The sequence below is a fragment of the Oryx dammah genome, unplaced genomic scaffold, assembly GCF_014754425.2.
Source record: "Oryx dammah isolate SB20612 unplaced genomic scaffold, SCBI_Odam_1.1 HiC_scaffold_15, whole genome shotgun sequence".
NCBI classification, from domain to species: domain Eukaryota; kingdom Metazoa; phylum Chordata; class Mammalia; order Artiodactyla; family Bovidae; genus Oryx; species Oryx dammah.
In genome coordinates, this window is record NW_024070199.1 from 43,488,590 (window position 1) to 43,617,983 (window position 129,394).

A 129,394-nucleotide genomic window follows, 5' to 3' on the forward strand; every position below is an offset into this window, starting at 1 on the left:
AGAATACTGAAGTGGCTTGCCATTCCCTTCTCCAGTGGACCACATTCTGTCAGGCCTCTCCACCATGACCCGCCCGTCTTGTTTTGCCCTGCAGGCATGGCTTAGTTTCATTGAGTTAGACAAGGGTGTGGTCCTAGTGTGATTAGATTGACTAGTTTTCTGTGAGTATGGTTTCAGGGACAGTGGCTGTGCTTTGCTGGAGCAGCCGTGAAGAGATACCCCACGCCAAGGTAAGAGAAACCCAAGTAAGATGGTAAGTGTTGCAAGAGGGCATCAGAGGGCAGACACACTGAAACCATACTCACAGAAAACTAGTCAGTCAAGTTCAAGTCTTATCAGTCCCAAGGACTGTAGCCCACCAGGCTCTTCTGCCCTTGAAATTTTTCAGGCAAGAATAATGAAGTAGGTTCCCGTTCCCCACTCCAGGGGAATCGTCCCAACCCAGGGACCAAACCTGCATTTCTTGCATCTCCTGCATCGGCAGGCGGATTCTTTACCACTGTACCACCTGGGAAGCCCTCATACTACACTTGATCCTAGCCAAAAGGTCAAGAAGGGATGGGAGAAGTTCGTGATTAATGATGGTATACTGCCCACAAGTATGTAGATGACACCACCCTTAAGGTAGGAAGGGAAGAGGAACTAAAAAGCCTCTTGATGAAACAGGAAAGTGAGAAAGCTGGCTTAAAACTCAACATTTAAAAAATGAAGATCACTGCATCCGGTCCCATCACTTCATGGCAAATAGATGGGGAAACAATGGAAATAGTGAAACACTTCATTTTCTTGGGCTCCAAAATCACTGCAGATGGTGACTGCAGTCATGAAATTAAAAGACGCTTCTTCTTTGGAAGAAAAGCTATAATCAACCTAGACAACATATTAAAAAGCAGAGACATTACTTTGCTGACAAAGTCCATCTGGTCAAAGCTATGTTTTTTTCAGTAATCATGTATGGATTTGAGAGTTGGACCATAAAGAAAGCTGAGTGCCAAAGAACTGATGCTTTTGAACTGTGGTGTTAGAGAAGACCCCTGAGAGTCCCTTGGACTGCAAGGAGATACAACCTGTCAATCCTAAAGAAAATCAGTCCTGAGTATTCATTGGAAGGACTGCTGCTCAAACTAAAGCTCCAATACTTTGGCCACCTGATGCGAAGAACTGACTCATTGGAAAAGACCCTGATGCTGGGAAGGATTGAAGGCAGAAGGAGAAGGGGATGACAGAGGATGAGATGGTTGGATGGCATCACTGACTCAATGGACATGAGTTTGAGCAGGCTCCGGGAGTTGGTGAACGACAGGGAAGCCTGGCGTGCTGCTGTCCATGAGTTTCCAAAGAGCTGGACATGACTGAGCAACTGAACTAACTGCCCACAAGGATGTAGACCCCCAACCAGCTGGATTGATAATGCGGACTCCTGCTGACCTCACCACCAACCTATCAGAAGAGTATAGCTGATCACACCCTCTTTGAACAATTTCTATAAAACTTGTCACTATCTTCCCCAAGTGGGGACATTTAGTTTAAAGCGCATGAGCACACCATGTCCCCCTTTGTCTGGCAATGCAATGAAGTTATCCTTTTCTACTTCACCCAAAACCCTGTCCCTGAGATCTGATTCAGCACGGGCACACGGAGAAGCTGAGCTTGGGAGTGGGGGTGCTGCTCCCACCACTCCAGTCATCCAGGACTGTTTAGGGCTCACCTTGAGCACCCCCTTTGGGGGGCGCCACTCTCTACCAGCTCCCAGTGCTCCCAACAACCCTAATGGCTCAGAGAGTAAAGGATCTGTCTGCAATGTGGGAGCCCTGGGTTCGATCCCTGGGTTGGGAAGATCCCCTGGAGAAGGGACTGACAACCCACTCCAGTATTCTTGCCTAAAGAATTCCGTATTTGGGCTTCCCTGGTGGCTCAGATGATAAAGAATTTGCCTGCAATGCAGTAGCGCTGTGTTTGATCCCTGGGTTTGGAAGATCCCTGGAGAAGGGAATGGCTACCCACTGCAGTATTCCAGCCCGGAGAATTCCATGGACAGAGGTCGCAGAGTCAGACAGGACTGAGCAAACTTCACTTTCACTTTTCAAGGGTACTCTTAACAGAGAAGTGAGAAATGCAAAGCTCCTTGGGATTCAAATCTCCAGGAATTCCATGATCTCAACCGCTGCAACACACCAACCCCCTTTCTGCCCCCAGCAGCCTTCCTGGGGCTCTCCGGTCCCACTGAGGCCCCGCCTCTCAACATCTGAGCTCTGCTGCCAAGTTCAGGGCTCACTGCCCAACAGAGGAAGCACTCAGGGGTGGGGCGGGGAGGGGGATGGGGGAGGCAAGGCAGATGTACCACGGAAAAAAAGGAAAGGAAGGAAGGAGGGAAGGAAGGGAGGGAGGGGAGAGAGAATGAACAATTTGGGAAATAATTTTATTTTTATAACAAAAATTAATCAAAGCACTTTACCTCCATGATCTTCCTTCCCTAACCTAATCATGAGAAAAAACCCCAGTGGACAGATATTTCATAAGCTATCTGAGAGGTCGTCCTCAAAACTGCCAAGGTCATCAAAAATGAGGAAACTCTGAGAAACTGCAGCACAGAGGAGCCCAAGGAGATAGGAAAACCAAGAATCCCTGGCAGCCCAGTGGTTAGGGCTCCGCACTTTTCCTGTCAAGGACCCAGATTCAGTCCCTGGTCGGGAAGGAAAAAAAAAACAAGCCAAGCGTGTGGTGTCCTGGGTGAGACCCTGGGATAGAAAAGATAAAAAGAAAAGGTAAAAACTGATTTATTAGGTATTGCTGCTGCTGCTAAATCGCTTCAGTCGTATCCGACTCTGTGTAACCCCATGGACGGCAGCCCACCAGGCTCCCCTGTCCCCGGGATTCTCCAGGCAAGAACACTGGAGTGGGTTGCCATTTCCTTCTCCAATGCATGACAGTGAAAAGTGAAAGTGAAGTCGCTCAGTCGTGTCCGACTCTTAGCGACCCCATGGACTGCAGCCCCCCAGGCTCCTCCGTCCATGGGATTTTCCAGGCAAGAGTACTGGAGTGGGGTGCCATTGCCTTCTCCTATATTAGGTATTTGATATTAGGTAAAACTAAGGAAATCTGCTAATGTATCAGTGTTGGTTCATTACTGATGAACAAATGTAACAAATGCACCTCATATGTACAGACAAATATAAGGTGCTAATGGGGGAAAACAGGATGCAAGCGTAAATGAAATTCTCTGTATGATCTTATTCTTTGTTAACATACAGTTTCTAAAATAAAAAGGTTATTTAAAAATTAGTCCAGGACATCCCTGATGGTCCAGTGGTTAAGAACCCACCTTCCAATGCAGGGGACGTGGTTCAATCAGTGGCTGGGGAACTGAGATTCCTCATGCCATGGGGCAACTAGGCCCAAGTGGCACAACTACTGAGCCCCAACGCTCTGGAGCCTGCTCTCCACAGCTGGAGAGAAGCGCACTTGCTACAGCGCAGACCCCGCGTGCCACAACAGAGCCATCCCACCCGCGGCTCTAGGCTCTCACATCGCCCCGCTCCATCCTCAGCCGAGCTGCAGAAATTCTCCAGGGTTCCCCCATCCTACCCGGCTTTGCCTGAATTTCTTCTCTCACCTCCACCACAATGCCCCATGCCAGGGCCCAGCCTCATGCACAGATGGCTGGAGACCCCTGCCTTGTAAGGCTGATCTGGATAGACTTTTGGCCAGAGGTAGAAGGAAGCTAATTGTGGTTCTGGAGAAAACTCTTGAGAGCCCCTTAGATAGCAAGGAGATCTAACCAGTCAATCCTAAAGGAAATCAACCCTGAATATTCATTGGTAGAACTGATGCTGAAGCTGAAGCTCTAATACTTTGGCCACCTGATGCGAAGAGCCAATTCATTAGAAAAGACCCTGATGCTGGGAAAGATTGAAGGCATGAGAAGGGAGTGGCAGAGGATAAGATGGTTGGATGGCATCACTGACTCAATGGACATGAGTTTTAGGAAACTCTGGGATATAGTGAAGGACAGGGAAGCCTGGTGTGCTGCAGTCCATGGGGTTGCAAAGAGTTGGACACAACTTAGCGACTGAACAACAAATAGGGAGGCTGTAGCCAGGTGGTCGGGGGATCAGGGCCGCTTCTGGCCAGTGGACAGCTGTGTCTTATTGTCTCGTCCCCAGCAGATGCCCTGGCCTCCTGACAGGAGCCCTGCAGTTTGTGCCCTGCCCTGGCAGGCCTTTGATACCTGCATAATCCTTTCTGCTGAGGAGGCCGGCTATGGGGTGTGAAGAGGGGCCAGTGAGCTGGAAGAGGCCTTGGGAACAGCTCTGCTGGACACCCAGAGACCCTGGGAGGAGTGAATTGGTGCCCTGGGCCCTCAAAAACCAGAGTCACTCAGGCAGGCCATCAGCCCAGGGGCGGGGCCGTGCCCTGGGGCTCCGAACTGAGTTCACTGGGACCAAGGGCTTAGATGTGATTCCAAACTGTGTTTGGATAACTGACTGACCCTGACTCCTGGGCCAAGGGAACTTGGGCTCTGGCAGACCTGAGCAGCGAGAGTGAGAAGGTGTGAGCAGACCCATCAGGGGCTGTTTACCTCTCCATTGTCTGAAGCCAGTGTCTGTTTGTTTAAACTTCAGGAGGTCTCTGCTGCAGTTGGAAACTTGAATTTCACAAGTATGTGTGAATTACACCCATCTTATCTGTCTTGCCTGAAAGTAGAGCAGTTCGGGCTTTAGACAGTCCACAGGCATTCAACAAGTATTGTTTGTACTGAGGGAGACCCCAGGGATGTCATCAAGCCTCTGGGACCTGCCCTCATCATTTTGCCATCTAGGTTGGGGGGGGGGGGTTGCTCAGGCCCTGATGGTTAGTCTTTAGGGGCTCTCAGCTGAAAGAATATGGGCCCCCTGCCCTGGCATTGGTAATAGAGTATCTAGCAACTCGGGGCTTCCCTGGTGGCTCATACGGTAAAGAATCTGCCTGCAATGCAGGAGACTCAGGTTTGATCTCTGGGTGGGGAAGATCCCCTGGAGAAGGAAATGGCTAACCCACTCCAGTATTCTTGCCTGGACAATTCCATGGACAGAGGAGCCTGGCGGGCTACAGTCCATGGGGTCGCTAAGAGTCGGACACGACTGAAGCAACAAAGCAGCAGCAGCCAACTCTGAGGATTTATCCAGGCGTCTACTTTGACTAATTTAAATATATGTATGTATATATATATGTCTTTAACTGATGCGGAAGCTGAAGCTCCATTACTTTGGTCACCTGATGTGAAGAGCTAACTCATGGGAAACGACCCCCGTTGCTGGGAAAGATGGAAGGCAACAGGAGAAGGGGTCAGCAGAGGATGAGATGGTTAGAAAGCACCAGCGACTCAGTGGACATGAGTTTGAGCAAGCTCCAGGAGACAGTGAAGGACAGAGGAGCCCGGCTGGCTTGCTGCAGTCCATGGGACGACAAGAGTCAGACACGACTTAGCAGCTGAACAATGACGAGGATACACATATGGATTTGGTGGCCTCGGGTCTTTGTTGCGGCTTGCGGGATCTTTTGTTGCGGTGCCCTGGCTTCTCTCTAGTTGCAGCGCTCTGGCTTCTCTCTAGTTGCAGCGTGTGGGCTCCAGAGCACGCAGGCTTAGTTCCAGGGTGCAGGTTTGCTGCCCCGCGGCATGTGGGATCTCAGCTCCCTGACCAGAGATCGAACCTGCATCCCCTGCGTTGGAAGGTGGATTTTTAACCACTGGACCAAAGGGCACTCCCTGAACCCTCTTTGGGGCATCTGCTCCAGTCACATAAGCTGCCTGAGACTCGCAGACAAGTCTGCCCTGTTGCCCCACCTCCTTCCTCTCCTCCCTTAGAGGCAGCTTCCGCTCCAGTCCCCCAGGTGCAGGGGCTACTGCAGAGGGTCGCATGTCCTAGGCAGGGAGCAGCTTCTCACAGCAGAGGCCCCTTTCTGCTGCCGGTCTGTGGCTGCAACCCCTGCAAACCCACCATCCATCCCACCACAACTGCTGCAGGAGCTCAAGGTACCTTGGTCCCCTGGCTGAGCTCTCATTCTTTCTCTCAGAAGAAAGCAGAACTTCAGTTTAGCAGCATTGCCTCATGCCTACCCTGGAGAACCTCAAGAGGAAAGTAAGCTTGAGCTGGGCAGTTGGAAGAAGCTCCAGAAGATCACCCCACCAGGCTCAGCTTTGTGGGTGCGTCACCTCAGCACCCACAGAGCCACAGCGTCACCCCAGGAACAACTAAGCTGCGAAGGCTCAGGGCTTCATCCCAGGGATTGGTGTCTTCAGACTTGTCACAAAACTATGAGCTTTGAGGCCCCGGCTGGACCCCTGAGAGCACGTTGCTGCTGGCCCCTTGCCTGAAACTTGGCATCCCTATGCACAGCATTGATCAGAGGACAGTGGACATCTGGGTGGTGGGGCATGGGGGCATTTCCCAGCTGCTAACTGTAGTACCCATGTGTCAACTGCAACCTGCTGAAACTTGCACGGAGTGGGTGGGTGGCAGGCAGCTGTGGTTACTGGGCCTGGAGGGGGCAGGTGCCTTTAGCCTGCATGCTGGGTGGACGGAAGCTGGTAGGCAGGACGGAGCAGGTATATGGCGGGGGAGGTCGGAGAGCAGGGCCTGCTTTTCCGGAGGAGGACTCAGACCACACTGCCCTCCTGCTTCCCGGGTCCTCCTCCCCTCCCAGGCTGCTGTCACACCCTGTGTGGCAGCTGTCACCTCCTTCTGGCATTTGTTGTGGCCTTTTTGATCTCCTCCACTTGTCTGTGGTTCTGTTTAAGAGAGAGGCCAGGCAGGGCCTTCCTTGGCCTTTGCAAACTTTGTGCATGCTGGGGGTCTGACGATGGCCCCCCCGTTGGCCTCCTCAGTCACATCACGTGACATGTCTCATTCCCCCAGCCTATAGCCGTGCCTGGCACCCAGGGAACGCTCCTCACAATGCCCTATACTCCACCCATCTCTGACCATCGCTCTGTAGCCATCGAAGCAGCCACCTGCCCTCTGAGAACTTCATTTTACCTAACTTGTCCTTCACCACACACTCAGCCATCTGTGTGTTAACAGAGCAGGAGCATGCTCACTTATGTTTTTCGTTTTTTTCGCTGCACTGGCTTTTAGTTGAAACACATAGAACCTTTAGTTGAGGCATGTGAGATCTTTCTTCAGTTGCAGCCCGTGGGATCTAGTTCCCTGACCAGAGACAGCACCCGGGCCCCCTGCATTGAGTCTGGACTCTCAGCCACTGGACCACCAGGGAAGCCCTGGCTGTATGTTTAAATAATCCTTCTGGAAAGTGTTGTGTTAGTTGCTAAGTCACGTCCGACTCTTTGCAAGCCCATGGACCGTAGCCCGCCAGTCTCCTGTGTCCATGGGATTTCCCAGGCGGGAATACTGGAGTGGGTTGCCATTCTCTTCTCCAGGAGAACTTCCTGACCCAGGGATTGAACCCATGTCTTCTGCACTGGCAGGCAGAGTCTACCACTGTGCTGCCTGGTCGGTACATCCTTCTGGGGAGGCTGGGCTGGGGAACACGGGCCCGGGAACCCTGTCATCTGGGTTCAAAGCCTAGTTCTGTCTGTTCAAGCCGTGTGATCTTAGGTAAGACCAAGTGCTTGTCCCTCAGTCTCCAAAGCAGAGTAAATGTCACACCTCCTCACCGGGAGTTTAGGATCAGCGTGAAGACTGGAACAGGGCTGGGCCCTCAGTACAGGTGAGTGGTTTAGAGAGCATCTCTAGCAGCTGGTAGGGACCCAGCTGGTAGCAGCAGCGGAGGGGGGGCCCTCTGGGAACAGGGGGTCTGATGAGATGCTACTGTCCTTGGGCCTCCACTCACTCTCCATCAGAGCCCAGTGGGTGCCTCCAGCCAGGCTCCTCTTGGGGTGGGACCCTGGTGCGGGTTTTCTCTCCAGAGGATGTGCCTTGACGCACCTGCAGAGCCCTGCAGCCCCTCATGCACAGAAAGCCTTAGCGAAGGACATTGTTCAAGTCTGACAACACTTTCTTTTGGGAATTGACAGCTCTCCCCGAGTGCCTCCTGTCCTAGTTCTCTGCCTCCTAGAACTTTCTTTCCACTGCATTCCGCAGCCCTGGACAGGGCACCCACCCAAAGCCCCCAGGCAGTCCCCATTCCGTACCTCTGCCTGGGGGGCTGCCCAGGCTGCGAACTGCACACCAGAGGGCAGTGAAAGTGCCAGGGGGCCCACCGCCCCTAGAGGCAACCCTCAGCCAATGACAGGGGGCAGCTGGTGGATAAATGACCCTGTGAGGCCTGGGCTACTGTCTCCCCCAGGCTGCAGCCAGGCTGAGCTCAGTGGCCCTCTGTGGTAGTTTTTTTGGTGCTGTTGTTTTTTAATTTCTTTGTGGCTGCACATGTGTTTTCTCCAGTTGCAACAGTGGGGGCTACTCTTCGTTGTGATGTGCGGGCTTCTCATTGCCATGCCTTCTCTTGTTGCAGAGCACGGGCTCTAGGGCATGCCGCCTCAGTAGCCCCAAAGTTCCATTCAGTCACTCAGTCGTATTCGACTCTTTACGACCCCATGGACTGCAGCACGCCAGGCCTCCCTGTCCATCACCAACTCCTGGAGTTTACACAAACTCATGTCTATTGTGTCCGTGATGCCATCTAACCATCTCATCCTCTGTTGTCCCCTTCTCCTCCCACCTTCAATCTTTCCCAGCATCAGGGTCTTTTCAAATGAGTCAGCTCTTCATATCTGGTGGCCAAAGTATTGGAGTTTCAGCTCCAGCATCAGTCCTTCCAATGAATATTCAGGACTGATTTTCTTTAGGATGGACTGGTTGGATGTCCTTGCAGTCCAAGGGACTCTCAAGAGTCTTCTCCAACACCACAGTTCAAAAGTATCTATTCTTCAGTGCTCAGCTTTCTTTATAGTCCAATTCTCACATCCATACATGACTACTAGAAAAATCATAGCTTTGACTAAACAGACCTTTGTTGACAAAGCAATGCCTATGCTTTTTAATACGCTTTCTAGGTTGGTCATAACTTTTCTTCCAAGGAGTAAGCGTCTTTTAATTTCATGGCTGCAGTCACCATCTACAGTGATTTGGGAGCCCCTCAAAATAAAATCTGTCACTGTTTCTACTGTCTCCCCATCTATTTGCCATGAAGTGATGGGACCGGATGCCATGATCTTCGTTTTCTGGATGTTGAGTTTTAAGCCAGCTTTTTCACTCTCCTCTTTCACTTTCATCAAGAGACTCTTTAGTTCTTCACTTTCTGCCATAAGGGTGGTATCATCTGCATATGTGAGGTTTTGATATTTCTCTCAGCAAACTTGATTCCAGCTTGTGCTTCCTTCAGCCCAGCATTTCTCATGATGTACTCTGCAGGGTGACAATACATAGCCTTGACATATTCCTTTCCCGATTAGGAACCAGTCTGTTGTTCCATGCCCAGTTCTAATCTGTTGCATACAGATTTCTCAAGAGGCAGGTCAGGTGGTCTGGTATTCCCATCTCTTTCAGAATTTTCCAGTTTGTTGTGATCCACACAATCAAAGGCTTTGGCATAGTCAATAAAGCAGAAGTAGATGTTTTTCTGGAATTCTCTTGCTTTTCTGATGATCCAACAGATGTTGGCAATTTGATCTCTGGTTCCTCTGCCTTTTCTAAAACCAGCTTGAACATCTGGAAGTTCACAGTTCATGTACTATTGAAGTCTGGGTTGGAGAATTTTGAGAATTACTTTGCTAGTGTGTGAGATGAGTGCAATTATGCAGTAGTTTGAGCAGTCTTTGGCATTGCCTTTCTTTGGGATTGGAATGAAAATTGACCTTTTCCAGTCTTGAGGCCACTGCTGAGTTTTCCAAATTTGCTGGCATACAGAGTGCAGCACTTTCACAGTATCATCTTTCAGGATTTGAAATAGCTCAGCTGGAATTCCATCACCTCCACTAGCTTTGTTCGTAGTGATGCTTCCTAAGGCCCACTTGACTTCACATTCCAGGATGTCTGCCTCTAGGTGATCATACCATTGTGATTATCTGGGTCATGAAGATCTTTTTTGCATTGTTCTTCTGTGTATTCTTGCCACTTCTTCTTAATATCTTCTGCTTCTGTTAGGTCCATGCCATTTCTGTTCTTTATTTTGCCCATCTTTGCATGAAATGTTCCCTGCTACTGCTACTGCTAAGTTGCTTCAGTCGTGTCCGACTCTGTGCGACCCCATAGACGGCAGCCCAGCAGGCTCCCCCGTCCCTGGGGTTCTCCAGGCAAGAACACTGGAGTGGGTTGCCATTTCCTTCTCCAATGCATGAAAGTGAAAAGTGAAAATGAAGTCGCTCAGTCGTGTCCAACTCCCAGCGACCCCATGGACTGCAGCCCACCAGGCTCCTCCATCCATGGGATTTTCCAGGCAAGAGTACTGGAGTGGGGTGCCATTGCCTTCTCCAGAAATGTTCCCTAGGTATCTCTAATTTTCTTGAAGAGATCTCTAGTCTTTCCCATTCTATTGCTTTCCTCTATTTCTTTGCATTAATCACTGAGGAAGCCTTTCTTATCTCTCCTTGCTATTCTTTGGAAATCTGCATTCAAATGGGTATATCTTTCCTTTTCTCCTTTGCCTTTCACTTCTCTTGTTTTCATAGCTATTTGTAAGACCTCCTCAGACAACCATTTTACCTTTTTTGCATTTCTTTTTCTTGGGGATGGTCTTGATCCCTGCCTCCTGTACAATGCCAGGAATCTCCATCCATAGTTCCTCAGGCACTCTGTCTATCAGATCTAATTCCTTGAATCTATTTCTCACTTCCATTGTATAATCATAAGGGATTTCATTAAGGTCATACCTGAATGGTCTAGTGGTTTTCCCTACTTCCTTCAATTTAAATCTGAATTTGGCATTAAGGAGTTCATGATCTGAGCCACAGTCAGCTCCCAGTCTTGTTCTTGCTGACTGTATAGAGCTTCTCCATCTTTGGCTGCAAAGAATATAATCAGTCTGTTTCGGTATTGACCATCTGGTGATGTCCATGTGTAGAGTCTTCTCCTGTGTTGTTGGAAGAGGGTGTTTGCTATGACCAGTGTGTTCTCTTGGCAAAACTCTATTAGCCTTTGCCCTGCTTCATTCCGCATTCTAAGGCCAAATTTGCCTATCACTCCAGGTATTTCTTGACTTCTTACTTTTGCATTCCAGTCCTCTATAATGAAAAGGACATTTTTTCTGAGTGTTAGTTCTAGAAGGTCTTGTAGGTCTTCATAGACCCATTCAACTTCAGCTTCTTCAGCATTACTGGTCAGGGCATAGACTTGGATTACTGTGATATTGAATGGTTTGCCTTGGAAACGAACAGAGATCATTCTGTCATTTTTGAGATTGCATCCAAGTACTGCATTTCAGACTCTTTTGTTGACTATGATAGCTATTCCATTTCTTCTAAGGGATTCCTGCCCGCAGTAGTAGATATAATGGTCATCTGAGTTAAATTCTTCCATTCCACTCCATTTTAGTTTGTTGATTACTAAAATGTCGATGTTCACTCTTGCCATCTCTTGTTTGACCACTTCCAATTTGCCTTGATTCATGGATCTAACATTCCAGGTTCCTATGCAATATTGCTCTTTACAGCATCGGACTTTACTTCCATCACCAGATTCATATACAACTGGGGATTGGCTTTGCTTTGGCTCTATCCCTTCATTCTTTCTGGAGTTATTTCTCCACTGATATCTAGCAGCATATCGGGCACCTACTGACCCAGGGAGTTCATCTTTCAGTGTCATATCTTTTTGCCTATTCATACTGTTCATGGGGTTCTCAAGGCAAGAATACCGAAGTGGCTGGCCATTCCCTTCTCCAGGGGATCATATTGTGTCAGAACCCTCCACCATGACCCGCCCATCTTAGGTGGCCCTACATGGCATGGCTCATAGTTTCATTGAGTTAGACAAGGCTGTGGTCCATGTGATCAGAATGGTTAGTTTTCTGTGATTGTGGTTTTCAGTCTGTCTGCCCTCTATGGAGAAGGATAAGAGGCTTATGGAAGCTTCCTGATGGAAGAGACTGACTGACGGGAAAACTGGGTCTTGTTCTGATGGATGGGGCCATGCTCAATAAAGCTTTAATCCAATTTTCTGTTGATGGGTAAGGCTATGTTCCCTCCCTGTTATTTACCTGGGGCCAAACTATGGTGGAGGGTTTCCCTGGTGGCTCAGAGGTTAAAGCATCTGCCTGGAATGAGGGAGACCCAGGTTCGATCCCTGGGTTGGGAAGACTCCCTGGAGAAGGAAATGGCAACTCACTCCAGTACTCTTGCCTGGAGAATCCCAGGGAGGGAGGAGCCTGGTAGGCTACCGTCCATGGGGTCGCAAAGAGTCAGACACGACTGAGCGACTTCACTTCAAACTATGGTGGAGGTAATGAAGATATTGGTGACCTCCTTCAAAAGGTCCCATGATGCACTGGCACTCAGTGCCCCCGACCCTGCAGCGGGCCACCACCCACCCAGGCCTCCGCTGGAGACTCCTGGACACTCATGGGAAAGTCTGGGTCAGTCTCTTGTGGGATCACTGCTCCTTTCTCCTGGGTCCTGGTGCACACAAGATTCTGTTTGTGCCCTCCAACAGGCTATTTCTTGATTCTGCCCTTGACCCGATGTCCCAGCGGGAAAGACACCTTGAAAGAGGAGCCTCTGACCCAGTCTAGAAATGGGCAGAGATGACAGTGGTTGACTTAAGAAGGGAAATGGCTTGAGCAAAGGCCAGGGCAATTGAAGTAACCTTGCTGCACGGGCACAGGAGGGCCAAGAGGAGGTACTCCACGTTCAAGGTCAAGGGGGGCAGCTGTGAGGAGATACCCCTCATCCAAAGTAAGGAGCAGTGGCTGTGCTTTGCTGGAGCAGCCATGAAGAGATACCCCACATCCAGGGTAAGAGAAACCCAAGTAAGACAGTAGGTATTGTGAGAGGCATTGGGGGCAGACGCACAAACCATAATCACAGAAAACTAGTCAGTCTAATCACACGGACCACAGCTTTGTCTAACTCAATGAAACTAAGCCATGCCCTGTGGGGCCACCCAAGATGGTCGGGTCATGGTGGAGAGGTCTGACAGAATGTGGTCCACTGGAGAAGGGAATGGCCAACCACTTCAGTATTCTTGCCTTGAGAACCCCATGAACAGTAGGAAAAGGCAAAATGATAGGATACTAAAAGGGGAACTCCCTGGATCAGTAGGTGCCCAATATGCTACAGGAGATCAGTGGAGAAATAACTCCAGAAAGAATGAAGGGATGGAGCCAAAGCAAAAACAATACCCAGTTGTGGATGTGACTGGTGATAGAAGCAAGATTCGATGCTGTAAAGAACAATATTGGATAGGAACCCAGAATGTTAGGTCCATGAATCAATGCAAATTGGAAGTGGTCAAACAGGAGATGGCAAGAGTGAATGTCGACATTCTAGGAATCAGTGAACTAAAATGGACTGGAATCGGTGAATTTAACTCAGATGACCATTATGTCTACTACTGTGGGCAGGAATCCCTTAGAAGAAATGGACTAGCCATCATGGTCAACAAAAGAGTCCAAAATGCAGTACTTGGATGCAATCTCAAAAACGACAGAACGATCTCTGTTCGTCTCCAAGGCAAACCATTCAATATCACAGTAATCCAAGTCTATGCCCCAACCAGTAACACTGAAGAAGCTGAAGTTGAATGGTTCTGTGAAGACCTACAAGACCTTTTAGAACTAACACCCCCAAAAGATGTCCTTTTCATTATAGGGGACTGGAATGCAAAAGTAGGAAGTCAAGAAAGACCTGGAGTAACAGGCAAATTTGGCCTTGGAATGCGGAATGAAGCAGGGCAAAGGCTTAATGGCGGTTAAGCAGGGTGGGGTTAATGGCGACCTCCCCCAAGAGGGCTTATGCCATACCCAAGTCTGCTGCACCCAGAGCCCCTGCCTCTGGAGCAGTCACTGCTGACCTCTACCTCCACAGAAGACACTCAAACGGAGTTCTGCCTCAGTCTCTGTGGGGACTCTGGGTCCTGGCGCATACAAGGTTTGTTTGAGCCCTCTGAGCGTCTCTGGCAGGTACGGGGTTTGATTCTAAACGTGATTTCGCCCCTCCTACCATCTTGCTAGGGCTTCTCCTTTGCCCTCGGACGTGGGGTATCTCCTCACAGTCACTCTAGCGCCACGCAACCAGTAGCCCCACGGCATATGGAGTCTTCCCAGACCAGGGATTGAACCCATGTCCCCTATGTTGGCAGACAGATTCTTGACATCCCCTGTGCGGTGGTTTTGATGACAGGCCCTCTATTAAGGCCCTTCTTCCCTTCCTTGTCTGTTCACCCTCCTCCCCTCTCTGGGCTCCCCAGGAACTCTTCCCAAAGAAACTTATACTTGAATCTTTGTCTCAGGGTGTGCTTCCGGGTGAACTCAAACCCAGGTGGCGCTAGTGGTAAAAAGCCCTCCTGCCAATGCAGGAGACGTAAGAGATGTGAGTTCAATCCCTGGGTCAGGAAGATCCCCTGAGAAGTGAATGGCAACCCACTCCAGTATTCTTGCCTGTAAAATCCCATGGACAGAAGAGCCTGGCGAGCTATAGTCCATAGGGTCACAAAGAGTCGGATATGAATCAATCAACTTAGCATGAACTCAGACTAAGACAGACACAGTTGCTTACTTGAAGAGCAGGGCCGACTGTGCTTGTCTTTCCACGCCCAGTGCTCAGTACAGCACCTGGCACTACGAACCTTAGTGCAATCCTTCCAAATTCTTCCATGGATTCTGCATCTGCATGGGAGCCTGACAGTGTTCTCAGCCTTTAATTAACAGGATGAAACCCTCAGCTTGTCAGAGTTCCTGGTTGCAAACCACAGAGATTGACTCCAGCTAACCAAAGCAGAGAGGAATTTAACGGCTGTGAGCATGTGCAAGGGTACAGCTGGAGGTGATAGTAGCCGTGGCTCCCAGAATGGACTGGGGCCTGAGGGACCAGGTTTGGGTTGGTAGGAAGCTTTGGAGCTCTGTGGCCCCACTGCTAGTGACTTAGTAGGAATGATCTCCGCTTTCCCCCACATCCTAAAGTCTGCTGCTTGGGTGTCCACATCGTGCAAGAGAGGGTCTGCTGGGTCAAACCTACGACACAAGCCACCCCTAGCTGCACGAGGTGAGGGGCCGAGGGCCTGGCCCCTTCGGTTTCCACAGAGGGAAGACCACCAAAGAGGGGTCTCCAAGAAAGAGAGCCTGGGGTACCTTTAGGAACAATCTCTTTGAATAGGGCTGGAGGGGGACCACTAGGAAATGGGATGTTCGCCAGCTTTGCTTTTTTCAAATCTTATTTGGTTGTGCCAAGTCTTAGTTGCAGCCATCAGGATCTTTAGTTGTGGCATGCAAACTCTTAGATCCGGTTCCCTGACCAGGGATCAAACCCGAGACCCCTGCCTCAGGAGTGTGGAGTCCTAGCCACTGTCCAGTGGGAAACCCCTTTCCCAGGTTCTCCTTGTTCCTTCTCTCCCCCTCACAGGGCAAAGCACTTACTATGTGAGTTTTGCTGCAGGAATCCAGCCTCCAGCAATGAATGGCCTGCTGCCTGCCTGGTGCTGTTGCCAAAGCTGCTTTTCCCAGCTCTTGCCTGGAGCACAGGATAAAGTTCTCTCTAAATCTTTTGTGCCTATCAGTGACTAACCCATTCCCACCCAGAGCTAAACTTGCCACCAGCTCCTTCTCCTCAGGCCCTCTTGCTTCCTCTTCCTCTTCCAACCCTATCCACTTGGCTGGGTCCTTCTAAAGTAACTCAACACCCCCCACCTCCCATCAGGTCATCCCATTTCAGTTACTTTTGATAGTTGATGGTTACTCTTGCCAATTCCACCTCTTTCCTGGCAATCCTCATCTACCAGGGTCCTGCTCTCACATTATCATCACTAACATTGAGTGAGTGAGAAAATGGCTTTGTTTATTTTTTCACCTTTATTTTTTTAACTTTTTGTTTTGTACTGGGGTATAGCCGATGAGCAATGTTGTGATAACATCAGCTAAACAGTGAAAGGACTCAGCCATACTCAGTATAAGTATACATGTATCAAAAATGGCTATTTTCCAGGCCTGATTCCAGGCACAGTGGAGGAAATGAATACACGCAGCCTTCAGGGGGCTTCCTCCCCTGGAGGGAAGAATCAGACACACTGGAGACTTTTAGTGCCAAGAGGGCATGCAGTAAAAATATGCCCGTCCAGGTGGGTGGGTGCTGTGGGAATTCCCAGGGGGCAGCAGGGGAGGCCTGGTGCCCAGGTTCAGGGGCAGAGCAGGGTGCAGGAGGAGCATAGCAAAGCCTGACTGGAGAGGAGGATCAGGTAGGAGACCTCACCCTCACAGGGGGGTCCAGGGGAAGCTCTGACGGGGAAGCTGCTGGCCAGGTGGTGCCGGCAGAGGGAGGCTCTGTTCATCTGTCAGCTGGGGCATCGTGCCCTGCTCCAGACTCGAGGCTCTCCATTTTTGTGCAGGGCACCTGCCTGGGTCCTCACTGACCTCTGTCTTGACTTGTGGTCACAGGAAGTGTGCTTCCCTCTATCACTGGCACTGCTTCTCCTTCCAGGGAAGCGAAGAGCACTAAGGCATGGCTTCTATTAGGCAGGAAGGGGTTGAAATTCAAAGCCGACAGCAACTGCCTTCTTCACCCCGGTTTTCAAGTGTAAACTCATCCTGCCTCTTGCTGCCATACCCGCCAATGGTCTCCCTGACGACCTCTCTCCGGGGTCAGAGGAAGGCGTGTCTTCTCTCAGCTGGCACTCATCTCGGGGCCAGTTGGCCACCCTGACTGTCCCCCACTGAGTACCTTCTGCTCCATCCCTTATCCCTATTTCCAGGTTCCATTTTCAAGCCCTTTCTCTCTCCTGGCATCTTCTTGTAGGCTACACACAAGCATGTTTCTTTCCTTCTGCTCTTCTCTTCACAGCCTGTTTCTTGAAAGAAGGGTGTAGGCGCCCCCTCTTTTCTTATTTCCCAGTCATTCTGGGCTAGTTGCGTTGTGACTCCGCCGCCCCCAGCTGTGCTGCCACTGCTGGCAAAGGTTGCCAGTGACATCACAGTGGCTCCTCATCCAGGCCTGGTCCTCCCATCTCATTTCACCCTTCAACTCCTCCCTCCGGCTGAAGCTCTCCTCCACACTGCTTTCATCCTCTCTGTCCTACCTCTCTGGTCTTTCCTTCTCAGCTGTTTCCATGGGCTCCTCTTCCCGAGTGCTGCATCCTACACTCATTCATTCTTCGAGCAGTAACTGAGCGCCCGCAGCGGGCCAGGTACGGTCCTCCCAGATGGAGCTGTCCCTGGAGTTCCGGACTCCTTCTACACTTTCCATGGGCCATCTTGTTCCTTTCATGGGATTAACCTGGTGCTGCTGATTCTTGGATCTCCAAATTGGATGCAGACTGCTCTCCACCACAGTCCTTACAGAGCCTCTCAGCCTTGACCCCATCACTTGACCCACCCGGATTTCCCACTTCAGAGTTCTTTCTGAAACCTAAATTTCACCTTGTCATTCCCCTGCTTCCGTGACCACCGTGGGCTGCCCTCGCCTTGGGAGGACACTCTCAGCTTTGTGTGACTGGCCTCGCCACCTCAGCCACTCTGGCCTGCTTTTTTGAACATACCGATGCCCATTCCCACTGAGGGCTTTGATCAAGTTGTTGTCTCTCCCTGGAATGTTCCTTGTTTGTCATACAGTCTCAACTCCAATGTCACCTTCTCACAGAAGCTTTCCTATTTTCTTTATTAACGTTAATAAATTTGCTATGGGGCTCCCAACTAACAGCAAGCTCAGTTTTATTTCACAAACTTGTTTATAAGCATCTACTATGTTCAACATGAAATCAGATCCTATATCAATGACCCTGAGGAGGAATTCTTAACCCTTTTTACAAATGAGGAAACTGAAACTGGAGCTGTATGGCTCGAGCAGGGTGCCGTGTTCACTGCAACGGTCCCGGCTGGACCCTTACCTCATGTTGCCTCACAAAGCATCTGTCTTGTCCACGGCGTTCCCAGTGCCTACAGCAGTGCCTGCTGCCTAGTTGATACTTGGTATTTTCTACCTGGATAACCAAACACCCATTCCCTTACAAAGGCCAGATCCCCACCCACTTGCTGAATCTGGTGGGAGAGGTCCTCTAGGCTAGGGTTACCTCTGTAGGCCCAGTCCTGGCCAGCTGTCCTGCTGGGTCTAGAGCACACCAGGTATGGGAAGCACCCTTCCTCCACCATCTCCTTGGTGAACCTCAAAACCTCAGTAACTTTAAGCATCACCTCCTCCATGACACCTTCCCTGCCTGGACACCCCTCCCCCACAGCAGAGCTGGCCCCTCCCACCTTTGTGCCCTCACAGTATCCTGTCACTGTTGTTTAGTCGCTAAGTCCTGTCCAACTCTTTTTGTGACCCCCCCATGGACCACAGATCATCAGGCTTCTCTGCTTATGGGATTTCCCAGGCAAGAACACTGGAGTTGGCTGCCATTTCCTTCTCCAGGGGATCTTCTTGACCCAGGGATCAAATCTGTGTCACTTGCATTGCAGATTCTTTCCCACTGAGCCACCGGGGAAGCCCTCCACAGTATCCCATACAGACCTCCTATCTATCCTGCGTAGACATGGTGTCCATCGCAACGCTCGTCTTGGTTTACACTTGATGTGCATATAGTTATTATTAGACCCTTTCGTTGTTTCAAAGGGTCTCAGTTTGGAGGCTAATTTACACAGTCACCTGCCCCACCCCAATGAGGTCTCATTCGCACTCACCTTGCAACCCCTGTGCCAAGCACACTGTCTCAAACAGGCAGGTGCTCTCTTGGAGGAAGGAATGAATGAGCAAACATTTGATCTGATTGTGAAAAATGTCATCAGTTTGAGGAGAAGCAGGAAAAGCAGCTATGAGAAGACATGGTTTATGGTTCCAATTTCATTACTAAACTAGTTGCATGACCTCAGCCAAACTGCTTAACATCTCTGGGACTCAGACTGCCAGGTTTTAACTGAGCAGGTCGGGGTAAATGACCTCTGAGCTCCATGCCAACCAACTCTAAGATTCTGTAATTCACACTAATATCCCCTTTCAATAGAGGAGAACCTAGTAGGCACTGTACAGAAAAAGGTAATACGACACAGAAACGCAGCATGAAGAGAGAGCGCGGTACTCCCACCTCCCCTGGGGCTCTGTGGGAATCCTCTTTACTTCTCCCTTCCTCAACTCTGCCATGCTGATGCTTGTCTATGAAGGTGGCATTTTCAAAGTGGTCATTTTCTTTCTTCTCTAAACAGTAAGCTCCTTGAGGGCAGGGTCCAAGTCTTATCCTTTAAATCTTGAAGACCCAGCCAGCAGTCAGAAATTGGCATGCATTTTGTGGTTGATAAGGATAATGGGCATATAGAGATCCAGTCAAGTGTGAGACAGACATTTGCAGACTTAATCAGAAATACACCAGAGAATGAAGAGAAAGCACTGGAAATTAGTAGTATATTGTTTTACTATCAATAGCTTTCAGAATTACAGGCCTGTGTATTAAGGAGCAACTTAAATGCATACAGAAATGAATATGGTCCCTTCAAAAGGAATAATGTGAATTCAGAATAAGCAACCTTCTGCCAAGTCTATATTTATCTTCCAGCAATCCAGAACTGAGAATTCAATTTGCCCACTTTTCTGAATTTGTCAACTGTAACGCACAAAATACAGGAAACAGTAAATAAGCACTAAATACTGAAATGAAATAGAAAATTTTAAAATACATCATAAAAATATTAACATGTATACAAAACATAAGCCTTCACCAGTATAAAATGTGCATTAAAAACATCGATGTGTCAATTTTTTTTTTGGCTGTACCTCTCAGTATGTGGGATCTTAGTTCCTCCAGAAGGGACTGAACCCACATCCCTGTAGTGGAAACTCAGAGTCCTAACCAGGGGATGGCCAAGGAATTCCCAAATGATGTGTACATCTTGTAAGCAGTTTCAATAATAAAGGACTAAGGTATAGCTCTTATATCTCTCATATTCCTTATACCAATAAAATTATAGAAGAATTGAAAGTTAACTAAGGAAACATAATTTACCAATAAGAAGATAATTAGATCAACAATAGAAGCAGATCTAGTAATTATGACCAAAACATGAACTGCAACTGTGGCAAACCAAGTATATTTGCAAAAAAAACATGATGTGGAAATCTCACCTTAACTGCAGTCAATATTTTTTTGCAGTCCTCTAGAGGGTGCAAAAATAGATTTAGCCAGGAAGAAAAAGAAGACTGAATACATTTCAGAGTTTAAATATTTAGCAAGCATTTGGGGAAAAAAAGGAGACTGTCATTTTAAAACTAAACACGCCAAAGATAATGAACATTAGTATAATTAAAGAGGCATTTTGAAAAAAAGTTGGCTGGTGATATTAACTTTATAATGTCATATCAACAGCTGTGCTCTGATATGGACTCTACGGACGACACCCAGAAACTGCAGACGGCAGAGATAAGTGGAGCAGAAAGACTCGATCACAAGAGAAGCTACAATAGAATGATGTACTTGGCCTAAAATTTGCAAACTTGCCTCACGGTGTGGTTTGCAGTAGTAAGGACTTTAGTTTCTATCACCTCTACTTTAGCTGAAGTGACAGCTGTGGGAATAGTTTACCTGGAATAATCGCTATTATATCAAACCTTTGCTGCAGAACATATGTGCCTTTCTTACTCTGTCAAAATCAAACTTTGCAAGCGTTCAAAGCCCTCCAGCCTTCATGCTTCTTTGTCCCTCAAAGCACCACTGATCTTCATTGGTTCAATAAACACCAATGAATGAGTGAGTGCCAACTCCGCTGGGCACTGTTCTAGGCTCCCAGCATGGTATCAGCAAACATAAACAAAAGGAACAAAACTTCCTGTCCCATGGGGCCCACAGCCAAGTGGAATTCTATATCCAGTTCTTCTTGCCTACATTATTTTTCAGCAATTCACTGTCATGACCACCGTTATCTTAGTATGTCACATCTTCCTGGCATCTCTTCCATGATGCAAAGTCTTCAAGAGTAAAATCCATGCTTTCTAACTTTTCAAATCTCCTTTTTCCATCCAAGCACTTAATTTAGAGTTAAGCACAAGGTACTCGGTAACAAATCTTTCTTATAGGAAAATAAATAAAAAGAAATAAGAGAACCAGCAATCCTTTCTAAATACATTGTCTTCCAGCTTCCATAGGAGGTTGTTGATTAGTCCATTTGACTTCACAATAATCCTAGGAGGAAACAGAGGAGGGAGTCATGATCTCTGTTTTATAAAAGAAAGAAGTTTCTCATAGGCTAAGGGACTGGACTAATAACACACAGCTGGTAAGGTCCCTCACAAAACAGCTGAAAGAGTACCAGACTCTGAAGTTGACAAAAGGCAGTGAATGCCTTGAAGATGTGCAAAGATTAGACCCTCTGGGAGGATCCAGGAACAGGCCCAAGTCTTTAGGCAACTAGCCCTTTGGGGATGTGGCTGGGGCACCCCACAGCTATCAGCCATCACCAGCCGAGCCAGCCAACAAGCACAGGGTTGCAAACAGACCCTGGAACCCTAGGGTGACACAAACTTCCCCCTACTAAACATAGGTGTCATGAGACATAAGGCTCAGCCTCTTTCAGCCCCACTCTCAGGAAGAGCAGGAAGTCTATCCCTTTCAGATGTGGAAGTGAGGGTGGCCTGGCTCCTAGACAAAGCTAAGACTGCTAAAAGAGCAGGTGGATCCCAGATGCTGCTGCAGCTGTCCCACAGCTGAAGTCAACCCCACCATTCAAGAGAGGTGGGTCTGCACAAAGGCAGGCCAAATGCCTGGGGAAAGTGGCAGCAAGGAGAGACTGGACCAGGGAGGGTTTTTGTCCCATAGTCCCAAGGAAAGGGTCAACCATGTTCCATTAAACTTAAAAGAATCTCACATTATCAATGTTCAATGATACAAAAATTTGCAGGGCATTTCTGTCTTCCTTTCTTTTTTGATCAATTAAGATTTTACTTTCAGACTGAAAAGAAAACTTTCTATCCCTTAAGATCCATAATCACCTAACACCTAATTTTTATCCTTCCTAAGTACAGTTGGACTATAAAGAAAGCTGAGCACTGAAGAATTGGTGCTTTTTAGTGTTGGAGAAGACTCTTGAGAGTCCCTTGGACTGCAAGGAGATTGAACCAGTCTATCCTAAAGGAAATCAGTCCTGACTGTTTATTGGAAGGACTGATGTTGAAACTGAAACTCCAATACTTTGGCCACCTGATGTGAAAAGCTGACTCATTGGAAAAGATCCTGAAGCTGGGAAAGACTGAAGGTGAGAGGTGAAGGGGATGACAGAGGATGAGATGGTTGGATGGCATCACCAACTCAATGGACATCAATATGAGTAAACTCCAGGAGTTGGTGATGGACAAGAAGGCCTGGCGTGCTGCAGTCCATGGGGTTGCAAAGAGTCAGACATGACTGAGTGACTGAACTGAACTGAACTGAACTGAACTAAAGGCTGACACAGTAAGTACCTGATACTAACTTTGGAAGGTCTTTGGAGGGATACAGATGGGGCCTGGCCCCTGCCTTCAAGGAACTTACAGTCCAGTAGAGAGGGTGGAGGAAGATGTTCAGGAAGTGATTGTTACAAAACCAGAGAGCACACGTGATTAGGGCGCACCAAAAATGAGTAGAGGGAAATGGGCAAGCACGGTCTACTTTGATGATGAGAGAGTGGATGACATGGGCCTGCCTGGAGAGAGGAATGAGCACAGCAGGTGATTAGTGGAAGAATGATGGAGAGAAAGATGAAAAGAAAGAGACTTTAGGATGCTTGAGTGATGATCAGGGAGAGGCAGAGTCAAGAATGATAGAAAAATAGAGATCAGAGTCGGGTTGAAGAGGAGAGACTAGGATCCAAGAAAGGAAAGAGGAAAAGCTATGAATAAGTCACTCCTTACATGATACGTAAATCTGCTTAAACACTGAAGCCATCTCTCCTTAAAACTGGAGGTCAGAAACATAGTAAATGCTCATAATATGTGGCTATTATATGCCAGACATTGGGCTTTAAGACACTATTCATTTCATCCTGAGTGTTAGCTATTTTCCCCACTGTATAGAAGAAAAACCCAGGCTTTGAGGCTTTCATTAGGACCAAGTAGCTGGTAGCCCGAAGAGCAGACTTTCAGTGTCTGATGCCAAAGCTTTTAAATCACTTACTTCCCTGGTGGCTCAGAGGTTAAAGCGTCTGTCTACAATGTGAGAGACCTGGGTTCGATCCCTAGGTTGGGAAGATTCCCTGGAGAAGGAAATGGCAACCCACTCCAGTACTCTTGCCTTGAAAATCTCATGGGTAGAGGAGCTTGGTGCAGGCTACTGTCCATGCGGCCGCAAAGAGTTGGGCATGACTGAGTGACTTCACTTTCACACTACCTCTTGTGGGCTTAGCAGGTGGCTCAGCGATAAAGATTCTGCCTGTCAATGCAAGAGACTTGAGTTTGATCCCTGGGTCAGGAAGATCCCCTGGAGGAGAAAATAGCAACCCACTCCAGTATTCTTGCCTGGAGAACCCTACGGAGAGAGGAGCCTAGTGGGCTACAGTCCATGGCCATGACTGAGAACACATGCATGGTAGCTCTTAGGAGATCTTCAAGACCAATTTTTCTATTTTGGTTTAGATCTACACTGTTTAGGACATCCCTACTTCCTCCTTAATATTTAGGGAGTGCAATGACATTGGAAATAGCTTAACTTAGTTGATCAGATTACAGGGTTCTCTTTTTGAAGGTGATACAGATTTTGGTTCTCAGTATTTGTTGGGTCTTAGCTTTGCTTAATATAACCTGGTAGCTCACTTGGTAAAGAGTCTGCCTGCAGTGCAGGAGACCCAGGTTCAATCCCTGGGTTGGGAAGATGCCCTGGATGAAGGAAATGGCAAACCATTCCAATATTCTTGCCTGGAGAATCCCACGGACAGAGGAACGCAGCGGGCTACAGTCCATGGGGTAACAAGTTGGACGTGACTAGTGGCTAAACCACCAGCTTTGCTTAAGAAAGCAGATATTTGTTAATATCTTACCAAGACACCAGTTTATTCCACTCAGAGAGTCTCTTCTTAATGCTTCTAGAAGGAATTTTTCTTTCTTTCTCTCCATCTACTACTCTTGCCCTCTCCCTGCAGCTGAATACGTATAGCTAGCAGTTCACAGTTCTAGTGGCCTTCTTGGGGGAATCCCCAAGCTCTGTTCTCCTTGAAAATGGCTCTTTTGGGGCAAAGCAGTGAGTCTCATGATATGCCCTTGCCAACCAGAGCCACTGTGATTGTAAGGGGAATCACTAGCCATCTGCCTATCTCTTATCTCACCCTGCACATCTGCCTTGGAATATTAACAAAGCCAGCCTGTGGAGAAACCATTGTGGGTATCTGCTTAAACATCATGTCCCCCAGCGCAGACTAGTTAACAACTGGTTTTCAACTGGAAAGGAGCTGGCTACAATCTGACTAACCTTTACTCAAAGTCCTGTTCAAAGTGTTACTATTATTGTTCTTGGAGCTGTTGTGGGTTTCCTCCCAGCATAGCCACCTTAGTTAAACCTGCAGGAGGCATCTGTTTTCTGAAGGTGAGATGGTTAATCTCTTTAAGGAGTCCTGGATCTTAAGACAAAGGGCAAGACCAAGTTGAGCTTCTGCTACAGACCTCCTCCTCTCTCTCTGTCCCCAAGTAAATATTTCATGAATTTATAGGGCTATGTGGGAAGGAAATAAAGCCATTTATTTTGCAAATAGCAATGAGGCTTCACACTCAATTTGACAATGGTAAAATCTCTCCTTAAAGACAAAACAAGCAAGCTGCTGCCTTTTCCTCTACCTGCAGAGATCCAGATACCTATGGGATCCCATCTGGTAGTGCCAGTGGTAGACCGCTGCCTTTTAAACATATTTTACTATAGTAGGAAACACTTAGGCTTTAGGCCTGATAATTTTGGGTGAAGCCCTTCATTTACTCTGGAAATCTAAGACATCTGAACAAAGCTGGTATTAGAATAAAGAACATTTCCCAGTGACTGGAATGCAAGAGGGCAATACTGTATTAACAAACCTTTTCTTGTTTGTGAGGTGCTGAGGTCCGGTATGGCAGAGCTGAACTCCCCTCTATGAGAGTAGTCATGCAAGCTGTTCAACCTTTCTGTACTTCAAGTGCCTTATCTTTGAAATGAGTATAATGCTACCGGGCACTTTAGCTTATTTCCAAAGATGTCCTGAGACAAAGCAGAGAATATCTGTAAAGCTCCCCAAGTTTGCATGTAGAAAAACCTCATGTGCTAATAAATTATAATACCTTGAGTTTACATACTGCCTTGACCCTAGAGTTCAAACCGAACTCTAAACCATTATTTCAATTACTGTCTTCCTCTAACGTTTTCCTAAAAGAGTTTGAGGTTGTTTATGGCAGTTGTATGATTCACAGCATGCCTTCCTCTCTCCATCCCGATTCCAGGAATCAAGAGTTTAAACGGTAGGAAACCAAGGCAGAGAGGAAAAAAGATTTGTGTGACACCTCTTAGCAAGAGTGTAGTGAAGCCAGTAGAGCTGACCCGGGTGCGTAACGCCCAAGCCACGGTCCTTTACGGGATTTATAATTTAAACGGGCCCCAAAGCACGAGATTGGCTGGGGAAATGCCCTGATCGCGGTTGGGCTGCTCGCATGGCGTTGCTCAGATACCTCCGGCCGGGCTCCGACGACGTCCCCAGCCTGCAAGCCCGTCGGGCAGCTGTCGAGCCGCGGGAGCCCGTTCGTGGGCAGGGCTGGCACGGCTCGGCGGCCGCTGCCCCGTCGCTGACCCTCGCGTGAAGCTGCGCGCACCGAGAGACGACATCTTCCCGGCCGGGCCTCCCGCGCCCGCCGCGGCCCGGGGCGGCAGGGTCGGCCCGGGGGCCGAGGACGGCTCGCGCACCCCTCCTTGGGGGGCGCCCCGACTCGCCGGGGGCGGGGTCACGTCCCACCCGGGCCGCCGGGGGCACGGGCGCTGCGGAAACCTGAGCGTGGCCGAGGAGCGGGGGCTTCCAGGGCCACCTCCCAGGGCGCCTCGGGCCCGCGGTGGGCGCGCCGGCCGCCAACGCCCCCGGGCCGTCGCGGCGACCACTCCCGAGCCTGGTACCTGTGGACGCCCTTGTCAAGCGCCCGGAGCTCCCCCCAGGGGAGCCGAGCCCAGGACAGACATGCTACTCCTGTTTCCTGCCCCTTTGGAGCGGCGAGGAGTGGGTGAGGCGGGGCCGGGCTGCTGCACCGAGCAGCCCCCCGAGCCGAGGGCGGACGGGCCCCGCGGCGGGGGCGCCAAGGGCCTGCCCGGGGATGGCGGGCAGGCCGGCCTCGGCCCAGCGGCGGGCGCGCGAGGGGAGGGCAGCCGGCGGGAAGGCGCCCCTTCCCTGCGCCCCCTCGCCCTGGGCAGTCTGGCCGACCCGGCCCAGAGGCCTGACCCCGGGAGACCCCCGCTTTAAGGCGGGCAACGGCTGCCCTCGCCCAGGCCGCCCGGCCCTCAGGTTGTGTGACTGTGACGGGCTGGCTGGGGCAGAGGGCGGCTGAAGGGGACCAGGGCGCTTCTCCCCACTGTTTGGGGGGTGTTGTGCTTTCTGGGGGGTCGGGGGTCACCACCCTCCCAGGCGAGGTGGGGGAGGGCCGCCAACGCAGCTGGCCGGTGAGGGGCGGGGTCACAGAGGCGAAGTGTGTGTTCGAGCGAGGGCGTGTGGGGGGCAGGGCGCGCGCGGAGGAGGATCGGTGGCCTGCGCGCAGGCGCGAGCAGCGGGCCGAGCCAGAGCCCTGGAAGAAGGCCGACGGGGAGCGAGGGCGGTGGGCCGGCGGGAGGGCGGGCAGGCTGACGCGAGGCGGGGCGGGGAGCCGCGTCGGCGTCGCGGGGCGCGGGCGATTCGAGGCCGACGCATCCGCGCGTGCGCGCGCCGGCAAAGTGTCCGCGTTAGAGGGGAGTGACGCGTGCGCGTTCACGTGCACCCCGGAGAGCGGTAAGGAGCGCAGAGAGGCTTGAAGGGGGGTGGGGGCTGAAGTGGCGAGCTGAAGGAGGGGTGGGGAGGCGGCGCCTGCGCAGTGCGCCGCGGAGGAGCTGTGTGTATGTGAGAGTCTGACGGGTTCAAAATGGCGGCGGCTGCTTCAGCGGCTCCTCCTGTGTGAGGGAAACAACACCCCTCCCCGGCGGCGGCGGCGGCGGCGGCGGCTGCGGCTCGCAGAGCACCTTCCCAGCGGCTGGGCCTGTCGCCGCTCTGTCTATCCTGGGCAGGGGGCGCTCCGGGAGGAGGGGCAACGCCAAGGGGGCCCATCCCCCGGAATCCTTCCTCTGCGACTGGGGAGTAGCCGGGGGCTCGTCCCGCAGCGCGGAGCTTGGGCTGAGGGGGAGACGCGAGGGGACCCGGGGCCCCCAGTCCGGCGCGCCGCGCCGCTCCCGCCCTCTCCGCCCCCCGGGGCCGGGGCCCGCGTTCCGGGGGGCCGGGGCGGCGCGGGCAGCCTCGGGTCGGCCGGTCTCAGCTGATCGGTCGTCGCTCCCGGGCTCTGGAGGCGGCCGAGCGGCTGCTTGCCGAGGGCACGGCGAAGAGGGCGCTCCCCGCGGCCGGGGCTGGTCCGGGGCTTGCGCTCGGGCTGCTGACCGCCGCCCGGGGGAGGCGGGGGCGCCTCGGGCTCGGCGCCGAGGGGTCGCGCTCCCCTCTCGTGACGCCTCCGACTCCCGGTTTCCAAAGCCAGAAGAGGAGGTTTGATTCAGCAACTGTTTCCTCTCTTTTCCGGGTCGCTCTTGACCCTCTGGATACTGGATTGATCCACGGAAAAAAACCGAAGACGACGTTTGGGATTTAATTTTTTCCTCTCAGTTTTTGGAATCTTTCACTTCTCACTTGGACAAGAACTCACGAGCAAAATCCCCGGTGAGATTTCCCCCTCCTATCGTTTACCCCCCTCCCCCTTTGGAAGTTTTGGGTCGTTGTGTTATCTAAAGACTTAATGTAAAGTTTCTATTTCTTTTTCTGATGGGTGAATGAACCATTGAAACGCCTTTCCCGGGGGGAACCCGGCGAGATTTGCCATTTTTTTCTTTTCTGGCCCTGACTGTTCCCAAGCCCGGGCTGTCCTTGTCCAGGGGGTGCAAACACGGTTTGCCTCCCGACTTGGGGCGACGGCTTCTTCCAGGAGGGCTCTGCCACGAACTGCTATTGCAAACTGTGTCATCGGGTCCTCGGGTCTCGTAGCAGTTTTGAAAGGATGCTTTTAACGTGGCCATAATGTAGTTAACAAAAAAAGAAAAAAAAACCTGCATTCTCTGTGGAAGCCATTATCCCTGAGAATTATTTAGGAAAAAGAAAAACCTTGGTATTAGGTATTAGGGATCGACCGTCGCGCAAACCGGTCTTTAATGTTTGGAAAAGATGAATTTGACTTAAATGTCTAAGTAAAATATCTTATTACTTTAAGCAGAAAGAGCTGATCAATTTTTGTTTCTGATTTGCAACTCTCTTCAATTTGTTTCAGAGTTGTACGCATCTTGTGTTGGGGTGGAGGGTTGGTTTGGAAATGAAAAGATCCGGGGAGTTTAGGAAGGACGGTGACGATTGTATACGGATTTTACTAGAGGTGTATAGGAAATTGTTTTGGAGTCTTCATTTCAATCCTCATTTCTTGTTCTCTTTATGTAGTTAGTCTGTCCTTTTCTTAAGTTTCTAATTACGGGTGAAAGAGAACTATTTGGGTTAGGATCTGGATTAGTTCAGTGGCTGCTTTACCTGGTCAGCTCAAGGAGAGAAAAGTCCTACCCGCCCCCGCTCCCCCCTCCCCCGCTGCGGCTTTTTTTTTTTTTTTTTTTGCTAATGTTGCCATGAAGGGGAGCCTTGCCTATGGTAATCCTGTGGGGAGAAACAAGTGGTGTAGCCCGACTTTAAGGAACTGAAACCATCTTTTGCCTATAGGCCTCAGACAGTTGTAATGTGATTGTTGATCTTGGTTTGGAACCACTTGCCCCAAAGCTGAGAGTTCCCAAACTGATGAAGAGGAACCCGGTTTCTTAGGAAAACTTTTAACTTACACATATCCTAAATACTTCATTCCAAGGAAAAAAAGCTTGAATTCGAGGATGAGTTCTCATCTCTGCTCCTATCATTGTTCTTCAGTGTTGCAATCTGGTTCCTAAGGAGGAAGAGGAAGGCAGCCCTGGAGTGGTTTCTTTCTGTAATTTCAACAGAAGGGTGAGAGATGGAACCCGAAGAAGAAAGGATTCGTTACAGCCAGAGATTGGTTAGTATTTACTTGCCTTTTTTTTTTTCCCCTTCAGTTTTGAAGCAGAATAACTATTTTGTTTCCATTTGTGAACATACTGTGATTAAAACTTTTCAGGTGGCTTTTCTCTGCCCCAGAGGAGGAGGGAAGATAATAATCTCATGTGGGTTTTAGGCCAAGTAGTTACAGCCGTAGTAGTCATCCTATTTGGAAATGAATTTATAGGTAGCCTTTAACTTCTGCCAAAACGATTGTAAATCAGACGATTTTGTGAATTACAGCGTGACAAGGATTCCTAATCTCAAAATACTGAAATTGTAATAAATCTAACTGATTTAGATTAGAATGTAAATTTTAGGAGCAAAGCTATTTGAGGAAGGGTAGTTCTGTATAATTTTTTTCTTCGATTATGGTGTACCAAGATCTGTGGCTTTGAGTTGGGGAGTAGAACTAAGGTGTTTTTTTTTTTTTTTTTTTTAAACACAAATCAACATGGATAGTGTTGAAGGGTATTGATTAAGAAAAGGTAGAATTCTGGATGCTGATAAAGTTCTGTATTTTGTATTTTGGGAGGGATGTATATGATCTCTTATGGAAATAAATTCCTACTTAGTAATGATTTGGAGGGAATTGGCTTGTGTCTGCGTGTGGATACTTTGTCCCTTAGGCCCTGTTTTCTTCTCAGGGTTTCCCTGCTGGAGTTAAAGAATTTGATTTTTGTTTTTCTTCGTCAAAGAGAGCTTTATTAATACTCACCATATATTCATTGCAGAGTTTTGAATTTATGTTTGTAGAGTGGGGAATGAGGAAAGCCACAGAACTGTCTGTATTATGTAAATTTGGTGAACTGAAAGACTTAGAAGATTAACTAAAGGAATTTATGCTGGTTTTACTTGGCTTTGCATTTTAGACTGAATTTGGAGGGAAAAAATGATTCTCTAAAGCTTTTTCTGTTGCTCTCCAGACTCTGAGAATAGGCTGTTTTTCCTACCCCGCCGCCCCCCCCCCCATCCCCTTAATGTGACTGTTGAAAAGGTGTGGTGTATGTTGGCAAGTATTAATATGTCCAGTAGACAATAATGTTCTGGTAAACCTTATTTCAGAGTTTTACTTCTTGTCTCCCAATCTGTGTTGAGATTATAATTTATCTCCAACTTTTATAAATAAAATATCATTAGTGGAATTTTGTACATTTAGGATTTATTTTTTGTTCTGACATTTCTTGAGTTCAATTTTTCTTTGGGAAAAGAAAGAAGATGCTGCAAAACTCTTTCCCAGTTAGTTACTGCTATTTGAAATTCGTTTTTATTGTGTCAGCTGGTAGGATTGCTGAGCTGTTTTGTAAATAAGAGATCTTGGGATCTAGTCTTTCAAAACAAGTTTTCACATTTTTTAACAAGGTAGAAAGGTAGTGGTAAGTGTGATTTTTGTCCTGGTAAGGGTTTTTTTTTTTTTTTAATTGTAAAATGATTGCTACCTGTTGCACACATTAACCTTTCTTTATCTAGCATATTTTTCCTTCTGGTTTGTGATTTTGTAAAAGTGTTGTGTAAGAGGATAAAGCACAAATTTTGGGAGAATCTTATAATTTTGGGTAATAATCTTGGAGTTTAGAGTGACTGATGTTTGTTTTCCTTTTTAAAATTACATGACAAAATTATATCTGAAGTGTAAATCCCTTCCCTAACATAACTATTGCTGGCTTATTTGAGTGGCAGTGTGCCTACCGAGCTCTTAATGGCACTGTGTCACTTACAGAATTCTGTATTAGTTATTTGAGGAATTTTAAGACTAACATGAAGACATAAAGGCTAATTTTTACAGTAGTTATAACACTGTGTCTCTTTAAAGTAGGTCAGACTATAGAATTTAGTTTTGTTTTGCAGTTACTGGCCATGGAACATAAAGTTTGAAAGAGAATAAATGACAGGTTTACTAACTTGGCTTTGTGATTAAAGTTTGGTTTCATGCTATATGTTTGTCAAATTGAGTTGAATCACCTAGTATATTGATTATAGTGTTAACCGGCTTTTACTTCCTTATTGTTTTAGAGGACAGAATCTAAATGGTAGTCCCTCTGTCACATATCTTCAAAACAGCTTCTTGGGAGAGAAAATGTAGTACCAGTATTAACAGTCTGAGTCCAGACTCATGTTGGAACAAGACTTCTTTATATTGAGAACCTTTCACGTATCTTAAAAAAAAAAGTTGTATCCTTAACTAATAATAAGAATATGTATTGTTCATGATTGAATAGATCCTCTGTAATGCTTTTAACTGACTTGGATTTGGTGAGATAAATTATGATGTTTATATCATCTTTGTGACAAGTCATCTTTTAAAAAATCAGAAATGGTTTTTAAAAATTGGCTTTTCTTTTGTCAAACTAGTATTTGTGAAGGAGAATTACACTTCTGAAGATGGTATGTATGTTTTTAATGAAGATATTTTGTTTTTAATGAAAATATTAGTAGTTTTGTGTATAGATTTCTAGAAGAAAGCCAGATACTCTCCATGGCAAGTTAACATCCCTAAGGAGGTATTAAAGTGAGAGGAATAGAACCTTCAGTTTTGGTGATGGGTGGTTATTTGGTTGTCCTGAGGTAAAGATGATTTATTTCTGTATTTCTAGTAATTTGGATGTAGGACCTTCCTGAGAAACATTGTCAGGTACTAATTATGGAACTTTTGTTCCTTAATTTGGTTTCAGGAGCCAAAATGTTGGAGCAGTTTTGAATGCTTGTCACAGCCATGTATATTTAAGTGTTCATTTGCAAGGAATGTTCTACATAGTATTTTAGAGTTTCTTAGTCTAAATTATTAGTTAAATCCTTAGCAGTTGTAGTTGATGATCTTTTAGGTTTTTGAAGTCACACCAATTCTGAGTAGTTCTTGCTATTGCATAGAAAGTCAAGGGCAAAATAATGTGCATTAAAGTAAATGAGTAAGGTGTAGGTACATTTGGTATGGAAAAAATTCACTAGCCCCTGCCAAAGGCAACTGTAGAAACAAATGAATGACTAAATTAGTGTAAAAAGAAAGCAAAGACATTATACTTCAGACAGTATGCTTCAGGGTAAAAGTTATATTTTTTTCTCTTTTATGTTTCAGAATACTTTTTTCTCTTGACTTAAGCTAGTACTGTTATCTGAAGGGAGAGATGCTGATTTACGTGAGAGTTCAGCTTGCTTGTCAATCTTGATGATGAAATTAAGAGATTTTCTAAAGGATGTTATTACACTATTGGATGCTCAATCCTGTTACTGTGCCTTATATATGATTCTCTCTGAAGTAGCTGAATCATTTATCTGTTGCAGGAAACTGAGGGCACCAAGCCCTTATGATATTCTCACCTTTCTTTGGGTTATCCTTAAAATCGTATCCCCCGATTCAGGAGCAATGAATGAACAGATTCACTCTTTTACAAACAGTCCCACTTTGAATGTACCCTCTGTAAGGTTTTTCTGGCCAGGAATAGACCAGGCAACACAAAAACCTAATTTTAAGCCATTTTTTTTCCATAGCTTTAACAATTTAAAAAATTATAGCATGGTGTAAATTGATGAATTTGCTTATTTATAATTATTCCATTAGACTTAACCGTCAGTCTCTATTGGTGAAAGAGTACATTGTTGAAGTCTCTTTCCTAGTAATAAAGGAAAGTCTAAATGCCTATTTTTGGTATTCAAAATGCAGATGATGAGGGAGCTAATTTTTTATACTTAAGCATCAGTCTTCCACAGTGACCTATATTTTGAGGACCCAAATACAGAATGAGGGATGTATTTAAGCCCTATTACTTGTTTTATTTTGCTGAACACTCATCACTATCATACTTAAGTTTGTTTGTGCATATATCTCCATTAGAGTATAAGCTCCTTGAGATTTGGGACTTTGTTTTTGTTTGTGGTATCTACTAGATACTTTGAATAGTGCCTGACACATAGAAAGTGCTTAATAAGTAGCCTCAAAAAGAGAGAAGAAAGTACTCTCAGTCTGCAATATATAGAAAATGCTCAGTATTTGTTGATATTGTGGAAACCCCTCATAAATACTTTTCTTTTCTGTGAGTTTTCTTGACTGCTAGGAATAGATCAAGAATGGAGGAGAGTTTGGTGTACAGGGATGAACACACTATTGGGGTTTTGGGTTCTGTAGTATATACATAAGAACCAGAATGCCTAAGCTCTAGCAAATGAAAAACGTTTGGCACACATGCCACATGAACACATTTATAGTATTTAGGCCACTAACATAAGAAAATATTAGTTAACTGTAAAAGCTCAGTCTGAATTTTAAGTTCTCCCTCAAATCCTGTTAAACCTTCTATGTTAAGGTTTTTGCTGACTTTTAAGACAAGCTTACGGTTGTGAAGTTGAAAGTGATGGTGGTTGTGTTAATCTCAAGTCTTGGTTTTGACTCTTAAGTTGGGGAATGGATACATTTGGTATATGCCATGCAGAGGGACATAACATTCTTATTTTATGTCTCTCTTTATTTTTCCTCTTGGGGAATGGATGTCCTTAGTCAAGTTTTATTAATTTGCTCTCTTGGTCTCACTTTTGGGAAAATACTGTGTTTTTGCATTGTGCAAAACAGAGGTTAAAATTCAGTAAACATTTATCATGTGTTAGGTACTAGGCCAGGTTCTTTCAAACACATTACCCTGTTTAATCCTCAAAACAACTCTGTAAGATAGATGGTATAATTTTAAACCTTAATGTTTTTATTATGGAAATAGAGGCCTAGGGAGCTGCCTTGACTTGACCAGGATCACGAAGTTGATAAGGGGTGGAGCCAGACCTTGAACCCTGTTTCTCCTTTCATTCCTTATTATCTCTCTTGCAGGGTATTTCATACAGAAAACAAATAGGTACTCCTGTTGTAGGAAGTTGTAAACTGAGTAGTTTATCTTTTTTTGAGGCTACTTTTGCAATTTCTTTTAAGTAGTTAATGTAACTACTTAACATCCTAAATGAGATGGCTACAAATACCTGACAGCCAACATTTGATCATGTTTCTTAAAAGTGAGTGTGTTCTTTCATTTTTTGTCAATTCTGAACTTATTGCACTTGGTCTATTACAATAGCAATATTTGTGTAGTTTGTATATATGTCAAGCCTTTTATTTATGCATGTCACTCATATCATTGTTTTCTGTTTTAAATTTTAGGTTCTTGGGGGTTTTCTCTATCTGTGAGTACTTGGTAAAAACTTAAAGCATAAAGATAAAAGGCAGCAGATAGTGACCAAACCAGTGGTTTTGACAAATACAGTGGTGAAGGAAGGCCTCCTTCAGGTAGGTAGAGAGGAGGAGGGAAGAGGGTGGCCTTGCAGAAGGTAAAGATAGCATAAGCCTTTCTATGGAGTGGGGGGTCTGATAAGCTGTTAAGTTAATAGGAAGTAGAAGATTTGTTTTGGGAGGTAGTGTTGATAATGTAGGGAACACATTTTAAACAATTATGAAAGCGCGGTATGAAAAATAGAGAGCCACTAAAGTTATGGTTTGTTTTTAATTGTGCACTAATTTGATCAGAGTGGTGTTTTCGGAGTAATATTTTTGTAGTTTTATGTCAGGAAGGTGTCTGAAAGAAGATTGAAATAGATTACCTCTTGAGGTGATAGATACCGCACTCAAGTGCAGTGGTTCTCAAACTGTGGTCCCCTTACCAGCAAGGTAGACCTTATCTGCGAATCTGGGAGCTGCTTAGAAATGCTTATTCTTGGACTCTGCCTCATTCTTGCTGGATCAGAAACTCTGGGGTTGGGGCCCAGCGACCTGTGTTTTTAACAAGCCAGGTGGTTTTGATGCGTGCAGAAGTTTCAGAACCACCACTCTGGGGTGTAGATAGTAGAAATGAAAAGGGAGGATAGAAGCAAGACACTTGGGCAATGAAGGACTGACAAAACTTGCTGTCAGATGGATGGCAGTGTATTTTGATGGAAAAGAATGCTTGACTGGGGATCATGAGCCCAGAATCTTTGTACAAACTGCATTACCAACTCTAGTTTTAAACAAGAGAACTGACCTGCTATTGATGGAGTTGTACTGCTGAGTGAATTCTGAGGATTCTGGAGGCAAAGACAGATGAATTAAGGTGGGCTCTGGGATGATCTCAATTATCAGGAAGATCGGTGGGAGGGTTTTTAAAAGAGGGAGGTGAGAATACTGGTGGATATTTTAGACAGTTGGGACAGATTTATTTAAAGCAGAGATTCTCAGCTGGGGTTGATTTTTGCCCTGTCAAGGGGGACATTTGGCAATATCTGGAGACATTTTTGATTGTCAGACTAGGGGTGTACTGTTGGTATTTTAGTGAGTAGAGACTAAGGATGCTGTTAAAACATTCCATTAAACATTTCCTACAACAGAGAATTATCCAGTGTTAATAGTGGGAGTTTGAAAATTCAGATTTAAAGAGAGATTCAGTCAGTTCGTTCTGGGTCTCCATCCTGATTATCTTCTGTTAATCTTAAAGGTTTAAGTCCAACGTGGAAGATCTTGAAATCATCTCAGATTGCATTTTTTAGGGCTTTGCCCAGATAAGCATGAAATGGTGTTTTTGTTGTTGAATTTTCACAGAAGTGGCTTCATGGTCATGACAAGCCCTCAACCTAGTTGCGGATTTCTTTATTACTCCTTTTAACTTACTCCCTGGTGGCTCAGATGGTAAAGAATCCACCTTGCAATGTGGGAGACCTGGGTTAGGAAGATTCCCCTGGAGAAGGGAACAGCTACCCACTGTAGTATTCTTACCTGGAGAATTCCATGGACAGAGGAGCCTGGCAGGCTACAGCCCATGGGATCACAAAGAGTTGGACACCACTGAGCGACTTTCACATCACTTATGTATTCTAAGATCAACTAATGTGGGTAACCAAAGTAAATATTCACTGTCTTGAGATCAATAATAAAGTTACAATAAATATTTTGATACTCTCTTTGAAGAATAGAAAAAAAAGATAAAAGGTGTGGTATTGACACGAGCAAATACTGAAATATTGTTTATTACCCTGTGGCTGAATAACCCATGGCCCTTCCTGAGAAACAATCTGATGAACTGGTTGTGGCCCTCAGTGTGAATTTAAGGTAGCCCCAACCTTATTCATTTCCTTATATGCCTGGATCACAGAAGTTACAAATGCTTTTGTGTCAAAACTCTTTTGTATCATCTAGCCAGCCCTTCCTTTTTTTGACAGTAACTTCGAGAGAATGTAGATTTGTAAATATAGTGCTTGTTTTGTAGTATTTTAATCATTTCCAAAGTACGTTTCTATTTTTTGACTTTTGGTCATCTTATTATTTTGATAATTACAATTCTGGGAGTTGCTAGGAAATGGGGATGGTGCTGCCATGTTACACAATTCCAGAGGGTATCATTCACATTTCTTAAACTTTGTGAATGATGCCATTGGGGGAAAAAAAAGATGCCATTGGAGTTGCACAGTGTGCAAAAGAAAAAAAAACCAAAAGGGGCGCTTTTTAGGTGGATGAGATAAAGGAAAAGTCACCTTGTATATTTGAAACAGAGGGAGAAAGTCCTGTCTGATAGATAGTAGTACACATTAATTGAGTGTATATTGTGTGCTTAGTACTGGCATTTTACACATATTAACTAAGTTAATTTTCAGCAACCCCTTGAGGTAGGTTCTATGATTCCCATTTTCTGGTTTGGAAACGGAGGGATAGTGCAGTTAATTAACTTACCAGAGGTTATAAAGCTAAGTAAGCTGAGCCAGTGGCTCAGACAGTAAAGAATCCGCCTGCAGTGCAGGAGACCAGGCTCAATCCCTGGGTCAGGAAGATCCTGGAGAAGGGAATGGCAGCCCACTCCAGGATTCTTGCCTGAAGAATCCTGTGGACAGAGGAACCTGGCAGGCCACAGCTCACGGGGTTGCAGAGAGTCAGAGACGACTGAGCAACTGAGCATGCATACAGCTAAGTAAGGAAAGAGCCGGGATCCACAGTAGGCAGTCTAAGACACACTGCCTCTTCTTCAGCTTCGTCGGAGTAGAGCTTGTAAATGTTTTGCTATGTAGGATGTTCTCCAAGTCATCTTTTCTCATTCAGGAGATTCATTCACTTAAATGTTTGCTGAATGCTTAATCTGTGTCAGGCACTTAACTTGGCCCTTGCTTTTTTAGAACTTCCAAATAACTGTGGTTTCAGGTAATGCTGGATACTTTGAAGAAATTAAGAGGGGGGATGAAATACTTGTAGTGTGGGGATCACTCCTTGAGCTTGGGTCATTGTTAAAGGCTCCCTGAGAAGATGGTGTTTTGTAACTGAGACCTGAGTGATGCGGAGCCAGTCTTGTGAAGTTCAAGTTCTTGGGGTGGGAGGTGGGAGGGGGGTTCAGGATTGGGAACTCAGGTACACCTGTGGCGGATTCATGTCAATGTATGGCAAAACCAATACAGTATTGTAAAGCAAAATAAAGTAAAAATAAAAAAAATAAAAAATAAAAGGAATGAGAAAATGATGTTTCAAGCACTTAACCACATGTCACACACCAGGCAGAGCACTTGGGATACAGTGATGAGCCATAGAGGCATGGTCCCTCTGTCACAAGATTACAGTGTTAGGGAAGTCAGATATTAAATACTTAATGCTAGTGATGTTAGTTATAGTTACACAAAGGACTATAAAGATAAATATAGGATGCAATGAAGGTGTATAATAGAGTGACGTAATCTAAGCTTCAAGAGTGCCAGCCCAGCAGGCATTAGAGAACACCTTTTCTTGAGAAAGCTTTTAAAGCTGACACCTGAAGGCTGACCATGAGGTAACCAGGCAAAAGGGAGAAGTGATTATCATAAGCAAAGCCCCCACCTCCCCCCCACCCCCGCCGAAGTTGAAAGGAATCTGACATGTTTGAGGAACCTGCCAACGAAATAAAACCAGAAAGAACAGTGTAACTGGAGAGAAGTGAGTGGTGGAGACAATTAAAATCTTGACAAGGTTATCAGGGGTCAAGTAAGGCTTTATTGTGAATGCTGCAGAGGAGTATAACATGCTAGTATCAGTAGACTAATATCAGTAGCTGCCATGTAGAGAAAGGATCGGGAGAGACAAGAATGGATTTGGTGAGACCGATGGAAGCTACTGTGGTTCAGTTCAGCTGCTCAGACGTGTCCGACTCTTTGCGACCCCTTGGACTGCAGCACAGCAGGCTACCCTGTCCGTCTCCAACTCCTGGAGTTTATTCAAACTCATGTCCATTGAGTCGGTGATGCCATCCAACCATCTCCTCTGTCGTCCCCTTCTCCCGCCTTTAGTCTTTCCCACGTCAGGGTCTTTTCCAGTTAGTCAGTTCTTCACATCAAGTGGGCAAAGGATTGGAGTTTCAGCTTCAGCATCAGTCCTTCCAATGAATATTCAGAACTGATTTCCTTTAGGATTGACTGCTTGGATTTGCTTGCAGTCCAAGGAACTATCAAGAGTCTTTTCCAACACCGCAGTTCAAAAGCATCAATTCTTTGGTGCTCAGCTTTCTTTAAGTCCAGTTCTCATACCCATACATAACTACTGGAAAAACCATAGCTTTGACTAGATGAATCTTTGTCAGCAAAGTAATGTCTCTGCTTTTTAATATGCTATCTAGGTTGGTCAGAACTTTCCTTCCAAGGAGTAAGCGTCTTTTAATTTCATGCTGCAGTCACCATCTGCAGTGATTTTGGAGCCTAAAAAAGTAAAGTCTCTACCGTTTCCACTGTTTCCCCATCTATTTCCCATGAAGTGATGGGACCGGATGCCATGATCTTAGTTTTTTGAATGTTGAGCTTTAAGCCAACTTTTTCACTCTCCTCTTTCACTTTCATCAAGAGGCTCTTTAGTTCCTCTTCACTTTCTGCCATAAGGGTGGTGTCATCTGCATATCTGAGGTTATTGATATTTCTCCTGGCCATCTTGACTCCAGCTTGTGCTTCAGCCAGTCCAGCGTTTCTCATGATGTACTCTGCATATAAATTAAGTAAGCAGAATGACAGTATACAGCCTTGACATACTCCTTTCCCAATTTGGAACCAGTCTGTTGTTCCATGTCCAGTTCTAATTGTTGCTTCTTGACCTACATACAGATTTCTCAGGAGGCAGGCCAGGTGGTCTGGTATTCCCATCTCTTTCAGAATTTTCCACAGTTTGTTGTGATCCACACGGTCAAAGGCTTTGGCGTAGTCAGTAAAGCAGAAGTGGATGTTTTTCTGGAACTCTCTTGCTTTTTTGATGATCCAGAGGATATTGGCAATTTAAGCTCTGGTTCCCCTACCTTTTCTAAATCCAGCTTGAGCATCTGGAAGTTCACGTACTGTTGAAGTCTGACTTGGAGAATTTTGAGCATTACTTTGCTAGTGTGTGAGATGAGTGCAATTGTGCAGTAGTTCGAACATTCTGTGGCATTACCTTTCTTTGGGATTGGAATGAAAACAGTTTAGGTAAGATAAAATGCTAGTATGCTTGAGAGGCTGACAATGGAATTATAATAGAGTCAAAGGACTTTGGTTCATTGGTTGTATGAAGGGCACAGTTAATGGGTATATACAAGCATATACTGCCAAGTTTTTCTCGTGTGAATGGTTTGTGCTGGAGTCCTTTTACTGAGATACAAGTCACTCTGAAGGAAGAGCAGGTTTGGAGATTGAAGGGAAGAGCTTACATTCAGTTTTGAGTAAGTTTGGATAGATTGAGGGTGAAGTATCCATGAGACGTCATGGTAGAACCATGGAGCAGGTTACTGACTGTGGTTCTGGGCTTTCCTGGGTTTGATGCCTGGGTTGGGAAGATCCTTTGAAGAAGGGAAAGGCTACCCACTCCAGTATTCTGGCCTGGAGAATTTCATGGACTGTATAGTCCATGGAGTCTCAAAAAGTTGGACAAGACTAAGCAGTTTTCACTTTCACTTCACTTCAGACTGGGAGTGACTTGCAAAGAGGGAGAGAAAGAGGGACCAGAGCAATATGAGGAGAATCAAAAGTAGTGGTGCCCTGTGATTATCAGGCACTGTTCTAAGCATTAGTGTATTTTTACTCATTTAATGCTTGTAAATGTGTGAAGTAGGTGCTTTTATTATTTCTATTTTATAGATCAGGGAAATGACCCAAGAAGGGACTATATAATTTGCTCAAGACCACTAAGTAGCCACCGAAGAAGTTAGTTTTTGAATCCAGGTTTGTCTGACTCCAGTTTGTATTCCGCACACTGATAGTGTTTCAAAGAGGAGAAAATGGTAAGCTAAAGTGGTTGCTCCGTAGAGGCTGAGTATGCTGAAGACTGAGATTTCTGTTGGATTTGGCAACATAGAGGTTACTGGAGACTTTTAAACAGTTTCGGTGGCATTTGAGGGAAAAAGACATTCTTCAAAATAGATGTGAGATGAAACACAGTGAGTGAATGAAGAGAAGTTTAGAGAAGTTCGGCTGTGAAGAGAAGGGGAGCAAGTCATTAGCTACAGGTGTAGGGTCCAGAGGATGTTCTCTTGAATGTTTGTTACGTTTTGTTTTAAGATGGAAGAGACCACTACATTTTTTGTTAATGGCATTATAAACTGTTAATCCTTTCTCTGTTACTCTCCATATTGAATCAGTTGCTAAAGACTGCCTGGATGTCTGCTTCATTTTATTGCGTTTTGCAAATATTAGTTTTTACAGGTTGAAGATTTATAACAACTCTGTATTGTCAGATGATGGTTAGCATTGTTTTTAGCAATATTTTGAAATTAAGGTATATTCGTTTTTTTAGACAATACTTTTGCACACATAGGAGACATGATATAAACATAACTTTTATATGTGAATCTCTAAGATATGATATATATCAGATATCTCTCAGTTATCTCAGCTTTATTTTATTCACCTGCAAGGTCTTTCTCATTTCAAATAGTTTAAAGCAGTTGTTTTCAAAGTGTGGTCCAGATGACCATGTCATCTGGGAGATTATTAGAAATGCAGATTCCCAGGTCCTAAACCCAAACTTAACTGAATCAGAAACTGGAATGGACCCAGACTTGTTTCGACAAGTCTGCCAAGTGATTCTGACCGATGGTAAAGAGAAGTGCTAGAGTTATTTTAGCAGTCTTTTTTTGTCTTCATTCAAAAAGAAATTAATTACCTTAATTTAAACTTTATAACTTAAAGTTATTTTTAAAACTTTTCTTCATATGTGTTTCCTACCAGCTGACTTTGAGGACGTTTTTCTAAACTAGTAGTAGCTAAGCAGTGAGGTTTTTGAATCAGAGGCAGTAGATTGAGAAGTATTTGAAGACTGGTGCTTGCACAAAACAAAGAATGAATGTGTGTATGTGCTCATATCTGTGTGTATGCATCTAGCAGGCATACATGCTTTCTATCAGTGGAAGATTCTCCTTAAAAGAGTGATTAAAAGAAGGGAAAGATACAGTACACGCTTTACTTGGGCAGACTCTAGTGAGTGGTTGGCAGAATAAGAAGCATCAAAATGTAAAGGCTGCTGTTTCTGCAGTAGATACACATACAGTCAGCCCACTGTTCCCGCAGCCTGAATCCATGGATTCAACCAACCATGGATTGAAAATATCCAGGGGGAAATTGAAAGTTTGAAAAAGCAAACCTTGAATTTGCTATGCTGGCACCTACTTACGTAGCATTTACATCATATTTATAATCATTTGTATAGTGTTGTAATAGGTAATCTAGAGATGGTTCAAAGTACATGGGAGGATGTGCATAGATTATATGCAAATACTACACGATTTTATAAGGAGCTTGAGTATCAGTGGAATTTGGTTTCCAGTGGCAGGGGTAGAGGGTAAGCGGAGTTCCTAAAACAAATCCCATGTGGATACTGAGGGACTGTATTTACTTCCTGTAACAAGGAGCTCTCTTAGTAATAGATGCTTGCCTCTGTGTTACCTGCAGTGAGATGTTGCTGTGGACTGAAAGGTACTGATTATTGTTGATACTCATTTGCTTCCTATAGAGGGAGTTGCACACTTGACTATTGGAAATCATAGTAATAGCAAATGTCAGATGCATATTTTGTGCGTGGCACTATGCTAAGTGCTTTTCCGTGTGGTCCACTTCCACCGTTGTTGTTTTGGCTTACTGCCTTGAGTTTAAATTTACTCTCTGTTAAATTAAATAAGAGTTCCTAAAAAGAACTCCTTTTAGTATACCTGGTTGCACACTTCCAGGATTTAGTAAACAATATCGTGTTTGTTCCATTTCTCTTTTGTGCTTTTTGTGTGTGTGAGAGTCAATATTTTTATAGATAATACTCCGTTTAAATTTATTACAAAACAATGGCTGTATTTCCCTGTGCTGTACAATATATCTTTGTTGCTTATTTATTTTATACATAGTAACTTTACCTTTAGTTATTACCCATCTCATACTCTGTAAATTGAAGAAGCTTGTTTTCTTTCATCTTTCCTTACATGGAAGTTGCTTTTTTTCTTTCTTTCTTTACTTTTTGTAATTGCCTTTCTCTAAGTCTTTTCTACCTATTTAACTGCTTCTTAGTGTGGTTACCAAAACTGTAAGAATTGTCATAGGTTCAGAAGTTTTGTTCTTTTTGGTCTTTTGCTCATTTATTTATTTATTCAACAAACATTGTTGGGTGTACTGCTGATGTTTTAATGCATGTGTTGGGGATACAGAAACGAGTATCTGTATCTTGTCCTTGTAGTCAGGAGGACACAGAATTGTGCTCTGCTGTGATAAATGAATTAGGTATAAAGTAAAGAGACGAGAAAGGAGGGTATGACTGAGGAAAGAAAGTCTTAAAAGTGGAGGTAAACTAACTGGATACTGGGACGTTAAGGTTGTTCAAGAAGCCAGAGGATGAGCAAGGAAATTGCAAGCAGAGGAACCAGCATGTTGACAGGCAAAGAAACAGGGAACAGCACTACAGCATTGCCAGGGCTTCAGCACTGCAGCAGACGCAGACTGGAGAGGATCTGCGATCAGAAGAGCCTGAATCCCGTTAAGTTGATTGTACCTTATGCAACAGGCAGTGAGGAGACATGACAGCAACTAGAAACACGGGAATACTTGATGGTATCTGCTTTAGAAAGACCGCCCTGGGAGGGTGTCCTGGTGGATGGACTAGTTAGGGAAGAATTGCAGAGGAAAGTAAATCAGATAAGAGTTTACTATAATAGCTTAGAAAGAACTGATAACCAAGCCTTGGTACCAAGAATGGACATGGAGAAGTCGAGATAGTTTAGGACAGAGTTGGTGGAACTTTGATGATCCTATTAGATGCCCTTGGAGAGGAAGATGACCCCTGAGTTCTTGGCTTGTTCTTGTTCCCAGTTGTTGGGTGTGTCACTCATTGAAAGAGAATACCATGGTTTTTTGCAGAGGTAAGAATGTAATTTTGGTATGTTTGTATTAGTCCTTGGGCTTCCCTGGTGGCTCAGATGGTAAAGAATCTGCTGGCAGTGCAGGAGACCTGGGTTTGCCCTGGGTCAGGAAGATTCCCTGGAGAAGGGAATGGCCACCCGCTTTAATATTCTTGCCTGGAGTGTTCCATGGACAGAGGAGCCTGATGGATTATAGCCCATGGGGTCGCAGAGTCAGATGTGCCTGAGTGACTAATCTGTTAGTCTTTATGTCTACAGTAGCGTATTTAAATAATCAGTTATTTCTTGGGTCTCTTCTGTAAAGAACCCTATCAGAGATTCCGGGCTAGTGTCCTGAGGTACCAGCATGTATTGGGATGACTTTTATTAGGTGAAACTAGTCTACAACCATTATATTTTAATTACTATGTGGATTACTTAATTTTCCTGTAGGCTTTCTGCTTTTAACTTGCCTAAATCAGAGGTTAATAATAATATGCTCATTCACATGGCTTAAGCCCTTTAAGCCCTTTTCTCAGTTTATCCCACTCTGTTTGAAATATTACTCTGTGTTGTCTTCTGTGTCATTTATGAAAGTATTGGGAACTGTCCCAAACATTTTATTGTGGAAAACATGGAAACATCCAACTTCTTGTTCCTTATTTAATTTTTTAAACCAGTTCTCCATATATGATACAAAATTATTTCAAATTCTGTTTTTAAAATTCTATAGAGAAACTTTATTAAAAATTTTTGTAATTCTAACTAAATTATATTTCTTGAGTTTCTCCCTTCATGGAATCCGTGCGGCCATTCTAACAGCACATTTGGGAAAAGCTTTGTTGATACTTGGCCATCTTAAGTCAGGTTGGAGGTGTGAGGAACTCTCAGTTACCATCCATGAGCCAACAAGCTCTACTTCCACTGGGTAAAAGGAATTTATAGTGCTGTGATCAGATGTCAAGTGGGTGGTGGTGGTAGTTTTAGTCTGGGAAGGCATCACATCTCTAGGCCTTTTGGTCTTTGCTGTGTAAGAACAGCCTTCTCTCATTTTTTACAGACTGAGAGTTTTCTGATCACCTGGGTGCGAGTGTGCCAAGTCGCTCTCTGTGCAGTCCCATGGACTGTAGCCCGCCAGGCTCCTCTGTCCGTAGGATTCTGTAGGCGAGAATACTGGAGTGGGCTGCCATTTCCTCCTCCATGGGATCTTCCCGACACAGGGATCGAACCCAGGTCTCTTATGCCTCTTGCATTGGCCACCTGGGAAGCCCCATCACCTGTACACAGCTCCTTAATTTGATGACTTAGTTCTAAGATCCATCTGAAAACTAAAAACTATTGGCTAAAATTTCTCAAATCCTCTTCCATGATCATAACTACTGAAATGGCTTACGTATGCCCACTCATGTAATCAAAGGCACTGACTCCTGTGCAAGCACTAATGGCAAAAGAATGACAAGCTGACCACTTGAATCGAAACCTGTCCACTTCACAAGTGTCCGAAAGGCTCGTTGCCACAGGACTGTAAACTAGACACGGTGGCTTGCTTACTTGTGAAACAGGCTCTGTTCAATTTCTGAAAAGGGACAATGCTTTTTTGTATACTTTTTTGTTCTTTTGGGACAGTGCTTTTTTGTATACTATTAAATCCTAAAAATAGTTTATTGATTAGTTGTACTGTGCGACCAATTTGTGGGACTAATTGTCCCACAGTACAACTAATCAATAAACTATAATTTGATAATTAGATTCCTATTAACATTATAATTAAATACAAAAATAATACAAAAACTTGAGAAATTCAAATAAGATTTTCCCATGGGTAAAATTTTGTTTTATCTTTTCCCATATTGATCAGTCTTTTGGAATGTAATACTGATGACTCTTCCACAATTTATTAGTGTTTTTGCTTTCTTCCCTCAGCATTGATAGAATCCGTATTTTGGGTAAGTGAATGAGGAACATGTTTAAAGGATTTTACCTTGTTGACTGATAAAAGTTACACATGCTGGCTGTGAAAAATACGGGAAAATCATTCATAATCTTAAACTTAACCATCATTACCATTTTAACATATCTCCTTCCAGTTTTTTTTCCCCATGCATAAAAGTATTTCTGTATAGCTGGGATTATGCTTGATACCATTTTATATGTTGCTTTTTAACTTTATCATAATCATTTTCCAGTCACTAAAAATTAAAGTTTTCATTGACTAAAGGTATACTGTGATTTCCTGTAGTTTATTTGCCTTTTTCTCTGTTATCGAACATTTGGGGAATATTGAAAATAAAAGTGCAGGGACTTCTCTGGCAGCCGGATAGTTAAGAATCTGTGCTTCCACTTCCTACTAGGGTTCAATCCCTAGTCAGGGAACTAAGATCCTGCATGCTCTACAATGTGGCCAAAAAGAAAAAGTGGTGAACTTAATTTTTTTTTTAATGTTTCTGGGTATATCTTTATCATTCCTAGAAGTACAGTAGTTAAAGTTACGAACATTTTTTAAAAACTGTGAAAAAATTTAAACATACACAAATAATAGTGGATGTATTCCCCTATACCCATCCTCAGCTACAGCAATTATCAGCATATGGAACTCTCTCATCCGTGTCCTCTGCTCCCTCAAAATTATTTTAAATGAAATCCCAGATACTTTTATTTGAGTATTTCATCTATAACATATGTCAGTTACGTATATCTGAATTTTTAGTAAAACTTATTATTTGTGACGTATAAAGCACCTACAGAAAAGAACATAAAACATATGAACTTCTAGTCCAGTGCATGATGGCAGAATGAGTCCTCTTGTAACCATCACTCATCCAGATTTGGAGTTGCTGTCACCTCAGAAGTTTGCTCATGCCCCTCCCAAACACTAACTCTCTTTTCTTTTCCAGTGGAGACTTCTAGGGCTTTCATTTAGTTTTACTCGATTTTGAACTTCGGAATGTCTATTTTGTGTCTGGCTTGTTGCACGCAACATTCGGAGATTTATCTATGTTGCTCTGTAATATGGAGGCTTTAAAAGCATATTACTGGTGTCTCAGTAAATGAACAGCTTCTTAATATCTTCATTGTTCAGATTTTCCTAATGACTGTCTCTCCCCTTTTTTTAAATGATTGATTTGTTTAAGTCGGGAGTCAGAGAAGGTCCGCCCACGTGTTGTGCATGGTTGATGTGTTTAAAGCCTCTCTTAACCTCTAAGTCACTGTTTCCCCCTTTTCTTTTTCTTGTAGAAAGATCTGGTTATTTGTCCTATAGAATTTCCTACTTTCTGGATTGTGCTTTCACACCCATGTTATTTTTTAAATTGAGATATGTAAATATTTAAAATACAGTAAAATATACAGGTCTTATGTTGAGTTTGGTGAGTTTTGACAGTGTAACATTTCTGTCTTCATGGAAAATTCCCTTGTGTCCCTTTGTCTTTAGTGGCCTCTTCCATCCCTGTAGCTGACTTCTGTCACCATAGACTAAATTTGCCAGTCTTCATAAATATAGAATCATAGCATTTGCTCTTTTCTGAGGGGCTTCTTTCACATAACATTATGTTTTTGAGATTTGTCCATGTGTTTCCATAGTTTTTTCCTTTTTATTGCTGAATATATTCCATTGTTCTTACATACCATAATTTGTTTATTCTTTTGATTGGACATTTAGGTGGCTTTGTGTTTGGCTATTGCGAATAAGGCTGTGGTAAATATTCTTGTAAGTCTTGATATGGACATGTTTTCATTTTTTCTTGAGAAAATACAAAGGAGCAGTTGCTGAATCATAGGGCAAATGTATGTGTACCTTTCAAGTGCTGTTCCATTTTATGCTTCTGCCAGCATCATATGAGATCTTCATTTTGCTCCATATCTTTGCCAACACTTTTTGTTCATGCCATGCAGTGTTCGGGATTTTAGTGCCCCTACCAGGAGTTGAACCTTTGTCCCCTGCATTGAGAGCACAGCCTTAAACACTGGACCACCAGGAAAGTCCCCTAGCCAACATTTTTGACATTAGCCATTCTAATGAGTGTGAAGGAGTATCTCATGATTACAATTTGTATTTCTCTGATAACTAGTCTTGTTGAGCACCTTCTCATGTGCTTATTAGGCATTTGTGTATTTTCTTTGAAAAAAGTATTGAGTCTTTCACCGCCCCCCCCCCCCCCTTTTTTTATTGGTTTGTTCATCTTTTAATTGTTGATTTGTAGTTCTTTTTGTATTTGGATGGGGCTTCCCTGGTGGCTCAGTGGTAGAGAATCTACCTGCCCTGCTAGTGCAGGAGACCTGGGTTCAATCCCTGGGTTGGGAAGATCCCCTGGAGAAGGAAATGGCAACCCACTCAAGTATTATTGTTGCCTGGGAAATCCCATGGACATAGGAGCCTGGCAGGCTGCAGTGCATTGAGTCGCAGAGAGTTGAACACAGTTACCTAAATGGCTAAACAACAACAAAACAACATATATTTGGATGCAAATCCCTTGTTAGACTCTTAATGTGCTGCAAATATTTTTTTGCAAAAGTTTGCGACTTAATCATTTTATTTTCTTAATAGTATATTTTGGTAAACAGAATTTTTTAAATCTTTTTTTTTTTGTAACATGCTTTTTAAAACTTGATTTTTGAGATGACTCTTTGAAGGGGAATATGGTAGCGTCCTCATTTTGCTCATTAGGGAGTAGAGGCCCAGAGAGGTAAAATGACTTGTCCTAAAGTTATATATAAGAAGAGGTGGCAAGAATACACGGAAGAACTGTACAAAAAAGATCTTCACGACCCAGATAATCATGATGATGTGATCACTAATCTAGAGCCATACATCTTGGAATCTGAAGTCAAGTGGGCCTTAGAAAGCATCACTACGAACAAAGCTAGTGGAGGTGATGGAATTTCAGCTGAGCTGTTTCAAATCCTGAAAGATGATGCTGTGAAAGTGCTGCACTCAATATGCCAGCAAGTTTGGAAAACTCAGCAGTGGCCTCAGGACTGGAAAAGGTCAGTTTTCATTCCAGTTCCAAAGAAAGGCAATGCCAAAGAATGCTCAAACTACCGCACAGTTGCACTCATCTCACATGCTAGTAAAGTAATGCTCAAAATTCTCCAAGCCATGCTTCAGCAATACGTGAACCGTGAACTTCCTGATGTTCAAGCTGGTTTTAGAAAAGGCAGAGGAACCAGAGATCAAATTGCCAACATCCACTGGATCATGGAAAAAGCAAGAGAGTTCCAGAAAAACATCTACTTCTGCTTTATTGACTATGCCAAAGCCTTTGACTGTGTGGATCACAGTCAACTGTGGAAAAGAGATGGGAATACCAGACCACCTGACCTGCCTCTTGAGAAATCTGTATGCAGGAAGCAACAGTTAGAACTGGACATGGAACAACAGACTGGTTCCAAATAGGAAAAGGAGTAAGTCAAGGCTGTATATTGTCACCCTGCTTATTTAACTTCTATGCAGAGTACATCATGAGAAACGCTGGACTGGAAGAAAGACAAGCTGGAATCAAGATTGCTGGGAGAAATATCAATAACCTCAGATATGCAGATGATGCCACCCTTATGGCAGAAAGTGAAGAGGAGCTAAAAAGCCTCTTGATGAAAGTGAAAGAGGAGAGTGAAAAAGTTGGCTTAAAGCTCAACATTCAGAAAACGAAGATCATGGCATCTGGTCCCATCACTTCATGGGAAATAGATGGGGAAACATTAGAGACAGTGTCAGACTTTATTTTTTTTGGCTCCAAAATCACTGCAGATGGTGATTGCAGCCATGAAATTAAAAGACGCTTACTCCTTGGAAGAAAAGTTATGACCAACCTAGATAGCATATTGAAAAGCAGAGACATTACTTTGCCAGCTAAGGTCCGTCTAGTCAAGGCTATGGTTTTTCCAGTGGTCATGTATGGATGTGAGAGTTGGATTGTGAAGAAGGCTGAGCACCAAAGAATTGATGCGTTTGAACTGTGCTATTGGAGAAGACTCTTAAGGGTCCCTTGAATTGCAAGGATATCCAACCAGTCCATTCTGAAGGAGATCAACCCTGGGATTTCTTTGGAAGGAATGATGCTAAAGCTGAAGCTCCAGTACTTTGGACACCTCATGCGAAGAGTTGACTCACTGGAAAAGACTCTGATGCTGGGAGAGACTAGGGGCAGGAGGAGAAGGGGATGACCCAGGATGAGATGGCTGGATGGCATCACGGACTCTATGGACGTGAGTCTGAGTGAACTCCGGGAGATGGTGATGGACAGGGAGGCCTGGCATGCTGCGATTCATGGGGTCGCAAAGAGGCGGACACGACTGAACTGAACTGAACTGAAAGTTATACAACTAATAGAGCAAGCTTGGAAACCAGGTCTTTTTCTTTCAGGTTGAATTTCTTTCCATCACAGCATATTCTCCATTTCTGTTTCCCAGTACCTGAAAATGATACTGTACTCAGCTACTTTCTTTAAAGCTCTGTGTCCTCTTTTATTTTGGGGCCTTTGCATATGTAATTCTGAGTTGAACACGTTTCTTCCTCTCTTGATTTTAATTTATCATTCCGATTTTAGCTTCTATGTTTCATCCTTTGGAAAAATTTTGACATCTCCTTTTCCTGCAGGTAAGGTACCTCTTCTCCCTATTTCTTTAACAGTAGATTTTTCTGCTGTCATAGTAAATAATACCCTGATTGTCTTTCCACTTACTCTAGATTCTGAAGGCAGGAACCATTACAGTTTTATTTATCAGAATATTAATAATGTCTGGCACATGGGAGATTAAAAATATAATGAATTTGATTATATATAATTCTCTCCTTATCTACTAGTGACAGGTGTTTTTTTTTTTTTTTTTACTATATTCTTAACCCTATAGTGTATTTAATTTAACATTTTTGTGTAGTGTTAAGATGCTCCACTTGTGATTGCTGAGTACCTGAAGGATTGTAACGTGTTAAGGGGAAGATTATGAAAATTTATTTTTATTCCCTACATACTAGGGAGTATTAAAACTTAATTGAATATTTGACTAGCTTTAGGGAGTTTTCTTTATCCATTTACTTTACTTGTATTCATTTACTTTTACTGTTGACAGTGTCTTAAACAGAAAGTTTAAACTATATAATTGCCTGAAAGATACTACATCTGAAAAACTAATTTATACAGTTCACAGCTGCTATCTTTGACATTGAACAGCAGGCATTGATTCCATCTTTTATTCCTTAAGAGTAGATAGGTTCTTAAAAAGTAATCTCTGACAGCTGTTCTATGGTTGGGTAGAAAAAAATCCTTATTCTTAGGAAGTACGTGCTTAAGTATTTAGGAGGAAAGGGACTTCATATATACAACTTATTCTCAGATGGTTTGCGAGTAAGGGGGCAACAAAATACACACCTGTGGAATGTAAATTGGTGCAGCTTCTTTGGGAAACAATATGGTAGTTCCTTCACAAACTAAAAATAGAGTTGCCATATAATGCAGCAGCCTCGCTCCTGGGCATATATCCAGAGAGAACTGTAATTCAAAAAGAGAATGCACCCCAGTGTTTACGGCAGCACTGTCCCTGGTAACCAAGACAGGGAAACGACCTGAACATCCCACGGAATGTCTGAAGGAGATGTGGTGCGTGCGTGCGGCGGAGCACTACTCAGCCGTAAAAGAACGACATAACAGGGCTCTTGTGCTGCTGCTGCCGCTGAGTTGCTTCAGGCGTGTCCGACTCTGTGCGGCCCCGTAGACGGCAGCCGACCAGGCTTCCCTGTCCCTGGGATTCTCCAGGCAAGAACACTGGAGTGGGTTGCCATTTCCTTCTCCAGTGCATGAAAGTGAAAGTGAAGTCCTGTCTGACTCTTAGCGACCACTTGGACTGCAGCCCACCAGGCTCCTCTGTCCATGGGATTTTCCAGGCAAGAGTACTGGAGTGGGGTGCCATCGCCTTCTCCTACTCTTGTGATGAGGATTCAGTGTTTTCACTGTTGTATCGCAGGTTCAGTCCTTGGTTGGGGAACTGAGATCCCACAGTCTGCTTGGCCTGGCCAAAAAAAGAATGGAATAATGCCGTTTACAGCAACAGAGATGGACCTAGTGGAGAAGGCGCTGGCAGCCCACCCCAGTGCTCTCGACGGAGGAGCCTGGTGGGCTGCAGTCCACGGGATCGCTAAGAGTTGGACACGACTGAGTGACTTCACTGTCACTTTGCACTTTCATACACTGGAGAAGGAAATGACAACCCGCTCCAGTGTTCTTGCCTGGAGAATCCCGGGGACAGGGGAGCCTGCTGGGCAGCCGTCTGTGGGGTCACACAGAGTCAGTCGGACATGACTGAAGTGACTTAGCGGCAGTAGCAGATGGACCTAGAGATTATCAAACAAAGTGAAATAAGAGATACCATATGATATCACTTATAGTGAAAGTGAAAGTCACTCAGTCGTGTCCAACTCTTTCCAACCGCATGGACTGTATATGTATAGTCCATGGAATTCTCCAGGCCAGGATACTGGAGTGGATAGCCTTTCCCTTCTCCAGGGGATCTTCCCAACCCAGGGATTGAACCCAGGTCTCCCGCCTTGCAGGTGGATTCTTTACCAGCTGAGCCACAAGGGAAGCCCTATCACTTATATGTGGAATCTAAAATACAGCATAAATGAACTTATCTACAAAATGGAAACAGACTCACAGACACAGAAAACAGACATGGTTACCAAAAGTGAAAGGAGTGGTGGGGGTGGATATATTAGGCAGATACAAACTATTATATATAAAATAGATAAACAAGTTCCTACTGTATCAGCACTGGAAACTGTACTCATTAACCTATAGTAAACAATAATGGAAAAGAATATGAAAAAGAATATGTGTACATATACGTGTAACTGAGTCACTTTGCTGTACACGATCAGCCATGCTTCAGTAAATAAATTCCATGCCCGTATACACACACACATACACACACACTTGTATATATCCACCCCCCACGCCCCACTTTGCATGGTAGTATGGGACTGTAAAAATGCCCCTGCATACTTGTAAGATCCTTGGCAATGGGAAAAATGATGTGCCCTTTAAAATTTTTGTCAAAATCAAAAATGATTTCATCATTGGTTATAAATGTATGAGAAAGTGAAAACAATAGTAAACATATGTTTCTGGGGTTCCTCCCTGGTGGCTCAGACAGCAAAGAATCTGCCTGCAATGCAGGAGACCTGGGTTTGATCCCTGGGTCTGGAAGGTGTTTAGTTGATACACTATAATTTAAAGCATTAGAAACATTGAATATTAAACTGTTCTGTATCTTTGTTAAAAACTTACCTTAGCTTGAACAGTGTTTACCTGCTTCTTGTTGTGTAACTTTAGATATGGAGCAAACATCTTCCGGATGCCTTGGCTTCCAACATTTTATCCTTTGTACTTTCAATGTCATGAATATCACTGAGAGTTCCTTTTTTGCTGGTGTCTCTTTCTCTGGGACAGCCTCATCCTTATCACCATCATCACTTTCCTTAATGTCTATGTTGAAGAGTTTGCTTCCACTAACTTCATCTGACGCATATAACTCAGATTTCACTTCCAGCATTACTACTTTTTATCTCTTCCTTCATTTTTATCTCTGAAGGCCAGTTCCCTCTTTTGATTGTCTATTTTTGTAAAATTTCATGTGGGTTTATTCCTGGAGACTAGGCATCAATACAGTTACACACTGTGTGCTGTTTGTGTATGAACTGAATAACATGCCCAGTGACTCATCAACAGACTTTGAAAGGGGTGTGATTGGTCAGTGGACACAATACACATCTGTCCTTTTCATAGCCACTTTTTTGACCAGTAAAATCTGTACTTAGGCAGCTACCCACGGTTCATATACCGAGGTACCTGAAATTTAAACTATGTTGTTGGGAGACTGATATTCAAGAATATCAGTATTCTTGATATTTGATACTCTAATATTCAAGAATCAGAATTAAATAATAGCTTCTCTGGAAATGCTGGATCTTAAACTATTGAGGACAGAGAGCCAGATAAATAACTTTTAAAACTAAAGTGCAAAAGGCACATTTTAGAACTTAGTTGTTTTGAGATTTGAGTGAAATTAACTGAGACCCAATGAGAGGGTGAGAAGTTACCTTGATAATTAGAGTAGGATAGAGAGCAGAGGGTTGGCCTGACATTGTGAGGGAGGCAAACTATAATTGCTAGCTTTTAAAGTGTTTATGTTCTTTGTAGTCATGAGGTTATCATTTGTAAGGAAAGGTGATAGAACAGGAAACAGTTTAGGAAAGAAGCTTGAAACAGCATGTGTAATATGAATTGAAGTCACTGAATACAAAATGAGCAATATTGAAATGGTGAATGGGAAAGAACCATTTATTCTCTCTTTTTTGCTGTAGGAAAAAACTCTTCAGGTTAATATTGGCTATAAAAAATATTGGTTATAAACTGTAGTTCCATGCTTTCTGCCCTCATTTTAGTGAGTTTAATGATTTCTTGAGTATAAGATGTTTTGTAAAAGCTTTTAAAAGTAGGTAGCTCTTTTAGATCATCTGGAATTATGTTAATATGTTTGAAACTGCCTCAGAACCTGGCCCAGCACTAAAGTTACTTTGTAGCACTAGCAGTAAAGATTTCCTGAACCAGATATAAATATCCCATGAAAGATGGAAGTTGAAACATCTAAGATTTGTGACAGTGTCTGACATATAAGCCCAGAATATGTTGTTACTGTTGTTCACCTAAGTGGTGCCTGACTCTTTGCAACCCCATGAACTGCAGCATGCCAGACTTCCCTGTCCCTCACCATCTCCTGGAGTTTACCCAAGTTCTCATCCTCTGTTACCCCCTTTTCCTTCTGCCTTCAATCTTTCCGAGCATCAGAGTCTTTTCCAGTGAGTTGGCTGTTTGCATCAGGTGTCCAAAGTATTAGAGCTTCAGCTTCAGCATCAGTTCTTCCAGTGAGTATTCAGGGTTGATTTCTTCTAAGATTGACTGGTTTGATCTCCTTATTCTTACTCTCCAGAGTATGTAATCAACTTAAAAACAATGCTGTTATGGAAGATTTGGCATATGAGAGTAGAGGTAAGTCTTGTTGGTATTTCATCCAGGCTTAACCACAGCTTGTGCCATCCTGGGAAAGGTCAGGTTAAAAGAGATACCTTTCACTGGATTTCAGAAGTCAGTGAACCTAGCTAAACTTTATTAAAGTAAAAAGGGAAGAGAAGTTAAAGGATCATGAGCTTCAGAGACACTGCATTGTTACCTTACGTTAGAGATTCTGGTAGCAAGCCTTTTTTCTAGTGGTAATGTAAATATTGACCGAGTGTACATTTATTAACTTAGTTTTTACTAGATCAGTTATAGTTGCTTTAAATATTTGTCATTATTGCTGTCCTTGAAAAAAAAAATGAGATGTTTGGTAGATAAAACTCAAATTGTAGGGCTTTTTCTTTATCAGAAACAAATAATCCAAGCAGGGGAAGGAGAGAATGGAACAAATTGAGAAAGTACTGTTAACATATATACACGATCATGTGTAAAATGGATAACTAGTGGTAGCTGCTGTATGACACGGGGAACCTAGCCTGGTGCTCTGACCACCTAATGGGCCAGGATAGCAGGTGGGGTGGGAGAGAGGATCAAGAAAGAGGGGTCTGTGTTTGTGTGTGTGTGCGCGCGCGCGTGTGCCGTGTGCCTGTGTGTGTGTGGTTACAGCTAATTCAAGATGTTACCCGGCAGAAACCAACACAGCATTATAAAGCAGATTACCCTCCAGTTAAAAATAAAAGAAATAACCCACACACTAAAGTGCAGTCCAGATGAATTTATCTACTGTACTTTGCTTAGAATGAACCAAAAGAGCTGAGATAGAGGCTGGTCGTCCATGGCTTGTCACTTCAGTTCTACTTAAATCTGTTAAACTTTTGGTAGGTTTGGAATGCCACAACCGTGTTCAGTGTAGTTAGTCAAGAAATGATCTTATAGCTTCCTTTATTGAGTCTGGCAGATAAATAAGCAAATATTTTTCTTTAGCAATGGCAAAAATGAAGGAGTGTGTTCTCTTTACTTCTACATTAACTGAATATTCCCTTAGCAAGGCTGTAACTAATCCGTCAGTTTCTGTGTAAATTTGCTTTAGTGTGGTTTGGCATCCCTTCCAGATGCTGACATGGTGCAACCTTAAATAGGGCACTTCCTAACCTCTCTGAGTCTCAGTTTCAGCTCAGTCGCTCAGTCATGTCCGACTCTTTGCGACCCCATGAATCGCAGCACGCCAGGCCTCCCTGTCCATCACCAACCTCCGGAGTTCACTCAGACTCACGTCCATTGAGTCCGTGATGCCATCCAACCATCTCATCCTCTGTCTTCCCCTTTTCCTCCTGCCCCCAATCTCTCCCAGCATCAGAGTCTTTTCCAATGAGTCAACTCTTCGCATGAGGTGGCCAAAGTACTGGAGCTTCAGCTTTAGCATCATTCCTTCCAAAGAACAGCCAGGACTGATCTCCTTCAGAATGGACTGGTTGGATCTCCTTGCAGTCCAAGGGACTCTCAAGAGTCTTCTCCAACACCACAGTTCAAAAGCATCAATTCTTCAGCGCTCAGCTTTGTTCACAGTCCAACTTTCACATCCATACACCACCACTGGAAAAACCATAGCCTTGACTAGACGGACCTTAGTTGGCAAAGTAATGTCTCTGCTTTTGAATATGCTGTCTAGGTTGGTCATAACTTTCCTTCCAAGGAGTAAGCGTCTTTTAATTTCATGGCTGCAATCACCATCTGCAGTGATTTTGGAGCCCCCCAAAATAAAGTCTAACACTGTTTCTACTGTTTCCCCATCTATTTGCCATGAAGTGATGGGACCAGATGCCATGATCTTGGTTTTCTGAATGTTGAGCTTTAGGCCAGTTTAGTCATTTCTAAATTACGGATAATAATGATACTTGCCTTTTTAGAGTTGTTTGAGGATTTAATAGGATAATGAATATAGACTGCTTTGCAAACAATGAAGTTTGAATAAATGGTATCTATTATAATTTTCAAAACTTAAGTTATATAGCCAGCTAGTTCTATATATTTCAGATATGACTGCTTTTTAATTACAAATAGAGTAGGAATATGTTATTATATAAAGTATTAATAGATAAAGAATACATTATTATGTAAAGTTACAGTGTTATAGATAAGGCTGAAGAGCCTCTAATGGCTTTAGCCCTGATCCCTTCCCCCAAAGGAACTATTTTATCAGTACATGTATCCTACTGTGTTGTCTTATTGGCCTTTATACATGCACACATGCCTGCATGTACACAGATAATATACAGGTAAATGTATTTTCTACTTCATAGACCCAGTATAAAAAGATAATATTTAGTAATTTTGTAAATATTATGAGTACTAGTTATTAGAATTTATATTTTATAGTCTCAGTAATCCAAGTATATGAGCTTCCCTGGGTGGCTCAGTGGTAAGGAAGCTGCCTATTGTCGACCTTTGTGTTCCGCTTTCTCCAACTGAAGGCAGCTGTCTACCTTCACAAAATGCAGTCACCCCCAAACCTTTGTAGTTTGGAAAAACTAACACAGAAAAGCTGAAAGAATAGTATAACGATCATCTGGATATTCTTCACCTAGAGTCCTGAGTGTTTTCTAAAAATTGCCATCTTATTTCTGTATATACTTTCTCAAGGCTGAATTATTTGAAAGTAATATGCACATCATGACATACTTGTGTGTGTGTGTGCTCAGTCATGTCCGACTCTTTGTGACCCCACGGACTGTAGCCCACTTGGCTTCTCCGTGGAATTTTCCAGGCAGGAATACTGGGGTCGGTTGCCGTTTTCTCCTGCAAGGGATCCTCCAAACCCAGGGGTGGAACCTGTGTCTCTTGTATCTCCTGCATTGGCAGATGGGTTCTTTACCAGTTGAACCACCAGGGAAGCTCACTTGGAAGCCCCTAAATATTTCAGCATGTCTTTCCTAAATAAGGGTATGAACCTGATCACAAATCTGTTGTCATAACCTAAGAAAATAACAGCAGTTCCCTGTTACCTAATATTCACATTTGCCTAAATGGCTCTTTTCTGGCTTTTTAAAACTCTGGATTAATTCCAAGTTTATGCATTCTATTTAATTATAGCTCTTCAGTCTCTTTTAATCTAGGATAGAGATTGACATACTATAACTCATGTGTCAAGTCTGACTAGCCACCTGTTTATACAGCCCCCAAAGTAGGAATCGCTTTTACATTTCCCCTCTGTATTGTTTTTAATTGAGGTAAAATTTTCATAAATAAATTAACACCCAAAAAGGAAACCCTGTACTGTTAAGCAGTGTCCCCATCAGCCCCTCCCTTCAGCTCCTGGGAAGCACTAGTTGACTATCTGTTCCTATAGATTAGCCTATTCTGGATGTTTCATATAGTTGGAATAATATATGACCTTTTGTGTCAGGCTTCTTCCACTCGGCATGTTTTTGAGGTTCATTCACATGGTAGCCTGTATCGATATTTCATTCCTTTTTATGACTGGATAATATTTCCTAGATACAGGTATACCACACTTTACTGCCCAGTGATGGATATTTGGGTTGTTTCTACCTTTTGGCTGTTTTGAATAGTGCTGTTGTGAACATTTGTGTATAAGTATTTGTTTAAATACGTGTTTTCAGTTCTTTGGCTTTTACATTTTTAAATGGTTGAAAACAATCCAAAGAACAGTATTTTATGAAAGACAGAAACTATATGAAATTCGGATTTCAGTGTCTGTAGATGAAGCCAAGTTTATGCATTTGTGTTGTCTCTGGCTGTTTTCATGCTACTGTGGCAGAGTTGAAATAGTTGTGATAGAGACCTTATGTCCCATAAAACCTAAAATATTTACTCTCTGGCCCCTTACGGTAAAAGTTTGCTCATTCTGTACAGTCCCTCTATCTTCTTTGTTGTTGTGACATAGATTTTTTTTCCCCCAACTACTAAGTTTTTATTTTTAAAGCAGTCTTAGATTTGCAGAAAAATTGAGAAGAAAGTACAGAGTTCCCACATACCCCCACCTTGCCTCCCCGTTTCCCCGGTTATTAACACCTTGTATTAGTGTGGTACATTTGTTATAGTTGATGAACCTAAAGTGATAAAAGGACTTCCCTGGTGGCTTAGACGGTAAAGTGTCTGTCTACAATGCGGGAGACCCGGGTTTGATCCCTGAGTTGGGAAGATCCCCTGGAGAAGGAAATGGCAGCCCACTCCAGTACTATTGCCTGGAAAATCCCATGGATGGAGAAGCCTGGTAGGCTACAGTCCATGGGGTCGCAAAGAGTCGGACACGACTGAGCGACTTCACTTCACTTCAAAGTGATAAAACATTATCACCCAAAGTCTATAGTTTATATTAGGGTTCCCTCTTTGTATTTATAGTTATTTGGGTTATATCCATAGTTTTGCCTTTACTAGAATGTCAGATAGTTGGAATTCAAATACAGTATTGTAGCCTTTTCAGACTAGTTTTTCTCACTTCATAATATGCATTTAAGTTTCCTGCATCTCTTTGTGTCTTGATAGTTCTTTTCATTGCTGAGTAATACTCCATTGTGGGGCTTCCCTGGTGGCTCAGTGGTAAAGAGTCTGCCTGCCAGTGCAGGAGATGTGGGTTCGATCTCTGGGTGAGGAAGAGCCTCTGGAGAAGGAAAAGGCATTCGCTCTAGTATTCTTGCCTGGGAAATCCCAATGGAAAGAGGAGCCTGCTGGGCTATAGTCTGTGGAGTCACAAAAGAATCTGACAACTTGGCAACTAAACAGCAGCAACACTGCCTTGTATGGCTGTACCATAGTTTGTTTGTCCACTCACCTCGTGAAGGGCATGTTGGTTGCTTCCAGGTTTTGACACTTCTGAGTAAAACTGCTGTACATGTTTGTATACAGATTTTGGTGTGTGGATGTAAGTTTTCAGCTCCTTTTGTGAATATTATCTCCCAGTCTGTGATTTCTCTTTTTATTCTCTTAAACAATGTCTTTCACAGAGCAGAGGTTTTTTTTTATTCTAATGAAGACTAATATACCAAATTTTTCTTTTGTGGATTGTGCTTTTGGTACTGTGTCTTAAAAACTCTAAACCCAGGGTCATTTCAGTTTTTTCCTGTTATCTTCTAGAAGCTTTCTGTTGTCTATTTAGGTCTATGGTCCATTTTGAGTTAATTTGTGAAATATATAAGGTTTATTGCTTGGATTTTTTTATTCCATGATTGTCTAGTTGTTTCAGCACCAGTTGTTGAAAAGACTGCGTTCGTTCCACAGGAAGGTGTTGAATTGCTCTTGGTCCTCTGTCAGATATCAGTTGACTACTCATGTGAGTGACATGTTTTTTAAAATGTCACACATTCTGGATTTGTCTTTTCCCTCCTTGTGTACTTTGTTTTTCTAAACTGTATTCCTTGTAAACTAGAACTTGAGTCTAGAGGATTCGATTCATGTTAAACATTGGGCAAGGATGCTTCCTGGGTGATTGACAAGTTCATATTGGATCAAGTCAGAAGGGGCACAGTGCTCAGTTGCCCCCCTGGTAGTGATGGTTAAGACTGGTTAAGGTGGTAACCAGCAGAACTCTTCATTGTAAAGGTATGTTTTCCCTTTGCAGTTAGTAAGTTCTCTCGGAATAGTACTTTGGACATGTAATAAATGAATATTTGAATCTGTATTTGTCAGACATGCGCTAGATTCTTGGAAGGCAGCAGTAAAAAGATTTCTGCCCTCATGGAATTTGCCCTTTCCCCTCCAGGTTTGAAGATAGTAGTGGGATTGGGTCTATGCTGGGAGAGGGGTACACTTGCAATTTAGGGTAGGCTCATACCAGAAAAATAAGATCATTGAAAAAGTATCAACCAGTAAGGACAGACTTTCAGTATGGGATGATGTAAAACTTCTGGAGAAGGGTAGTCATGTTGGTTGTATAACAGTGTGAATGCCGCTGAACTGTACATGTAAAAATGGTTAAAAATCTTATATTATGTGTAGGTTACTACAGTTTTTTAAAAAATATAATATGTGCCATTATGATGCATCATTGAACTTAGCCCTGCCTCCCTGCCTTTTTTCTGATAATTTTCCTCAGGCTTCTTATTGGTCTATTTGGACTAATTGAAAAACACCTTCTGAGATAAAATCCTGTAGTTCAGTTCTGGTAGAGAGGAAGAGGCAGTGATGTCATGTTTCATTCACTGCCTCCAGTAGAGTTTGTCTTTGTAGCCTCTCAGGGAGTCCACTGTTGAGATTGCTGGGTGTCGTGGATTGTGCCCAGGCTGTGGGTGGAGCTTCAGCTGTTGGTGCAGACAGGCTCTGCCTTTCACTGTCTGCTGTTGCCATTTGTTGCAGTTCGCCAGATGCAGGCCTGCCTTTGCCAGGATATGGAGAGACATCTACAGCTTGAACCATTGTCTGAATACTGCTGTTTTGACCCAGGGAATCCTGTAGATTCAGGATGAGAGCAGTAACCGTAATGCCAGCAGCAAAGTGATTGTTGACCAGTTTGCTGTGAAGGCAGGCCCTTCATTTAGGAAGTAAACCTGTTATTAAGAGCAGGAGCTCTGTTTAGAGGGAAGGAAAGAGCACCTTTGTGGCAATGGAGCTTGGATAACCCCTCTTGCCTTCCTATTTACCTGAATTGACTGTTGAAGAGGAGGTGGTAGAAAAGCATTAGAGATGGCTGTGGCAACAGCATGAAACCATGGTAAGGTAAATTATACCTATTCTGTAGACATTTTATCCATCTGAAACCTTTAGTTGCCTTCATGGTGGAGAATATCTAGACTCTCAGAGTATATCAGAGAATATCACAGATTCTCAGTTTTCAGCATACAGATGATAGGTTATGTGCACACAGCCTTTGGCTTGGCAGTAGTGTAGGGAAATTAGCGTGAGTTTTTGACTGCAGTAGGAAACACCTTTTTCAGTTAGGAGCCAGTACACTCATACACTTGGGTATACATAATTGTAACAAAAGTTTCAGGAAATGGTAACCCATACTGTGTTTTCTGATACTCTCCACTTCATTCTATTCCTACTATTTCATTTAAAAAATGCATAAATGACCTAAATTAATTTTTATGACCCAGGATTTAAACAGGATTGGTGTGAAACAGTGGTTCCCACAGTATGGTACATACTCAGGATTCTTTTAAGTATAGGAATCTGTGAAGTCAAAACTATCTTTGTAGTAATACTAAGATGTTATTTGCCTTTTTCTGTCTCATTCTCTAATTAAAGTGAAGATTTTCTAGAAATACAGTGGAGTTTTCCAGAACTATTTGATGTGTGATGATATCACTCAGGATTAATTGAATGTGTATTTGTGTATTCCTCTGTTTTCTAAAATTTTGTAAAGTAGTAGGATTTATATGTGTTTTTTTCAGAGATTAACTCATTTTTCGGTACTCATTGTGCTCTTCGGAGAAGGCGATGGCACCCCACTCCAGTACTCTTGCTTGGAAAGTCCCATGGATGGAGGAGCCTGGTGGGCTGCAGTCCATGCGGTCTCGAAGAGTCAGACCCGACTGAGCGACTTCACTTTCACTTTTCACTTTCATGCATTGGAGAAGGAAATGGCAGCCCACTCCAGTATTCTTGCCTGGAGAATCCCAGGGACAGCAGAGCCTGGTAGGCTGCTGCCTATGGGGTCGCACAGAGTCGGACACGACTGAAGCGACTTAGCAGCAGTATTGTGCTCTTAACTAGCTGCTTTTGATTCAGTTCAGTCACTCAGTCATGTCTGACTCTTTACGACCCCATGAATTGCAGCACGCCAGGCTTCCCTGTCCATCACCAACTCCCAGAGTTTACCCAAACTCATGTGCATCGAGTCGGTGATGTAATCCAGCCATCTCATCCTCTGTCGTCCCCTTCTCCTCCTGCCCCCAATCCCTCCCATCATCAGTCTTTTCCAGTGAGTCAGCTCTTCTCCTGAGGTGGCCAAAATATTGGAGTTTCAGCTTTAGCATCAGTCCTTCCAATGAACATCCAGGTCTGATCTCCTTTAGGATGGACTGGTTGGATCTCCTTGCAGTCCAAGGGACTCTCAAGAGTCTTCTCCAACACCACAGTTCAAAAGCATCAATTCTTCAGCACTCAGCCGTCTTCACAGTCCAACTGTCACATCCATACATGACCACTGGAAAAACCATAGCCTTGACTAGACGGACCTTTGTTGGCAAAGTAATATCTCTGCTTTTTAATATGCTATCTAAGTTGGTCATAACTTTCCTTCCAAGAAGTAAGCGTCTTTTAATTTCATGGCTGCAATCACCATCTGCAATGATTTTGGAGCCCCCCAAAATAAAATCTAACACTGTTTCCCCATCTGTTTGCCATGAAGTGATGGGACCAGATGCCATGATCTTAGTTTTTTGAATGTTGAGCTTTAAGCCAACTTTTTCACTCTCCTCTTTCACTTCCATCAAGAGGCTTTTTAGTTCCTCTTCACTTTCTGCCATAAGGGTGGTGTCATCTGCATATCTGAGGTTATTGATATTTCTCCCAGCAGTCTTGATTCCAGCTTGTGTTTCTTCCAGTCCAGTGTTTCTCATGATGTACTCTGCATAGAAGTTAAATAAGCAGGGTGACAATATACAGCCTTGACATACTCCTTTCCCGACTTGGAACCAGTCTGTTGTTCATGTCCAGTTCTAACTGTTGCTTCCTGACCTGCATATAGGTTTCTCAAGAGGCAGGTCAGGTGGTCTGGTATTCCCATCTGTTTCAGAATTTTCCACAGTTTACTGTGATCCACACAGTCAAAGGCTTTAGTGTAGTCAATAAAGCAGAAATAGATGTTTTTCTGGAACTCTTGCTTTTTCAATGATCAAGCGGATGTTGATCTCTGGTTCCTCTGCCTTTTCTAAAACCAGCTTGAACATCTGGGGATTACACCTGCTCTAATCTTTGTAACTTCATCATGGTCCAGTGAAACATTACTTTGAAATCCTGAAGTTTTTCTTGAGCCTTTGTGGAAATACAAGGCTTGTTTTGCAATTACATATTTAGAAATTCTTCCATTTTAATTTGTAATCACTAAGTATTGACCTGTATAACCCATATATACAAAAGCTGTTTGGGGTCCTCAGTAATTTTTAAGAGTGTAAGGGATTGAGACCAAAAAATTCCAGAACGTCTGTTGTAGGGATTAAGAATAGCTACTTGTTAAGTAATTCTGGTTTGTTACCTAACTTTTTTGATTCTTTCTTCATAACTAAAATTGACATTTTACTGTCTTCATTGGATTATTGTAAGGATTATAATATAAATAAGCTATAAAAGTGGGTTTGAAAATGCTTAACACAAGGAGGCATTCATATGTTAGCTGTTATTATGATAGAAAATGTAATAACATCTAGTCACATTGATATTTAGCTGTAGCATTTCATAGCAACACTCAGCTGTGTGAAAGTGGACTGTGTAAACCTGTTCTAAGTTCTTTTTTGCATTCTGCTCTTGCCTATGCCTCTAGTCTTTTCTTAATTAAGTGAGTTTTGTTTTCTAAACAAATTATGAGCTTCTGGAAAATAGCCATTCACTTCTATTTTTTATTTCCTGTCTTGGACAGAACTCAGCCTACAATAAGTACTCAGGACATGTAAATTCTGGTACAGAAGCCATGGGACTCACTAGTTTAGAATCTCTATGAGGAAGATGGTGGGGAAAGAGCTTTTAGGTCTCTGGTCTAAGTCTTTACTCTGTCTCTCTTAGAAACTTTCTTTCAGTACTGAACAAGCTTTCTAACAAGTACAATGAAGGATGAAGTATGGTTTATCAAATCCCTTCAATTTCTTTGTCTATTCCCCTTTCTCTTGGCAGTATAAAATTTAACATAATTTACTTTTCCCTAGGGTTTTTTCTCATTACATCCCAACAGTACAAGAGAATCATAGCAGTAGATGCCAAATAATTCAGATTGGCATGATTTAATTTTATTTTCTAGAAATGTATATAATTATTACTCCTGTAACACCTTCTGAGATTTTAGAGCAACACAGGCAGGCAGGTGTGAAATTTGTTTTATGTCAAGAATTGAACTGTGTTCTAAACCTTCTCTTTTTTTGGTCACTTCTCTTTCTTCCTAATAGTCTTATCTTCAGTCTTCTGTTCTAGTCTGTCTTGATGTCCGAAAACTTCTTGTATAAATAAGCACGTAGCTCCTCTGTTCTGGCTCTGCACTTCCCCTGTTCACATGTGACTGTTCCTTTAATGGTCATATTATTCCTGAAATGTTGATTTCTGGGTTCCTTCTACCCAGAAATCAACAACAGTAGAACCAACTCTACCACTTAGGCTTCTCCTAAATAACACCTTCCAGGAATGACCACTTATATTAAATTAAAGGCGCTGGCAGTGTGGGGATGAACAGGGTACAGTTGTTGGATTTCATGAAATTTTATCCCTAAGATTATGTATTTGGTATAAGAGGATTTAGAGATGGTGGAACCATGAAAGAGCTCCTGAGAGGGTTAGGCTTAGAAAACTTGCTAGAAGTCTGCCACCTGGGATGATAAAGAAGGAGAAAACCTTATCCGGTGTTTAATGCTATATGAGAAAAGGCATGTCAAGTAGGACTTGTTTCTAGCCACGTAAACCAAATCACTCGTTTTGGGAAAGATAGTTATTTCCCAATCCAGTGTTGATTCCTGTTCAAAACCACAATTCTTAATACTTTTTGAGCTCATGCCAGCTTTTTTATGTCTTTTATCTCACTTAATCCTCATCCAGTCCTGTGCCATGGCTTCTGTTATAATTGTTAGTTAAGTGGCTCTTATACAGTGAGAGGCACAACTGTTATTTGAACCCTAGACTCTGCCACTACTCCATTTAGCCTCTTTGTATAGGGCACTCATTGGAAAAGACCCTGATACTGGTAAAGATTGAAGGCAGGAGGAGACGGGGAAGACAGAGGATGAGATGGTGGGATGGCTTCACTGACTCAATGGACATGAGTTTGAGCAAGCTTGGGGAGTTAGTGATGGACAGGGAATCCTGGTGTGCATGGGGTCGCAAAGAGTTGTACACAACTGAGCAACTGAACTGATGGGGCACTTTACAGTTTGCAGAGTGTTTTTGCATATGTACATTTAAACCTCACCACAATCCTGTGGTGTCAAGAATTAAGTGAAGTTATTGACATATTCACAAAAGAAAATGAAAGCTTAGGGAATTCAAAGCTCAAAGTACCAGTATCTAGACCCAGGCCGATAGCCACTCCAACTCTGGTTGCTTTGTTCTCCTTATGTAGTTTTGCTGAAGATAATAAGTGATAAATGGAGTCATACCTGCAGGTGAATTTTTCTAAGAATGTTCACTTGGTTAGGAGGTGATTGGTAATATTTTAAATGTCTGGAGGAATTTAGCAAACCTGGTCATTAACTTGCATTATTGGTTTTTCTCTTAGCTTGAGTATAACTGCTTTATTGAGTATTCCTTTTGCTGTTGGGCTTCTTAGTGCAGTGGGTTACTTTGCCACTCTTCTACTACATTCCTAGGTCAATTCAGAAATGAAGACTCAATTTTCTGTGCCTTAACCGTAGTCGACACGAATGAATGACTGAAAAATGGGAAGTGGTCTAGCCAGGATTCTAATGCGGCCATGGCAGTGGGGGAGGGAAAGAGTATATGTGTCTGTGGGGGATATTGTCAAATACCAGCTCTTGATTGTTTGCCAGTTCCTTCCAGAGCTTCTGCTCCTTAACATGGAATTTCATGACTCCTCTAAATCTAAGGTTTGACAGTTTGAAAGAAGTGATTTGTTGGTTAAGAGATTGACCTTTGTCTTTGAATCAAAGCATTAGTCAGAGCTCCAGAGAGGAAGGCCATAGAGGAACACATGTTGATCAGAGGAATATAGCAAGGCTGGAAATAGGTGGGTTTATGGAATATCTTCTGGCTTCAAGTGACTGCTTGCTGTCTCCCCGAACTCACCTAAAATTTAGGAGAAGCAGTGTGTGTCCGTGACACCTTTAATGGTTCATATCATTTACTGAGTAAGTAGAGTTCATGTTTTCCAAAATCAACTGTCCTTTCAGGTTCACTTTACCTTTCTTAGTGACTGGCAGATGGTTCTTACTTCCCTTTTAAATTTGAGGTAAACTTGTAGGGGCTTTATCTTTTTCTGTAAATTGTTTTGCCCAACAGCTTCACTAATCTTTACCTTCTAGGAACTGGAAATGGCTCTGCTTGTGCCATCTATCATACTAATGACTTACAGTTGCATCAGTTACAGAAGATGGTGAAGAAACTAGGCATTATCTTTGTTTCTGCATTCTAGGTGTCTGTTGCTATAGAAACAAACCAGGCAGTAAACATAGGTGTTCAGGGACTGTTTGAATCTCAGAGGATGTTCATTGGCTAATGAAAATAAGTTAAGACATTTGTTGAGTTGAGGCACAAACTGAATATTTCTGAGTTCATTATTGTTTCCATTTTTAATGGGTGGTATTTTCCATTTTGTTTATGTGTGGGTAATTTGAAGATTATTTCCTAGTGATCAGTCCTTCCAAAATTCCCTTTTCTGCTCTGGGAGATAAAAATTAGAAAAAGCAAACATTTTATATTCCTTTTAGATAATGATTTCACTTAACTCAGAGTAACTTGAATGTCAGATAGTAAGAGTGCCAAGTTTAAGAAGTATTCTGTGGTTACAAAAAGGCGGTGAAGATTTGAGAGTGGGACAGAAAGTAGAGTGAGGAATTACACATCTTTTTTCCCCAGCTACTTAAGAAGTAAAACCCGCAAGGTGACTTGGACATTGACAAATGCTGTTATTTCCAGTTTCTCTGATGGTTTGACGGGGTTCTTTTGGAGGATAAACTGATCGAACATTTGCATGTTGATAGAACGTGTAATATTGCTGAGTACTGCTTTTGCCAGTATCCAAGAAGAAAAGTGTATGTATATTCTAATAAAAACCTTTAGGGGAATGAAAATGTGCTTTTTCTGTAATGTCTGAACTCACATTATTTCTCTTCAGGGTGGTTGAGATGCCTGTCTTCATCCTGAATTTCAGAGACTGATTTTGCTACTTACAGCAGTTTTTGTCTTTTATAGAATTATGGCACTATCATGATTAATTGTGCAGCAAGCACCCTGAACAGTTGATTATACCAAATAGTATGCAGAAAAGCAGGGAACGTTGATGGAAGAGATCCAGCACTGTAACTCATTTCTCAGCCAGTTGGTTTTTTGGAGGACATATTTGTGGTTGAGGGAGTGAATCCTGACTCAGGATTTTGGGCTCATTCTGTACACACTAAGTATTTGACATTAGTTCTGAGGGAACTTTTAGGGGAGAAGTTGACTTTGTGTTGTATATCCCTCTGCTTTTGAGCATTCTGCCTTCTCAGCTGTCTTTTTTTCTTTTTTTAAAATCAGAGACTTAGATGTGAATACGCTTCTTGCCAAATTTCTATTTATGGATTACTCTGTCTTGTTGGAATTACTGTGATCTGCTAATGTTTTGTATATATAGAATGTGTTCTTTGTGCTGTTGGTCTCTGCATGAGTTGATCTTCAGTTAGCCCAGAAATATTTGAAGGCTAAACTGTCAACGAAAGAAATGCAAGCTTTTCAGCTATGTAGTTGATAAGTACGCGTTCTTTGTAATACAGTAAAGCAGTTGTGTTAAAATTAAGCATGTGTCTTCCTTTATCCTTGTCCTCAAGCCTCTTACTATTTTAAGGGCAGTGGGTGTTACATCTAAAGGTAAAAACTTGTGCCCAAGGTTTAGTCACTGTAAGGCAGTGATTCCTACTGTTTTTTTACTACCTTAGGATATTGCCATTAAATTTCTCATTAGATGTAATGAAGTTACCACATTTTTCTAAACAAATAACTTTTATTTTTGAAAAATGTTATTCACCCTCTGTTAAGGAGAGCCTCAGTAATCCAGTGGGGAGAAGTTTAGTTCAGTTGCTCAGTCATGTCCGACGCTTTGCGACCCCATGTACTGCAGCACGCCAGGCTTCCCTGTCCTTCACCGCCTCCTGGAGGTTGCTCAAATTTATGTCCATTGAGTCAGTAATGCCATCCATCAGTCTCATCTTCTGCCGTCCCTTTTTCCTGCCTTCAATCTTTCCCAGCATCAGGGTCTTTTCTAATGAGTCGGCCCTTTGCATCAGGTAGCCAACGTATTGCTGCTTCAGTTTCAGCATCAGCCCTTCTAATAAATATTCAAGATTGATTTCCTTTAGGATTGACTGGTTTAATCTTTCAGTCCAAAGGACTCTCACTTCAAAAGCTACAGAGGTCACTGCTACAGAGGAGCAATATAGAATCTATATCCATAGCCGTTGGCACTTAGTAGATGTTCAGTAAAGTTATATTGAATGAGAAAACATTTCTACTCTTAAGTGGAGCCTTCACCAACCATTCTACTACTCCTTCCTCTTGGACTTGAATAACTTTTGTATCTACCTGTCTTAATACATATCACATTAATGGTAATACTGTAATTTATTTACATGTCTGTCTCCCCCTACTGGCCAGAAATCTTAGCGCTAGACTGTGCCTTTTATCTTTGTATGCAGAGCATCTGGCTATAACTCCATGAGTGCCCTGTTATATGAATAAGTGTTCAAATAATTTTTGTATCACAAACACACGTACACACATAGAAAGGTGGTAGGCAGTGATTCATCTACATATGTACCTGCCCCAGTGTGTGATCTTACAGTAATATTGGGTTTTCAAAAATATGGAAAGAAAGAAAATGAGAACAACACCTTAAAGTTTAGTTGATTTCTAGGATATATATGTATTCATATACATGACTTTCCTGGTGGCTCAGATGGTAAAGCGTCTGCCTGCAGTGTGGGAGACCCAGGTTCGATCCCTGGGTTGGGAAGATCTCCTGGAGAAGGAAATGGCAACCCACTCCAGTATTCCTGCCTGGAGAATCCCAGGTACGGGGGAGCCTGGTAGGCTATAGTCCATGGGGTCGCAAAGAGTCGGACATGACTGAGCGACTTCACTTCACTTCACTTTTGTATTCATACTTTTGTGAAGGGGACCAGTTGAGAACCTGAGCTTGCTTCTTTCTTTGAAGATGTATAAGAGCTTATTAAGCACTTATCAAGTAGGGATTTGGTGTGTGTTGGAAAGGTTCAGATGTAATCTGTATCACTTTATAAATTTATAAAAAGATACCCCCAAACTTTTTGTTTAAAGCAATATCATGATGTGGGACATGAAAATATAGTTGTTACTTGGCTTCTTATACCATCACCAGCGAAGAGGCTGTGTAATTAAAACTCTTCTCTAAGGTAGTGAGGTAGATCTGTCTCAGATCAGAACTTAGAGACAGTAGGAAATGTAGAAATGAATCTCGGTTAAAAAAAAAAATGTTGGCAACGTCATCTTTACAGAAAGTGTGTGGTAAATGTCCCTGCCTACAAATATAGAGAATGAAAACAAATTTTAATTAGCATATATAATAAACATACTAGGTTCAAAGCACTCTTTGATGTAAAGTGGTCTCTGGTTAGAAATTGCAGTATTTTTATTTCAGCCAAAATAACTGAATGTCCAGGAAGACAACAAGTAAAAGCTAGAATTAGAAGTCAGGATTGGTGAAATGTTAAATAACATTTAAGGGAAATGTCGTATCCCTTAGCATGTATCAGAAACCTCCCCCCCTTGGGAAGATATTTTGCTCATCTTTCTACCAGGCATGGTGTTCTGGTTTATAGACTGCTTCGTTGCCAACAGCCCCACCACTTCACTTCCTTGCTCTGCTGGAGCCGTTTCAGTTTTCTGGGATCTCCTCCTTTGACAGTTACTTCAGCTGCCCCAAGCCCCTGGTCTGGCCAGAGTTCGTCGCTTAGTGATTTCAGTAGTAGAGAGTAGTGGTTAAGACCATGGGTTCTAGAACTGGGTCCCAGTCCCAGCTGCACCAGTTACTAGCTTTGTAACTTGGGTGGGTTACTCTGTCCTTCATTTGCCTTTTGTCATACAGCAGAGAGGATAGTATCCTTACATGTGTTAATACATGCAGAATGCTTGTTACAGTACTTGGCACATAGTCAACACTGGAATGTTAACTGCTGTTACTACTGTTACTTTGTCCTGGCATCATAGTTCACCTTCAAACCAGTAGCCCTTCTGGGTGTCATTAATAAAAAAGCAACTGCCTTTTCATACTTTATACAATTTCTTCATTCTCTGACTCCTTTGATCCCTTCGGGAATGGTAATTGCCTAAGCTCTCCAGAAATAACTGCCTTAACATCTGGTTGATTGAGATACACTGAGATTTGTTTAATATCGGGGGGGGGTCGTGGGGAGGACAGGAGGATGATGTGGAAGTCCCTTGGAGAGCTGCCCTGCCAACCCACCACTCATGCCTCTCAGTATCCCTGGTCAGGACAGAGGGGCCATAGGTCAGCAAAATGTCAAACACAGTGTAATATAATGTAAGAGAGAGCAAGGCTGAGAATCAGGTGGTGAGGACTTTATTGTAGAGCACAAAGGGACCTTGTATTATTTACCTCCAAGGGAAAATTAGGATATAGAGAGGTTAAATGATTCACTTAACTGCCTAAGATCACACAGTAAAGTGTCTGTAGTAGAACTGACAAGGGATAAGCTCTCCTTTTAGATAGTTTAGCTTTCTTGTTTTTCTGTTTTCTAAAAGGGTAAACTTAGGTCAGTTTTACCTTTTTTCTTTGTAAAATAATTCCATCATATTTCCTGATTCTCAGAAGTTATTGTAGGCAAAAACTATTTGATATAAAATGAAGGAATTGTACAGTGACTCTTAAAGGGAGATTTTTGATATATTGCATCATTTTTAGAAATTGTAAGATATTTGCAACAAAACTTGCCATTCTAACCATTTTAAGCAAATTAACTCTGTGGTGTTAATTCACAGTGTGGTGCTGCCATCATTACTGTTTCCAAAACTTTTTTCATTACCCCAGATAGAAATTGTATAATCATAAAATGGTGACTTCCCATTCCTCCTCCCCCCAGCCCCTAGTAATCTCTAATCTCTTTCTGTCTCTATGAACTTGTCTATTTTAGGTATCTCATAAGTGGAATCATACAGTATTTTATCTTTTGTCTGACCTGTTTCACTTAGCATAATGTCTTCAGGGTTTATCCATGTTGGCTGCAGGGGTCAGATCTCCATTTCGTTTTATAGCTGAATAATATTTAGTTGTATATATATAAATACTACATTTTATCTGTCAATGGAAATTTGGGGCTGTTTCCTTTTTTTTTTTTTTGACCATCATGAATAATGGCATTATGAACACTGGTGTTGTAGGGTCCGAGTCCCTGCTTTTGGTTGTTTTCTTTTGGTTCTAGAAGTAGAATTACTGGATCATATGGCAATTCTGTGTTAAATTTTTTGAGGAATTGCTGTACTTTTTTCTCACGCAGGCTGCAACCAGCAGTGCATAAGCATTTTAGTTCCCCACTTCCTTGATAACTCTTGTTATTTTGTGGGCTTTTGGTTTTGTTTTGTTTTTCTTTTTTGGTGATAGGAATCTTAAAGGATGTGAAGTAGTATCTCACTATGGGTTTGATTTGTGGTGATGTTTGGCATCTTTTCCAGTGCATATTGACCATTTGGGTATCTTCTTTGGAGAAATTCCTATTTAAGTCCTTTGCCCATTTTTGAATTGGGTTGTTTCTTTTGTTGTTGTTGAATTACAAGAGTTCTTTATATATTCTAGATACTAATCCCATGTCAGATGTATGGTTTGCAGATATTTTCTCCTACGGTTTCTTTTCACTCTGTTGATAGTGTTTTTCGCACAAATTTTAAAAATCTTGATGAAGTCCAGTTTACCTATTTTTTTTTCTTTTGCTTTTGATGTCATTAAAAAAAATCCTCTTTAAAGATAATGCTGTGAAGATTTTCCCTTGTTTACTTCTAAGAATTTTATAGTTTTAGCTGTTACGTTTAGGTCTTTGATGTGTTTTGAGTTAATTTGTTGTACCAAATGAAATGGTTTAAGTTAAGGGTCTGACACATTCTCTTGAATGCAGATACCTAGTTTCCCTTGCATCTTTTGTTGAAAATATTTTTAATCTTAAACTTAAATCTCACAGCCACATGTAGCTAGCAGCTAACATTTTGGACAGCTCAGATCTAGCTGATCGTTTAATTTTTCTCCTTTAATCTGTTAATGTGGTAAATGACATTAGTCGATGGAGTGGAAATTCTCAGAACTAACAAACTGCTTTTGCATTTCTGGCACAGCATGGTGGTTCATAAAATACTTAAGGACTTTTTTTAGTCACTTATCTATGTGTCCTTTCATATAAAGTCAACTGAAATGGCTATGAAAATTTAGAAAAAAATTTTGCTTTCTCAAAAAATGTTATTAGGCAAGATTTGGTCTGGTCTTTATTCTTATAAAAATACATTGCTTTACTTAAATATGTGCACTGTATTAACCTTTTTTCTGTTATAGACTGCCCACCATTATTTTGTATTGAGATAGAATTCATATGCTATTCAATTCACCCTTTTAAAATGTACAACTCAGGGACTTCCCTGGTGGTCCAGTGGCTAAGACTCCACATTCCCAGTGCAGGGGGCTTGGGTTCAGTCTTGTTCAAGAAACTAGATCCGCATGCCGCCACTAAGAGCTCGCATACCGCAACAAAGAGTGAAAATGCCACATACCTCAATTGAGACCCAACGCAGCCAAATAAATATTTTTTAAATAATAATAAAGCACACAATTCAGTAGTTTTTAGTAAATCTACAAAGCTGTGAAAACATTCAAGTGAAGTCGCTCAGTCGTGTCCAACTCTTTGCGACCCCATGGACTGAAGCTTACCAGGCTCCTCCATCCACGGAATTTTCCAGGCAAGGGTACTGGAGTGGGTTGCCATTTCCTTTTCCAGGGGATCTTCCCAACCCAGGGATCAAACCCAGGTCTCCCTCGTTGTAGGCAGACACTTTACCGTCTGAGCCACCAGGGAAGTCCTCTGTGAAAACATTACTAGTATCTAATTCTAAAATATTTTCATCACCCCAGTACACATTAGCAGTTACTCTCCATCTCGCTTCTCTCCAGCCTATGTCTTTATAGATTCTGTACATTTCAGATAAAGGTAATCATAAAATATATGGTCTTTTGTAATTAGCTTATTTCACTTAGTGTTTTTGTCAAAGTTCATCTGTGGTTGCAGCATTTCTCAGTACTTCACTCCCTTCTATTATTGCTTAACTATATTCCATTGTATGGATATATTGCTCAGTCCCTAAGTTGTGTCCAACTCTGCCACCCCACAGACTGCAGCACTCTAGGCTTCCATGTCCTTCACCATCTCCCTGAGTTTGCTCAAACTTATTTCCATTGAATCAGTAATGTCATCCAACCATCTCATCTCTCTCACCCTCTTCTCTTGCCCTCAATCTTTCTCAGCATCAGGGTCTTTTCCAGTGAGTCAGCTCTTTGCATCAGGTGGCCAAAGTATTGGAGCTCCAGCTTCAGCACCAGCTCTTCCAATGAATATTCAGGGTTGACTTCCTTTAGGATTGACTGGCTTGATCTCCTTGCTGTCCAAGGGACTCTCAAGAGTCTTTTCCAGCACCACAGTTCAGAAGCATCAGTTCTTCAGCTCTCAGCCTCCTTTATGATCCAACTCTCACATCCATACATGACTGCTGGAAAAACTGTAGCTTTGACTATACAGACCTTTGTTGGCAAAATGATTATCTCTACTTTTTAATATGCTGTCTAGGTTTGTCATAGCTATTCTTCCAGGGAGCAAGGATCTTTTAATTTCAAGCGTGGCTGCAGTCGCCATCTGCATTGATTTTGGAGCCCAAGAAAATGAAATCTGACAATTTCCACATTTTCTCCATCTATTTGCCATGTAGTTACAGGACCACATGCCATGATCTTCACTTTTTGAAAGTTGAGTTTTAAACCAGCTTTTCACCTTCATCAAAAGGCTCTTTAGTACCTCTTCACTTTCTTCCCTTAAAGTGGTATCATTTGCATATTTGAGGTTATTGATATTTCTCCCCACAATTTTTTTCAAATTTATTTATTTATTTATTTATTTTTTTCTCCCCACAATCTTGATTCCAGATTGTGCTTCATCCAGCCCAGCATTTCTCATGATATACTCTGTATATAAGTTAAATAAGCAGCATGACAATATACAGCCTTCAAGTACTCCTTTCCCAATTTTGAACCAGTCCATTGTTCCATGTCCAATTGTAACTTTTGCTGCTTGTCATGCATATAGGTTTCTCAGGAGGCAGGTAATGTGGTCAGGCACTCCCATCTTATTAAGAATATCCACAGTTTGTTTTGATCCACACAATCATAGGGATTAATTACCATAGTCAATGCAACAGAAGTAAATGTTTTTTTGGAATCCCCTTGCTTTTTCTATGATTCCGACAGATGTTGGCAATTTGATCTCTGATTCCTCTGCGTATTCTGAATCCAGTTTGTACAGCTGGAAGTTCTTGGTTCATGTACTGCTGAAGCCTAGCTTGAAGGATTTTGAACATAATCTTGCTGGCATGTGAAAGAAGTGCAATTGTGTGGTAATTTGAGCTTTCTTTGGTATTGCTTTTCTTTGGGATTGGAATGAAAACTGACCTTTTCCAGTCCTGTGGCCACGGCTGAGTTTTCTGAATTTGCTGGCATATTGTGTGCAGCACTTAAACAGCATCATCTTTTAAGATTTGAAATAGCTCAGCTGAAACTCCATCACTTCCACTAGCTTTGTTTGTAGTAATGCGTCCTAAGGCCCACTTGACTTCACACTCCAAGATGTCTGACTCTGGGTGAGTGACCACATCATCATGGTTGTCTGAATCCTTAAGAGCTTTTTTGTATGGTTCTTCCATGTATATTTGCCACCTTGTCTTAATCTCTTCTGCTTCTGTTAGGTTCTTGCCAATTTTGTCCTTTACTGTGCCCATCTTTGCATGAAATGTTCCCTTGGTATCTCCAGTTTTCTGAAAGAGATCTCTAGTCTTTCCCATTCTGTTTTTTTCCTCTATTTCTTTGCATTGGCCACTTAAGAAGGCTTTCTTATCTCTCCTTGCTGTTTCTGGAACTCTGCATTCAATTAGATATATCTTTCCCTTTCCCCTTTGCCTTTCACTTTTCTCAGGTATTTGTAAGACCTTCTCGGACAACTACTTTGCCTTCTTGCATTTCTTTTTCTTGGGGATGGTTTTGGTCACCACCTCCTGTACAGTGTTACAAACCTCCATCCATAGTTTTTCAGGCACTTTGTCTACCAGATTTAATCCCTTGAATCTATTCATCACCTCCCCTGTATTGTAAGGGATTTGATTTAGGTCATACATGAATAGCCTAGTGATTTTCCCTACTTTCTTCAATTTGAGCCTGAATTTTGCAGTAAAGAGCTGATGATCTGAGCCATAGCCAGCTCCAGGTCTTGTTTTTGCTGACTATACAGAGCTTCTCTATCTTCGGCTGCAAAGAATATAATCAGTCTGATTTGGATACTGACCATCTGGTGATGTCCCTGTGTGGAGTCATCTCTTGTGTTGTTGGAAGAGAGTGTATGGATATATACTATATTTTATTTTCCCATTAGTCATCACCCATTGGTTATAATGAATAAATGTTGCTGTGAACATTAGTATGTGTGTTTTTGTGTGGACGTGTTTTCATTTTCTTGGATAGATACTTAGAAATGAAATTTCTGGGTCATATGGTAACTCTCAACCAGTTTGAGGAACTGCAAGACTCTTTTTCCATAGAGTTGTCTTGTTCTGTATTCCCACTAGCTATGGAGGCTGTATGAGGTTTTTGCTTTTTTCACATTCTCACCAGCACTTATTACCTAGTAGGTGTTAAGTAGTTTCTCATTGTGGTTTTGATTTGCATTTTCTTAATGACTGATGAGCTGAAGACTAATGATGTTTTATGTGCTTATTGGCTAGTTATATATCTTTGAAAAATACTCATTCAAACCTTTGTCCATTTTAATTTTATTTTTTGTCTTTTCAGTTTTAAGTTGTAAGAGTTCTTTATATATCCTGGATATTAGGCCCTTATGAGATATATAATTTGCAAATATATTCTCATTCTATAAATTAATTGCTTTTTACCTTTGTTGGTGTAGTGTTTTTGAAGTTTTAATTCTGAAGAAGTCCAGTTAATCTATTTTGTTGTTGCTTGTGTTTTTGGTGTCTTATTTAAGTAACTATTGCCTAGTCTAAAGTCATGAATATTGGCACTGTGCTTTCTTCTAAGAATTCGTAGTCTTGGCCTTTACATTTAAGTCTGATCTATTTTGAGTTAGGTTCTTTTTTTATAAGGTATGAGGTAGAGATCAGTTTCATTCTTTTATACATCCAGTCTTTTACATGTTGTCCAGTTGTCCTAGCACCATTTAAACTCTTTTTTAGTTTTTGAAATTTTTGTAGTTTTTAAAGGTTACTTTCCCTTTGCATTGGCTCTGCATCCTTGAGCCTGTCTTACGCTCAGCAGTTTGACTGTCCTGCTGCCCCTCTACCTGTGTTGCCCGCTCGCTGGTCACCACTAGTTCGTTCTCTGGATCTGTGAGTCTGCTGCTCTTTTATGGATACACTAATTGGTTGTGTTCATTAGATTCCCCAAATAAGTGACATCATACAATGTTTGTCTTTCCCTGACTTATTTCACAAATCGTAATGCCCTTCAAGTCTATCCATGTTGCTGTAGATGGCAAAATTTTATGTGTAGGTGTGGCTAAGTAGTATTTCACTGTGTGTGTGTCTACACTCACACATATATTGCCATTTGTTTATTTTTGTTTTTGTTTTCCCTTGCCTTTGGAGTCAGATCCAAAAAGAAATTGCTAATACCAATGTCAAGGAGCTATTGCTTAGAAGTTTAATGGTTTCAAATTTATATTTAAGTCTTTCATCCATTTTGAGTTAATTTTTGTGTATGGTAAAAGATAGTGGTTCAGTTTCATTCTTTTGTGTGTAGCTGTCCACTTTTCCCGACACCATTTATTGAAGAGACTGTCCTTTCCTTGTTATATGTTCTTGCCTCCTTTGTCATAAATTAATTGACCCTGTATGTGAGGAGGTTATTTCTGTGTGCAAATGAATGCTTTCTAAAAATGATTGTTGTGGGAAACCATATTTATTTCAGTTGTATTGCTCTTGCTTTTTGACATGCTTGGAACTCATCTTTTGGAGTATTGCTCTTGCTTTTTGACATGCTTGGAACTCATCTTTTGGAGTTCTTTTCTAAGACACATATGTGAAATAAGGTGAGGAAGAGAACTGAGTGATGCCTTTCAAAACACAAACCCATTTAAGAAATCTGTCACCGAAAATAACCAGCCTCCCTTCAAATATAAAGGTACCTAAAAGTATTTTCGAGCATTGGTGGCATTTTTAGAGTAAGAGATCTACTAAAAATAGATCTTGTCGCAGAGAGTTGGACACAGTGGAGCGACTAAGTACAGCACAGCCTGGAGCTGGGCTGCCCCACCGTTGCCGCTCACACAAGTTGTCCCATGTGCATGTGTTACAGAAATTTCAGCAAGTTTTAATACTGGCTAAACTAAACTATACCAAAAGGTAAATTTGCAGCGTAGGCAACATGTTATCTTAAGAAAAAAATTAAAACAGGCAGCTTACCAGGGTAATTCACATACCATAAAATTTGCCTGTTTAAAGTGTACAACTCAGTGGTTTTTGGTATATTCAAGGTTGTACAGATGTCACCACTGTTTAGTTCTAGAACATTTTTAATTGTTCCCCAAAGAAGCCCACATTGTTAAGTTACTTTCTATCCCTCTGTCTCCCCAGCCCCTAGCATCCATTAATCTACTTTCTGTCTCTGGATTTGCCTGTTCTGGACATTTCATGAAAATGAAAATGGCTTTTTGAGGGTAGTGACTGAGTATGTGGAGCTGCCCCATGAGCCAGAGCTATTATATCTCCTCCTCTTCCACTTCTGTTGTACACAGTAAAGGTCATTTGTACAGCAGAAAATTAAAAAATGAAATTACGTAATACTTGATCTGTTGTGTTTGGCATCTTTCACTTAGTATGTTGTTTTCAAGATTCTTCCACGTGTAGCACATAACAGTACTTTGTTCTTTTTTGTGGCCAAATAACATTCCATTATGTATATATACCACATTTTGTTAATCCATTCATCAACTGACTGACATTTGGGTTGTTTCTGCCATTTGGCTGTTATGAATAATGTTCTGCTCTGAGCATCTGCATTTTAGATATGTTTTTAATTGTTTTGGATATACACCTAGGAGGAGAATTGCTGAATCATGATTTACTGTTTAATGTTTTGAGAAACTGCCAAACTTTTCCAGAATGGCTGCAATATTTTACATTCCCATCAACATTGGAGAAGGAAATGGCAATCCACTCCAGTATTCTTGCCTGGAGAATCCCATGGACGGAGAAGTCCATGGGGTTGCAAAGAGTCGGACCCGACTGAGCGACTTCACCTTCACCTTCAACATTGTGTAAGGGTTCCGGTTTCTCCACATTCTCTTCAACACTTGTTATTGTCTGCCTTTTTTGGTAATAGCCATCCTGGTCCGGTATATTGTTGTGGTATTAATGTGTATCTTCCCTAATGACCAGTGATCCTAAGCACTTTTTATGTGCTTGTTTACCATTCGTATGTTTTCATTTGGAAGACTTTATCTTTAATGCTAAATATTGATGGTCTGCTCTTTGGAATGCTGTTGCTTAGGTTAACTTTATCTGCTGTAAGAGGTTTTGCTTCATTAATTAAAATGTTTCTGTAGGCTCAAAGAGTTAGCAGTTTAAAATTTACAAGTGGGGAACTTAGTGAATCATTTTAAATTTCGTACACTGTGAGAATATTAGCTGGCCTTTATTTGAGAAAAAGATCTACAAAGCAAGGCAAATGGATGCTTAACGTAGCAACTGAAAATCTTGGAAAGGTGTATGCTTTCATCCTTCGGTCCCTCTCTCCCCAGCGTGGCACCATGCGACGACGCTATGAAGATGATGGCATTTCAGATGATGAAATTGAAGGAAAAAGAACTTTTGACTTGGAAGAGAAACTCCACACCAACAAATATAATGCAAATTTTGTTACTTTTATGGAAGGAAAAGGTCAGTATCATTTGGATTCAGACCTGCAGCCACTTGATGTAGGAGGTTGTAGACTCTGGGAGCTGTGGGCTCAGTGTGTCTGCAGCCAAAATACTGCCTGTTAATGCTGTGATGCTGTTTATTTCCTCTTGTTACATATTGCCACTCATGCACCAGCCTCCCCTGGCCCCCCAGTCCTACCCCATGAGTCATTCTCTGCTATATTGGAAGAAGCAAGTGTTTATTAGGATAGGAATGTTGGGTGTTTTTTTTTTTCCTAAAGGCCTCTCCCTTCTTCTCATCCCTTGGTTTGGGTTTAATTAAGAAGAGTTCAATAACCGTTCTTTTGTGCATGTACCTGCGCCACCATGACTGAGCTCCATGTGTGTCATGCAGCTTTGTTCTTGGGCAAACTGACAAGGATGTCATGATATGTATTGCAGTGGGCAGAATTAAATTTTAGGCTATTAAGGCACAGGATGTGATTTCTGCTTGGGATTTATGAGATGACTCAATAGTACTATCCCCTGTTGGTTAAATTCTGAATTATTGTGGAAATATAGATTTAGCAAAGCCTTGAGTCCTGCTTCTCAGTATGCTCTCCCTATACCTTAAGAGATGTTTCTTAATAACAAGCATGTATTACCTAACAGCAAAACTGTATATACACAGAAATAGCAAACACCATCTCTTATCATATTACATAGCTCCTTTTATCTTTTTCCAGCTAAACCTCTTGGCCTTTCTAACAATTGTTTTCTTATGGTGACAGATTTTAATGTAGAGTATATCCAGCGGGGTGGCTTAAGAGATCCTCTGATTTTCAAGAATTCCGATGGACTTGGAATAAAGTAAGTGTTCACTGTTGGGTTTGGCTGCAAAGTGGCCACATTACACCCAGGACTATAGACAGTGCAGTATTGATAATCCAAAGCATAGATCATTGAAACTGTCTGAAGTGTGTTGTTACACATAAATGAGAAAATATAGATGAACTATAAAGAAAATAAATTTAAATCTCCTGAAATCTACCACCCTGAATAATCCCTATTAACCTTTTCTCATATATTTTTTCCTACATATATATGTACATCTGTTTATATATGTATAAACATGTTTATGTATGTATAAGCATTTATATTTAAAATATATTTTTTAATCCTCAATTTGAAGATTGATGGGGCTTGACTGGGAAATTCTTAGTTCTTTAAGAAAAAACTCACCCTGACTAGAATAGTTGTGCTTCCCATTATACTTACTGGTGTTTGTTTCATAGGATGCCAGATCCAGACTTCACTGTGAATGATGTCAAAATGTGTGTGGGTAAGTGTTACACTCGAGGCCTTTGTCTTTGAGGCCAAGATCTAAGGTTTACAGCTGAGTCTTAAATCTCTTACTGAGATTTTAAGGTTTAGGAGCATTAAACTATTTATTTGAAGTATATACTACTTGAAATAGTGTCTTGATTAGATACTACTACTTAGCAACTGAGAATTTCCTCAAAGGGAGTTACCGAAGTTGCTTCATTGAGTACTTCTCATGAGACATACAGCATCTGAACATCTGCCTCTTTCCTGCCTTCCAGTTTTACCACTGTGCATCCTTCCTTCTCTCCATGAAGAGCCTGCCTTCCAGGGAAAATTTATCAAAAGTAGAATTGTATTTCTCTGAGTCAAGAATGAAACCTCATTTATGATTCTCATCCTTCCCTAAAAGCCATAGAGAAATTTCCAGAAAATTTTCACTAACGCTACATTTGGCAACATGGCTAAGGTTTGAAACTTCATAAACTGCGAAGTAAATACATTAAAATATCTCTTCATCAGTGATTGGTTAACTTTAGTCTTTAATCAGATTTGTATTTCATTATATTCAAAATTTAGGGGGAAAAAAGCAAATTAGAGCAGTGTAATTAAAGAAGAAAACTTCTGGTGTCACTAAGTGAAAGTCACTCAGTTATGTCCGACTCTTTGCAACCCCATGGACTGTAGCCTGCCAGGCTGCAAGGATTTTCCAGGCCAGAATACTGGAGTGGGTTCTGTTCACTTCTCCAAGGGCTCTTCCCAATTCAAGGATTGAACCCTGGTCTCCCACATTGCAGGCAAGTTTTTTACCATCTGAACCACCAGGAAAGGCTTTGGGTCAATTTTCTGCACATCATTGGATTCATTGTGGCCCTGAGACATGCCAGGATCCTCAGGAATTGAGATTGTTACTCTCATATACATGATAAGGCAGTAAAGGGGATTAAAATGTTTTAGAAATGTTTCTAACAGAACGTGAAATGAAAGGAGCTTTGGATGCTCTCCCCCTGACAGCTTCTGTTGTGCCTCGTCCTCTGTGCCGAAGCTTCAGTGCAGGCTCTCCCTTTGAAATGGAGTATTGCAGTACTGTCTCTTGGCCACTTGAGGGCTTTTTTTAGACAGCTGAGAAACTGTTTATCCAAGGGGTGAATGTCAGAGGTAGAGGAAGGTTCTCTAAATCACTGTATTTTTCACTCCCCTACATGTTTCTGTGTTAGATTCCACTTTTCTTCCTGTCACTGTGTATTTCCTATTACTCAGCACAGTCTCTGGGGTGTAGTAGATACTCAGTAAATCTGTTTAGTAGTTACTCTTCACAAGGCAGGGTTCTCAGGGGGCTTCAGAAAACCTAGTAGTAGAGTACTTATTGGTCTGTTACTTGACTTTTTTTCCTAATGACCTCCAGGAAGTAATTCTTTGGATCCATAAGTTAATGAGCCACCACAGCTTTTCTCTATTGGTCAGGCATTCTTATGGGTCTATAGTCCACCCCACTCCAGTACTCTTGCCTGGAAAATCCCATGGATGGAGGAGCCTGGTAGGCTGCAGTCTATGGGGTTGCTAAGAGTCGGGCACGACTGAGCGACTTCACTTTCACTTTTCACTTTCATGCATTGGAGAAGGAAATGGCAATCCACTCCAGTGTTCTTGCCTGGAGAATCCCGGGGACAGGGGAGCCTGGTGGGCTGCCGTCTATGGGGTCGCACAGAGTTGGACACGACTGAAGTGACTTACCAGCAGTAGTATAGTCCACAGATGACTTACATCAGAATCATATGTGGTACTTGTTAAAAATATAGACTTCTAGATCCTGTCATAGACTTAAAGGATCCACATTTCTGAGCTATACTAATATAGAGACTTATTTACTCGCTAGTTTTCTTGTGGATTTCTTCCTACTTCCTACCACTTTCTCATGTCCTCTGTATGTATACTGCTAAAAATGGTTGGAGCCCTTCCTAACCTTATATTCCAGATAGACCTGTGGATGGTCATAGATAACTTTGTTGTGATTTAAATAAAGCAGTGATTATATTTAAACTGGCAAGACTTATCAGAAATTTCAGCTTTATGCTTTGTGCCCAAATTATTTGAAGTGTGGATAGTTTTTTCTTGGATAACTGATGATTGTTAAAATTCAGTGAACAACATATTGGTGATTACATAACCCATTATTACTAAATATACTTTGGCTAATTGATTCTTCTTTTCTACCTAAAGAATGTTACATCTCCAGTGTCAGTTCATGTCCCCCAAAGAAGAAAAGTTTCCGCATTCTATCGTGGAAACTTTATGTAAGGGGATATGTTGATTTTTAAAGTGTGGACTCATAACTGACAGATTTCAAATCCCAGTGCCACTAATTACTACATTTGTAACATTGGGCAAGTTACTTGAATATGAAGAACAGTGTCTGGCACATAGTATGTGCTCAGTTAATGTTAGCTATTACTATGACTGACTGTCATTCTTTTCTTTAAGTGCTCTGATAGCCTTGGCAGAATGGTGTTTGCTTTGATCTACATTCCTAAAGAAGAGCATTTACTTTTTTTTATTATGGTAAAATACAAATAATTTAATATTTATCACTGTAATAATTTTAAAGTATTCAACTCAGTGACATTAAGTATAGTCACAATCTGCAGCCATCACTAATACCAACTTTCTGAAATCCTGCATCACCCTAATCAGAAACCCAGTACCCGTTAAGTAGTCATTCCCTGCTCTTGCCTTCCTTCAGGCCCTGGCAACCACTAATCTACTTTATATCTATAGATTTGCCCATTTTGGATATTTCATGTAAATGAAATGATAAAACATGTAGCCTTTTGTGCGTGATTTCTTTCACTTAGTATAATATTTTTGAGGTTTATCTGTATTGTAGCATATAACAATACTTCCTTTTTATGGTTGAATAATCCATTCATTGTATGGGTATGCCACATTTTGTTAATTGATTGATCTATTGGTGGACATTTGAGTTATTTCCACCTTTTTACTATTGTAATTAGCACTGCTAAGAACATTAATGTGTGAGTTTTGTTTGAACATTTGTGTTTGATTCTTTTGGATATATACCTAGGAGTAGAGTTGCTGGGTCATATGGTTATTCTAGTTTAATTTATGTAAGAACCATTAAGCTGTTTTCCATAGCAGCTGTGCCATGTTACACTCCACCCAGCACAGTCTGATTTCTCTGCATCCTTGCCAGCCCTTTTTATTTTCCTTTTATTTTTATTATTGCCATCCTAGTGGGTGTGAAGTGGTATCCCAAGGCAGTTTTGATTTAGCATTTGCCTTTTCTTCCAAGTAATGAAGGTTTCAGTCTGTTGTCTTACATTATCAGTTATCTTTTTGTATGTATCCTGCCATATCTGCTTTGCTGTGACCATATTCTTGTCATCTTGCCTATTACCTCTTATATCTAACTAGGCCGTAAACTCCTTGAGAGCAGGGGACCAGGTCCTAACACTACCCTTGGTCTATCCACCAAGGCTAGGTATATATAGTAGGTATTTGTTAGTTTCTTACAAATTGAATAGTACTCTTAATATTCCAATGGCAGCTTTTCCTTTTCTCACCTCCTTGACCACTATTTTCTTAACTTTTTAGCTGGACTGCCTCTCCATATCTTCTCTTATGCTATTACCTCTGTGTGGAAATCAGTGTTCACTTTTATTGAAATTCTGTTTAGTCCTCCAGGCCCAACTCAAATGTCTCCTCTTCCCTCTCTTTTTCTAAAAGCCTTCTCCGATCAGTCTAGTTAAAACAATTTTCTTTTGATTTTTCATTTTTACTACCGTTTCATTAATTAGCATATATTTTATGTCAAACATTTTACTTCATTGACTAAATCCTCACATTGGCCCACAAGGTGATATTATCCCCCAGTTACAGAAGAAAATATTAAGGTTTAGAAAAATTAAATAACTTGCCTAAATAATATTAGAGCTGAGATTTAAACTTAGGTCTCTTTGACTCTGAGGCTGTTGTTTTCTCCCCCTACTATTTTACGCGGCCTCTTTGGCATTCTGCCTTCTGTTGTGGTTGTTAGAGTTGGTTGAGAATCTTGTGTCCATTAAGATGTCTTTATCATTCAGTAAATATTTATGGAATGTATGAAATTTATCATCTATGAATGGTACTTAGTACTTAAAATTGTTAGGATTGAGATATTGAATAAAGATTCAATGCCTGACCATGTAATAAACATGCCATAGGGAGTGATTATTGTTTTTGGTATTAATCATTGTCATTCTCATTCTTTTTGATTTGATTTTCTGTTGATTACCTCTTTCAAGTGACAGCTATTTCCTGTCTATTTATTGTTGAATACTGTAAAGGAAAAAGAACAGTTTGTTTACTTTAATTTGTATCTTATATTCTTAATATATTTAAGGATATCAGTGGCTCAGTAGAAATGATCCATGCATCTTTCATGGCAGGGAGTCGTCGTATGGTGGATGTCATGGATGTAAACACACAGAAAGGCATTGAAATGACCATGGCTCAGTGGACACGCTACTATGAGACCCCAGAGGAGGAGCGAGAAAAACTCTATAATGTCATCAGCTTAGAGTTTAGCCACACCAGGCTGGAGAACATGGTGCAGAGGCCCTCCACGGTTAGTCTAATCATTGTCTCCACATTGTCTTTGTCACTAGGACGGTTGTTTATACACTGGGAGAAGTTCTTAAACATAACGGGATAAAGATGAAGATGAACAAGAAAACTTAAAAAGAGTAACTTGTACTTTTCGAGGGTTTATTATTTCCGACATCACTTGATTTTTTTTATAGGGAGAGGCCATTCTGATAATTTTGAAACTTTGTCACTTGCATGTAATGGGGAAGAGTTTTAAAATTCACTCTGATAAGAACTATAAATAGGAAGTTTGCCTAGTAAATTTCTATCCTATAGGTTTATACTTGTAGAGATGCTTGGGAGAAAAATGATTTAGAGGCAGGTGAGTAGATGATATTGGATGATTAGTAGCAACAGATTGACAACCCAGTATGGGGGAAAGTTAGTTTTTGGTGCTTAACTTTCCTGAGGTAGACACTGATTTAACCCCTCTCTTATGAAAGTGGCTATCTACAAGATCCTTTCCTTGAGGGGGGTTGGTTTCACTTTTAAAATATACTTAGTCATTTTTGGACCACTTTTATTCCTGTCTCAGAACTCACTTGAGTCAAGTATTCCATCTGGAACAATGGAATTTGGAATGTACTATTATTTTAAACATTATATTAAAGTCTCAGTGTTTTATCCTGTCTTCATTTAAATTATCCTAATTGTACCCTTCGACTTTCAAAGTTAAAATGTGGTTAATTGGTTATAATAATGTCATTTATATATACATATACATACATACCTTCAACTTACTAGATAGATGCATTATTATCACTAACACATTGGTATGTACAGACCAAGGGAAAATGTTCTGTCAGTGTGATGTAAAGAGAGCCCCAGTCATGACATGAAAGAAGAAATGAGGCAGAGAAGAAAGACCAGAATCCCAGGCAAGAGGAATAGTATGTGCAAAAGTAGGTGCAAGGAGATTAAGCTGGGCAACTTTGAACTGTCCATTGTGGGTGGTAGCATGAAGTGAGATTCTCTCTAGAGGAGAGAGATGGCTTCTGCTGTCATCCCAGCAGTAAGTTAGAAGTAGATGAAGAAGTAGCAGATACAATGTGCAAGTTTGTTTGGTGATGGGGAAATTAGTTCATGGAAGGCCATGAGCTGTTTTTGCAGTGTATGATTTGATTATGTCCCAGTTTGGCCCTGTATTGGTACAGAACAGGTAGAAACTGGTGATTATCCGTCCTGGAGACTTATTCTCAAACGGATGTGACCATTTAGCAAAAGGCCTATCCAGAGCCTAAAGAGTAACCTTAGAAAAAGTTATGAACACCTTACTACAATATTCTTTTGGTAATCAGATGATACCCAATAATATCAAACAGAAAGAGGACAGAGTGACTTACTGCTGCAGGTGAGATTCTAGCCAGAAAGATCCAACTGTCCCTGAATGAACACTTAACAAAAAAATACTCATGTGTTCCTAATTTTTCTGTTCCTGTCCAGACATAAGAACTTATAGTAAGTATATTGAACAAGTCAGTTATCCTTTACTCTGGTAAAGGCTTTCCAAAGGACAGTTCCAGGAGGTGGGAGATCGTGGCCACTACACTAAGAGAGCGGAAAATAGGTTCTGTTTGATGAGAAGAAAGAAACCTGGAGCTCAGTCAGTGTTCTAGGCTCCGTGGATGTTTGGTGAAAGCTGTTGGATCCCTGAGTGGGAATTCTTTGAAATGGGACAGAAAGTGAATCTTCATAGTTGTTCATCTTGCTGATTTAAACTTGCGTGTCATCAGCGACCCCTTCCAAAAACTCACGGTTTACATCTGAGTATCCACTCGACATTCACCTATATCATACACACAGATTGTATGCATTTGTCTAGATATATGTTGTAAGGAAATAAATGATGAAATATATACGGACATAAGTTATAAAGCTTACCAGATACATCTTTTTTATAGCCATAAGTTAGATACCTGCAGCACCAGTGCTTTGCTGAATCCATGGTTGTTTGACTCACACTTAGCTACTTAAGTGTTTCTTGGAGTTCAGTGGTTGGGTGCAGACATTTGAGGATATAGGACATGTTACGATTCAGTGTAAAGTGTTTAAATTTTAAAGTTCATACAGTTTTCATTTCTCATTTCTTTCAGCACATATTATTTAAAACAGGTTCCTGGACTTCCCTGGTGATCCAGTGGTTAAGACTCCATGCTTCCGTTGCAGAGGGCATGGGTTCAGTCCTTGGTGGGGGAAGTTCCCCATGCTGCATGGAGTGGCCAAAGGAAAAAACCAGATTCCTAAACTCTGATAACATTATGTCAGAAAATTTTAATACTTTTTACATGTAATCCTCACAATATTCCTTTGAGGTAATTATCCTCATTTTACAGATAAGTTCCAGAGCCTCACAAAAGATCTTGAGAAAATATGATAGACCTGGAACTTCTGATTCCTAACCCAGTAGGTTCTATAGCACATTGCTCATATAAGGCTGCAAATCCCTATGGAATTCTTTTCTCCTCCCCTCTCCCTTCCTCCTCCCCTCTCCCTTCCTCCTCCCTTCTCCTTTCCTTTTCTTAAATGTTTGGTATCTTGGCTCTTCTAGCAGTTTGTCTTTGAATAAGTTTACAGGAATCTTCCAGACAGTGCCTTTTATCTCCACCGTGCAGCCCCCACCCCTGCCAGCATAGCTGGTGAGGCCGGTCTGCCACTCAGAGAGGGTTTCACTAGGTACTGCTGCGTCATTTAATGACTGCTTAAAAAGTGACTTTGTTTGATCAGTGCTATCTTTGTGATCATCCTCGTGGAACCATTAGTCTTCATTTTCACTTAATAATTATATCTAGAATGTTTGCCTGTTGACTCTGAATTTAACAAAAGATTGTTTGCTTGCTGGAAGTTAAATTGTAGTTTTTCAGTATGTTTTGAGAATTTCTGTTTTTCTTGACTTTAGCATTCTCTTTAATCCCAACCTAAATGTCCTTCCTCCTTTTAAAGGTGGATTTCATTGACTGGGTGGACAATATGTGGCCAAGGCATTTGAAAGAAAGTCAGACTGAATCAACCAACGCCATCTTGGAGATGCAGTACCCTAAAGTGCAGAAGTAAGTGGCTTGCCCTGCATTTCTGCAGTGTGCTGTGGGAGGCCAGAGTGATAGCCAGGAACGGGTCCTCCCTTACAGCCTTGCTTCCTGTCCCAAGAGAGTCAAGTTTAGTTCCAAAGGAAGAGTGTATGTAAGAGCCCCATAGCCATGGTAACATAAAGGAAAACAGACTTTTCTTCTGATACTGTGATGACTTGAGATTGCATTCCTCTCACCAGCTGGGAGTTTATATCAGGTGGAAAATGGAGGGGAGTACACAGGGGAGAGTGTGGCATTGTGGTGGGAAAAGTCTCCTTTTTCTCTTCAGTGCACTAACGCTACTGCTTTTTTTGGGTCAGGTACTGTCTGATGAGTGTTCGAGGCTGCTATACTGACTTCCATGTGGACTTCGGTGGTACCTCTGTTTGGTATCACATCCATCAAGGGGGAAAGGTATGGTCATGGTTGTGATGGGGATTGGAATCTGAAGCTGGTTATATGACTTAGCTTCAGTTCATGCATGCTTCATATACCCTGAAAACTAGTCTATTAGGAGATACACATACACCTATCTGGAGAGAATCATAGATTAAGTTGACTTTCTTGGTTAGAATCCAGTAGAAATTGGTGTCCATCTAGCCCATTTTCCTTTTGCCAATATTGTCACCAGTACTTAAAACTTCAACAGTCCTGTTTCTAGATTCCCAAAGCAGAATTCTCCAAATGAAGGCAAGGAAGTGATTTTAAGAGGAAAAGATAACTTCTCTACATGGAAGTATAGTAAATAGTAGAAGGGAACACAAAGTGTGGCTAGATTGACAATGAAATCAGTCGATTGGGATCCAGACCACCTTTCCCTGTATAGAGGCATTGGTCTGAAATGCAGCCAGAGGAAGCCTTTAAGTCCTGTATGGGGATATAAATAGATTTCGAAAGATTATCCTCATTCATAAAGCCTTATATGCCAGCTTCTGAGAGTGCTTCTGAATGCTGTTGGAGAATGGAAATGTAGAATTAATATCAGAGGTTTATAGTATTACACTCTTACTGTTACCCTTTTTTTCTTGTAAGAAGTGAAAGCACTTATGAGAGAAAAGTAGAACTGGAATGAAAACAGATGATGCTTTTAAGTGAGGGCTGAATTAGAACAGCTATATCTCCAAATCCAGAGTCACTTTGTTTACTTTAAATCTATTTAAATGGTGTCCTGAGTTTTGTCCTTTTGATCTTGGTTACTACCTTGGAATCGAGCAACCCAGGCCTGTCTTTTGAAGATACTGTATACCTAACTAACTGAGGCCAGCCAGCTAGGGGCAAGGAAGGGACTGCCTAGGTGACAAGCTTAATGCCCTCCTTCACCCTGAATCCTGTATAGGTTCCGGGTTCTACAATCAAACCCCAGGGAAGCCCTAATGCTGTTTGATCAAGTGGAGGACAGAAAAGGTCTACTTCCCTGAGGCCTCTAGAATTTCCCAAATGGTCAAGTTCTGTAGGCTGGGAGGATTGCTTGCTTCTCTTCTACCTGTTGGTCTTAAATTTGTACCTGTTTTATCAGTTGAGGGAGACGACTGGGTCATGTCAATGGCTGTTAACAGACTGGAGTTTTTTAACTCACAGGTCTTCTGGCTCATCCCCCCTACAGCCCACAACCTGGAGCTGTACGAGAATTGGCTGCTGTCAGGGAAACAGGGAGACATCTTTCTGGGTGACCGGGTATCAGATTGCCAACGCATTGAGCTAAAGCAGGGCTATACCTTCGTCATTCCCTCAGGTAAGCAAGATGGAAAAAAGTGAGTTGTCTACTCTAACCTCTGAGAGAGCCACACTACAAGTGAGTGCTTACAACCTCTGCCCTCCGTTCCCTTTCTTCTAGGCTGGATTCACGCTGTGTATACTCCTACAGACACATTGGTGTTTGGAGGCAATTTTTTGCATAGCTTCAATATCCCCATGCAGTTAAAAATATACAACATTGAAGATCGAACACGGGTAAGTAACTATGTAAGAATTAAATATGAAGAGGTTTCATATATCTATTTTTACTCTGCTTGCTGTGTAACACTCAAACTATTGTACTTTAACATATAATGTGTACACTGTCTTTCTCAACTGGGGTTCCATGAGAGAATTAAACTTTGTAGAAAATGATTTGTGTGTCTTATTTAGTCAGTTTTCCACAGAGTGTTACATAGCTGATAAATCATCCGGGATATATAGGGGAAAAGTTACATGCAGTAGATACCTTAAGGCAAGAGTTGACAAACTTTTTTGTAAAGAACCAGACAGTAAATATTTTAGGCGTTGTGGGCCATACAGTATCTGTCACAAGCACTTACTCTGCCTTCTGGAATGAAGCACTTAAACAAGTGAGGATGGCTCAAATATAATACAATTGTATATTTTTTTCTTATGTCACAAAATTCTCTTTTAGTTAGATTCTGCCTTACCCCCCACCATTTAAAAGTATGATATGTTAATGATTGATGAATCTTGGAAAAGCTATGAAAGTCTTAGTGGTACTACTCTGTAAACTTCTTGGTGTATTGAAAGTTTTCAGGATTAAAAATCAAAAAATAATTAATAATGAAGAATTCATAATTTTTAGAAGGAGTGGTTACTGACTAATGATCAATTAATCATTTTGGTGCCTATTTTGAAACATGTATTTTGGTTAGAGCTACCTATTATATAAATATTATACATAAGAGACAAGACTGTTGCTGTCGGAGTTATAGAGATTGCCCTGTTAGAATTAAGAGAGGATACAGTGCTTGTAAAATAAATTTTATAGAAGTGAATTTTATAGAATTTTATAGCTTGTTTGTTAAAAGTAGTGAAACTTCAAAAGATATAATACTAGTTTACTAAGTTTGAAGTTAAAGTAACAGTAAAAATAGTTAAAATGTTTTAAAAGAGAAAAATCACACAATTTCATAGTAAAATACTCTTATTTAACTCAAAATCATTTTGCAGTAATACCATCTACCTTGTTGTAAGATTCAATCTGAAAATATTTTTAAAAAGCATTCCCTTTTTTGGCCCAAAATTGCCATTATGCCCATTGCTTAATTGTTTGCTCGGTTTGAGGGAAAAAAGGGAGGATATATATTCAATACTGTAGGTAATTTTAACTCTGCATGAACAAGTCTCCTGCAGACTGTTAAACTGGTAATAACTAATCTTGGTTTGTCTATCTAATTTTCCTAGACTTTGTTTATCAGAAAATGTCAAATTTCAGTATCTAACTGACATACGATTCCATTTTTCCTAAATATGACTTAATTCTTTCCTTCCAAATAAGGAATTCTCTGTGTTTCCGTGAAATTTCACTGGGTCCTCTACACATGTCCACAGAGGCTTTTTTTTCTTTTTTGCTTTCTACACCCAAGCTTTTACATTGCCAGTACCAACCTGACATACATTTATTATGTTACCAACTTCTTTAAACTTAACAAAGTTTAACGTAAAAGAGAATGTGTAGAGAATGCTTTAGTAAGATATGTTATAAATTTAATGCAATATGTTAGTTACTTTTGCCATGCTGGTGTAGAAATATACTATTTGAATTGAGTATTGGTAAGTCTATTGATAGTGCTTGAAGGTTCAATAATTTTATAATGAATATTAAAAACTTTTTTTTCCCAAAAATTCTAACCCAGCCTTAGAAATTGATGTGCTCTGTGGTGTCTAGCAGCATAGGTAAAATATAATGGGGTAGTTTGGGTGTGTGATGTCCTGGCTATTATTAGTTCAGTCTCTTGAGTTCCAAGTGAAAAATGAAAAGTGTAGTGCCCATTTTATATTTTATTTTACTTTATTTTATTTTTTAAAACTTAAAAGGCAAACAGAGAAGCGCAGTGTATTATGTTTAATTTTGGGGGGATCAAGTATCTGTTAATTCTTGTGTTCCCTCCTGCTGTACCCGAAGTAAATTAATTTTATTTTCAAACAATGGAGGAGAAGCCTCTTCTAGTTGTTGAAGCTGTAGTGGCACCAGAGACTAAGATTCAGAACCTAAAGCCTTTGCATTGGAAAGCTAATGAAAAGTACATGTCTCTCCTGCCTTGCAATGAGGAAAGTGATCTTATTTCCCAGTGATGCCCTATGACCTAGTGAAGGGTTTTGAAAAGGGGTGTCCATCTGAGTCTCCTCAATTTGGAAAGATTGCCTGACATGGAGCTTTGAAAAGTAGGTGGGAACATTCTCAGGAGTTACATATTCGGATCAATCCTAAAAGTATTGTTTTCCTTATCCTTTTGAAAGAAGACAGGCAGAATATACAAGCATACCTCAGAGATCTGGCAGGTTTGGTTCAGCACTACTGCAGTAAAGGTGAATATTGCCATAAACTGGATCACAGGAGTGTTTTTCTTTTTCCAGTGCATATAAAAGTTATATTCACATTATACATAGTCTGTTAGTTATTTTTACATTACTTGTCTGTTAATGTACAGTAGCATTATGTCTTTTAAAAAAAGTATGTACTTTAATTTAAAAATACTTACTTGCAACAAAATTCTGTAAAGCAGTTATCCTTCAATTAAAAAATGATTAATTAAAAAAAAACCAAAAAAAGATAGACAAGAGTTAAAACACGAAAAGAAAACACTTTATTGCTAAACAGTGCTAGTCATCATCTGACAAATGCAGGGTTGCTACAAACCTTCAATTTGTTTAAAAAAAATAGGCCACAATATCTGAAACTCGGTAAACTAAAGCACAGTAAAATGAGGTACGCCTGTATTTTAGATAATCTCCATGGTTGATCTTGCTCAGTGATTGATCCATGCTGATTTGCGGGTTCCTTGACCATGATAAATCTAAAGGGCAATTATTTTTATTATAATTCACCTGGAATAATTTCATACTATTTTGGGGAAGAATGGAAAGAAAGCTAAAGATAGCAGCTGATGAGGCCACATGGAATAGTAACCTGATTTGCAGACATACCATCTTGGTAGAGTACAAACTATGAAGCAAGCAAGCTGAGAGCTAATAGTGGGAGGAAACACTCAGTCTGGTGTCGTAGATGAGGTATAGCTTGGGAATGCATCTCTAATCATACTTTCATGTATGTAAGGACATAACAAAAACATTTTCCATTATATTCTGTTTCTTGGCCTTCTGATTGAGGTACCGGCAAGAATGGTTGCTATATACAATAAGTATATTGTGCCTTACTAACATTTTACTCTCTGTCTCAAAACTTCTTTTTGATGCTTTCCCACTCAACAAGACAGCTTCTTGATAGTTCTAAATGGTCTTTCCAAGTACCTGTTATCTTTAGTGATGATTTCCCAAGACCAACATTCTTTAAGTTGAGAGATTCACTTAAATTCTTGCTCCACATGGCAACCTAGAGTTACATGTTAACTAGAGAGAGTTTTTCCTGGGCTAATTATTGGAGTGATTGTTTGTTACTCTCTTTCCTAAAAAATTGTTATTAGCTTGATTTTCTCATTATTTTGTTACCACGTTAGGTTCCTAATAAGTTCCGTTATCCATTCTACTATGAGATGTGTTGGTACGTGTTGGAGCGCTATGTGTACTGCATAACCAACCGCTCTCACCTCACTAAGGAATTTCAGAAAGAGTCCCTTAGCATGGGTAAGTGTTCCACCTACATGAACTTTCTTACTCCACTGGACTGAGGGTAAGGCCAGGGATATTCCACAGGCTATTCCCTAGTTGTTTTGTTTTTATGGTTTATCTTTTTACTTATCTACTTAGAAGTACCAGTTTAATATGGCTACAGTTGATCCTCCTACCCAGATGTGAATTATTAGGGCTAAATGAAATATTTTGGATCTCATCTGGTGTTAGTACTTTGCTCTTCAAGAAAATAATCAGTTGGAAATTCCCTGATGGTCCAGTGCTTTCACTGCCGTGATCCAGGTTCAATTCCTGGTTGGGGAACTAAGATCCTGCAAGCGGCTCTGTATGGGCAGAAAAAAAGTCTTAACATGTTTTATCGTGTAAAGAATGATCTTTGGCACAATAAAAACTAGGATTGCATCATCAGAGTTACTCTTCAGGCACCAAACTAAGCAGTCTGTATACATTAAGTTGTTACGGCCTGTGAGGTGTATATATCATCTATATTTTACAAGTGGTGACATCAAGGTTCAAGGAAATTAAAAAACTTGCTCATCATCTATGAGTTAATAAATGGGAATGTTACAACTTTAAATCATGTTGGTAAGATTCTAAAATGTGTATTCTTCTGAGTTTTAATGTCTCCCTAACTTACATCTGGAGAAATATTTTATTGGATGTCAAAGTAGTTTCAGTTATACATTTTTAGGCTATTCCATGCCTTGAAAATAAAGAGGAGCCAACACTGCCATATCCTGTGGTCATGTAAGCAAAATACTTTTTGCCTTAGCATTTCATCTGAGGATAATTGATGTTGTCATTTGAAAATAAAACATGCTCAACAATATGTGAAAGCAGGATACAGAATTGTATATACAGCATGATCCTAATTTTGTTTAAAAATATGTCAAGTTGTAGTTATACACATACGTATAGAAAAAGATGGAAAGACAATCCATCACACGGTTGAGTTTCTCCAAGGATAGAGAAATACAGGATGACTTACTTCTTTGCACCTTCCTGTATTTTCTAAATTATTAATAGTCAGCATTTATTACTTTCATAATAAGACTAGTTAACATTTAAAAATTCTTCTTTCAAAACTTTCTTTTGTTTTGACTATCAAAATCTTTTAAAAAATATTCATTTTATTAGCCATGTTGCTAAGATTTTTATTCCAAAGCTTAATTTTGTGGCCAAAATTTTGAACAAAGGTGGTCTTTAAATATATGTGCTTCATGTTTTTGTTGTTCAGTTACTAAGTCGTGTCTGACTCTTTTGCAACCCAATGGACTATAGCCTGCCAGGCTCTTCTGTCAAAGGAATTTTCCAGGCAAGAATACTGGAGTGGGTTGCCACTTCCTACTCCAGGGGATGTTCCCTGACCCAGGGATCAAACCCGTGTCTCCTGCACTGGCAGGCAGGTTCTCTACCACTGAGCCACTGGGAAGCCAGCATGCTTCATATTAGTACTAGTCTTTTAAAAGATAATGAGATCATAACCCTTAAATTAAGTTTGAACTTGAAACTCACTTATAGTTATTTTCATGGGTAACTTACTTTCAGCACTGTTTATTAAAGACTGCACCCTTCCCAATCTTTTTAAAACCCAGTTGACTGTTGCCTCAGTTGTCCTACTAACTCAGGATCCTGTTTTTACCTATAAGTGATTTTCAGCAGTAGACAGATGGCTTGGAATAGGGAGACTGTTTTTAAACCCAGGTGACTTTGTCATTCATAACTTCAGGGCCCCTCCCATACTACCTAGTTCTCTTGTTGATCACAGGGCCAAGTGGCACATTCATACCACACTTTTTCTTCATACTGGCAGATTTGGAGTTAAATGGGTTGGAGTCTGGAAACGGGGACGAGGAAGCAGTAGACCGAGAGCCCCGGCGCTTGAGCAGCAGACGTTCTGTCCTCACCAGCCCTGTGGCCAATGGGGTCAACCTGGATTATGATGGACTGGGCAAAACCTGCAGAAGTCTTCCAAGTCTGAAGAAAACTTTGTCTGGGGACTCATCCTCTGACTCTAGCCGGGGTTCCCAGAATGGCCAAGTGTGGGATTCCCAGTGTAGCCCCCGAAAGGACCGACAGGTGCATCTGACCCATTTTGAGCTTGAAGGCCTCCGTTGCCTTGTAGATAAATTGGAATCTCTGCCACTGCACAAGAAATGCGTCCCTACAGGGATAGAAGACGAAGACGCTCTCATTGCTGATGTGAAGGTAAGGGTTCGTTGTGTTGCATAACGGCTGCTAATCTGGCTAGGACAGTCAGTTTCTGGATTCTGAGAGAAAATTCGGGAGTTTGGGGTGATCTTGGTTCAACCAGAAAGAAGAGTGTGTGTGTGTTTGGGCTGTACAGTGTTTCAGTTCCTAGAATGAGGTTAGGTCCCTATTAGGAAAATGGGAACATTTGTATGTTCAGTTAGGATTTAAATCTAATCTTAAAAATGCAGATTACAGGCTGACCCTAGAAAAAGGGTGAGCCTGAGAAAAATGTTTATATTAAGAAATGTTACTTAGAACTTGTTACACTCTGATAAAGAGGCCTATTTCAGAACAAAATTGGCCAGTAAAATCTCTAGCAGTCTTACCCCAAGCACATTTGTTGTTGTTACAACTCCATGGACTGCAGCATGCCAGACTCCCCTGTCCTTCACTGTTTCCTGGAGTTTGCTCAAGCTCATGTCCATTGAGTCAGTGATGCCATCCAACCATCTCATCCTCTGTCACTCCCTTCTAACTCTTGCCCTCAAAATTCCAATACTTTGGCCACCTAATGCGAAGAGCTGACTCATTTGAAAAGACCCTGATGCTGGGAAAGGTTGAGGGCAGGAGGAGAAGGGGATGACAGAGGATGAGATGGTTGGATGGCATCACCGACTCAATGGACATGTGTTTGGGTAAACTCCAGGAGTTAGCGATCGACAGGGAGGCCTGGCGTGCTGCAGTCCATGGGGTCGCAAAGAGTTAGATACTACTGAGCGACTGAACTGAACTGAGGTTCAAATTTATGTACATTAAGACTTAAATACATTGGGGCAACGTCTGAGAAAAGTGTCATTTTAAATGTAATTCATCTTACTGCCAAATCGAGTTTCTTCATTTTGTATATTTTTCTTCTTTCTCAGTGAATCTCCCAGCATTCAGTTCAGTTCAGGCGCTCAGTCGTGTTTGGCTCTTTGCGACCCCATGGACTGGCAGCACACCAGGCTTCCCTGTCCATCACCAACTCCCTGAGCTTACTCAAACTCATGTCCATTGAGTTGTGATGCCATCCAACCATCTCATCCTCTGTCATCCCCTGCTCCTTCCACCTTCAATCTTTTCCAGCATCAGGGTCTTTTTCAAATGAGTCAGTTCTTCACATCAGGTGGCCAGAGTATTAGAGTCTCAGCTTCAGCATCAGTCCTTCCAGTGAATATTCAGGACTGATTTCCTTTAGGATGGACTGCTTGGGTCTCCTTGGTGTCCAGGGGACTCTCAAGAATCTTCTCCAACACCACTGTTCAAAACATCAATTCTTCAGCACTCAGCTTTCTTTATAGTCCAACTCTCACATCCATACATGACTACTGGAAAAACCATAGCTTTGATGCTTAGTAATCGTCAAAGTCCAACCCACTCCTCATATATTGGTCTCAAAGAAATGAATTTATTTTTAGGGAATCCAGATTTGAACTGTCTGAACTGGAGAGAGTTCTAGTAAATCTTTCCTTATATATCTCATATGAAACCATTGGGGACTACCCCAGAGGTCCAGTGGTTTAGAGTGAGCTTCCACTGCAGGAGACGTGGGTTCAGTCCCTGGTCAGAGAACTAAGATCCCACATGCCACCGTGTGTAGCTCCCCAAAAAGTAACCATTAATACAAACAAAAAAGTCTTTAAATCACTGTTTGGAATTGTCTTGAGTATGTGAGCATGGGTATGTGTATTAGAAAGCTAGTTAACCATTTGTAACGTGTTATTTTTAAAACCTTTTGTATAGATTGTTTTAAGCCCCAGAAGAATTTATAAGGAATAATTTTATGCGACCTTAAGGAAGATGGGCTAAATATCTGATAGTACGACTTTTTTATTCCTGATCCTTATACAAATGTTTCTTGGCTACCACTAAACAACCAGCTGAGGTTCTCCCTACGTTCTGCCAGGTAGCTCAGGAAAGAACTCCAAAGACTGGGCTAAGACCTAGACTTCTAATTTTTTACTTTTTTTTCTTTCTTCAATTGACGTTCTAACTATATCTTATTATTTATGCATCATTGAAATGATAAAAACTTTAAGAGACTGAAAGGATTGGTAACCTAGTGAGGTTGGTCCTCTCCATAGTGATAGAACCTAGGCAGTTGGTTTTACAGTTTAGTTTTATAAAGTTGTTGTAGACAAGGCAGGTGGTATTGTGGCCTTGTTTATGGGAGGAACTAACTAAGCTCCAGGTAGGTGTGGTCCTATGTCAATGATGATTGATAACAGTGCACCAGAACAAACTTAGCCATACTTTTCCATATTCACAAGCCAGTTCCCAAACTCACTTCCCACCCCTGAGTGAACAGAGGGCACTATATGTTTTGTTTTCATTGTGATGGGACATATATATTTTCCTGAGAGTTTTTTTTTCCTACAGAAGTTTGTCTCTCTTCTTGGCCAGGCCACACGGCTTGCATGATCTCAGTTCCCTAACCAGGGACTGACCCCGGGTCATGGCAGAGAAAGTCTGAATTCGTAACCACTAGGCCACCAAGGAACTTTCCCAAAGTTTCTTTTTTCTTTTTTTAAAATTTTATCTTGGCCGTGCTTTGTGGCATGCGAGATCTTAATTACCAGACTAGGAATCAAATCTGTGCCCCCTGCATTGAGAGCTTGGAGTCTTAACCACTGGATCACCAGGAAAGTCCAGAAGTTTCTTTTTTCCTAGATATTCTACCATGGGTGTGGAAATTATTAAATTGTGACTTTGGTGACTTAACTAACTTGTATAATTGCCTTTAGGAACCCTAAGAAGGAAGGTTTTATAAGTTTATCTCTCACTAATGTTCTTTTGGCCTGGGGATCTGCATTTTTAATTTATAAAAAAGAGAAATATCTTTTTAATCCTCAGGGATGTCTATAGATAGATTTGATTTTGTTGAATCCAGTTGTAGGAAGTCATAATTCGCAGTTGTACAGGTCAAATGTCATGATAGAAATACACAAACTATTAACTAATTTGACCAAACTCAGGGAGATAGTGAAGGACAGGGAAGCCTGGCATGCTGCAGTGCCTGGGGTCACAAAAAGCTGTACACAATTTAGCGACTGAACAACAACAACTCTTAAGTAATATAGTTAAATAAGGATGTTTATAGAGGCAGAGTAGTAGGGGAAAATGTAGAAAGATTTGTGTCAAACTTTAGGCAGAGTAAAAGGAGGCAGCAAGAAAGGGAATGAGTTAAGAGTTAAGAGAGCTGTTAACACTGTGACAAGTGTCCTAAGAGAGCTTGCTGTTTATCAGGAATCATGGAAAACATGGCTGCCTTTGCTCAGTAAGACAGAGGTGGCATAGAGACTGGGCCATAAGGGGATGAGTGGCCCAGCAGGATGACTGCACAAGCTGGCAGGGTTTGAGTTCTCCCTTGTTTACCCAATACCATATCAAAATACCTCTGATGACAGAAGACAGGATTTAGAGCCCAGCTCTGCAGGCACTTTCAGTTAAGATCAAATGGATTGCTTATTCCTGCATTTGACCTGTTATATTTAATTTGAGCTTTAGATAATAGTTTTAGACTTGGATACTTTGAAAACCTGAACACCACCAAAAAGAAAAAAAGCATTGGATCGGGTGGGTGCCGAATCACTGCCCAGCTGGAGACTGCAGTGCTAGAGAGCTTGGTGCTGTGGTAGCACAGAAGGGTACAGTGCAGCGAAAGACTAAAGCAAGCCCAGAGTTTACACTTCCTGTAAGAGAGAGGGATGGTCTCCTGTTGTAGCCTGTGTGGCTCTCAACAAATAGCTAGGAGAAGAGGTTAGAGGAACATGGGTGGGATGAGATACCCATAATTACATATTCCCTGGGAGAAGCAGTTCTAGTGATGTGGTTAAGGGGCTTTGAAGCTTCTAAAAATGTTCTACAGTATTGAAGAAAGAATCATACAGAGTTGCAAGGGGATTAGATGAAATATGGGGCATTAAAAAGGGTTGATTTATTGGCAAAGTTAGGCGAAAGTAATGAGCATATATAAAGTCCTATTTGGGAGGGGGTATAAAGTAACCTTGACTCCTGATCTAAAATTGAGAGGCCATGTCCTTGAGAGATGTTGAGTAAAGAGGCAGGACCTGGAGTTGTATGTGTAGTGTATAGTGCAATCCCATTAATGTTTTTAAAAAAGTATCTTTGTATGTGCTAAAATTACAGTGGGCCTGGAGTGGGCATGTTAACTAAATGACCGTGGGTCATAGCAAGGTGGTGGCAATCAGCTGGAAGGCTGAATTTTTAATCAGACTTTATTGTTTTTTGTTTATTTTGGTAATAAAGCAGCTCTTAATATATATATAAAAAGAGGCTCTTAATATATCAATACATCTGGCTGCCCAACTCAGTTAATGAAACAATTTCAGTGTTTTTGAATATTTTTCTACTTTCCCATTTTCTCTAAGACATTGTGATACACTTGGCAAAAATGTGACTGTCGGGCAGGATCCTAGATCAATAAGAGCCTGTTTTCTCCTCTATAAAATAACATCTACCTCAGTGGAGATGTTGTGAAAATTACAGATCTTTGAAATTCACTTATTTCACTACTGTAAGTAATCCCTGCCTGCTCTCTGCCAAGAACCAGGCTCAGTGTTGGTATAAATATGCAAACATACTGTGGACCAAACCCTCAGGGGGCCTACTAAGGTCCAGTAGAGGAGCAGGCATTCTAAGTGGGCTAAGAAAGTGAGTGAGTGACTTCTGGGCTTACAGGGGCTGGACCTGACCCTGAGGACTGGTGGTAAATTCTGTCCTGAGGGAAGGAGGCGCCCTTCTTTTTAGTTAGCCGGTTAAATCCCTTTCCTGTTAGATGATGCAGACTGACGATTACAGTATTGTGTAAATGATAAGAGCTCTAAATTTATAAATTTGAAATTCTTCCTTTGTGGTACAGTTGGCTATTGATGCTCTTATCTAAGAGTCTATCTAGCATTTTATTTTGTAACTATGATCTAAGAATTTATATGAAGCTCCACCTCAGGAGGATGATGGGACTGAAGCAGAGTTATGGTTGTGAATAAATACAGAAACACGAATCAGAAATGTGCCTTCATCTGACACTTTGGGAGTGATTCTGACACAAAGAGAAGAGCTGATAGAGAGCCCAGTATAATTGGATTTTAATCCATTAAGCCAGATGAGGAGGGAAAAAAAGAACCTGTATAAATAAAACTTCATTTGTAGTTTTTACTGATATTTGTAATAATTCACATTCTTACTGAGTAAAAAGTTTTGAATAACTCAGCTACAAGGCATATAAAGTTAGATTAAAATATACAATTCTTTAAAAATGTTTTCATTATAGTCCCGTATTATGTAATGTTACGTTCTTACTATTTCTCATCATTGTTGCCTACCTTTTATTCTGAATGAAAAGGAGGAAAAAATTGGGCCTTATATGTGTGATTTGGGAACTTACTTGAAGTGAGTTTCCTAGTGCCCTGTCTGATTTTTGTTCTTTCCTGGTGGCCTCTAGAATTTGTGCTTGCTACAACTCAGACTTGTGCTTTGTTTTGGAGTAACTTGTTTCTCTTAAGAGTTTGTGCATACTGTATCATCCCTCTAGGCTAGATAGCATTAAGACCTAAATAAGCATTTTCCAAGAGGACCTCTCACAATGTTAAGGAATGTTTTTCTAACATAATAGGCTAATTACAGAGAGCCTTTGAGTCATAAAAGTACAAGTTTAGGATTAGAATGACCATTCACACATTTCCAGGAAGAGCTCCACAGAACAGTACAAAAGTCTCTCCTTCCCTTGGTAAACTAATGTCAGAAGTAAACGTGCTGCCCCTGGCAGGAGAGCGCCAGGCCTCAAAGAGCGGACTAGGCCATTGACTGCAGGAGAAACTCACCGAAACAACTGTCCTGGTTAATAAGCTAGAATAAATAAGCATGTTTCCAGTGGTAAGAGCTAGGTTCTCAGTGGCCTGAGGTGTTTATTTGAAAGCCGCTTCTGTAATTTCCCAAAAAGCCAACTTACATTTATTAGAGTCTAAAAGTTACATAAATCTGGCCCCAATATACTGAATGCTGAAGCCGGAGTAAAGAGTGCTCCTTCAGTCTGAGTTTAACCCTGACTGTGGATCGGTGAGTACAGAGTAGGTGACACGTGTCACTTGAGTGGCTGTCAGAAGTGGCAGGCACCAAGATGTGTGACCGAATGGGAGACTGGTTGCTTCATCCAGGCAATGTCAAACGACAGGAATAGGAAGAGTGAGGCGGTGCTGGTGTCCTGCGGATGGGGTAGTGAGGGGCATAGTCCGCGCTGATAACTGAGGCCCCAGGAGACCGGCGGGTGTGGGAGGCAGTGCTGGTCCTAGGTTCCCGGTGCCTGATGCCGAAGCCCGGGAGTGAAGCTCCTGAGGGGGCACCTCCGCTGGTCTGACTTGGTCACGAGGGAGCTGGCCCGCCGCCCGCAGCGGGGTGGCTCTCACGGTGCGGGCTGGGGCAGAGGCCGCCGCCGTTGTGGAAGTAGCTGAGATGAACAGACGGATGGTATCGGGTCCCTCAGTATTGGTGGGTATGTGTTGTGCTCAAGGTGTTTCTGGAAACTGTTTCTTTGCTGATTCTGGATTCCGGGCTAGGGGAGGGGCGGCAGGGGCAGGTGAGGCGGGCCGCTGGTGGGGGGAGAAGGTAACTCCAGAGGCGCTCGGCTCCGGGCCGGGCTCTACCGCAGAGGCTGAACTTCAGGCGACTCGCTGTCTGTCTGCCTGGGCGCGGGGGGAGCCCTGTGTGCAGCCCAGGGGAGCGCGGCCGTGACAGGCAGATGACCCTGAGGGCCGGGGTGTGGGCCGCGGCAAGGACGTTCGAACGCGGGACCCGACTCGGCACGGGTTAAAGCCTTCCCTTCCCTCCGCTGGCGCCTTCCGAAGTCGCCGGCGAGAGCCCTGGGGGCCGGCCCTGGGTTCTGCCCCGGCGCTGACGGGGCGGTGGGAGGGAGAGGGCGGGGCGGCGGCTCCCTCCCGGCGGGCTCTCCTCCAATCGCCGCGCCGGGAGCGCTGCCCAGCACGCCCCCTCCTGACTCTGCCGCAGGACGCTGGGCCCTCTGCTGGCTCGCTCACTCGAGCTCGGCTCCCCTCCTGCCATCTTCCGTTGCAAAGCATTTCTGGGAGCTGCATGTGGGTGACGCAGCAGCATTGTTCGCAGGCACAGGAAGCCGCGGCTGAGCTCTGGGGCTCGAGAAGGAGCGCAGGGCGCTGCGCGCCGCTCCCTCCGGGTAGCCTGAAAGGTGATCGCCCGACTGCCCTGCCTTAGGTGCCCTGGGAGATTTCAGATTTTTTTCAAGTAAACTGGGATTTTTCCTAGAGGCAGAACACCTAACTCCTTCAGCACAACTTCCAATACAGAAAGCAAAACAAAGACGCTGGGGAAACTTCATCCAAGAGCCTCGGCAGCTCCAGAGGACGGGAAACAAGGTCAGGCAGGCGGGCGGGCGGGCGGGCGGGCAGCAGAGCCCTCCTGGTCTGGGGTGTGTGGTGTGTGGAACTGCAGGGGCCGGTCTTGGCGGCGGAGAGGCAGGAGAACTGCCTGCTGGCGAGTCCGGATTAGTGCTGAGGTATCGGTGCTGCCGTCGCCACTGCACTTGTTCCCTGTCCCGGTGGGATATGCTTTCGAATTGGGTCATTTGCCTTTGGGAGTCTCTTCCCCTTCTCCGCCCAGGCGCCCGCGGTTCTCGTCCCCTTCCTGGGCTGTGTCGGGTGTGGGCTTGCGCTTGAACATTCTCTCATGCCAGGAGGCTAGATAGGCGTAAGCCTTTCCGCACTCCACCCCCGCTCCCTGTCCCAAACCCCCTCTGGTGAAGGGTGGTGGCTTCTTTATATGGTTTCTTGAAGGGCCTCAGCTGGAGTCTGCCTTTTTTGATGAAAGCAGGGCGTGCTTGGTTGTATGGCCCCAGTGAAATAGGGCTTGGAAGGAAATCTGCATTTCCCTCCACACCCACACAGACCCTAGTAACTGAGTCCTGCCTGTGTGAACAGCTGCCCCCACACCCTCCACCCCCGCCGCAGCACAGACACAATTTATTCACCTACCCTTCCCTGTCCCCTACAGAAATCTTGCAGGTAGACTGCTTTGGGTGATAGTTAGGTTCCTGTTCTACTCTTGAACAATTGCGGATCTTTCTGTGCAGTCTGTTTTGCTGAAAGTGGAAAGTCCCTGTTTGTGGACAGTTCAGTGCTCTAGGGGCGGAGGAAATGGGCAGAGTCCTACTCCGGCAGCAGTGCGAAGTGGGGGAGGGGAACTCGCACTCCCTAGCACACATTTTGAATGGACCTGAATTTCTTACCCCAGGGAGATTGCGAGCAGGCCGGAGCCTGGTCCCACGTGGCACCGCACCCCGCCTCTTCACCCCCACACAGTGTGGTGCTAACAGGAGGCTCCAGAATAGGATGCCATAGCAACTCGAAGTAAATAAAACGTCTGCAGAGGAAATCAGTTTGGGGGAGGGAGAGAGGCATCTGGGGGACTTGGCAAAGGGACTTGTCCTGGAGGAGCTTCGTGGGTACTAGTTAAAGGGTCTTTCTGAGTCCCAGCTCTGGATCTGGAGTGAGATCCTTAGGTTAAGGATGAAAAAACTTTGTAGAGAAATGCTTCAAGAGTCCTGGTCTCTAGGCATAGAGCCCACAGGATTCTGAGAATGATTATTTAAAATGGCCCAGGCATGCTGGCCTGTCTAGGATCAAAGTTTACTTTTTTCTTGAAACAGTTGATATCCTGTATACATCTAAAGCAATCAGAAAGAAATCATGCGATTTGTCTTCTGGATGTGTGTTGGGGGGGGGTTGTTTTGCAGTTGCCATTGCTTTAGGGCTCATGAGGTCAGATGAGGAGAGATTTCATTGTGCTAGAAGGTTTGGGACTGAGAAATTTCTGTCTAAAACATAAAAGATTTGTTTCAAAATAATAACCAGTGTGACTCACTTGAGTGGCAGTTTCTTACTGTAGAATTGTTCCTTGAGGTATTCAAACTAGATTGGCTGAAGGCATGAGAACTATTGCCCCTGAGATTGTTTCTGCCCCCTTTATAGGAATAAAGGCAAATAAGTGACCATGTGTGCATATGGGTACGTGTGTGTGCATGTGGGTGTGAGGGAGAGAGATTAGAGAATGAGATTCCTTTAATCTGCCTTCGAAGAATGGAGTCCTGGGTTGAAATCAAGATGTTAAGACCCTCCTATTCATATTAGCCAATCCTTTTTGTTATTTTTGCCAGTCAGTATTTGCTAATAACGTCGACAGAATGAAGGCATTCTTTTAACTACAATGGTACTCGTTAGCTGGTATAGAAGAGTAAAGAGGTGGTGTAGAGTTTCATTGTCACGTACAGAACTGTGATAACACTTCACAGCGGTAGCGTGGTTACAGTGAGCACACAAGTGCGAGGTTGGAAGCAGAGGTAAGTTTAAAGTCCTGATAGTTGGAGTTCTCTTCCGTCCTCTGTTTGTTTCTCAGTGGGTCTCTATATGAAGGGAAAATGTCGAAAGCTGCCAGCCTGCTCTTCACCTTGGTGCTTAGGGGGACTGAGGCTAAGTCTGTCTGGGTGCTGTTAGGAGTGGTTGACTCTCTGTTCACTGTGTCCTCTCTTCCCCTCTTCTCTCCTATCTCACCCTTAGGTTTTGCTGGAGGAGCTTGCCAACAGTGATCCCAAGTTAGCCCTCACTGGAGTCCCTATAGTACAGTGGCCGAAAAGGGATAAGGTAAGAAACTACTCTTCAAGCTGCTAAAACACTTTGCTGGCTAACCATTACCATTCCAGGAAGAAAAAGAACAATCAGAGGCAGACAGGTTTCGGCGCATTAATGTGAACTGACAGAAAATCATTACTCAGTTCTGTTTTGACTCTTCAGTCAAGCTATCTTTGGAGGTGACTCTCTTAACAGACTGTCAAACCAGAAGACCTGCCTCCAAGTTCAGATGCCAACATGTGCATTTGTTCACCAGAGTGCATCGGTTCCTATCCTTCTGCTCCAGTGACTCAATTCTTTTTATAGATCTGATGTAAAATTAGTTAAAATAATTAGACATACATTTAAAAGGCTAGGATGTTTCTTCATTGAAGTGAGACCACACTCTCAAGGTTCCCCTTGATTTGGACTTCGGTATTGAATTGAGAAGGGATGAAAACAGCTACCCATTAGTTAATAGATTGTCACTTACGGAATTTTCACGTCCCTTCAGTCAGGTCCTACATAATTCTATCCCATATTGTCCTTTGTCAAGATCAGTCATAGAATTCTGATCTTGGGAGTGAGTCTGGCAAATTAGGCCCTTCTTTGGTGTCCAGCTACAACTTGCAGAGCCCTCACATCCCAGGAACATTTAGGCAAAATATAAAGGTGTGTGTCCAAAATATGTCTTTGAAGAACCACTTCCTCCTTCCTCAGTGCTTCTGTCCCACTTGGCTTCTGCTTGGCCACATGGGGCTGCCGGCAAAACAGTTTAATCCTTTCTGGCCCTGGCTGTTGAGTGTTTTGTGTCCAAAAAGTGTTTAAGGCACAGTGGAAATTAAAGAAGTGGAAGACACAGTCTTTGTTCTTAAAAAGATCACCAGCAAGGTAAAATACAGCTGCTAAAATTATAAACATATACCTGAGAAATTTATTCATGCTCAGCTGTTATTGGAGTGTCTGCTATGTGCCAGAATTGTAGGGTTGAATTTAGAATAATAAAGAATAAGACTGTTGCTCCTTCAAGTAGTTTCCTGTCTTCTTCAGGAGTGTATTCTGAGTAATAATATTCAAGATAAGGAAATACTGGAGGGCTACCTTATATGTTTGACCTCACTGCTTTCTCTTTCCAGCTTAAATTCCCAACCCGGCCAAAGGTGCGGGTTCCTACCATCCCCATCACAAAGCCTCACACTATGAAACCAGCGCCGCGGTTAACGCCTGTGCGCCCAGCCGCTGCCTCTCCCATCGTGTCTGGAGCCAGACGGAGACGAGTGCGGTGTCGAAAATGCAAAGCCTGCGTGCAGGGAGAGTGTGGTGTTTGTCACTACTGCAGGGACATGAAGAAGTTTGGGGGGCCTGGTCGCATGAAGCAGTCCTGTGTTCTCCGGCAGTGCTTGGCAGTGAGTGATCTGCTGGGTAAAGAATATGGGGGAGGGGTGTGGTGCCGGGGGTGGGGCTGAAATATACATATAGTATAGACCCACAGAGCTGGAAAGCAAAGGTTTTGCTGTCTTTATGGCTTTTTTCATTTTATCCCTTTTGTCTCTGGATTTAGAAGGAAGGTATCTAATATTTAACATAATCTAATTTAATTTTTGCTTAATTTTCTAATGAGAGACTAGTGTTTGAAGGACAGATCACTGCAATCTGTTCCCTCTTTAAGTGGATTAGAAAGGAAGGACCTGGGAGGCCAAGGATAGGCCAGATGAAAATAAACTGTTCGCTGTTGGTCTCTCCTCAGCTAGTTGACTCTTCCTGTCTTCTTCCTTAGTCATTTTCCTGCCAAAACCTCTCTTCTCTCCACCTGATCTCCAAGCTCTCTTAAGTGTTTACTGGAGAATTGCAGGAACCAAATTGTCCACCTTCAGTTAAAGGGAAGCTGAATGATAAGGATCTAAGCCTGCTCTTTTCTTGGTTTCTGTCTTTGTCCTCTTATAGCCCAGACTGCCTCACTCCGTCACATGTTCCCTCTGTGGAGAGGTGGATCAAAACGAGGAGACACAGGACTTTGAGAAGAAACTCATGGAATGCTGTATCTGCAACGAGATTGTTCATCCTGGCTGCCTCCAGGTAAGGCAGGGGCCTAAGGGGCCCATGAGGTCTCAGCTAACAGAGTGTCTATAAAGACTGTGAGTGGAGCAGAGGAGAGTGGGACATCTGTCATAAGAGGCTGCTGAGGGTCACAGAGGGGTCCAACGTCTGCTCTTGATTCAGTCTATGTTCAGTGTTGGGCACTGTACTAGACCCCAAGGCTAAGCTAGTACACAGAATAGTCCTGGTTTCTGCCCTCGTGGAGCTTACAGGCTGGCCTTGGTGGGTATGTCTGGAGTCCCCAGCCATCGTGGAATAGCGTAGTTTTGGAATGCCTCACATTTTTTAAGCGTCTCTATTACATACTTCATTGTATCCGTGGGTTATTAGTTCCTGAAAGATGGTGAGAGTAATACTGTCAGCTGACATTTAGTGTGTGTTGAGTCTGTATCAGGCTCTGTGCATACCCCTGGGAATCCAGTGTCTAGAATTATGGGCTTTCACTGCTAAAGGCCCGGTTCCATCCCTGGTCGGGAACTAAGATCCCACAAGCCACACAACACAGCTCGGCAAAAAAAAAAAAGGTAATAAGGAGGTTTAAGCCTTAACCTCAGATATTGAGTCAACTCTTCTGTCATGGACCTTGGGCTCAGGTGTGTTCAAAAGCTCCCCAAGAGATTCTAATGTGCAGCCAGAATGGAGGAGCACAGTTTTATATGACTCCTCATTTAATCTTTAAGACAACTCTGTGAAGTTGAGTCTATCTTAGATTTTCTGTAAATCTAAAGTACATTGGTTGGTGCTGGTACTTTCTTGGTCTTTCTGAAGGTGTCAGCTATGTCATGACTGCCACCTGGCTGATAATGATTATATAAGACACTGTTAATTGTGAGAAGCAGCCCAGGTTCAGACAATTCAATGTGAAAAAAGATGCATCTTGGATTTGATAAAATAGGGTATTATCGTCATGATGATGACAATGGTTAGTACAAAGTGTTTACTACGTGCCATACATTTTTCTGAGCATTTTATATAATATTTAATGCATTCAATCCTCACCATTACCATGTAAGGTGGATATTGTTATTTATCCTCACCTAACAGTTGAGTCATAGAGACCTGGTTACTAGTCTCCAAACCAAAGCCATAACTGCCTCATAACCAGTTGCCCAATGCTCAAGATCACACTGGCACCATTCCTGTATGTTCAGTTCCTTGTAGAGTGGCATGGGACCCTCAGGAGAATGTATGTGTCAAGGGAAGAGACTCCAGATTGGCTCAGACTCTTGGGAATCTTCTCTTGGAGTCTAAATGTGATCAGAGTGAGGGTGGCCAGTATCCCACTGGCTTAGAGGCCAAATGGCTCTTGATTTTTTTTTTTTTTCCCCTCCCCTGTAGACCAGTGTGTTTAGGAGTGAGTAACTCTTACCAACCATATGTCTGTGTTACTGTTTGATAAAGGAAACTTAAGATTGGGTTTTGTCTGTTTTTTAAATGAGACAGATTTTTAATAACCACTCTCTGCCTGTAGATGGATGGAGAGGGGTTGCTTAACGAGGAATTGCCAAATTGCTGGGAATGTCCAAAGTGCTACCAAGAGGACAGCTCAGAAAAAGCCCAGGTAAGGGAACGTTTCCAGTCTCGCACTGTGAGAAGAAAGCGTGTGTCAAGTTTGGAAATAACATTTGCCTTTGCATTTTTTTTCTGACCCAGGAGATTATTTTTTGTTTTGTTTGTTATCTTTTTTCCCCTTTGTTTAGCTATTTTTCTTTTGAGTTGTGAATTTTGTTTTTTTGCATTATTGAATATTGTTCCCCCGGGACTCTGCAAATTCCCAGTGTTCTTTTACACCCTGGGGCCCTTGGAAAAGAGGAGCCACAGCTGGGCTGTTTGAGGAGGGAAATGAGGTGAGCGTGGTCTGTGAGGAATGAAACTTGAGGGGAGGCAGCAACCTGAGTCAGCTGGTACATGGTCGTGTACTAGAGTTTCCAGTTGCGCCGGTTCACATTTTTGTTTGCTTCACCTTTGTGGCAAAAAGCCCTTGCCCGTGTGCCCAGTTGTGTCCTACAGAGGCAGTCCCTTTTCCGGAGGAAACCAGTGCTGTGACCTTGGCCCCAAGCTACTATGGTTGCTGGTCAGTGGCCACCAGTAATGTCAGAGGGCCAGAAAGACTGGTCTCTGAGGCCAGGAAGACATGATCTGCTAAGGGCATGCACAGAGGCAGCCATTGGCCTCAGGCCAGTCATCACGCCCTGGCAGTCTCCTCCAGGTACCCTGTACAGGACAGTAGGGACACGTTTCCTTGTTTCTTTTTTTTTCCCTATTTCTTCCCACTCAGGCACTGAGATCATTGAACTTCTCAATCTAAATACGTCTGAGGAGAAGGATTTCTGGAGTTGACGAGTGCTAGAGTTCTCATTGGAGAAGGCAATGGCAACCATGGATAGAGGAACCTGGTGGGCTGCAGTCCATGGTGTTGCTAAGAGTCAGACACGACTGAGCGACTTCACTTTCACTTTTCACTTGCCTGCATTGGAGAAGGAAATGGCAACCCACTCCAGTGTTCTTGCCTGGAGAATCCCAGGGACGGGGGAGCCTGGTGGGCTGCCATCTATGGGGTCGCACAGAGTCGGACATGACTGAAGCGACTTAGCAGCAGCAGAGTTCTCATTTCAAGTTCTTCTAACTAGCAGCAGGTTCTTCTAGTAGTAACTTTTACTTTTGTCTTCTTCACTGGTGGTGGTGGTGGTGGATGCTTTCTGTAGCAGACAGGTTGGCAGATACTGTATTTAGTGTTACCTTCTAATGCCTTGTAAAAGCCAGCACCCAAAAATTGGTCATTCTCTTTCAGCCACAGTGATCTAAGAATATAAGGAGAAAAGGGAGCAGAATAGTTGCAGAGGGACATAGAACGTCTCCTTAAGGGAGTCTGAACTGCTGCTTTGATACCTAGTGGAACATGGTGGTCAGGCTTCATTGCATCATAGCCAGGGTGGGCTCCAGGAAGGGACAGGAGACCAGAGAGCACAGGTGGCAGAGGGTGAGCTTGTGCTTTTATCGTGGGATATTGGCTTCACCAAACTCGAATTCCTCATTTTCATCCTGAGGAGATTGCTCTAGGAGCAGTGCGGTTTCTCATTCTAGGCTTAATCTCTCACCTGTGGTTGGTCTCCCGGGACAGTGTGGGGTGCTGAGTAGAAGCAGCCTGGCAGGGTCGCACTCAGACCCTGTATAGGGCTAAAAGTCAGTAGGTTTACTGCTATCAGAATCTGCATCCTAGTTCAAACGTGTATATTTAGGCTGTTTTTCTTCCAGCAGAAGCATCTCTTGGGTGAAGAGCTGAATTAGAGGCAGAATTTAAAATGGTCAGATTGCGTAGGGGTAGGAGTTGCAGCCTTAAAGAATTTCTTTACCCAGAGAATTATATTATAACCAAAAAATTGGGACAGGAGATGAGTAAGGCAGGCGTTGGAATCATGTAGCTCAAATGTGGATCCCATTCCTCTGTACTTGGACACAGACCTTTCTGTCACAGTTAGATTTCACAAGCAACCCATTTTGAGGGGTTTGCTCTATAATCAGCTGCCTTGAGCACAGATGTGAGCTCAGTTACAGTCTGGTTTGCAGGCAGTGAGGAAATGACCACCCTGCAGCACACAGAGGTCCCTCCCCCATAGAAAAGCAGCGGCCTGCCCTCCGCTAGTCCCCGAGAGCAGCAGAGAGGCTGACCCTGTAAGTGCAGAGGGTCTTGAAGAAAGGAGGCACTGACATGGCGTTTGCGGGCCTGTTTTGCAGAAGCGGAAAATGGAAGAGAGTGACGAAGAAGCCGTGCAAGCCAAAGTCCTCCGGCCGCTGCGGAGCTGCGACGAGCCCCTCACGCCCCCACCTCACTCGCCCACCTCCATGCTGCAGCTCATCCATGACCCGGCCTCCCCCCGGGGCGTGGTGACTCGGTCCTCCCCTGGGGCCGGCCCCAGCGACCACCACAGTGCCAGCCGCGATGAGCGCTTCAAACGGCGGCAGTTGCTGCGGCTGCAGGCCACAGAGCGCACCATGGTACGGGAAAAGGAGAACAACCCCAGCGGCAAAAAGGAGCTGTCTGAAGTTGAGAAAGCCAAGATCCGGGGATCGTACCTCACTGTCACGCTGCAGAGGCCCACCAAAGAGCTCCACGGGACATCCATTGTGCCCAAGCTGCAGGCCATCACGGCCTCCTCTGCCAACCTTCGCCATTCCCCCCGTGTGCTGGTCCAGCACTGCCCAGCCCGAACCCCCCAGCGCGGGGATGAGGAGGGGCTGGGGGGAGAGGAGGAGGACGAGGAGGAGGAGGAGGAGGAAGATGACAGTGCAGAGGAGGGGGGTGCGGCCAGGCTGAATGGCCGGGGCAGTTGGGCTCAGGATGGAGACGAAAGCTGGATGCAGCGGGAGGTCTGGATGTCTGTCTTCCGCTACCTCAGCCGCAGAGAACTTTGTGAATGTATGCGAGTGTGCAAGACGTGGTATAAATGGTGAGCAGGGCTACAGGGATCAGGCACAGGGGTATGGGCGTAGGTGGCAGCTTTCCATGTGAGAACAGCATGTGTCTTGGCTCCTGGAGGCTGGTTGGGCCCTAAAGGATTAAAGCTACCCAGTCTGTTTCCCAGACACAGGGGTCCTCTAAAAGATATGGCCGGTCGTACCTGCAAGTGTCATCAGGGAAATATGGCCCTTGGCCTCTTCTGCCTGCTCTGTACTTTCCTGTCTTTCCTTACTGGACTTTGAATGGATTTGTACCTTGGGGCTTGGGGGTGGGTTTGTACAGTGTGTCCTAAAACTTCGGAGTCATAATCCCCCTGCCCTCAGTTAGTTGAATGCATCATACATTTGTTATGCCAGTCACTCCTGGGGCTGGGGACACAGACGACTGCTCTTATACCCCTGCCCCATTACGTCTCCGTCTCCCAAGAAAGGTATATGTACTTTTCAGAAACTTTGTAGGTGCTCACAGGCTCACAGTTTTCCACAGTTCTAAATCTCATACTCTAAACCTAGACCAGAATGCCTTTCTCCAGCAAGCAAGGTTCAGTTTTGAAGCTTCCTGAGACTTAGTTGTCTTTCTTAGTGAAACCTGTTATTTCTGTTCAAGTTAAACATTAAGACATAAGGGAGCATCCCTAGAGGTGGTGAACGAAGATTTCCACTGGACATTGTTTTTCCTTAACTTCCTAAACCCTAGGATAAATCCTTTATATCTGGGTCAAATCCTGTTGCGGTAGTTTTCAAAGTGTGATGCCCAAACCAGTGTCATTCCTGGGACCTTGTTAGAAACACAGGTTTTCAGGGCATATCTCAGACCTGCTGATCAGGACCTTGAGGGTGGGGCTGGGCAATCTGTTTTTAATAAATTCTCCACCAGAGGATTCTGATAAACATTAAAAATTTGAAATCCAGTGCTCTTGTTTTTGCCATGCAAGTTTTATGTGCCCTGGGTGAAGTTTTTTCAGTCTCTAAGTGAAGACTCCATTGTTTGCAACCATGAGTTTACTTCCCAAATCTGAATTGACATGTGATCCACCCAGATTTTCCTAATTGTCTTTGTAGGGCTTAGTGGTGGCTCTGTCCCTCAGTTTCTAGGCCGAGCCACATAAGACTCCCATTATGTGCCATCTCCTCTTGCCCTGCCAGCTAGACACTGAGCCAGGCTGGGGAGCAGAGACCAAAATATTAAAGAGAAGCCGCATGTTGCAGTGCTCTCTGTGGCCTGTGGATTTGTCTTGGAAGGGCGGGCCTCTCCCTTCCTGTTCTGATGTAGACTGGCTAGAGAAAGTAAAGATAGCACTGAGGCAGAAACCTAAGGGTGGTGGAGGACTCTCCAGGCCTGATTTTAATAAAGAGCCTCTTGCGACCTGATCATGAAATGGGCTCTTTCTGGAGTTCAAGGCACAATGAGCTGGATGTGCCAGGTAGCACCACCCTGCATCTCAGGCGGCTGGGAGAGACTTTGAGGAGAGTAGAGGGAAGCCCAGTAGCTTCCAGCAGTAAGAAGTCAAGAAATTTTTTTAATGTCCCTTTGTATACACTTTGGTGGGAGCCATGCCATTTTAATGTGAATGAGGGGTTATAGTATATTGTTTTACTGTGTGTCCCTGACAGTTGCTCTGTGCTCTCAACCCGGCCAAAGTAAATTGGGGTGGACTGGTCAATTAATCTCTATTCTCTGAGGCAAAAAATGGCAAGGTATGATCCTTATATGCATGTAGAAGCATCTAGGGAGGTTGATCTCCAAGGCTCTGCTTTTCCCAGAAGCCTCCAGCAGCCTGTGGTGAAGTTCCTCTGACAAGGGATATCAGGTCTTGACAGCTGGTTCTCTTTCCTTCTGTTACAGGTGCTGTGACAAGAGACTTTGGACAAAAATTGACTTGAGTAGGTGTAAGGCTATTGTACCCCAGGCTCTCAGTGGCATCATCAAGAGGCAGCCAGTTAGCCTTGACCTCAGTTGGACCAATATCTCCAAAAAACAGCTGACATGGCTCGTCAATAGGCTGCCAGGTGAGCAGCCCCACGCTGTCCATCCAGGAACCCAGGGCTGGCGAGGAAAGCTGCATTATTGGCAGCGCTATTTAGAATTTCTTTCAGGCAATTTAGGGCAGCAGTCTGTGCCATCACTGCCTTTCTGCTTGGCAAGAGACCTGGCCAGTCCCACCTTAACTGCCAGTCCCCAAGGTGCCACTGTGGGCTGGCAGGCCAGTCGCTGAGGAAGATGAAGAGAGAGGGGTCAGGTGCTGCTCCCAGCTCTGCAGGTGTTCTCGGTATAGTCCCTGAAGAGAGAATTTGAGTAAGATGTCAGCTTGATTAGCCCCTTGTAAGGATTCTCTTAAGCACTTTGAGGTCTTAGAAGTCACACATACTTGTTACTCTGCTGGAAACCAAGCAATCCATTTTACCACCAGAGTTAGGTGTATAGGAGGGCATAGAAGTTTTTGAGCAGGATTACTAGAGTAAGTTTAGGATATGGTCCCTCCCTCCATTAAACTGGGGATCTGTTTACCTTGGTCAGATCAGCTGGTAGTTGAGGCTTTGGATGGCTGGTAGAGTGTATTATTGCATGTCTATCTCCTTCCGTTGCAGGACTGAAAGACCTCCTTCTAGCAGGCTGCTCCTGGTCTGCAGTCTCTGCCCTCAGCACCTCCAGCTGCCCCCTTCTCAGGACCCTTGATCTTCGGTGGGCAGTAGGAATCAAGGACCCTCAAATTCGGGACTTGCTGACTCCACCAGCGGATAAACCAGGTATGCTCTAGGCCTGATTTCCCTGTGCTCCTTTCAGCATTCCCAGAAGCTCAGGTAGTCCCAGAAATTACACTGTTGAAAAAAGTAGAAAAGTGGAAGTTGAAAACAGGACGATGGACTATGTGCAAGCACAGTTAACTATTTACAGATAACTACCTACAAAGGAAGGAGTGAGTCCATTTTGTGGGTCAGTGAAGGTTGGGGGCTAGAGAGTATAAGCCTGAGGAAGTCTGGGAAGGCTTCATGGTTGAGGTGGAACGTTGAAGGCTGTTTCCCTGATGGTCTAGAAAAGTGTGGGGGAGTGGGAAGGAGAGGAGCATTCCACACATACCCTTTTGCTGTGTGAGTGAGGCACAGTCCAGCAGCTGGGAAGAAAGAAAACGTGTCTGGTTTCCTGGAAACGGCCCCCACACACTGCTCCCTCCCTGCAGGCAGGGCTGGGTGTGGGCAGTTCTGCTTGTTAACCCCTGCACAACCCGGCCAGCAAGTATCCATGACTGAGGCTGCCTGCAGCTTGAGCTGAACTAGAATTAAGAGTCTAGATCTAGGTCCTTTTCTTGCCTGTGCAGGCCAGGACAATCGCAGCAAGCTCCGGAACATGACCGACTTCCGGCTGGCGGGCCTTGACATCACAGACGCCACGCTCCGTCTCATCATTCGCCACATGCCCCTCCTGTCTCGACTCGACCTCAGTCACTGCAGCCACCTGACAGACCAGTCCTCCAATCTACTCACCGCTGTTGGGTCTTCCACTCGTTACTCCCTCACAGAGCTCAACATGGCAGGTATGGCACTGCCGTGTTTTGTGACAGATGGTGCCCCTGCCCCTTGGAAGCCCAGCCCTTCTTGGAGTTTGATCAGTAGAACAGAAAGAACACAGGCTGTTGACTAAACCGTGTTAATTCTTTTCCTCACATATGGACAAGACATGGAACTCCGTTCCTTTTGTAACTGGCAGGGACCAAGGCCTTGAGCAGTTGTCAGGGGCCTCAGGATACAGGCAGCACCCAGCTGCAGGCCAGGCAACTTTGCAGTGCAGGGAGTGGGTGGCAGGGGCCTTCTGGGGCTGCCGTGCTGATGGCACATCCGGGCTCTGAGCCTGGTGGTTAAGGGGAAGAGAGGGACTTCTGTTTAGCCTTTTGAGGAAAGCTGGGAAATTGAGCGTCAGAGCCAGGCTCCTTTGAGTGTGTGTACGCAGTATTGTCCTTGTGGTCACTTTCCCCACAGGTTGCAATAAACTGACAGACCAGACCCTGATCTACCTACGGCGCATCGCCAACGTCACCTTGATCGACCTTCGAGGATGCAAGCAGATCACTCGGAAAGCCTGCGAGCACTTCATCTCAGACCTGTCCATCAACAGTCTCTACTGCCTGTCTGACGAGAAGCTGATACAGAAGATCAGCTAAGACACACCCAGCCCAGACTGAATAGGAAACCGATCTTCCCCTGACTCCCCAGCCAGGAGAGCCTCTCTCCCCGCCCCTGCACGGGCTCCGAGGCCAGCGTCACACTCCCTCTCTGCTCTCCTGTCCCTTGAGCCCTTCCCTTACAGTCAGGGCAGAGAGGGGGGTGGACCCCAGGCTTAGCAGCCTGTTCCTCTCCCTCCCAAGGAGAAGGGAGTAGCAAATTGACCCAAGGGGAAAGCGCAGGCTGTGTGCTGCCACAGTGCCTGCTCGCTTGCTCGCCCACCCGCCCACTCATTCGTCGGCCAGGAGGCCGGGTTCTTACTTTGGGGTGTCTGTGCAGCCGTCACCTGCACTGGGCCCTGGGGCCCTCCTCCCCATCCATGGTCCCCAGCAGTGCCTGGTTCTGAGCAAACTCCCAGGGAAGAAAGCAGCCCTGTCTCTGTGGCCAGGTTCTCGTCGTGGTGTCCAGTGCGTGTCTCCTCTGTCACACTCTCCCGGCTTACACAGGAGGGGGCCAGCGGCCCCAGGAAGGCCAGACCCATGCAGATCACACTGGTGCTGTTGAGGTGTCCACACCTCTTGTCCGTGTCTGTGCTCTCCCTCCTCTCCTTGTAGCTTGATCCTGTCTGATGCTCATGGTAGTTCACAGAATGAGGTTCCCCACCCCAGACTTTCCTGCTAGTTTCTATGAAGTCCTTGTTGCACTTATTGGGGTTGAGGCTCTTCAGAGGAGCTGGAACTGTCTACCCCAGGGACACCCGATTTTACTGCTTCCCAGGCAGATCCTGAGACAGGCACCATCTCCCCATCCCTTCCTTCTTTGGCCTGCCCTGCCCTTTTTCACACTTTCCTTATTTCCGCCTGAATAGGGCTTTCCCAGGATGTCTTCTCAGAGGGAGCAGCCTGTCTCCCCCAGCTGGGGGGGTCAGAGAACTAGGCCAAGTCCCCACCTGCCCCCTGGCAGGCTCCAGGCCTCAGGTCCTGTAGCCATCCAAGCCCACGCCTGTGTCTAGCCTCAGCGGCTCACTGAACCGGCGCCTTCGGAGGGGTGGGGAGTCCTGCTTAGAAGCCAGTCACCTGCCCTCTGCCTGCAGCCATGGAAGGGGGTGTGCATGTGCCTCTGTGTGTGTGGCTGAGTGTATTAAGCGTGTGTGTGGAGGGAAGGAGGGGAGCCTGGCGTCTCCCTCTCCACTGCCCTGTGTCGAGCCCCATCAGCTGCCCCCTCCTACTTTGCATTGAACGGCCTGTCCAAAGATCCTCTCTATAGGGCAGCAGAGAGCTTTTTGCACTTTAAAAAAAAAAAATGGAACGAAAGGTCGGGATTTCTTTTGGGTCAATATTTAAATGTGTGAGGAGATGCTCAGTAGTAGCAGCCTGTGGCAAGAGCTGATAAACGATAGACGCGGGTTTGCACTCCGCTCCCCATCTGAAAGGAAGGCAATAGCACAACCTTGCCCCACCATCTGGAACCCAGCCCGTCCCCTCCCAGCCCCTTTCCTGCAGCCCAGCCTCAGGCTCTCCTCCTCCTGAAGCCCTGTGGGGGAAGAGAAGGAGCCCAGGCACCAGGGGTCTGAAGTGTGAGCCGCCCCAAGGAGAGACGCCACGTGCCCCCTTGCCGCTTCCAAAGCAATAGAGGCAGAGGGGCTCCCTCTTTGCCACCTAGCCCAGCTTTGACCCTGGCATTGACTGGCCTCCTGAGAGAAAATCGGGTCTTGGAAGGGGGTGGCATTGTGTCGGTTTCTTCCAATCTGCTGACTCTCTTGCTGCGCCTCAAAGCAGCAGCCTGCTCCCGTGACCCTCTGCCCCTTCCATTGGTCTCCAAGCCCCAGCCACTTGGGGCTGAAGCCTTGAGGAAATGCCAGTGACTTTATTCCAGAGTGCCTCAGTTAGGGGAACTTCTCTGTCAAGAACCCTGGGTATTGAGCAAAAACCTTATTAATGTTATTGTTAATGACCTATAATTGGAAGCTTCCTGCCTTTTTTTGGTTGCTCCTGTGGAAAATACTGAAAAGATGACTTTGTTTTGCTTTCTTGTCTTTTTATAAAAGGGGAGGTGGAGAGACCCCCTCAGAGCAGGGATTGTTCCGGGAGAGTGCCTCTGACTTTGGGACATCTCACCCACAGAGATTTCCAAGCTGACGGTTTGTTTTGGGCTTTGGCTTTTATTTTTGTTATTTTGTGTTTGGAAAAACAAGCATTTTTACCGTGCACGTGAGTTGGTCAGAGGAAAAGGGAGCCCAGGAGTGGCAGCCAGTGGATCTGTGCCCTTGCTGTGCTTCCCTTTCTCTGGGACTGTGAGGGAGAAAATGGTTTTTAGAGGTGAGGGTTGGTCCATGTGGAGGACAGAAATGTCTCTCTGGGGACAGAGGAACCCGGGAGTTCCACCAAATTTCCTGCCATCTGGTCGTAGACACAGCCTTGCCAGGAGAGCCTGCCCTCCGCAGACCACAGGACCAGACACCCTGCCTCCATCTTTCCAAGCACCGGGGCGAAAAACCACAAAGGAAAGGAAGAAAATTTATATATATATATAATATAAAATCACTTGGTGATTAAAAAAAATAACTGCTCCATAAATAAAACTCCTAAAGTCACTATGTTTAAAGGGTTTGGTTGTGTTTTTGTTTTCCGAGAAATAGTGTAAATATATATTTTTTTGTTGCTGGTTTAGAGTCAATCTCCAATGTTGTGCTAAAAAAAAATTAAATGTAAGCATTAAGAGGACAAGTCACGCTATCTCAGTTGACACATTGGGGTTATTTGGGGCCAGGGAAAGGAGGGAAGCTAGGTGGACTTTGTTTTCTAAACGTTCTCCATGATTGGTTTTACAAAGAGCAAGGACATCTTTCCTCTGACATGTGGGAATGGGAGATATTTGTGTAATAAAAATTTTTAAAATACAAAAAAAGAAATAGCCTCCAGTGGGAAATATTTTTATTTGGGTTTTTTTTTTTTTTTTTTAATAAAAAGGCTTTCAAAACCAAAACAAAAATACCAAAAACTTTTCTGCCTTGGTGTGTGTGTGCGTGCATGAGAAAGAGGAAGTCTGAAGGTGCTGCAGCCTCCCACCCCTGAGGCCCACAGTTCCCCCCTATCCCTGAGTGGCAGCGGAAGTGCTGTGTGCCTCTGTGACTTGCTTTGCCTTTTTTTTTTTAATGTCCGAAGGCAGCACTTGCTTAAATGTTACAGCATCAAAGGGAACTTTTTAGTAGATGTGGAAATTTAGGCATAGGATTACCTGACCCCGACTCTTCCCCACAAGCCAGTGCCTGGAGAGGTGCTGCCGAGTCCTTGGGAAGAGCTGGAAGGACTCTGTGGTGCTCCCCTACGCACGGGCCTGGGGATTTCTATTCTGGCCATCCCTGGAGAGCCAGTAGCTAAGGCCACGGCCAACCTCCACCCACTGCAGCTACAGAACAGGCCTCTCAGCGACAGTGCCTCGAGGCCACCAAGCAAGGTCTGTGTCCGGCTCCATCAGCATTTGTCCCACTGGATCCTGCCTGTTGAATACAAGCTCCAACCTTTAGACGAGTGTCCTGCATGCTGCCTGCTGTTAACCTCAGACCTGACCGTGCCATCTCAGGAGAGCTGAGATGACACCCAGGAGGTCCCGAGAAGACTCACATCTCTCCCTTCAGGGGATCTCGGGGCCCCTGCCCATCCTCGTCGCCGAGCTGTTAAGGACCGTCTCCAATTCTGCACATTCTGGAAGAGGGATCCTGGACAGTTAGCCGATTCCAGTCCATTTCCTGAGGATGGCTGCGATTGTGGCCATGTTTGACATTGCCAAGGAAGGCAGACTGTCTGTTTTGCCTTCTAAACATCACAGAAACCCATCTACCTCTTGATAACTTCATGCCTGCCACCCTAGTTGAAGCTACCATTTTCCAGAACCTTGACTCCAGCAGGAACCCTGAGACTTAGGCTGCAGTCCAACCCCCATCTGCCTTGTTGGCAGCCAGAACATTTCTCTTAGATTTGACTACTTCTCTACTTAAAATCCATTGGTGTGTTTGTCTCAGGATAAGTTCTCAAGCTCCCTCATCATTTACCCCCTCCTCTCCAGGTTTCCCTGGTGGCTCAGTGGTAAAGAATCCACCTGCCAGTGCAGGGGACATGGGTTCAATCCCTAGGTCAAGAAGATTCCCGTGAAGAAGGAAATGCAACCCACTCCAGTCTTCCTGTCTGAGAAATCCCATGGACAGAGGAGCCTGGCAGGCTACAGTCCATGGGGTCTCAAAAGAGTCAGACATAACTTGGCAACTAAACAACTCCTCTCCACCCTTATAACTAACTCTACTGTCTCTGGGCCTTTGCTGGTACACCTTCCATACTCCTGTATACAGGAATCTTAAGCTGTCATGTGTAACTTTCCAGGGTCATGTGCTACTGACCTCTGCATCACTAACCGCCACCATCTGGCACCAGGCTAGAGGTAGGTGCTTCCGGAGGCCTTGAGCAGGCGCCTCTGTAGCCCCCGGAGTTGCTGCGTTCAGGGCAGGTCACCCTCAGCACAGCTATGAAAACTTATCCTTCACCACCTCCTCCAGAAGCCCTTCCTGTTTCTCCTCCAATCAGAAGGGATTAACCTGGACATTCTGTATACCTTTCACAGGCAACAAAATAAAAACAGCGGGCATCTACTGAGCCTTCTATGTGTTGACCCAGACTGGTCTAAGTATCTACACATGGTAACTCCTAATCTTTACAGCAACCCTTTTTTTTTTTTTTTTGAAGTATAGTTGATTTAGAATGTTGTGTTAATTTCTGGTATACAGCAAAGTGATTCAGTTATACACATATATATACATATTCTTTTTCATATTCTTTTCCATTATGGTTTATTACAGGATATTGAGTATAGTTCCCTGTGCTATACAGTGGCACAGGCTACATTTACTATATAGTTAGTTTTCACCTGCTAATCCCAAACTCCTAATTTATCCCTCCCCTAGACCCTTTCATGACTCAACGGACATGAGTCTGAGCAAACTCCAGGAGATGGTGAAGGACAGGGAAGCCTGGCGTGCTTAGTCTATGGAGTCAAAGAGTCGGGCATGATTGAGCAACTGAACAACAACCCCCTTTCCCCTTCTGTTTCTGTTTCATAAATAAGTTCACTTGTCATATTGCCTTGGTTTAGGCTGTGCCATGCAGCTTGCGAGATCTTAGTTTCTTTGTTGTTTTTTTTTTATTTTATTTTACTTTACAATTCTGTATTGGTTTTGCCATACAAGATCTTAGTTTCTTGACTAGGGACTGAACCTGGAATCATGGCAGTGAAAGCATACCATTGTGACCACTGGATCACCGGGGAAGTCCCCTGCGCCATCTTTTCGATTCCATATATAAATGATATCACATGGTATTTGTCTCTTTCCTGACTTCATTTACTGTGATAATCTCTAGGTTCATCCATGTTGCCGCAACTGGCATTATTTCATTCTTTTTTATGGCTGAGTAATATCCCATTGTATATGTGCACCACATCTTTACCCATTCATCTGTCGATGGACATTTACTTTGGTTCCAGGTCTTGGCTACTGTACATGCATAGCAACTCTACTGTTATTATCTTGTTTTTGTGTTTTTCGGCTGTGCTGGGTCTTCGTTGCTGCATGGACTTTTTCTCTAGTTGCAGAGAGCAGGGTCTACTCTCTAGTTTCGATGTGCAGGCTTCTTATTGTGAGGGTTTCTCTTGTGGAGTACGTGGGCTCCACAGCACAGGCTCGATACTTGGGGCACTCAAGCTTAGTCGCTTCATAGCATGTGCGATCCGGATCAGGGATCAACCCTGCTTCCTGCATTAGCGGGGGGATTCTTTACCACTGAACCACCAAGGAAGCCCTACCCTCATTTTAAAGATGAGAAACTTGAGTTATGGACATTGGCCTGGAGTGTCTTGGCTAGTAAAACCTGGAGACTGGCTGCAGAGTCAGTCCTATCCACCTCACTTCCTAGCCTCTGTGTACAAGCAATGGCATTTCACACTCAAACTCCACCCAAGGAAGGGAGTGGGTAGGTGTCTTCGCTCTACAGATAACAGAGCCCAGGCTCAGAGAGAGGAAGTGAAGGCAGAGCTGGGACATACATGAACACTGGGCCAAGGACTCCGGAACTTGGGCCTTCCCCCCCACCCCCCCACCCCCCGTCTCTCGTGCCTCCTGAGCAACCAGGCTGGGTGTGTGCCCACAGCCCCTCCCATGGCACTTTGGACTCCTTGAGGGTGGGGCTAGACTTAGCTAGCTTGGCTTCCCCTCCATCTGCTCCAGGAGTGGAGGGATAAGGAAATTTACTAAGCACAGTGAAAGGTGGATTTATAGGAAAGGGAAGCAGGACCAATTGCATGGGTGAGTGACCCATGCAGTCACAGGGGGCCCTCCCCTCAGATGGGTCCCACACTTAGTTTAATGTGCTGTTGTCACCATCTTGAAATTCTTTCTTTTTTTTAGTTTGGCTGTACTGGTCTTTGTTGCTGCACTCAGGATCTTCGATCTTTGTTGCAACATGTGAGATCTTTTTTAGTTGTCCCATGTCAACTCTTTCTTAGTTGCCACACGTGGGATCTAGTTCCCGGACCAGGGATCGAACCCGGGCCCCCTGCATTGGGAGCACGAAGTCTTAGCCGTTGGGCCACCAAGGAAGTCCCTTGAAATTCTTAATTTTTGAAAAAGAGGCTGTGCGCTTTATTTGCAGTGGACCCCACAAATGAGGTAGCTAGACCTGGGGAGAAGGCCAATTCCAGCTCCTCCAGCCCTCCCAGGTCAGCTCTGTGCTAAGTGCCATTCGGGTGGCCAGCAGCAGAGCAGTCCTGGCACTTGCTGGGGAGAGTCACCCTACCTCCCCCGCTTCCAGAGGCCCAGACCAGAAAGGAACCCTTAGCGCTGACACCAGTGTATGGGCAGGAGACAGTGAGAGCAGACACCCAAGGTCTGGGAGCACCTAGAGTTGCCCTCAGCCCAGCCTTCTGTCTCCTAAACCTGCCCCACGTCAGAGAGCCACAGCGGGCAGAAAGCCCAGCTGTTGTGCCCTCAGACTGCGCCATGGCAATGCCAGGAAGGCAAGACAGGTAGAAAGGCAGAGAGACCCAGACCCAGAGAGAAACACCTTGAAAGACCCAGAAAAGGGAAGGCAGAGAGAGGCAAAGAAGCTGGGAGGGGAGAAGAGAAATGAAAGCAGAGAAAGACCATGGAGGACGCTGAGAGGGAGACACACAAGTGGGGTCCAAGGTCCTCAGGATGTGTAACTGTGACCGTTCAGGAAGACATCTCCCTCAGCCCAACGCTGCACACACATCTTCATTTACCCTCAAAACAATTCAATGAGGCCAGGCTGGGGTACAGAAGAGGGCTCAGAGAGGTCAAGTAACTTTATCTAAAGCACCCAGCGAGCGGCTTTTCCACACCCATCCTCCCTCTCCCTGACACGGCAAGTACCAGAGGCTACAGGGGGGCCGGCGGGGGCTCCGAGACCTTGACTGAGACGCTCAAAGGTCAAGGCACAAACAAGCGGTAAGAGCTCAGCACGACTCAGCCTGAGACGCGGAAGACGAGGCGCATGCGCACTGGGAAAGCGCCAAGAGGGTCCTGTGGAAGGGGCGGGGCGGGGCGGGGCGGGGCGGGGCGGGGCGGGGCGGGGCGGGGCCTGGGGGCGGGACCGGATCCAGAGGCGGGGCCACGTCTCGCTGAGGCTCAAAGGGGGAAAAGGGAGACTGGGGCCCGGGCGGCGCGGAGACTTGTGACCTTCTGGAGGGTTCCAGGGAGAGGCTCTGCTCCCGGGAGACGGGTCGGGAGCAGAGCAGCGGCCTGGAAGCCTGGCACAGAGTTGTGGGCTATCAAAGGCCCTTGGACTGTGCAGGAAGGAGCACAAGGCCTGTGTCCTTGGCGGAAGTGCCAGTCCTCAAGTTTTCCCCGACTTCACCCAAGCAGGCTCCCGGCCCTAACCATAACTTGTCACTTGCCTCATAAGGATGTTTCGAGTATTAAATGAGATCATCTGAGTTCTAGGAACAGTGGCCTGCACTTGGAGAGAACCCAGGAAGCGTCAGTGTTTATTATTATGTGTGGTTTGCCCATAGATTCACCCTCCCTCCTATGGTGGATGCCCAAGGCCAAGTAATACCAGGGCCTGGCATGTAGTAGGAGCTCAGGTACACTGTTGGACGAGTGAGTGAGTAAACGAGGTGAAGTCCCAGCGTCCCACCCAGAGCCTGGCACCATGTGGGACCCGGACATCAGGGAGGTGGCTGCCCACATTAAGCAGGAGTTTTTCTCAGTCAGTCTGCTCACCCCCGGTGAGCTGTATGGATTGGGACACCGTCAAGTTCATCCTCCTGGCTCTTCAAAGTCCAGGATGGAGACAGAGGTGAAGCCCCAGCAAGAGGAAACCTGTGCTCCTGGGCCTTGGCACATGCCAGTCCTCACCCCCGACCTCACTCCTGCTCATGTGCAGACAATGTCAAGTTCAAGACCTTCACCAACTCTTCCTCTCTTTTCCTGAGCCTGCCACCTCCTCACATATCCTCTTGCCAGGTTCATTGGAGGGGGCCTTCTTCCTCACCAGACCTGAGTTCTGTTTCTGTGGCCCTAACTTGGCACCCAGTGTGAGGAATGCAGCAGTGGCCACACCAAACAGGGGCACCAAGGAGAGCCCTCTGAACAGGAACCTTTCCACCCATGGGATGCAGGGTGAGCAGGAATCTGGGAAGGAAGTAAAAGGGAAGTCATTCCAGGCAAGGGGAATTAGAAAGTCAGCACCCCAGAGGTAGAAATGAACTTGGCTAGTTGTAGTGACAGAAGGAAGATCAGAGAGACTGGAGACTAAAGGGCACAGGGAGGGGCAGGAGGATTGAGTTAGAGCGATGGGCAGGGGCCAAACTGTAGGTCTCACGGGCCACAGGGGTGGTCATTGGAGATGGGGTTACATTTCAGCCTGTGAAGACTCTGTAAAAGACTCTGGCTAGAGGAGCGGCAGGGTGGAGGCTGGTGCAGGCATCAATGCCAGGCAGGAGGTGATGGGACTCAGATCCGGTTTACCAGGGCACAGTGGAAGGATTTGGGATGTATCAATACCTTGGTGGTGGAGAAGACTCTTGAGAGTCCCTTGGACAGCAAGAAGATCAAACCAGTCAATCCTAAAGGAGATCAACCCTGAATATTCATTGGAAGGACTGATGCTGAAGCTGGAGCTCCAATACTTTGGCCACCTGATGCAAAGAGCTGACTCACTGAAAAAAGACCCTGATTCTGGGAAAGACTGAAGGCAGGAGGAGATGGGAGCAACAGAGGACTAGATGGTTGGATGGCATCACCAACTCAAAGGACATGAGTCTGAGCAAACTCTGGAAGATAGAGAAGGACAGGGGAGCCTGGCGTGCTGCAGTCCATGGGGTCACAAAGAGTCAGACACAATTCAGCAACTGAACAACAACAATACTTTGGAGACAGACACACCAGTAGTCAACGGAACAGGCTGGATGACAGCCGGGAGAGGGGGCACAGGAGCAGGTGAGGGAAGAGAGGAATGGAGGATGACTCCTGGGCTTTTGAAAAGTGAAGGAGCCACGGCTGAGAAGGGGAGGCGGGAGAGGAGAAGGGGAGGCGGGAGAGGAGCAGGTTGGACTGGGCAGGGTGGTGGGAGTGAGAGCTCAGCGTGGGGCATGTTAAGTTTGTAACACACATTAGTCATCCAGGAGAGATGCCAGGTATGGCTGTATCTGCAGGGCTGCCAGCTGGGTGGATATGGGATTCCACTCCTCCTTCACTCCCGGCACCCTAGCCAGAGGCTGGCACTGTCTAGGCACCAGACAAAGGCTGGTTGAGAAAGACTGAAGCCAGCCTGAAAAGCCAAGTTGACAATCGACCTCTCCTCAACCACCAGAGGGCAGCACCATCCAAAACACAGCCTCCCCAGGCCAAGGCTTCCAGGAGCTGCTTTCCAGGGTCCCAGGAATCAGTGAGGAGAGGGCCCTGGCGGCTCTCTCTCTCAATCCTGGCTTCAGGCCTGCCTGGGTTGCAGGTTGGGCAGTGGGTGGGAAGGGCTTTCTGGGTTTGCAGGTGGTGTGGAGGAGGTTGGGCTCCTCTGGGAGCAGGATGGGGGGCTTTTCAGAATTCACAGGAACTCTGGCCTAATGAGTTCACTGGACAGAAGTTTTAGAACAGGAGCTGTTCCAGAAACCCCAGGCCAGTGAGTGACTGTAGTTAGGGTGCTGAAGAGATTCGGAGAGGCAGGAGGAAAGGAAGTCGGAGGCCTTCCGTCACATCCTCCTATTACTCTGGCCATCATCTACCCCAGACACCATGTGCCACCTTGGGCTGTGGGGCTCCTTCACTCAGTCACTCATTCACCCATCAAATGCTGACTATATCTTTCTGTGTCAGGTCTCATGGTGGGCTCTGGGGGGCAAGAAGTAAACTGGGAGCACTGGTTTCAGTGAGAGGAGGTGTGAACGTCAGGAGGCATTTTCCAGTGGATGCAAACATTGAATAAAGCTTCATGGACTGATTCAATGGACCTGAGTGTTGAGCAAGCTCCGAGAGATGCTGAAGGACAGGGAAGCCTGGCATGCTGCAGCCCATGGGGTCGCAAAGAGTTGGACATGACTGAGCAACTGAACAGCAATATACACACACACACCACCCCTCCCCGTCAAAACCTTGAAATGACGTGTGTCTTGCAATTGATGATGTTTTCAAATCGAGGAAGCAGGTACTAAGTGCAGAACTGGAGATGTACACAACTGGGAGCAAGGAGATTGGGGAGGGTGGCCTGGAGGAGGTGGGTCTTAAAGGGTGAGCCGGAGTTAGTCAGGGAAGAGGAGGTGCAGAGGGCTTCGAGACAGAGGGAGGGACAAAGGCACAGGGGTAAAAGCTGATGGATCGGCTGATGGTGGGGTCTACCTCGGGCTTAGGGGATGATGGCAGCCCCGGCCTGAGAGGGGAGCAGGACTTAGTCATCCAAGACTTTGACTTGCAGGTTAAGGAACTTGCTCACATGATTTACTTTCGGCAGAGTGGGGTGGGGGCCTGGAGCCCCCTCTCTGAATTCCCCACTCCCAGCATCCCCAGAAGCCCTGGAGCACTGCCTCTCAGTGCTAAGTAGACAGTAAATCTATCAGATCGAGATTTGAGGGAGGCATCTCTGGTCAGGGCCTGTATTAGGGCAGGAGCCCTGGGGATCCTCAGAAGCAGACAGGTTTAAGAAAATTCTCAGGAGGCCAGATGAGAGGGTATGGTGATAGATTAGGGCATGGGGAGACAGAGGAGCCAAGGGTGATGTCTGGAGTTCTGGCTTGAGTGTCTGGGTGGATGGTGGCGTCACCCACTGAGAAGGGGAGCTCACCATCCTGACTGATGCGCTCTGGTTCCAGGCTCTGCCGAGGCTGATCTCAAAAGATAGCCTGAGAAGTGCCTATGACAAAGGTGGTGGAGAATCCTAGGCTTTGCAAAAAGGTCCTGGTTACTGACCCACAAACTGGCATGAGGCTTTGGCTCCATGGGCCCAGGCCTGGGAGGGAATCTTGTCACCTTCGAAAACACAGAGATGCCCTTAAGAGCAGCACACTGAGATCAGGGTGCTGCTTTGTGACACCTGGATCCCCTCCACCTCCACCATGCAATCTCATCAGAGTAAAGTTCCCTTGCCAGGCAGTCCAGGGACCCCCATGACCCGCTCCCCTCCCCTCAAGGCTGAGAGAAGTTGGATCCCGCTTTGTGGAATCATGATTCTGAGCTAGGGACGGGGTTTTTGGTGCACAGTCCTCAGTCCTGAGTGGGAGTCCTGAGGCCTGGACTGGGTCTGGAACAGGAGTGAGGATTGGGACTGCGGTAAGTCTGGAGTCTGATGCCAGTCATCAGGTCCCAGGTCCATGACAACCCCTTAAGGGCTCTAGGTCCAGTTTGAGTCACGGTTGGATGTCTTGGTCCTAGGTCCATGTCCCAAATTTTGGGGTCCAGAACCCTGGTCTGGTCCAAGTCCAGGCCCAGGCTCTGCCCCCAAGTCCAGGGTTTGAAGTCATGATAGTGGTCTGAGTCGGGGAGTGGAATCAAGGTTGGGCTCAGCAACCAAGCTGGGATCAAGGTCATGGTCTGTAGTTGGGATCAGTGTTTGAGGTCCTGGCCCCAAATCTGGATCTGGGGACCTGTAGGGGGTCAAGGGTCAGCGTCAGGGTCTGGGTGTGAAGGGGGTTGGGTCCAGAACGCTGACCTAAGGTCATGGTCAGTCTGAGATGACGATCCAAGGTCTAGTTCTGGGAGTCCTGTTTGGAGTCTGGGGTCAGGAATGTGATCGGGTCTGGTGTCAGGTTTCTGACTGTGTCCAAGGTCAGGGATCAGGGGTTATAGCTAAAGTCTGAGATCCATGTCCCTGGGAACACATTCTGCAGTGCCAAGTCTGGGGTCTCGGCCGTGGTCTATCGTGGCGTCTGGGACCTGAATTGTGCCCCGAGTCGTGGTCAATATCTGGGTCTAGGGTCTTCTGCGGGCGACGGGCCCTGTCGGGTCCCAGGTCAGGGGACAGGTCATGGTCGGTGGGGGCCATGGGCGGAGAGTCGAGGCCGGGGTGGCCGCGGGGGTCAGGCTCGGTCCAGCCCCGCGGCCTCCAGGGG

The 129,394-nt window shown here is 43.9% G+C and overlaps 1 protein-coding gene across 2 annotated transcripts; it reads left to right on the forward strand.

Moving 5' to 3' along the window:
* Positions 1-27,529: 27,529 nt before the first annotated feature.
* KDM2A (lysine demethylase 2A) lies at positions 27,530-119,698 on the forward strand. 2 transcript variants are annotated; one of them, XM_040256427.1, is made up of 21 exons: positions 27,530-27,915; positions 29,152-29,275; positions 79,489-79,627; positions 80,379-80,457; positions 80,883-80,929; positions 85,356-85,534; positions 88,495-88,601; positions 88,940-89,033; positions 90,198-90,351; positions 90,454-90,569; positions 94,061-94,187; positions 96,007-96,401; positions 106,028-106,111; positions 107,215-107,484; positions 108,023-108,154; positions 109,647-109,736; positions 111,911-112,623; positions 114,480-114,643; positions 115,223-115,381; positions 115,951-116,166; positions 116,609-119,698. In XM_040256427.1, exons 2-21 carry the CDS (start codon positions 29,234-29,236, stop codon positions 116,788-116,790), a joined length of 3,489 nt encoding a protein of 1,162 aa, XP_040112361.1. In that variant the 5' UTR covers positions 27,530-27,915; positions 29,152-29,233; the 3' UTR covers positions 116,791-119,698. The 2 variants fall into 2 exon arrangements, with proteins under 2 accessions (XP_040112361.1, XP_040112362.1); XM_040256428.1 differs by having other exon boundaries at positions 29,173-29,275.
* Positions 119,699-129,394: the final 9,696 nt, after the last annotated feature.

Bases quoted from the DNA above. Each gene is read 5' to 3' on its own strand.
- KDM2A (XM_040256427.1), top strand. From the start codon at position 29,234: ATGGAACCCGAAGAAGAAAGGATTCGTTACAGCCAGAGATTG. The intron at 80,930-85,355 runs GTAAGTGTTACA...CTTTCATGGCAG, and splicing joins TGATGTCAAAATGTGTGTGG to GGAGTCGTCGTATGGTGGAT. The intron at 115,382-115,950 runs GTATGCTCTAGG...TTGCCTGTGCAG, and splicing joins TCCACCAGCGGATAAACCAG to GCCAGGACAATCGCAGCAAG.